Here is a 144,179-nt window from a genome sequence, read left to right on the forward strand (position 1 = left end):
ACTGGACCTCACAGGAGGTTAAGGAATCAATACATGCCTACTATGAGAGGTTGTTAAAGGCATTCAAACATTACAGTGGTACTGAGACAATTGAGGGGAAAAACATGAACCATCTCGTGTTCAGATTTGTTGAAGGGCTGAGACCAGAGGTTAGCCAGATGATTAAGAATCATTTGATTTGTTGGCAAGCAAAGCCGATTGATGAGGTGTTGCAGTATGCGAAATACTGTAGTGATGAGATTGAACTGAAGCACAAAAAGATAAAGGAAAAAGTGATGATGATGCAGATAAGGGCAGAGCAGGCAGGAATGCAGGGAAATGGAGTTTAACAGATGATACAGCAGCAACCGCAAGGGAATGGTGTGTTTCAGGCACAACCATGAGGTCGAGGTTTTGTGAATCGTGCTCCAGACTTAAATACTGTTGTGGTTCAAAATGACATGCAAGGGATGAAAAAGATGTCACCATGTCACGCGTGCAGGGGCGTGGGGCATTGGAAGCGGGAATGCCCAAATGTGGTGCAGGATGGTGTCGTTCAACAAAGCACTAATGTTGGTACATTACAAAATATGAAAGGTCCAAAATTGAGAATTCAAAACCCAAGTTTTCAAAATAACATGGTACAAATGCAGGGATTACAGCCCATGCAGCAAATGCCGCGTGTTCAGCCAGCGCAAATGCAGCCAGTACAACAGCAGGTTCCTATGGTACCTAGACAGCAAATGCAACTACCATTGGCACCAATGGGACAGCAACAGGTGATGCTTCCTCAGCAGGTCACAGGTCAGGTGATGAGCCAAAATAATACAGTACAGCAATTCCCATTGCGTGGTGAAGATGGAGTGAATGAGTAATGGTCGGATGACAGTTCAGACAGTGAAGAATGCAGGCTTGCAGCATCCCTAGAGGTAGATCAGAGGGGACCCTATGTAGAGGGAAAGGTAATGGGTCATAAGGTTTCATTCTTGGTTTAAATAAGAGCTACACGCTCGACAGTCAGGAGTGCAGAGATTCCGAAATTGCCGCTTTCGGGGCGTACCATAAGAGTGGTTGGAGTAGCAAACCAGTACTTGACGAATCCAATTACAGATCAAGTGCAAGTTGAGATTGGCAACCTCCAGGGACTGCATAAGTTTGTAGTCTGCGATTCAAGTCCAGTATCCCTACTGGGAAGAGACTTACTGTGCAAGACGAAATGTTCGATTACATGTTCCAATGATGGAATTGAGGTGCAGGCAAACAGTGATGATGAAGGAGATGATGGTCAGTTCTCAGAGTTAGAGACAGGGACTACGAATGAAGATTACCCTTTGATAACATTGTTCCAGATGCTTACGGTGATTGACTTGCCTGCCGAGTTACAGGGAACGGTGACAGAGAAAGTGTGGGATTTGACAGGAAAAGAAGTGGGATTGATAAAAGGTGTAGAACCAGTTAAAGTACAAGTGAAGCCAAATGCAGTGTTTCCCCAGGTGCCACAATATCACATGGCACAAGATGTTCTTATCCAAGTGGCACAAATAATTGCGGACTTTGTAAAGCAAGGAGTCCTGAAGGAAGTATTGAGCAGCCCATGTAATTCACCGATAATGGGTCTGAAAAAGCCTTGTGGGAAGATTCAAATTGTACAGGATTTGAGAAAAATAAACGAGATTGTGGTGAAGTGTTGCCCCATAGTGCTCAATCCAGCAGTGATTATGTTTCAGGTCCCGTGTAATGCTGAGTGGTCCACCGTTGTAGCCCTGTCACAAGCTTTCTTTTCGATTCCTCTTCATGAGGACAGCCAGTTTTTATTCAGTTTTAAATTCCTGGACAAAGTGTACAGTTGGTGCAGAATTCCTCAAGGGTTTTCTGAATCACCGTCCATCTTCAATCAGATATTGAAAAAAGACTTAGAGTCCCTAGTACTGCCTTTCAATTCAACTCTAGTAGAGTACATTGACGATTTGCTGATTGCGTCCAGGACAAAAGATGACTGTAAATATGACACAATTGCCTTACTGAATCATTTGGGAAAGAACAGACATAAAGTTTCGCCAAAGAAGCTGCAGTACTGTCAGAAAGAGGTGAAATACTTAGGACACTTGATTGAGAAAGGGTCCAGGAGAATATTGAAGGAAAGGGTGACTGGTATTTTGCAAATGAACCCTCCGACAACCAAAAGAGATGTCAGAATGTTTTTGGGAATGGTGGGCTATTGTCGCCAGTGGATACCCAACTTCTCGATTATCTTGAAACCATTGATAAAGCTGACAGGTAAAGAAATTAAGGATGAACCGTATACCATAGCCTTATCCAAAGAAGAGCTTGAGTCACTCATGGAATTGAGAGAGTGCATGTGCAGAGCACCAGCTTTGGGTATGCCTGATTATGCCAAGCCGTTTCTACTGTTTTGTCATGAACGTGATGCTTGTTCTTTGTCTGTCTTAACACAGGTCCATAGAGGTGCAAATCGCCTAGTAGCATATTTTTCAGCTACCTTGGACCCCGTTGAAGCAGCCTTACCGGGTTGCTTGCGTGCAGTTGCAGCAGTTGGTCAAAGCCTCACATAGTGTGAAGGCAAAGTGATGGGACATCCCCTAACAATAATGGTTCCGCATTCAGTTGAGATTTTGTTGACTCGAACCAAAACCCAGCATATGACAAATGCCCGACTTACTAGATATGAGACAATTATATTGGGGTCACCTAATGTCTCACTGAAGCGATGTACTGTATTGAACCCGGCAACTCTTCTTCCTGTTGAGATTACCGAGATTAATAATGAAGAAGAAGTGGAGCATGATTGTCTTGAGGTAACAGAACTATGTACCAAGCCCCGACCTGACATTCAAGATACGCAGTTGAAAGAAAATGACTGCATTATGTTTGTTGATGGATCCTGCTAGAGAGACTCAGTCGGAATGCTGAGAGCCGGTTACGCTGTATGTACCATAGCTGGTATCATCAAAGCTTCCTGGCTCAAGAGAGTGTATTCCGCACAAGTGGCAGAGCTAATTGCCCTTTCTAAAGCATGCCACGCAGCTGAAAATCTGAGAGTCACTATCTATACTGGCAGCAGATACGGATTTGGAATTGTACATGACTTTGGCCAATTGTGGTCACAGAGAGGTTTCATGACCTCCTCTGGTTCCCTTGTGAAAAATGGTGAACAAATTAAGGATTTGTTACATGCGATTCAGTTACCTCTCGAAATTGCCGTGGTGAAATGCAATCCCCACGTTAAGTCACAAGACTTTGGGGGTCATTCTGACTTTGGCGGGCGGCGGACGCCGCCCGCCAAAGTTACCCCGTCGAAAGACTGCTCCGCGGTCAAAAGACCGCGGGGGTCATTTCGACTTTCCCGCTGGGCCGGCTGGCGACCGCCAAAAGATCGCCCACCGGCCCAGCGGGAAAGGCCCTGCAACAATGAAGCCGGATCCGAATGGAGCCGGCGGAGTTGCAGGGGTGCGACGGGTGCAGTTGCACCCGTCGCGATTTTCACTGTCTGCAATGCAGACAGTGAAAATCCTTGTGGGGCCCTGTTAGGGGGCCCCTGCACTGCCCATGCCAGTGGCATGGGCAGTGCAGGAGCCCCCAGGGGCCCCACGACACCCGTTCCCGCCATCCTGTTCCTGGTGGTAAAAACTGCCAGAAACAGGATGGCGGGAAGGGGGTCGGAATCTAGCGCCGCCATGGAGATTCAGCCCAGCCAGGGGTATTCCGGCAGGAAACCGCCGGATCCCCTTTTCTGACCGCGGCTTTACCGCCGCGGTCAGAATGGGCTCTGAAGCACCGCCAGCCTGTTGGCGGTGCTTCCGCGTCCCTCCACCCTGGCGGTCATAGACCGCCAGGGTTGGAATGAGGCCCTTTGTGTCCATGGGAAACGGCTATGCAGATCAAGTTGCGAGGTTTTGCGCATTGAACTGTATATCGTTCAAGGATCAGTGGGAATTGCTACCGCAAACTGAAAATTACACATGCCTGAACCTTGCATTAAGGGTAGTCGATACACTAGATGAGCTAAAAACACTACAGTGTCGTGCTAGCAAAGAGGAAAAACGCTCCTGGAGAGAATGCAATGTGTACAAAGAGCAGATGACTTATGGGTCTCAGAGGAGGGGAAATTAGTTTTGCCAAACAGTCTTCTGTCACAATTTGCGAGGCTCTACCATGGACAGGCTCATCTTTGGAGAGATGCAATGATCAGGTCATTCAAAATCGATTGGTTTAACCCAAAGTTCAGACATGCCGCAGAGGTGACCTGTCACAAGTGCATCATCTGTTAACAGATGAATGCCGGAAAAGGGACTGTGGTAACTCTAAGCCACATAAGGAGAGCTGGTGGTCCATTTAGCAAGATGCAAATGGATTTCATTGAAAGGCCTGTTTGTGGAGGATTGAAGTATGTGTTGGTGATTGTGTGTGTTTTCAGCCACTGGATTGAAGCTTACCCCACACGTAGAAACGACAATCTTACAGTTGCAAAGCTGCTGCTTAGGGAACTAATACCCGGGTTCGGGTTTCCGGTCTCTATAGAATCAGATAGGGGCAGACACTTCGACAATGAGGTGATTAAGCTCTTGTGTGCCGCATTAGACATTGAACAGAAGCTGCATTGTAGCTACCGTCCTGAAGCATCGGGACTAGTAGAGCAAATGAATGGTACCTTGAAATCGAGAATGGCGAAGATGTGCACAGCTACCAATATGAAATGGCCAGATGCTTTGCCCTTAGTGCTGATGTCAATGAGGAACACCCCTGATAAGAAGACAGGACTATCACCACACGAGATCCTTGTGGGTAGAGCTATGAGGCTGCCTGCAATACCTGCAAATGCTCCTGTTAATATCACGGATGATATGGTGTTGGACTACTGCAAGGGTTTGGCTGATGTGATTCGCTCTTTTTCTCACCAGGTGGAAGCTAACACATTGCCACCGATCAGTGTTCCAGGTCACACCCTGCAAGCCGGTGACTGTGTGGTTGTCAAGAAGCACGTGAGAAAATTGTGTTTGGAGCCGCGCTGGAAGGGGCCATATCTAGTAATACTGACAACAACCACTGCTGTAAAATGTGCAGGCGTTCCAAACTGGATACATGCCAGTCACACAAAGAAGGTAACGTGTCCAGCTGATGAGGAACTTGAAGTTTCCGACTCAACAGTTCCAGAGAGGGAAGTCTCAGGGCCTGGAAATAGCCAAGAGGGAACTGAGACTGCAGGAGAGCCAGCTGAGAACAGCCTTGTCCCTCAAACAGTAAACGAGTTCGAGAGAGGTAAGAGTGTACCTATCTCAGTAGAGGCAGCAGGAGAACTAAATCAAGGAGAGGTTCTCCCAGAAGCAGACGGATACGGGTTAGAACTTGAACCCGTTACAGATCCAGAAGAAGAAGAAGGCGAAATAGTAGAAAGAGATCAAAGTACACTGGCATCCCCTGAGCCAGTTGCAGGTCCATCAAGAGAAAACACCATACTACATGACTGCAAAAGAAAGGAGCGTACCAGGTGAAACAATAACAGAAGAAACAGATACATCCCGAATAGAGGACCTGAGTGAAGGTGAACTGCAAGGTGAATGCAGACTGAAAAGAAAAAGAATAGCAAATAGAAGGTACGCAGGTCCTGAGTGGGCATATGCAACAACATCTGAATGGCAACAAGAAATCTTAGCGTTCTGTTTTGATCGAGAAGTACCGGGCCAATACTATGGTACCTGAAATAATTCAAAGAAAAAGACTTTGTTAAAATCGGAAACTGAAAAACTAAAGAAAAGAGACTTATAAATTACTGGATGCAACACTGATAACCTGATTTGACTTTGAGAACCTGATTATGACAAGCTGCTAACCTGATTTGACAGAGGGGTCCTGGAGTGAGAGCAACGCTGTAAATATACGCAGAGAGAAAGAGACTTTTGTATCAGAGAAAAAAAAAAAAAAAGAGAGAAAAGAAAAGAAAAAGAAGAGAAAAAGAAAAGAGTTTTATATTGTCCTCAAGTTGATTGTTGCTTTGCTATCTGATTCTTTACAGACATGGCCTATAATAGAGGTAGTAACAAGAAGGGTAAGGTGTGTGGTTGGTTGAGTCTTATATTAGGCATTGTGTGTGCAATAATAATTGTGGGAGTGATTGTGGGAATGCCGTGGTTGGATAAGAAAGTGACTAACAATGCTTCAAAACCTGAGACTGCAACACTAACACCGTGGGAAAAGTATGAGCAGGATGGGAAACACTTGCATGAGGGAACTAACTCAAAGGGGGAACTTTCCACTAATGTCTTCTATCGCTTGCTGAATGAGTACGTTGAGACCATGGATGCGAAAAACTGTTATGTGTGTACCAAGATTCCTTCATCAGTGCAAGAGGGGGTCACTTACCATAGCCTTCCACTAACCTACGGGATAAGTTGTAGCTTGCTATTAACAAGATTCTATAATCAGGAGCAAGTGCAATATTTTTATTCAAATTTGGATGTTGTGTTTTCTTTTGTGCCCGTGATTGAGTTTCTGAACAAGCTAGCTAAGAAGCATAGTATAAAATTAGTGAGAGGTTTCTTTGAACCAACGCTTACATTTGGAACAGCTTATGCACACCGCAACAATCTGACTTGCTTATTGACACCTGTAGAGAAAAGCTTTTTAGCTCACACTGATGATAGACGCAAAGCATTGAAGGAAAGATTAGAAAAAGGGCTAGAAAAACATACATATGCAAATGATTATGCTTACACTGCAATAAAGACGCAAGGCAAACTAGCTATAGATGCATTACATGTAGGAAGGCTTTGTAGATATAGGCCAAAATCTGAGCATGACACTTTATTTGTGGGAACGAGTGAATGCAGACATATGTTTCAGAGTAAATGGACATTCATGTTAAATGGACAGGATCCAGCGATCCCTGGGATCTATTATATCTGTGGACTTATTACCGTCTTCCTAAGGGATGGTATGGGACATGTTATTTGGGAATAGTTTTCCCAAAGATTTACCAGATTGATGACTTAAAGCAAATACCTAAAACGTCTGAATTACAACATGCTAGACAAAAACGAGAGACAGCGGCTGCTGTGTTGGTCACATATTTGGAGCCATAATTCCTTCAGTATGGGTTATCTTAAACTCCATAAAGATTCAAAAGTTGTCTACTATTGTGGATAACATGCTGACAAATTTTACAGGGGCTATACTCCTGATGGATACTGAACTTGCTGCGGAAAGAGCTATGACTCTTCAAAATCGGCTTGCTTTAGAAATTCTTTTAGCAAAGAGTGGAGGAGTCTGCAAGATGCTCAACGAGCGTCATTGTTGCTCATATATACCAGATAATAGTAAAAAGATTAGCGGTATGCTTACTAACTTAACTAAGGATAGTGCAGATCTGAAGGATTTGAAGGAACCTGGAGTGTGGGAGAAATTTGGAAAGGGAATTGCCAGAGTAGGGAGCTGATTTAGCAATATTTGGAATGGGGTAGTTGCAAAAATATTAGGGGGTCTATTAATTGTTCTGGCCTGTCTATTAGGATTATGGGGAGCATGCAAAATTAATGACAAAATTTAAAGAAATTGGACAAAGAGAAACAAGAGGAATGAGGAAAGTGAAAGGGAGAAACTGTTTAACGAAATTTGGGAAAGTTCACACAAAGGACAAGATGTTGAAATGCGCATCATGCGTAAAGTGAAAATTTAAAGTGAAAGGTTAAAGGGAAAGGTTTGTGATGACGAACGTCATCAGAGGAGGTACTGAGGGAGCGTAGCGTATATAATCTATATTAACATGAAATGTTTATGAATCAATGTATGATGATGCCGCAAAGAAACTATAATAATAGTGATTTTGCTTAAACATGCACTTGAATTGTGACCACGAGGAGTGGCCATCAATGTATACGTAGACTAATAATAATGACCATAATGTTTATATTATGTTTAAATAAGTTTATACTAATGTTTGCGTTATTGAATCTGTATTGAAATCCTCGTAGGCCTTAGGTTAGCATGAGCCAAAGCTTAGCTGCCCTGGCTCTCATATTAAATGCATTTTTCTATTTTTCAGTGTGCTGACTCACAAGGGGACATGACCCTGCTTGTTCTTTTTCTTCAGACTTGGAAGATGAATGTAACCATGTTAGATCCGTTCCCATCACTTTCTCTCGTTTACAGAATAAATGTTAAAAGTAAATTGAAACAGTGTAGATTAATGTAATGTACAAGGTCATTCAAACGGGTGAAGACAATGGAACTGCTGACGAAAGATGTGCAAAGAATTACAGAAGGATTAAATCATACTGGACGTATGAAGAGTCTTCGTTTTTGTAAGTACTAGTTTTATTCATAATAATAATACTAATAATACAGAACAGCAAATGAACATCTCTGCCACAGCCGCCATCCCAACCGTTCTCCGGTCTTATGTCGAGTCACGACCAAGGTTCCAGAATCCCTACAAGACTCGACATAAGAACTACGAGAGAACCCAACATATCCTTCCCTTTAACACATACAAAACTACACCCAAACATATACAAAAACATGTAACACATTTGTTAAACTAAAAGTACAAAATCCCAAAACTTCCTAGGAAGCATCCTATTCCTAGTTGAAGATCTTCTCCTCATGTCCATCGTCACACACTCCTTCTTGTCAGGTCCTTCCAAATTCTTGTCCTTCCCTGGGTCGTTCCTTGCCTCTTGATTTACTTTGGTGGATTCCTTCAAAGACTTGTTCAAAAGTTCCACATCACGAGCTGTAGGAAGTTGGCTCTGTATGTGCTATTTCAAAGTAAGGAATAGCATGCACAGAGTCCAAGGGTTCCCCTTAGAGGTAAGATAGTGGCAAAAAGAGATAATACGAATGCTCTATTTTGTGGTAGTGTGGTCGAGCAGTAGGCTTATCCAAGGAGTAGTGTTAAGCATTTGTTGTACATACACATAGACAATAAATGAGGTACACACACTCAGAGACAAATCCAGCCAATAGGTTTTGTATAGAAAAATATCTTTTCTTAGTTTATTTTAAGAACCACAGGTTCAAATTCTACATGTAATATCTCATTCGAAAGGTATTGCAGGTAAGTACTTTAGGAACTTTAAATCATAAAAATTGCATGTATACTTTTCAAGTTATTGACAAATAGCTGTTTTAAAAGTGGACACAGTGCAATTTTCACAGTTCCTGGGGGAGGTAAGTTTTTGTTAGTTTTACCAGGTAAGTAAGACACTTACAGGGTTCAGTTCTTGGTCCAAGGTAGCCCACCGTTGGGGGTTCAGAGCAACCCCAAAGTCACCACACCAGCAGCTCAGGGCCGGTCAGGTGCAGAGTTCAAAGTGGTGCCCAAAACACATAGGCTAGAATGGAGAGAAGGGGGTGCCCCGGTTCCGGTCTGCTTGCAGGTAAGTACCCGCGTCTTCGGAGGGCAGACCAGGGGGTTTTGTAGGGCACCGGGGGGGGACACAAGCCCACACAGAAATTTCACCCTCAGCAGCGCGGGGGCGGCCGGGTGCAGTGTAGAAACAAGCGTCGGGTTTGTAATGGAAGTCAATGGGAGATCTAGGGATCTCTTCAGCGCTGCAGGCAGGCAAGGGGGGGGTTCCTCGGGGAAACCTCCACTTGGTCGAGGGAGAGGGACTCCTGGGGGTCACTCCTCCAGTGAAAGTTCGGTCCTGCTGGTCCTGGGGGCTGCGGGTGCAGGGTCTCTCCCAGGTGTCGGGACTTAGGATTCAAAGAGTCGCGGTCAGGGGAAGCCTCGGGATTCCCTCTGCAGGCGGCGCTGTGGGGGCTCAGGGGGGACAGGTTTTTGTACTCACAGTCTTAGAGTAGTCCTGGGGTCCCTCCTGAGGTGTTGGATCGCCACCAGCCGAGTCGGGGTCGCCGGGTGCAGTGTTGCAAGTCTCACGCTTCTTGCGGGGAGCTTGCAGGGTTCTTTAAAGCTGCTGGAAACAAAGTTGCAGCTTTTCTTGGAGCAGGTCCGCTGTCCTCGGGAGTTTCTTGTCTTTTCGAAGCAGGGGCAGTCCTCAGAGGATGTCGAGGTCGCTGGTCCCTTTGGAAGGCGTCGCTGGAGCAGGATCTTTGGAAGGCAGGAGACAGGCCGGTGAGTTTCTGGAGCCAAGGCAGTTGTCGTCTTCTGGTCTTCCTCTGCAGGGGTTTTTCAGCTAGGCAGTCCTTCTTCTTGTAGTTGCAGGAATCTAATTTTCTAGGGTTCAGGGTAGCCCTTAAATACTAAATTTAAGGGCGTGTTTAGGTCTGGGGGGTTAGTAGCCAATGGCTACTAGCCCTGAGGGTGGGTACACCCTCTTTGTGCCTCCTCCCAAGGGGAGGGGGTCACAATCCTAACCCTATTGGGGGAATCCTCCATCTGCAAGATGGAGGATTTCTAAAAGTTAGAGTCACCTCAGCTCAGGACACCTTAGGGGCTGTCCTGACTGGCCAGTGACTCCTCCTTGTGGCTTTCTTTGTTCCCTCCAGCCTTGCCGCCAAAAGTGGGGGCCGTGGCCGGAGGGGGCGGGCAACTCCACTAAGCTGGAGTGCCCTGCTGGGCTGTGACAAAGGGGTGAGCCTTTGAGGCTCACCGCCAGGTGTTACAGCTCCTGCCTGGGGGAGGTGTTAGCATCTCCACCCAGTGCAGGCTTTGTTACTGGCCTCAGAGTGACAAAGGCACTCTCCCCATGGGGCCAGCAACATGTCTCTAGTGTGGCAGGCTGCTGGAACTAGTCAGCCTACACAGACAGTCGGTTAAGTTTCAGGGGGCACCTCTAAGGTGCCCTCTGTGGTGTATTTTACAATAAAGTGTACACTGGCATCAGTGTGCATTTATTGTGCTGAGAAGTTTGATACCAAACTTCCCAGTTTTCAGTGTAGCCATTATGGTGCTGTGGAGTTCGTGTTTGACAGACTCCCAGACCATATACACTTATGGCTACCCTGCACTTACAATGTCTAAGGTTTTGTTTAGACACTGTAGGGGTACCATGCTCATGCACTGGTACCCTCACCTATGGTATAGTGCACCCTGCCTTAGGGCTGTAAGGCCTGCTAGAGGGGTGTCTTACCTATACTGCATAGGCAGTGAGAGGCTGGCATGGCACCCTGAGGGGAGTGCCATGTCGACTTACTCGTTTTGTTCTCACTAGCACACACAAGCTGGCAAGCAGTGTGTCTGTGCTGAGTGAGAGGTCTCCAGGGTGGCATAAGACATGCTGCAGCCCTTAGAGACCTTCCTTGGCATCAGGGCCCTTGGTACTAGAAGTACCAGTTACAAGGGACTTATCTGGATGCCAGGGTCTGCCAATTGTGGATACAAAAGTACAGGTTAGGGAAAGAACACTGGTGCTGGGGCCTGGTTAGCAGGCCTCAGCACACTTTCAATTGTAAACATAGCATCAGCAAAGGCAAAAAAGTCAGGGGGCAACCATGCCAAGGAGGCATTTCCTTACACAACCCCCCCCCAAACGAAAGAGGATGAGACTAACCTTTCCCAAGAGAGTCTTCATTTTCTAAGTGGAAGAACCTGGAAAGGCCATCTGCATTGGCATGGGCAGTCCCAGGTCTGTGTTCCACTATAAAGTCCATTCCCTGTAGGGAGATGGACCACCTCAACAGTTTAGGATTTTCACCTTTCATTTGCATCAGCCATTTGAGAGGTCTGTGGTCAGTTTGAACTAGGAAGTGAGTCCCAAAGAGGTATGGTCTCAGCTTCTTCAGGGACCAAACCACAGCAAAGGCCTCCCTCTCAATGGCACTCCAACGCTGCTCCCTGGGGAGTAACCTCCTGCTAATGAAAGCAACAGGCTGGTCAAGGCCATCATCATTTGTTTGGGACAAAACTGCCCCTATCCCATGTTCAGAGGCATCAGTCTGCACAATGAACTGCTTAGAGTAATCTGGAGCTTTTAGAACTGGTGCTGAGCACATTGCCTGTTTCAGGGTGTCAAAGGCCTGTTGGCATTCCACAGTCCAGTTCACTTTCTTGGGCATTTTCTTGGAGGTGAGTTCAGTGAGGGCTGTCACAATGGATCCATATCCCTTCACAAACCTCCTGTAATACCCAGTCAAGCCAAGGAATGCCCTGACTTGAGTCTGGGTTTTTGGAGCTACCCAGTCCAGAATAGTCTGGATCTTGGGTTGGAGTGGCTGAACTTGGCCTCCACCTACAAGGTGGCCCAAGTAAACCACAGTTCCCTGCCCTATCTGGCATTTGGATGCCTTGATAGAGAGGCCTGCAGATTGCAGAGCCTTCAAAACCTTCTTCAGGTGGACCAGGTGATCCTGCCAGGTGGAGCTAAAGACAGCAATATCATTAAGATAAGCTGTGCTAAAGGACTCCAAGCCAGCAAGGACTTGATTCACCAACCTTTGGAAGGTGGCAGGGGCATTCTTTAAACCAAAGGGCATAACAGTAAACTGATAATGCCCATCAGGTGTGGAGAATGCTGTCTTTTCTTTTGCTCCAGGTGCCATTTTTATTTGCCAGTACCCTGCTGTCAAGTCAAAGGTACTTAGGAATTTGGCAGCACCTAATTTATCAATGAGCTCATCAGCTCTTGGAATTGGATGGGCATCTGTCTTGGTGACAGAGTTGAGCCCTCTGTAGTCCACACAAAACCTCATTTCTTTCTTCCCATCTTTGGTGTGAGGTTTGGGGACTAAGACCACTGGGCTAGCCCAGGGGCTGTCAGAGCGCTCAATCACTCCCAATTCCAGCATCTTGTGGACTTCCACCTTGATGCTTTCCTTAACATGGTCAGATTGTCTAAAGATTTTGTTTTTGACAGGCATGCTGTCTCCTGTGTCCACATCATGGGTACACAGGTGTGTCTGACCAGGGGTTAAGGAGAAGAGTTCAGGAAACTGTTGTAGGACTCTCCTACAATCAGCTTGCTGTTGGCCAGAGAGGGTGTCTGAGTAGATCACTCCATCTACTGTGCCATCTTTTGGGTCTGATGACAGAAGATCAGGGAGAGGTTCACTCTCTGCCTCCTGATCCTCATCTGTTACCATTAATAGATTCACATCAGCCCTGTCATGGAAGAGCTTAAGGCGGTTCACATGGATCACCCTCTTGGGGCTCCTGCTTGTGCCCAGGTCCACCAGGTAGGTGACCTGACTCTTCCTCTCTAGCACTGGGTAAGGGCCACTCCATTTGTCCTGGAGTGCCCTGGGAGCCACAGGCTCCAGAACCCAGACTTTCTGCCCTGGTTGGAACTCAACCAGTGCAGCCTTTTGGTCATACCAAAACTTCTGGAGTTGTTGGCTGGCCTCAAGGTTTTTGGTTGCCTTTTCCATGTACTCTGCCATTCTAGAGCGAAGGCCAAGCACATAGTCCACTATGTCCTGTTTAGGCTCATGGAGAGGTCTCTCCCAGCCTTCTTTAACAAGAGCAAGTGGTCCCCTTACAGGATGACCAAACAGAAGTTCAAAGGGTGAGAATCCTACTCCCTTCTGTGGCACCTCTCTGTAAGCGAAAAGCAGACATGGCAAGAGGACATCCCATCTCCTTTTGAGTTTTTCTGGGAGCCCCATGATCATGCCTTTTAATGTCTTGTTGAATCTCTCAACTAAGCCATTAGTTTGTGGATGGTAGGGTGTAGTGAATTTATAAGTCACTCCACACTCATTCCACATGTGCTTTAGGTATGCTGACATGAAGTTGGTACCTCTGTCAGACACCACCTCCTTAGGGAAACCCACTCTGGTAAAAATACCAATGAGAGCCTTGGCTACTGCAGGGGCAGTAGTCGACCTAAGGGGAATAGCTTCAGGATACCTGGTAGCATGATCCACTACTACCAGGATATACATATTTCCTGAGGCTGTGGGAGGTTCCAGTGGACCAACTATGTCCACACCCACTCTTTCAAAGGGGACCCCCACCACTGGAAGTGGAATGAGGGGGGCCTTTGGGTGCCCACCTGTCTTACCACTGGCTTGACAGGTGGGGCAGGAGAGGCAAAACTCCTTAACCATGTTGGACATATTGGGCCAGTAGAAGTGGTTGACTAACCTCTCCCACGTCTTGGTTTGTCCCAAATGTCCAGCAAGGGGAATGTCATGGGCCAATGTTAGGATGAACTTCCTGAACAGCTGAGGCACTACCACTCTCCTAGTGGCACCAGGTTTGGGGTCTCTGGCCTCAGTGTACAGGAGCCCATCTTCCCAATAGACCCTATGTGTTCCATTTTTCTTGCCTTTGGACTCTTCAGCAGCTTGCTGCCTAAGGCCTTCAAGAGAGGGACAGGTTTCTTGTCCCTTACACAGCTCCTCCCTTGAGGGTCCCCCTGGGCCTAAGAGCTCAACCTGGTAAGGTTCAAGCTCCAAAGGCTCAGTTCCCTCAGAGGGCAGAACTTCTTCCTGAGAAGAGAGGTTCCCTTTCTTTTGCTGTGTTGCAGTTGGTTTCCCAACTGACTTTCCTTTCCTCTTGGTAGGCTGGGCCATTCTTCCAGACTCCAGCTCTACTTGTTCACCCTGTGCCTTGCATTGTGCTCTTGTTTTCACACACACCAGTTCAGGGATACCCAGCATTGCTGCATGGGTTTTTAGTTCTACCCCAGCCCATGCTGAGGACTCCAGGTCATTTCCAAGCAGACAGTCCACTGGGATATTTGAGGAGACCACCACCTGTTTCAGGCCATTGACCCCTCCCCATTCTAAAGTAACCATTGCCATGGGATGTACTTTTCTCTGATTGTCAGCGTTGGTGACTGTGTAAGTTTTTCCAGTCAGGTATTGGCCAGGGGAAACCAGTTTCTCTGTCACCATGGTGACACTGGCACCTGTATCCCTCAGGCCCTCTATTCTAGTCCCATTAATTAAGAGTTGCTGTCTGTATTTTTGCATGTTAGGCGGCCAGACAGCTAGTGTGGCTAAATCCACCCCACCCTCAGAAACTAGAGTAGCCTCAGTGTGGACCCTGATTTGCTCTGGGCACACTGTTGATCCCACTTGGAGACTAGCCATACCAGTGTTACCTGGATGGGAGTTTGGAGTGGAACCTTTCTTGGGACAGGCCTTGTCTCCAGTTTGGTGTCCATGCTGTTTACAGCTATGACACCAGGCCTTTTTGGGATCAAAGTTTTTACCCTTGTACCCATTGTTTTGTGAAGAGGCTCTGGGCCCACCCTCCTGTGCAGGTTTTTGGGGGCCTGTAGAAGACTCTTTACTATTTTTAGTTTTGGTTGTCTCATCACCCTTCCCCTGGGGAGTCTTTGTGACCCCTTTCTTTTGGTCACCCCCTGTTGAAGTCTTGGACACCCTTGTCTTGACCCAATGGTCCGCCTTCTTTCCCAATTCTTGGGGAGAAATTGGTCCTAGGTCTACCAGATGCTGATGCAGTTTATCATTGAAACAATTACTTAACAGGTGTTCTTTCACAAATAAATTGTACAGCCCATCATAATTACTTACACCACTGCCTTGAATCCAACCATCTAGTGTTTTCACTGAGTAGTCAACAAAGTCAACCCAGGTCTGGCTCGAGGATTTTTGAGCCCCCCTGAACCTAATCCTGTACTCCTCAGTGGAGAATCCAAATCCCTCAATCAGGGTACCCTTCATGAGGTCATAAGATTCTGCATCTTTTCCAGAGAGTGTGAGGAGTCTATCCCTACACTTTCCAGTGAACATTTCCCAAAGGAGAGCACCCCAGTGAGATCTGTTCACTTTTCTGGTTACACAAGCCCTCTCAAAAGCTGTGAACCACTTGGTGATGTCATCACCATCTTCAAATTTTGTCACAATCCCTTTGGGGATTTTTAACATGTCAGGAGAATCTCTGACCCTATTTATATTGCTGCCACCATTGATGGGTCCTAGGCCCATCTCTTGTCTTTCCCTTTCTATGGCTAGGAGCTGTCTCTCCAAAGCCAATCTTTTGGCCATCCTGGCTAACAGGAGGTCATCTTCACTGAGAGTATCCTCAGTGATTTCAGAAATGTGGGACCCTCCTGTGAGGGACTCACCATTTCTGACTAACACAGTTGGAGACAGGACTTGAGGGGTCCTGTTCTCCCTATTTAGGACTGGAGGAGGGACATTGGCCTCCAAGTCACTAATTTCTTCCTCTGTGAGGTCATCATCAGAGGGGTTGGCTTTTTCAAACTCTGCCAACAGCTCCTGGAGCTGAATTTTGGTAGGTCTGGAGCCAATGGTTATTTTTTTGATATTACAGAGAGACCTTAGCTCCCTCATCTTAAGATGGAGGTAAGGTGTGGTGTCGAGTTCCACCACATTCATCTCTGTATCAGACATTATTTTGCTAAAAGTTGGAAGACTTTTTAAAGAATCTAAAACTGTTTCTAGAATCTAATTTCAAACTTTTAACAAACTTTTAAACTCTAAAAGACAATGCTAAACAGGGACTTAACACACAAGGCCCTAGCAGGACTTTTAAGAATTTAGAAAAATTTCAAATTGCAAAAATGAATTTCTAATGACAATTTTGGAATTTGTCGTGTGATCAGGTATTGGCTGAGTAGTCCAGCAAATGCAAAGTCTTGTACCCCACCGCTGATCCACCAATGTAGGAAGTTGGCTCTGTATGTGCTATTTCAAAGTAAGGAATAGCATGCACAGAGTCCAAGGGTTCCCCTTAGAGGTAAGATAGTGGCAAAAAGAGATAATACTAATGCTCTATTTTGTGGTAGTGTGGTCGAGCAGTAGGCTTATCCAAGGAGTAGTGTTAAGCATTTGTTGTACATACACATAGACAATAAATGAGGTACACACACTCAGAGACAAATCCAGCCAATAGGTTTTGTATAGAAAAATATATTTTCTTAGTTTATTTTAAGAACCACAGGTTCAAATTCTACATGTAATATCTCATTCGAAATGTATTGCAGGTAAGTACTTTAGGAACTTTAAATCATAAAAATTGCATGTATACTTTTCAAGTTATTGACAAATAGCTGTTTTAAAAGTGGACACAGTGCAATTTTCACAGTTCCTGGGGGAGGTAAGTTTTTGTTAGTTTTACCAGGTAAGTAAGACACTTACAGGGTTCAGTTCTTGGTCCAAGGTAGCCCACCGTTGGGGGTTCAGAGCAACCCCAAAGTCACCACACCAGCAGCTCAGGGCCGGTCAGGTGCAGAGTTCAAAGTGGTGCCCAAAACACATAGGCTAGAATGGAGAGAAGGGGGTGCCCCGGTTCCGGTCTGCTTGCAGGTAAGTACCCGCGTCTTCGGAGGGCAGACCAGGGGGGTTTTGTAGGGCACCGGGGGGGGACACAAGCCCACACAGAAATTTCACCCTCAGCAGCGCGGGGGCGGCCGGGTGCAGTGTAGAAACAAGCGTCGGGTTTGTAATGGAAGTCAATGGGAGATCTAGGGATCTCTTCAGCGCTGCAGGCAGGCAAGGGGGGGGTTCCTCGGGGAAACCTCCACTTGGTCGAGGGAGAGGGACTCCTGGGGGTCACTCCTCCAGTGAAAGTTCGGTCCTGCTGGTCCTGGGGGCTGCGGGTGCAGGGTCTCTCCCAGGTGTCGGGACTTAGGATTCAAAGAGTCGCGGTCAGGGGAAGCCTCTGGATTCCCTCTGCAGGCGGCGCTGTGGGGGCTCAGGGGGGACAGGTTTTTGTACTCACAGTCTTAGAGTAGTCCTGGGGTCCCTCCTGAGGTGTTGGATCGCCACCAGCCGAGTCGGGGTCGCCGGGTGCAGTGTTGCAAGTCTCACGCTTCTTGCGGGGAGCTTGCAGGGTTCTTTAAAGCTGCTGGAAACAAAGTTGCAGCTTTTCTTGGAGCAGGTCCGCTGTCCTCGGGAGTTTCTTGTCTTTTCGAAGCAGGGGCAGTCCTCAGAGGATGTCGAGGTCGCTGGTCCCTTTGGAAGGCGTCGCTGGAGCAGGATCTTTGGAAGGCAGGAGACAGGCCGGTGAGTTTCTGGAGCCAAGGCAGTTGTCGTCTTCTGGTCTTCCTCTGCAGGGGTTTTTCAGCTAGGCAGTCCTTCTTCTTGTAGTTGCAGGAATCTAATTTTCTAGGGTTCAGGGTAGCCCTTAAATACTAAATTTAAGGGCGTGTTTAGGTCTGGGGGGTTAGTAGCCAATGGCTACTAGCCCTGAGGGTGGGTACACCCTCTTTGTGCCTCCTCCCAAGGGGAGGGGGTCACAATCCTAACCCTATTGGGGGAATCCTCCATCTGCAAGATGGAGGATTTCTAAAAGTTAGAGTCACCTCAGCTCAGGACACCTTAGGGGCTGTCCTGACTGGCCAGTGACTCCTCCTTGTGGCTTTCTTTGTTCCCTCCAGCCTTGCCGCCAAAAGTGGGGGCCGTGGCCGGAGGGGGCGGGCAACTCCACTAAGCTGGAGTGCCCTGCTGGGCTGTGACAAAGGGGTGAGCCTTTGAGGCTCACCGCCAGGTGTTACAGCTCCTGCCTGGGGGAGGTGTTAGCATCTCCACCCAGTGCAGGCTTTGTTACTGGCCTCAGAGTGACAAAGGCACTCTCCCCATGGGGCCAGCAACATGTCTCTAGTGTGGCAGGCTGCTGGAACTAGTCAGCCTACACAGACAGTCGGTTAAGTTTCAGGGGGCACCTCTAAGGTGCCCTCTGTGGTGTATTTTACAATAAAGTGTACACTGGCATCAGTGTGCATTTATTGTGCTGAGAAGTTTGATACCAAACTTCCCAGTTTTCAGTGTAGCCATTATGGTGCTGTGGAGTTCGTGTTTGACAGACTCCCAGACCATATACTCTTATGGCTACCCTGCACTTACAATGTCTAAGGTTTTGTTTAGACACTGTAGGGGTACCATGCTCATGCACTGGTACCCTCACCTATGGTATAGTGCACCCTGCCTTAGGGCTGTAAGGCCTGCTAGAGGGGTGTCTTACCTATACTGCATAGGCAGTGAGAGGCTGGCATGGCACCCTGAGGGGAGTGCCATGTCGACTTACTCGTTTTGTTCTCACTAGCACACACAAGCTGGCAAGCAGTGTGTCTGTGCTGAGTGAGAGGTCTCCAGGGTGGCATAAGACATGCTGCAGCCCTTAGAGACCTTCCTTGGCATCAGGGCCCTTGGTACTAGAAGTACCAGTTACAAGGGACTTATCTGGATGCCAGGGTCTGCCAATTGTGGATACAAAAGTACAGGTTAGGGAAAGAACACTGGTGCTGGGGCCTGGTTAGCAGGCCTCAGCACACTTTCAATTGTAAACATAGCATCAGCAAAGGCAAAAAAGTCAGGGGGCAACCATGCCAAGGAGGCATTTCCTTACACGAGCCAAGGACAACCTCTCCTTATTCCACCAATTGCCACCTTCCAATTTAACAGCATTTTTACAAATTTTGATGACTTTCTTAGGACAAGAAAATTTAGATTCACCTTTCTGAACAATGCGGGCACTCTTGATTTTGACATAATCACCCACCTTTACACAAATTGTTTTTCTAGGATCATCTTTGTATTTATTCTGAGCAGAAATCCTTTTTCCATTCACTTTCTCAATCAATCCCTCATCAACTCCATTTTCACCCATCCACTTCCTTTTCAACTTAGTTCCAGGAGCTCTTCCCTTCAATAATATAAAAGGAGACACACCAGTATCTGCATTGGGTGTGGTCCGCACTGCCCACAACAACTTTCTTAGCTCATCCTTACAATTTAACCCTCCAGCTTTGGCCAACTGCATATTCTCTTTAATCACTCTGTTAAAGCGCTCAACAAGACCATTACTCCTAGGATGATAAAGTGAAGTCTTAATATGTTTAATGCCCATGAGCACCAAAAAATCAGAAAATTGAGAAGATGTGAATTGACTGCCGTTGTCAGTAAGTATCTCATCAGGAATACCCTCTCTTAGAAAAACAGATTCCAAAAATTCAATGACTTTATGAGAATTAGGTACCTTCACCAACTTAAACTCAGGCCAACGACTATAAAAGTCAATTAACACTATACCATACTCCACTTGCCCATTGAGCATATTGACAGGTCCAATCAAATCCACTGCAATCTTACTCCAGGCTTTCCCAGGCACTTCTATAGCTTCAACAGCAGATGGCAGGACAACTTGAGACTTGTCACTAATAGCACAGGCCAAACAATCTCTCATGAAGTGTTCTACATCTCTGTCCAGCCCAGGCCACCAGAAATCCTCTCTTATTCTCCTTTTCATAGCTTGCATTCCTATGTGTCCTTCATGTCCCAAGGACAATACTTTGTACCTTAAATCTTTTGGTACAACCATTACATCTGCACGCATCAACATGTTATTTACAATAGACAACTCCTCAAAAACATGTTTGTACAATTCACACTGTTCAGACTTGCACACAGACCATCCCTGCGCTATGCCCTTCATGACCTCCTTCAATTGTTCATCACTTCCACACGCTTGCCTCCACTCATCTTCCGTCACAGCACCTCCCAATTGATACACTATAGAGCATACCAGGACATCATCCTCTTCTGGCTCCTCCTCATCTGACTCATTCTTGCAAGGAAGACGGGAAAGGGAATCGGCAAGTGTATTCCTTGCACCTGGGATATATTCTACGTGAAAGTTATACATTTGTAATCTGTACTGCCACTTGGCTATTCTGGGAGTGGCTCGATGCGCACCAGAGGTAGAAAACAATTGCACTAAGGGTTTGTGATCCATCCTGACTGTAAAGTGCACACCCCACAGATACGATTTGAAATGCACAATGCCCCACCAACATGCAAGGGCTTCCTTTCAATAGTTGAGTAAGTTTATTCGGCACCTCTCAGACTACGCGAGGCAAAGGCTACCACTTCATCCCTACCGTTTTTCCTCTGCATCAAAACAGCTCCCAATCCAAGTTGACTGGCATCCGTCATTATTACTATTTCGTCCCTTGTGTTAAAAGACTTCAACGGAATTGCCAATGCTACTTCCATTTTAATGGCTGCAAACTCCTGTTCACACTCCAGGCACCAGTCAAATTTAACATTTTTCTTTAAAAGAGATCTGATGTTATGTGTTTTACTTGCACAATTAGGAATGAACCTCGAATAAAATTCGATCAGGCCCATGAATGATCTGATCTGATCTTTATTACTAGGAGACTGAAAATCTTCAATAGCCTTAACCAGCTTTTTCTTTGGTTCCACACCTCGTTTGGAAATTTTATACCCTAGATAATCAATACTAGATACACCAAATTTACATTTGTTTGCTCCTAGAACAATCCCTTTTTTATTCAACAAAGACAATACTCGTTCCATTCTTTCATCATGCTGTGCTTGATCCTTGCCAAAGACTAGAATGTCGTCCTGGAAAGCAATTACACCTTCCATACTTCCAAATAAACTGTCCACCACCCTTTGGAATACCGCAGAAGCTGAAGCTAAACCAAATGGCATGCGTCTAAATGGGAACAAACCTTCCGGAGTAACAAAAGCTGTCAAATGCCTTGAATCAGGATGCAGATTAATTTGATGATAAGCCGATGTCATGTCCAACAAACTGAACACGCTGGCATCATCTAGAATAGATAGCATTTCGACAATGTTGGGCAATGGATGACAATCCACCCAAATTTGTGCATTGAGGTCACGTAAAGCAACACACATGCGAATAGAGTTATTGGCCTTACGGGCAATCACTATGGGGGCCACCCAATCTGATGCATCCACCCTCTCAATTATGCGTTGATCACACAATCTATCTAGCTCCTTTTTCAACTCTGTTCTCAGCGCTAAAGGTACTCTACGTACTTTATGGACCTTGGGAACTGCATTCTCCTTTAACTTTATCTTGTGTGCAAATCCCCTGAACATACCAATTCCTTCTTTAAAAACTCCTGGAAAGGCATCGACCCACACAGAACTAACAGATAACACCTGGTTGTAATTCTTGCTCAGTATTACTTGTTCGGGGTTATTGGGATCCAACAAAATACCCAACTTTCTTTGGTCTTCCCAACCTAAAAGACGTGTATCATCATTAGCTACATACACCACTCCCTTAGTCACATTACCTTGGAAATTCAACGCGACTTCATACTCCCCCAAAACTTCCACTGGTTTGCCACCATATCCCACAGGCTTGATGCGAGACTTCCTGAGCTCAACATGGCTGAAATTTTCCTTCCACACATTTTGACTCACAAGTGTATAGGGTGAACCTGAATCGGCCACAATTATTTCACACCTATTAATTGACAATTTACAGGTAGGCCTCTTAGTGTTGTTAAGCAAAACAACATTGCTCTCATTAGAACAACATATAACAGTAAGAATTTCGTCATCCTCACTAGAGGAAGGATCAAGTCCATCCAAATTGTCATTGTGTAACTTAAGAACTTTATCCCTTGAACTGGAACTTGATGTGTTAACGGCCCTACACACTCTAGCAAAATGCCCAACTTTGGAGCATTTTGAACATCTTTTTCCTACAGCAGGACAATTACTTGCATTACCTAAATGGGTGGGACTACCACACCTAAAACATTCCCTTTTCTTGTGATTTTCCTTCCTAACTGATGTTTCAGCTTTGACATTTGCTTGGGATTTGTTAAATTTCTGTTTGATTATAGCAACTTTCTGATGAGAATCCTTCTGACTAGTTATAGTCATCTGTTGCATGAACATTGTTGTATTCTCGATTCTAGTGGCTATCTCCACGGCCTTTTCTAATGTTAAATTCGGTGTAGACAATAGTGTTTCTTGAACTTTCTTATTATTCGTTTTCTCGACAAGTTGATCTCTAATCATTTCATCCTCACATGCCTTGTAATGACAGGAAACCGCTAACATTCTCAAAGCCCCCACAAAGTTAGCCACTAGTTCTCCAGGAACTTGCACCCTTTTATAAAATTTGTGTCTTTCCATAATAACATTTTTACACGCTCTAAATCTATCATCAAAGGACTTAATGGCAGAAGCATATTCATCAATACCGCCATCACCTTCACCCACATCTAATGCAACAGACGCCTGGGGAATGTGTTTTAAAATTTTGCGGCCCTCTGGGCCTAAACAATGACGTAAAACAGCAAACTTTTTCCTATGAGTAAAGGAGTCACCGTCTATGGCATCTAAATATGCTTTGAAACCTTCTTTCCACGAATCCCAATCCCCTTCTGATGAAACAGGATCCGGAGAGAATACTGGAGGAGGGAGAATGGATTGCTGCATATTAAATGTAACCACAATAAAATGTTGATGAAAATTTGAGCTCCAGATGAGGAATTGTGTAGAACACAAAGGTGTGCGTATCCCGTTATTTTTGCAAGACACGCTGCGCAAGATGTGCGTGTCACCGCTGAAAACAGGTTGAAGGAGAACAAGTTAACTCTTCTATGCTGCTTCCAATACTTGGAAACAAGTAACTTGTGGAAATGAAGGCACGTTTTACTTAGGAAACGTGTCAATGAATTAAATGATTAGCACCTTCAAGTGTTTCCTGGCGTCTCTGTTGCCAGGAAACGAACTAGTACGTTAGAAACAAGTTAAGAAGCCAACGTGTGAGCAAGCAGGTTCACGCGTTTCCTGGCGTCTCCGTTGCCAGGAAACGAACTAGCCCATAAGATGCGTATCCAGCGTCTTCGTTGCGGAGCAACTAAGTTCCAAGGTGCTGACGTGTGACGGAACACGTGAGTAACGACTGAAGAAGGCCCGCGCTGTGACCCAACACGCGCTGAAGACTCACCGTGTCAATCAGCCCCCAAAACCACTGAAAATCGAGAAAAGCGGCTTGCAGGATCGCCGAGGAAATGGAGGCGGCAAAGATTACGCTCACCGGGACAGAAGCACTGAAGGCCGGTTGAAGGTGACGGAGGCAGCCGCGCGTAGAATTCTTCAAAGGAGTGCACACGTAGGTCCACCTGTCCTGCAGTCCCTCGTCGCCAATGAAGAGTCTTTGTTTTTGTAAGTACTAGTTTTATTCATAATAATACTAATAATACAGAACAGCAAATGAACACCTCCGCCACAGCCGCCATCCCAACCGTTCTACGGTCTTATGTCGAGTCACGGTCAAGGTTCCAGAATCACTACAAGACTCGACATAAGAACTACGAGAGAACCCAATAACGTACCACCTCTGAAGACGTCAATTACGAAGACCAATCAAAGACTTGTAAAACAATATGGAAAAACCCATGCCACGGGGAGTCATTTAGGTGGGTTAGGGTATGCTATTGATTTTATCCAGAAACTATGTCACTCTGATTGGTGACTTGGTGGGTTACTTAAAACCATCCTCGCCCTTAGAATTGTCCATTTTACACTTTACCTCCTTATGAGGAAAGTGCCCTTTTGCCCCGGAGCTGAGTTCTGACTGATGGCGATTTGACTGAAGTCCTGAGGACGAAGACTGAACCTGTGCGCTGACCCAAACTTTGGAGGGTAATTATGACAATGCGATTGTGATTTGTCTTTTTGCTTTTCCTTTCTAGGTACCAACTGCTTGCTTTTGACAAAGACTTTAGCTAGATGTTTTCCAAGTTGGTGTTCTAAATTGTTTTGCATGAAGCCCAACATGCGAATGCTAATCAGTGGTTAGGACAGGTGTTCACCAAACTGACGCAAATAGACAAACGACCGAGATTATGCTTTGTTGAACTGATACGTTATTGACACTCTGCTAAATTGATATATGTTCACGCCGTGTTATGTTTTGATGTTTGTGATTCTCGCTTTAATGAAAGCTTACCAAAGTTGCCATATCGTGACTATGCTATTATGTTTCTTGGTGTTAAGATTAACGCATTTGCTATTAGACTGTAATTAATAGGGAATAAAACTGATAAAATTCTACTAAACAAGGAGTGGTTATTCATGGCTGAAAGGTCATGGTAGCGTCTTTGAATTGATTAATGACTTTGACTAAAGTGAAATATATTGTTGTGATAAATATTGATTACATTATTGATGTATTGATTAGCTATCTCGTCCTAAGGTGTCTGTCAACTGGGTCAAAAGATTCATTGGCCTAAAACGATTCCTGATGTGTAATAAAATATCATAAAGGGACGAGTCATCATGGCAAAAACAGTTTCACGCAGCTCAGTTCACAGTTTTATTTTGAGTAAAAACAACCCGACATGCAAATACCTGCAACAACATTTTACTGGGCTTTTATTTCTTTTGGGCACTGCCCAAAAGAAATATGGCAACTACTTCTTTTGCTCCTCAGACGGTTCCGGGCTAGACGGCCACTACCACTGTGCAAACAAGGGAGGGGGGCGTCGCTTCTCCGAATTGTTTACACGCCTAAAATCCCATGGGTGGATTTGGAGTTAAGGTTGTATATTTATGCTCATCGCTTCATATTGGCAGGAAAACTGAAAAACTGATCTTTGGCTTTTTTCCACCTTCACCTTAAAACACCCTCCACGACCCTCCCGTTCAATGCGACATCGATGGGTGTTCCCATTGGAGGCTTCGGCAGCCAATAGTGTTTATGCCAGCCTCGATTTACGCGAGTCTTCCGAGCCGCGCGAGGGGGCTAGACGTCACGTGACTTGTCTGTGTCCTGAGCTGGCCTTCAGCTTGGTGCTTCACGTGACTAACTACACGCCGTTTGTCTTTGGCGGAGCTATCTTTCATCGAATGAGAGTGCGAGATTTCAGGAAAAAGGCTTGCTCTATAAGTCCTAGGTATGCAGTGATTGGCTGGACGTCGTTGCTCTGCAAATGACGTAGCCGGAAGCGGAAGGCGGGGCTGTAGCAGGGACTGTGTGTACTGTAGCCGGCGTGCGGCGAGGCTGAGGTGAGAAGAAGAGAGCGGAGGCAGTGGCAGGAGATGGAGGAGCCCTCGGGGGGCAGGGGGAAATGCTGGGAATTCGGAAGGAGGGATATAGAGGGGCCCCGCGGGGGCAGGGTATGCAGGGGTCAGAGGGACCTATCGCCGGTGGAGAGGGCCACTAGGGGAAATCAAGTAACGTGGTCCAATGGGATGAGGGTACCCGGAAGTGTTGTGAATGGCAATGATTTATTTGGAGAGCGGAAATCCGGGTATGGGAACCCTGCGGAGAGGTCTACGAGGGAAAGTGAAGATGGGGAAGGGGGGCACCAGAAGATCCCTATTAGTAATTGTGATCGAGGACTCTTGGGACTGAGTGATAGAGGAAGTGGTCACCCCGGAGGCATCCTGGGTGAAAGGGGCGCAGGAAGTGACCGCGGCGAGGAGGGTTGCGATCAAGGAGTACAAGATAGTGGGCAGACTGTGTCTCACTTGGGAGAGAGGGTCACTGAAAAACATAGAGAGAATTTACTAGGGCCCAGGGCTTCACAAGTGAAACAAGAACGCCATCTTAAATCAGAATATCCTCAGGACCTTAGTTTAGATTGCGGACATCCTGAATTTTTGGGGCATAATGCCCATGGGGCACCAGAGATACAAGCTCCTGTGCGGTTTCAGTTTCGTGGCCCCAAAGGCAAAAAGACAAGGAGCCACAGAGCGAAGCAAACCAGGTGCAATCCAGCGAAAGATTCGAATAGCCCTACAGAGAGACGCCTTCGAGGTCCCAAGAAGGGGAAGATAAGACCCCAGCGAGAAATGTTATCTTGTGGTCCTATAGTGGAAAGATCGGGAGGCCACAAGGCAGAGGCGAGAAGGTGTTCCCGGGAGGAGCAATGTGAGGGCGCCACCGAAGGATGCCCAATTAGGGACGTGGAAGTAGACTGTCAGTTGGCATTTACTGATGATTTTTGTTCAAGATGTCTTGGGGCACAGGTACACGGGGAAGAGTCATTGACTGACAAAGGTGACTGTACTTTGTTGGTCTCTCAGCTAGGCGAGCCGTTCGGTACCGCATATTGTGGGTTCCAAACAACGCTCTACAGAAATCCAGTTTATAACTATTGTCATATGCATGTTGGGGGTACTGGACTTGACTTTGGGGATGCAATGGCCAGGAATCCTGTGTGTGCTTGTGAGCGTGGAGATGTGACTGTCATGGGCTGCCTCTGTGACTCTGGAGTTGTGAGTGCCAGCAGGCCAGTTTTCGACTTTAAAGATAGGGATATTACATGTGACGTTGGAAGCTGGACTGTTGGGTATTCTGGGTGCGAGTTAGAAGATGTGGATGTCCGGGTCTTAGAGTGGAAGTTTGGACCTCCCGTTAAAGATTCAGTTCTTAAAGATTTTGGTTTTGACTCGAGAGCTGTCACTTTGTGTCACTGTGAAGATGTAGCCGTCAGTTGCCCGAGATGTCGTAATAGAGCTACAGATGTTGCTACGTCTGGGCATCGGTGTCGGGAAAACGCTTGCTGGGGCTCAGGCTGTGATACTGATATAATTGTCGATTCGGGTTTTGAATCTGGCGTTATGGGTGTTAAACTTGAATGTTATGTGGGCGCCGAGAGCCCTGTGTCTAAGGACAAGGATGCACGTGTGGAGATCGCTGAGTGCGACGGATTTGAAGTTTGTGTCAGTAGCTGCGGGTATCAATCTGGAGATATGGCCAACTGTGGACCAGTTAAAGAGCTTGCAGCTTTGGGGGGTGTAGGTTGTCACCACAAAAAGGGGTCTTGCAAAGACCTAGAATGTCAACGTGAATCTCTTTTGCGCACGTTTCTGAGACACACACATCGGAAAGGTTGTGGCGAGAAATTTGATGATGTTAGTGAGAGGAGCCTGGGCGGTAATTTGGAAGATCAACGAGGTGGTTGGAGCATGGCTCTAGGAGATAAAAATGTTTCTGCAAGCTGCCCCGGGAGTGAATACAAAGATGATGTTGATGGATGTTCTAGGGATAAATGCAAAGTTAATTGTAGAAGTGGGACTTCGGGTGAGCCTCAAACCATGAGTGTATGTGGCTCTGGGAGTCAGTATAGAGTTGGGGAGTTCGATTTTCAAGATCCTTGCGGAAGGAGCCCAGTGGTTGGGTGCTCAGATGCTTGTCGTGGTAGCCCAGGAAGTGAGTACCATGGTTCATGTGCAAAGACCTTAGTGGATGAGTACCAAGATTTTTGTGTCAAAACCTCGGATGGTGTTTATGGAGAGGTGGCTGCCAAGGTTTCTGAAGACGAGTCCCTTCCGACAGAGCTGCGGGACCCACGAGGTGAGACTTGCACTGTGATCTACCAGTACTCCACATTTGAATATGTTGAAAACGTGATTGTGCATCCAGAACTTGAGCACAATTCAGTCTCTGCCTCCGGTTTTGCTTTTCGAGAGGCATGTGACAAGAGTTTGGGCTGCAAGGAGACTGGCTGCCCTGATGTACCATCCAGTGGGATGAAGAGTAATTCTGGAGCCCCTGGATCTCACGACGGAGAGGATGCCAAGTGGATATGTTCAATAGGAGAATGCAGGAATGCCGAATTCACAGTTCCTAGCTGCATGTATAGGGACGCAGAGTATTTGGATACAAGCTGGGATTATGAAGATATGGGGGACGAGAGTGGAGATGCTTGGTGGCTATGCCCAAGTGGCGGCTATGATAACTCTTGGTGGACCTGTCCAAAGGGGCTCTACATAGACCCTGGCTGCTGGTGCCCCAGAAATGATTTTGAGAGCAGTGAATGTTGGTGTCCAGGTGATGTAGAGGTGGTGAGTCCTGGAGAAGTAGGTTGTTGGCTTTCTGCAGAGGAATACCGTTACACTGGCGGCGGCGGGGACCCCTGTAACTTTATGTCCAGGGGACATCCACGTGGCTTGCAAGGTTGTGGGGTTGCAAGAACGACTGAGGAGACAGATATAGGGTTATTGAAGGTGGCTTCCTCTGAGAGGATTTTGACCTTGGACTATGCAGCGACAGGAGAATGTAATACCGGCTGGTGGGAAGAAGGCCTGGGAGACTCACCTTTTGATACACACAGTGATGATGGGGACTCCAGCGCACAGAATGAAGTGAAAAGTAGTTGCACTGTAGGCTTATGCAGTGATTTGACTGATCTAGATTTGGTGACGACAGCGCGGGTTTGTTCCGAAACTCCTCCTGTGGCGCTTGAGGTGGAAGCCCGGTCTGGACCACCTTCGGGGTCTGATGGCGAGGGAGCCTTGCAAGAGCTGGGGACAGCCACTTCTGAGAACCTGGAGCCTCTGGTTGGTTGTGGAAGGCTCCTTGGTACTGAAGTGGTGTGGTTGGAGAGAGAAGAGGAGCAGGGACAGAGTAGGCTCCAAGTTCTAGGGGATTTGTCTGTGAGCCCTTCAAAGGCAGAGGATATCTGGGTGCCACGAAGGTGGCCGAAAGCTGTGTTGGGGTGTGGCCAGATCAGTGTCAATCCCAAAGGGAAGCAGCAGTCCAGACAGGTGGCTGATGTCTGGGTACCCAGAGAAAAGAACTCCAGGAAGGTCTGGCATGATTGGGCTCAAAGGAAGAAGGGAGATGAGGTGACGGCGTCTGTTCTTTCAGACAAAAGCCTCGCTGGGGCCAAAGAAGTCCAGCTGCAGAAAGAGAAAGATGCCGTTCATACCTGGGATATGTGGGTTCGCAGAAGTCGGGCGAGGAAGTGTGCACTGGCTGTTAGCTGTGAGAGGGATGGAGGCGTGGACTGTCTTGGGGGGCAGGCTCCCCTGAAGGATAGGCACAGGGGTCATGATTCCCTGTGCTTGAAAGGAGGTTCTTGACCTTTTTCTCGGGGGGGCGGGGTAGAGAATGTATTTGAGGCCTGCAGGGAGAAAGTGCAGCTGTGCAGAGCGTTTGTGTACATGAAATCGGACTTGGTTCCGGAGGGTTGGGTTGCAGTGTACCCTGCAGGAAGCACATTCACTGAGGGATGGGGGTGGGTGGGAGAAACCAGATAAAGTGGGCCCGATTTCTAAACGTTAAGTTTTGTGTGTGTGTGTGTGTTTTTTAAACATTTGAAAACGCCTGACAGACCCTGTGCACTAATGGCCAAAATATATAATCAGTTCATCATTTGGACTTGCAAGACTGTTAGGACATCACGATGTAGAGTATAGGTGCAAGGAAAATCAGTGTCCCTGTTGGATACTGGTTAGATACCTCTCTGGAACCATCCTACAGCCTGATTACTTTTGCATACAACTGCACTGAAACATCCCAAAATGGTGCTTGTTTTTTCAAAACATTTTTGAGGGGTGGGGGTAGGGCTTGGCTGCTGAGGCAGGGGCCTTTTAATGGGTGGGTTGGAGGGTGGGGCTCAGTAGCTGGGTATTCGTTTTTGTAGAAACTTACCAGAGGAAGAAAAGTGCTGTGAATCCCGGCGTGGGCTTAGTCACGCCGTGTGAAAGCACCAAGTGGTGCGGACTGCGCAAGTAAGGGCTACTTCTGCTGTCTTCTGGCGTCGCACTACAACAGCCACTGGTTTGCATCTCACAAGGTCATCCCAGTCTTTCTTCATTTCAAGGTATCTATGGGGAAATGCACCTTTAGTTTAGCTCATGCACAGAGGGGAGGGAATCTATATTGATGCTGACTTTAGATTTACTTTTGGCGAGACCGCTGTTTAACTGTAAATGTAGGTGTATATATAAACACATGTTACAGTTAATTATGGCCCTTCTGTTTCTGCGGGTGGGGTAGGGGTTTTTGAAGCTTTGGGAGGCGAAGTAAAGAGGCAAATATGTGGACCAGAGTTTGAGACGGTCGTTATGTTAAAAACCAATGCATGCCTTCTGTATGTCCTTTCCTCCAGACCGTCCATCATGAAACTGAGTTCCTCGGTGGCCTTTGTATCCTTGGTCTTCTGGGTTGCCCTCGCTGTGGGCAGCGGCTCACAGGAGAAAAAGAAGATGCAAATTGGGGTAAAGAAGAGGGTGGATAACTGTCTCATCAAGTCCCGTAAGGGAGACGTGCTTCACATGCACTATACTGTAAGTATGTGCCCTCGGTGCTGCTTGCAGCAACTTATTTTGCCTCAGCTTTTCATAACTTCTCCCGTCCAATCTGCCCTGTTGCTTCCTGCAGTGTGCAGAAATCTTTGGTTGAACAGCATGCAAACCATTTTTTCTCTTTTAAGTCTCCCATACTCTTAGGTCTGGCAGTCTTTCACAATCTATCATTTGACTGCTTTGGCTCCTGCTTAAATTTCTTCTGTCCCCACAGGGAACTCTTGAGGATGGTAAAGAGTTTGACAGCAGTATTACACGGAACCAACCATTCACGTTCACTCTAGGGACTGGGCAAGTCATCAAAGGCTGGGACCAGGGCCTTCTTGGGTAAGGATATTGCTGTCTGTCATATTATTCTCAGGTTAGTGGATTTCTTGGCTAGGGGTTATCCCTGAGTTTGCTAATCTTTAGAAATGTTATTCATGTCTCTCCTCACTGAGCTTACTTGATGCTCCTCATGAAAAATTTTCAGTTAAGCACCCCAACCCCGTCTTCCTTCACTGCTCCTGCCATCACTGGTCTTCTCCTCCATCTCTGTCCCTTGGCCCACACTTTTGTAAGGGACCTGCGCTTCTACTGTAAATTTAATATATAGATTTTAAATAAAATATCAGTGTGCAAAGTCTGTGTCCAAAGTCATACAAGAACTTTAGACATGCCTGCTATTACCTGTTAGCCATTTCCCACCCCACCCTTCATTGTAAACATTTCCACCACTTTTCACTTTTCCAGTCAATCAGCAGCTCCTTTTCCGTGTCCACTTTTCTGCATACACTTTTCACATAAGTAGCAATCTTTCCGGTGTTCCTGCCTTTCTCTCACATCATTCCTCTCAAGCCTGCCTACATTAACCTCAGTCTCTGTTCCTCTTTCTCATCAGTGCCCGTTTTACTGCCTGTCACTCCTGTCAGTACCCTTTCTGTTACTGTCCTTGTTTATTACTGACCACAAGAGTACCTCTAAACAGTTGGTAGTGCTGGGACAGGGTCGGCTGCCTGACATACGCCTGAGAGTCCAGCAAAATCTACCTCATGAAGGACAGTCATTACCCAGCACCTCTAATTACTTTGTTGTTATATTTTGCAGTCGCCTGAACGTCCTTGTAACAGCCTTCCTCACATAGCTCAGTCCGCCATTCCTGAAGTGGGAACACCGTTTCGAGGTGTTCTCTAAACTCAAGCCCAACTGCCTAAAAAAAAGTCCAAAACATAATTGATCCACCAGTAGCATTGATAAACCAATCACTTTCATGGAGGTGAGAAGTAGTAGTTAAGCTTTTTTTAAAGTTATTTTCCTCTGCACTTAACCTGCAAAACATATCCAAGTATCGTAATTGTTTAGTAGCCACATTTATATAGGGCTTTATACCCCTTACGCATTTCTGAAGAGCATTAGCCAACAGGTGAGTGACCATCAGCCATGCACTGTATGCTGCCAGAAGTATTAATCATCAATCATCCTTTTAGGTGTGACACAGTAAACTGCTGGCATGAGAAATGCAACCATTATAAATGTGTTTTAAGAACTACCCAGAAACAAGTGCTCTGATCCATTGCACTAGGCGCAGGTGTTCAGAAGGAAGGCTTCATAACAAATGTTTTAAAACAATTGTTGTTTTGAGCCCCGTGAATGTGATAGATAGTATTTTTAAGCCATGGCCTGTTTTCAATCATTATCGTTGGAAAGTGGGCTGGGTTGGGTACAACGCTGGTGGAAAGGGATAGACGCAGTTTATTAAATTATGTTGGTGTTAGTATAAAATAAAAAAAGTGAAAATAAGCAAAAGTCTCTCTTCTTTGTACTACTGCTTCAAAACAGTAGATACTTCAGAAGTGTCTGCTTTTTCTTTGGCAGTGCTGTCTAAGCTGGCCCTAAATCACCATCAAAGCAACAGGTAGAACTGGCATGTAAAGTACATCTTTTAAAAGTTAAGGCATGATGCATACATTTCATTCCAGGGATGTGGAATTCCTATCGCCCAACGCCCTTCTTGTTTGGGGTCAAGGGCAACAAGTTTTTATGTTTACTTTGTCCTTGGGACAAGTAGGCCCAACCCTCTGCAGCACAAGCCCTTTGGCTGCCTGTTTACAGAGAGTGGAACTCTCTGCAGTTGAGGTAATGTGTTTCCAAAAGACAATGCTGTTCGAACTTGTATTTATGGTTCATTTTTTTAAAGCCTTCATTATTAGGGTGAGTGCTGTAAATAAATGTTTTAAGGTCACACTTCACTACTGACGTTGGTTCCAGTACAAAAAAAACAAACGTGTATACACATGTTTGAAAAGTTTAGGCTATAAGGCTAAGTATAATGCTCCCAGAATGCTCTCTGATTAGATGCAAATGAAGTGTCATTTAGTAAAATGTGTTGATGCATGCTAGTATTTCCCAAAAATATTTCTAATGGAAAATCAGTGTAACCATTTTCAACACGATTATGGGAAGCATGGAAATAAACAAACACTGACAAAGCCAACTGATCTGACATATTTTTATAAGTCTTTTAGTTTCATCAATGCGTGTCTTGTTTTGACATGGCTTTTGTAACACTTTATTGTTGTGGGAGCTACCAGGCCCTCAACATTGTAACAAACACTGGCAAAACCCCCCCCAAAAGTTTTTGAACTCTAAAAGCACACGTTGCCACCAGTGGCATAACAAAGGCCCCGCAGCCGCCCTCCAGGGGGCCCCTTCAGCACAGCACCTGCCCTGAGTGAGTCTGGAGAGGGGGCTCTTCCATGTTCTTTGCAAAGGGGCACCCTCCAGTTTCGTTACGTCACTGATTGCCACTGTAGTTGCTGACACTGAACAAAACTACTTTGTGTGCCAATATGCTCCTTGTGGAAGAGCAGAATGCAATCACTCACAGTAAAGCCAGCCAAAAGAGAGAGATATAGAAGTTTACTAAAAACAAAATGTCTTTAACACCAGACCTAATTAGGGACCAAGACCCACATGTAGGTAGCTTTTTGCATGTCGCAAACAGCGACTTTCGCTGTTTGCGACGTGGAAAAAGCACATCGCGATGCACAAACCCAGTTTTGCGATTCGGTAACCTGGTTACCGAATCGCAAAATGGGTTTGCGACTCGCAATTAGGAAGGGGTGTTCCCTTCCTAATTGCGAATCGCAGTGTAATGTAGGATTGTTTTGTGACCGCGGGCGCAAACCAATCGCAGTTTGCATCCATTTCAAATGGTATATGTCGTACCCCTATAAAATATTTGTGAACTGTATTTTAGCATGGGTAAATACGATGTGTAGATTTGCTCATGTGAAAATCTATTGAGCATTTGCAAGTTAATTTTCCCTCCAGCCACTTTCTTCCCAACCCTGGAAGAAGTTCTAATTTCTGCCATTGTCAGGAGTAAATGTCCAACCTTTCTTATTATGGGAAAATATTAGAGAGAAGCTGGGAAAAAATCTTTAAAACATGCAGGTTAGTAGGTTTGCAGACTGAATGGCATTACAGCCCTGGAACTATTGCTTACTGCTTCCTCCAGCCCCAGTATGCAGATCTGCAGAAAGGTGGCAAAATAAGGAAATTGCTACAGTAGGGATTGAAACTGCAAGTATTCAAGCCCTACTATGGTAGTAGCCCTGGCATAATCAGAGAGGCTATTATCAGAGCTCTTACATAATGAGATTGCTGCCATAATTTGTTGCCACACTACATGGCACCAAAGGGACAAGTAGATCTTTTTACAGGACAAGTAGATTTGAGAAGCAACCTGTCCCCTGGACAAGTAGATATTTTAATAAATTTCACACCCCTGCATTCTTTTCAGTTGCCAAGGAGAGTGACGTTGATGTGTTCCGTGCTGCAATGTTACAACCAATCAGTCAGTGGAAATTAACTTTTTGTTTGGGTATGGGCGTTTGAGAGGTCTGGTGGCCCATTGATGTCAATGGGAGTCATGCCACTTGTTTAGAGGTGAAGATGAGTCTCCTCCGAGTGTTTATTAAAATAAAATAAAAATCCAGTCAGCTCCCACAACTTGCCACCTCACGTTGACCACTGTTTGGAAGCCCCCAAGAGCTCTTGACATTGGGGTGTGCTTTGGATGGCCATCGTTGTTAACCAAGTGCATTAGCCCAGCAGCGGCCTCATTCACTCTCTTCCATATTTAATTCTGAAATGTGGCTGTGTGTAAATGAAGATGATTTGGAAACACGCCTAGCAAACAGTCGTACTTCTAGACTAACTTAGTAACTTTATGTGCAATGGTATTTGTAGCTGTAGATACACATGCTTTGCTTAAGTCTGCCATCTAGTGTTCGGCTTGGAATGTTGCAAGTTGTTTTTCTTCAAAGAATGTTTTCGAAACACAAGATCGGATGATGACTCTTCTCGGTGATACTGCGCATGGGCATCGAGTCCTATAGTGTTTTCTTTCCGCTGTCTGGTTCGGACATTTTTACTCTCGCTCCAGTGAATCTCGGTTCGGTATCTTCGGAACTTTATTTCTACTTTTCTATCGACGTCTGTATATTTTTTTGATTGTGTACTTTTATCGTCTGGGTCAATTTAATGCCCTCAGGGGCTCCCATGACCTTTTTGGGCCTACTCTGCAACTCTAGTCAGAGAATGATAGGCTGATGGGACAATCTCCATTTCAGTTCTGTCCTCTGTGTCACCAAGTTTACCTACACAGATCAGCAATTAGTGTGTAATTTGTGTCTGTCTCCAGAACACGAAGAAGAGACCTGCAACACTGTAGATCTTTTTGGTCAAAGAAGACCCTCCAGGACTTAAGAGCTCATCGACTAGAAATGGCATCCAGAGCAACAGGCGACACACCCATGTCCAGAGAAGAGCATGCATAGGAAGAAATAAGACATCACACAGCCTTCTGCATTCGAGACTCCGATTCGGATCGAGATTCCGATGTTGAGAGCCAATCCATCCCACCAGCGCAGTACGGAAAACAGCGGCACTATTGCACCAAAGACTGTTAAAAAGAGTTCTGCATTGGTCCTCTGTACTCCACTGCCCTTTAGCCATGATAGGAGCCAAAAAACCACATTTGGATGCCCACCTTCTGGTTCGGCACTAAAAATACACAAGACCAAAATGTATTTGGTACTGACCAAACGGATATCCCAGTCTGTTTCTGCATTGAGCCGAAAATCGGACACATCCACTTTAGAGCCGAAAATATTACCATCCGTTTTTGAGCTGATATTTTCAGTTTGAGTAAAACATTCGTTATCCAAGGGTCCAAAACTGAAAACTGTGGTGACTAAACATTCTGCAACAACAGAGTCATCATCTTATATAGAGCCAGTACTGGAAGTAATGGGCACTAAAGAGCGCAAGCTTCAAATTAAAAAAGAAACAGGAAGGATTATAGCTTTTCCTCCTGTTCCAATTAAAATGAGACTCTCATTTCAGGAGACGGTGGATGTTGGACCTACTCCTAAAAAAGTCTCCAAGGAAAAAGACATGTCTCCAGAACAACCTTGGCCTTCACCAGCTCATTTTCCTGTACTTCCTTCTACTCCACCATCATCACCTCCATATTCTATTCAGACACAGTTATCTCCACAAGCATCACCCTATAGGGATGATTTAAATGATGTTCAGCAGTATGCAGACGATCATGATCCCATTTTATCCAATGACCCTCACTTATATCCAGCAAGGCCAACTCCCCCCTGAAGATACCATTGCTTACAACCAAGCTCGAGCAACTGCATATCATAATTTGCAGCTACATACAGACCCATTTGAGGGGGACTTTTTATTCAACACTTTTAACAAGTACACACAAAGAGTCCCAGTGTCTACCCATGCTTCCTGGCATGCTAATGATATATTTAAAGAACCTGTCAAAGCAAGGATTATCACACGAAGGGTAGATTAAAAAAAAAAAAAAAAACTCTGATCAACCTTTTATAAAAACACATATCACCTGACTCCACAGTGGTAAGTGCGACACGAAAACCTGCTTATAGTCAAACCACAAGGGGTGTTCCTCCTCCAGATAAGGGGATTAAAAAAACTAGACGCAGCAGGTAAGAGTGGGGAAGCGCGTTTGAGAGGAGACTGCACCGAGGATAGGAGCCCTTTAAATTTGGTTCGCGCTCCCGCCGTCGCAGGAAGCACGTTTGAGAGGAGACTGCACCGAGGACAGGAGCCCTTTAAATTTGGTTCGCGCGCGCGGGCAGCGCCCGGGCCAAGAGCATGCCCGTCCTTGCCCGGAAGAGGCAGGGCAGGGCCACCCCCCTGATATCTTTCTTAAAAAACCTTCTGGACTTTTGGACTAGGCATTTTACAACTGTATGGCTCCCTGAAGGTACTGTGTTGGTGATTTGTTTTCTCTTCTTTTTTTTTTTCCTAACTTCCTCTCCCATCTGTCGCGCTGCGCTCTGCCGAGGGGGCAGGAGTCCTCCAAACTTTGTCATTTCGATCAGACTGGACGTGAGGCCTATCTCACGAAGGAAGCTTCCGACCTTCGCCTGTCATTGACTGTCATTGACTGTCATTGACTGTCATTGACTGTCATTGACTGTCATTGACTGTCATTGACTGTCATTGACTGTCATTGACTGGAAGAGGCTGGGTTGGGCCCCCCCTCTTTAACGTTGTGCCCTAAGCTGGTCCCTTAGTAACTAGAACCCTTTTCTTTTTTGTGTATTAAGGAAAGTTTTTTTACACATTCAAATACAGCCCCCTGAGTTACCGCCCACTACGTAAAACATGGGTAAAAGGAAACACTCAAAATTAAATAATTCAACAAACCTAAAAGACAGTTCATCTTTATTAAAATACATCTCTGGGGCGATGGGAATGATTGATAAGCAAATCGCCACCGTTGAAGGGAAAATGTCATTACCTAAAGAGCAACCTCATGAATCATTAGCGTCTGTACCATCACAACATAATTCCCCATCTAGTGAACTTGGGGATGGACACTCAAGAGTACGGCTTACAAATGGTTGTATTAAAGACTCTTCAAATTTAATCTACTCCATGGATGAAATATCCCCTGTTGCTAAGCGACCAAGGAAACCAGAGACGGGCCTGGTGGACAAAACCTTAAAAAAAATGCCAGTAGTAGACTTAATAACTACCCCAATTAAAAAACACTGGAAGAAACCCTCAAACGTAGCAGGATACACTATTCGATCGCTCCTTATAAATCTCTACGAGATAGTAAATTCATTGAAATCATCTATCGGAGCCACTCTGGACTCTATGTCGGAGCGTCTAAAGGGGGTGGAGTGTAGCCTTGAGGCAGGTCTTGAAATAATAAAGTCATTACAACGGGAAGATACGCATTTTGAAAGTAAGGACCCCAGAAATACATTGCAGTCCCTAGAACATGAGACTAACACACAATCTATCCCGTACAATAGGCCAATCAGTACACATCGGAACGTTAACTTCCAGAATGAGCCACAAATTCAACCAATAGCTCCTTCTCTGAACCAACATGCCCAACCCTCTTTTTCACCTATCACACCACATAATCTTTCTCCTGATAAAAAAGTTTTAAATCCCACTCTACGCAAGACAGCAAGTAGTACTATGCGTAGGGCACCGACTCCCTATCCCCATTTAAATATAGGGATAAATACAACTAGCAGGACTAGATCCCCGAATCCCGCTTACCTCGCTAGTGACCTGTTACATCTCCCTCCGGAGGCTACACCATATGTTGTGGTCCTGGCCAACGTCCCACCGATAGATGGTCAACAAAGAGAAACATGGACAGCCTTGAGAAACAAGGCCCTCAATTGGATCGGGGCCCAAATGGGCCCTGGTACGGTGAGGACTCTCTTTGATGATTTAAAAATGGTCAGAAGAATTAAATGGATAGGAAACAGCAGGAAAGTGCTGACTGGAGATTGTGTGGTCCTTTCCTTTGGTTCACCGAATCTAGTGAATAGGATTATTCATGACTTAGGAGCCAGTCAAGTCACCTTACAAGGAATCTCGTTACTACCACTGGGTTATTTCTATCAAAGACCAGAGGGGAATTACTCCATCTATCCACAGCGAGCTGTAGCACCCTCATCCAGCCCAGACTTACCTATAACCAGCAACAGATTCTACCCTCTTTCAATGCTGGAAAATATAGGCTGACTGGATATGAAACAGTTAGCTCTCCCTGATAGAGTAGCCCAGACAATACATATACCAGGGACGGACCCACAAAAGGAAGACATATCACATACTATGGTTCCTATAAGGAATAAGATATTATCTCACCCAAGGCAGTGTGATGATTTCAGAATTATACCAAATACAACTTGCGGCGATATCCCCCCTCCATTCCCCAAAGAACCAGCACTGCAACTTTAAACAGAATGCCAATCAGAAATTGGAAATAGTCTTACTATTTTGGAATATTGCAGGTCTAGCTAATAAGTTAGGCAATGAGATCTGGGCTAACTTTGTGGAAGACTATTCATGTGTTTGCCTACAAGAGACATTGCTTTTAACTCCTGTCCATCTAAATGGCTACAAAACATTTCATACCCCTGCCAAGCAGTCCAGGTATGGTAGACCTAAAGGGGGACTGTGCACATATATTTCCAATAAGTTATTTTTACAGAATCTAGAGATGCAATTTACGAGTCCATACTACCAAATGATGGAGAGTAACCTAGACCACAAGACCCACTTAGTCATCATTAATTTTTACAACAATGTCGCTCCAGGAGAATTCTCCAACATTTTAGTGGAAATGGGAAACAACCTAAAAAAAAATACATGAAAAAAACAACTGTGAGATCCTATTGATTTGGGGTGGTGATTTTAATGTCCATCCGTGTAAAGAAACTTCTGATAAGATATGTGGCTGGGTCTCGGAAGGTGAAGATGCAAGCCTCCATTTCTCTCATAACACTCAAGGTGATGAAATGAATCTATTGGCTCAAACCTATAACCTATCCTTTGTAAACAAATTATTTCTGGACAAATCACAGTTTAAACCAACGTATAATGGAAGGGGCGTAAATACTGTGATCGATTATGTCCTAATGTCAACTCACTTTGCACACTATCTTACAAATTACACCTTGCATGACATCGCAGTTAGTGATCACTACCCCCAGAGTATGAATCTCCTTCTATCCCCCCTTTCAGCAGCTAGGGAAGATAGCATCACACTGGTAGACGATATTGAATTGGTGCCTCGCAATGGATACACTATGAAGTGGTCACAGACAGATCCTAAGTCTTTACTGAAACAGTTAATATGCCAATGTAAACATGCTTCTGTTTGAGAAAGAACCCACATCCAGGGCAATGTCTAAGTGCATTTACGATGATTACTCAAACCATAAAAGAAGCCCTCACTATCAAAAGTAGTAAGATAGGAAAAAAAAAGACGTGTGGATGGTTTGACCATAACTGCACCCAAGCACATAAGAGACTGAAAAAGGCCCTAAATGCCCCAAAAAGGTGCTTAAGTGACATCCGTAAACGCAGATAGGAATACAAGACAGCAATAAAGGAAAGGAAACGGACTATGAAATCAACCTTGTGGGAAACTCTCCACATAGCAAGTCGTAAGAAAGATAATATACTCTTCTGGCAGACAATAAATTCCCCCGTGCTAGGGGAGAGAGACATTCCCAGAATGGAAATTGCCATCTCAGAAGAAGACTGGGTTGCACATTTCTCTAAAATATACTCATTGGCGAGTGATACAACAGACTGTACACATGACCATGATTCACAGTAAGGTTTGCGCCTGGTTATAACCCCCCAATTTAGCCTTTAGGAGGTAGAGGAAGCTATAAGAATAAGCAAATCAGGGAAAGCGCTGGGCCCTGATGGTGTTCCGATCGACATATTCAAGGCCAATATTGAGCTGTGGGGGCCTGTACTGACGCAGACATTGAGGGCTATCTGTATATGCGGTCCCCTACCATCCTGGAGAGATTCCAACATTATTCCAATATACAAAAAGGGTGACCGCCTTAATCCAGCCTGCTACAGGCCAATCTCCCTGCTGGACGCAACAGCCAAATTAGCAGGGAGAATAATTCTGATTAGGCTGCAAACATGGGCGGAAGAAAAGAACGTCTTATCCCCGGTTCAGTATGGATTCCGGAAAGGAATCGGAACAGTGGAGCAAAGTTTAAATTTAAGTCTCATTATTGGAAAGTATACTAAGATTAGAGCAGGCAATCTGTACCTGGCATTTATTGACCTATCCGCTTTCGACTGTGTAATTCATGATAAATTATGGGATATTTTAAACAGCATGGGGGTAGAACCAGCCTTAATCCTATTTATTCGTGAAATGTATACAGGGTGCAGAGCAAGAGTGAGGTATGGCTTAAAAGGGGAATGTACTCACCCTTTTGGCCTATACAGAGGAGTGCGCCAAGGCTGCGTTCTCGCTCCGTTCCTGTTTTCAATGTATATAAATAACTTAGATAAAGAATTGGCCACTACATGTAAAGATCTACCCCAACCGACCCGTTCCGGCATTACTTTACGCAGACGACGCAGTATTAATGGCCAGGACCCCAATAGCTCTCCAGAAACTTTTAACAACCTGTATTATATATATGTCACAGGTGGGTCTTACTGTCAATCGTTCCAAAACTTTTGTTATGAACTGTGGAGGGAAGCGCGGTAAGACTTACAACCTCACTATTGCGGAAAGCAAGGTCGAAACTGCGCAATCCTTTTCGTACTTGGGCATAATGTTTGATAAGCTGGGTTCCTGGGCCAACTGCAGGAAGATAAAGAGAGTGCACCTGATTAAAACAACAATGGCATTACGACTCTTCTCTAAAAGGCTTGGGGGGATTACACCGTCAAATATGCTAAAGATCTATAGAGCCAAGTGTATCCTGGCCGTTACGTATGGGGCAGGAATTTGGGGACATACAAATTGTGATTTAATTCAGACCGTGGAAAACAATTTTTTAAGACATCTGCTGAGGGTACCAAATGGCACTTCATCTTATGTCATTCATTCGGAACTCGGGGTTCCCTTTATTGTAGACTTGGTAAAGATCCAGCCACTGTTATTATGGCATAAAGTGTGGACCTCAGAACATACTGGTTTTAATAAGGTCATCCTGACAGATTGTATAAAGTCATTATATACATCAAGGGTACCATGGCTAAAATACATTATGACCTTTTTTGAAAAAATGGGCAATAAAGACTACTAGACAAACCCAGCCTCGCTGGGGAAAATATCTAGGAAGGACCTGAGTATCCTGGCATTAAAGTTTCTAGAAGACATACGTTGGGGGGCTGAATAAAAAAAAAATCGCCGTCATTCATAACCAAACAATTTTGACGGTTGAGGGCATGCAGCCGTACTTGGCAAACGCGGTACACCTTCACCATCGTTACGTTCTCACTAGATTTAGGCTAGATAAGTTTCATCGTCTAGTTTCATTTCCAATTATGAACGATTGGTCCACCTTGTTAAAACCATGCCCCTGTGATGCAAAGACACCTCAATCCACAATCCATGTGGTTTTATTCTGCAATTTCTATGTCTTACAGAGGAAGTGCCTAGTAGTCCCTCTTTTAAGGTCAGTCAATCTCCCCCAGTGTCGTAGAGCTTACACCTGCCTTCAGTCAAGCCTTTAGAGATGAGTGGAACTCTGGCTAACTTTTTATGTACTGTATTAAAGTTAAGAAAATCTGTGGGGGCGGTGATGTAATTGCAATTTACTGTGACAGGGTTATTTTTTCTATACACTAGACAGTTTATTGTTGTGTGCTTTTTATTCTTTTACTATTTATTTACTTAACCTTTTTTTTTACTATAGATTGAAATGCATTATAAATGGAGATTTTCCTTTTTATGACTTGTTGAAAGTCGAATAAAGTTTTGTATTATTAGGTAAGAGTGGCTACTCAAGCTGCTAATCATTGGAAGTGCAAGCTTCTAATCATTGGAATTGCACATTCTCAAGCACTCCAGCAAGGTATGACAGGGCACACAGGGATGAAATGGAAGAACAGTTACTATATCTTCCACAAGAACATCAAAAAAGAGGACTGAGATGGTAGCAGAGGGACATGTCATTTCAGTTAATTCAATCAGGTGTGCCACTGATGCAGCCGACACAGCAGCACATGGATTGTATTTATACAAAGGCACGCATGATTAAGGTGCTCCTGGTTTTAAACCGAAATACAACAAGCGGTATTGAATATGCCTTTTGATAAAGAGCATCTATTTGGCTCAGAGGTGGACGCTACTGTAGAAAGACTTAAAAATGGACTCTGAAACGGCTAAAGCCTTGGGTGCGTTATACTCTATATCCACTGGGGTACTTTTCGTAGGCCACAATTTAGAGGTGGTTTCAAAACCACAGAGCCTTCCACCTCACAACAAAAACAAGGAAGACATTTCTATAATAGAGTTTTTTTTAGAGCAGTGGTTCCCAACCGGTGGTCCGGAGACCCCTGGGGGTCTGCAAAGCCTCCTCATGGGGTCCGTGACTGCTCAGAAAAGTAAATTTTAACATATTAGGTCCCTTTCTTTCAGTAATGACTCAGTATAGGGGTCCCCCTGATTCAAATAATGATTCAGTGGGGGTCCCTGGGTTCCAGTAATGATAAAGTGGGGGTCCACAGAAGTCAAAAGGTTGGGAACCACTGTTTTAGAATATCATATAGAGGATAAAACAGAGGAAGAGGTAAAACCTCTGCCATAAAACAGTGACTTTTTACAAATCCCACAGTCCGTATATCTCCTGTGGGAGGAAGTCTGGTAAATTATTTTCCACAATGGTACAACATCACCACAGACAAGTGGCTTCTATCAATTATCTAACATGACTATTGTCTAGAACTCAATTCCACTCCACCAAACGTTCCTCCTTATTTCCACAAACTCTCTCACGACCATCTTGTTCTACTAAAACAGGAGGTACAGTCCCTTATCTTCTCAAAGGGGCTATAGAACTAGTTACTTCATCCCAACAAGGGTTAGGAGTATATTCACTCTACTTCCGTACACCCCAAGAAGACTGATCCTGAAGACAAATTCTAAATTTCAGATGTCATTCCTCTATTATAGCAAGGAGATTACAGGACCGTATTAGATTTCAAAGATGCTTATTTCCATATTCCCATACATCCAGCACACCACAAATATCTACAATTTGTCATTACGTTACCAATTCATAGTACTACAGTTCGGGGTAACAGCAGCCCTAAGAGTATTCACACGTTTCTTAGCGGCAGTAGCAGTATTCCTCAGAAGACAACACATACACATATTCCCATATCTGGACGATTTGTTCATAAAAGCCAATACCATTCAAACATGCCTGCAACACACTCAGTACACAGTAAATCTTCTACACAATTTGGGATTGTAAGGAAATGCCTCCTTGGCATGGTTACCCCCTGACTTTTTGCCTTTGCTGATGCTATGTTTTGAATTGAAAGTGTGCTGAGGCCTGCTAACCAGGCCCCAGCACCAGTGTTCTTTCCCTAACCTGTACTTTTGATTCCACAATTGGCACACCCTGGCATCCAGATAAGTCCCCTGTAACTGGTACCTCTGGTACCAAGGGCCCTGATGCCAGGGAAGGTCTCTAAGGGCTGCAGCATGTATTATGCCACCCTGGAGACCCCTCACTCAGCACAGACACACTGCTTACCAGCTTGTGTGTGCTAGTGAGAACAAAACGAGTAAGTCGACATGGCACTCCCCTCAGGGTGCCATGCCAGCCTCTCACTGCCTATGCAGTATAGGTAAGACACCCCTCTAGCAGGCCTTACAGCCCTAAGGCAGGGTGCACTATACCATAGGTGAGGGTACCAGTGCATGAGCACTGTGCCCCTACAGTGTCTAAGCAAAACCTTAGACATTGTAAGTGCAGGGTAGCCATAAGAGTATATGGTCTGGGAGTCTGTTTTACACGAACTCCACAGCACCATAATGGCTACACTGAAAACTGGGAAGTTTGGTATCAAACTTCTCAGCACAATAAATGCACACTGATGCCAGTGTACATTTTATTGTAAAATACACCACAGAGGGCACCTTAGAGGTGCCCCCTGAAACCTAACCGACTATCTGTGTAGGCTGACTGGTTCCAGCAGCCTGCCACACTAGAGACATGTTGCTGGCCCCATGGGGAGAGTGCCTTTGTCACTCTGAGGCCAGTAACAAAGCCTGCACTGGGTGGAGATGCTAACACCTCCCCCAGGCAGGAGCTGTAACACCTGGCGGTGAGCCTCAAAGGCTCACCCCTTTGTCACAGCACAGCAGGGCACTCCAGCTTAGTGGAGTTGCCCGCCCCCTCCGGCCACGGCCCCCACTTTTGGCGGCAAGGCTGGAGGGAACAAAGAAAGCAACAAGGAGGAGTCACTGGCCAGTCTGGACATCCCTTAACGTGTCCTGAGCTGAAGTGACTCTAACTTTTAGAAATCCTCCATCTTGCAGATGGAGGATTCCCCCAATAGGATTAGGGATGTGACCCCCTCCCCTTGGGAGGAGGCACAAAGAGGGTGTACTCACCCTCAGGGCTAGTAGCCATTGGCTACTAACCCCCCAGACCTAAACACGCCCTTAAATTTAGTATTTAAGGGCTCTCCCTGAACCTAGAAATTAGATTCCTGCAACTACAAGAAGAAGGACTGCTGAGCTGAAAGACCCCTGCAGAGGAAGACCAGAAGACACCAACTGCCTTGGCCCCAGACTTACCGGCCTGTCTCCTGCCTTCCAAAGAACCCTGCTCCAGCGACGCTTTCCAAGGGACCAGCGACCTCTGAATCCTCCGAGGACTGCCCTGCTTCGAAAAAGACAAGAAACTCCTGAGGACAGCGGCACTGCTCCAAAAGAACTGCAACTTTGTTACAAGGAGCAGATTTAAAGACCCCTGCAACTCCCCGCAAGAAGCGTGAGACTTGCAACACTGCACCCGGCGACCCCGACTCGACTGGTGGAGAACAACCAACTCAGGGAGGACCCTCCGGCGACTCTACGACTGTGAGTAACCAAAGTTGTCCCCCCTGAGCCCCCACAGCGACGCCTGCAGAGGGAATCCCCAGGCTCCCCCTGACCGCGACTGTCTGAACTCCCATTTCCCGACGGCTGGAAAAGACCCTGCACCCGCAGCCCCCAGCCCCTAAAGAAACGGAACTTCTGTGCAGGAGTGACCCCCAGGAGGCCCTCTCCCTTGCCCAGGTGGTGGCTACCCCGAGGAGCCCCCCCCTTGCCTGCCTGCGACGCTGAAGAGATCCCTTGATCTCTCATTGACTTCCATTGAAAACCCGACGCGTGTTTGCACACTGCACCCGGCCGCCCCCGCGCTGCTGAGGGTGTACTTTCTGTGCTGACTTGTGTCCCCCCCGGTGCCCTACAAAAACCCCCCTGGTCTGCCCTCCGAAGACGCGGGTACTTACCTGCTGGCAGACTGGAACCGGGGCACCCCCTTCTCTCCATTATAGCCTATGTGTTTTGGGCACCTCTTTGACCTTTGCACCTGACCGGCCCTGAGCTGCTGGTGTGATAACTTTGGGGTTGCTCTGAACCCCCAACGGTGGGCTACCTTAGACCAAAAACTGAAAACTGTAAGTGACTTACTTACCTGTGAAAACTAACAATAACTTACCTCCCCCAGGAACTGTGAAAATTGCACTGTGTCCACTTTTAAAACAGCTTATTGTGTTTTATATAAAAAGTATACATGCTAAAGTAATGATTCAAAGTTCCTAGAGTACTTACCTGCAATACCCTTCAAATGAGCTATTACATGTAAAATTTGAACCTGTGGTTCTTAAAATAAACTAAGAAAATATATTTTTCTATAACAAAACCTATTGGCTAGATTTGTCTCTGAGTGTGTGTACCTCATTTATTGTCTGTGTATGTACAACAAATGCTTAACACTACTCCTTGGATAAGCCTACTGCTCGACCACACTACCACAAAATAGAGCATTAGTATTATCTCTTTTTGCCACTATCTTACCTCTAAGGGGAACCCTTGGACTCTGTGCATGCTATTCCTTACTTTGAAATAGCACATACAGAGCCAACTTCCTACATTGGTGGATCAGCGGTGGGGTACAAGACTTTGCATTTGCTGGACTACTCAGCCAATACCTGATCACACGACAAATTCCAAAAATTGTCATTAGAAATTGATTTTTGCAATTTGAAATTTTTTCTAAATTCTTTAAAGTCCTGCTAAGGCCTTGTGTTAGTCCCTGTTAGCATTTCTTTTAGAGTTTAAAAGTTTGTTAAAAGTTTGAATTAGATTCTAGAAATAGTTTTAGTTTCTTAAAAAGTATTCCAACTTTTAGAAACATAATGTCTAGTACAGATATGAATGTGGTGGAACTCGACACCACACCTTACCTCCATCTACAGATGAAAGAGCTAAGGTCACTCTGTACAATAAGAAAAATAACAATGGGCTCCAGACCTACCAAACTACAGCTCCAGGAGCTGTTGGCAGAGTATGATAGAGCCAACCCCTCTGTAGATGGCAACACAGAGGATGATGATAGTGACTTGGAGGGTGATTCCCCCCCACCAGTCCTATCTAGGGAGAACAGGGCTTCTCAAGCCCTGACTCCAAAAATAATAGTCAGAGATGCTGGCTCCCTCACAGGAGGGTCCAGCCTCTCTGAAATCACTGAGGATAACTCCAGTGAAGAGGACATCCAGTTAGCCAGGATGGCCAAAAGATTTGGCTTTGGAAAAACAGATCCTAGCCATAGAAAGGGAAAGACAAGAGATGGGGCTAGGACCCATCAATGGTGGCAGCAACATAACTAGGGTCAGAGATTCTCCTGACATGTTGAAAATCCCCAAAGGGATTGTAACTAAATATGAAGATGGTGATGACATCACCAAATGGTTCACAGCTTTTGAGAGGGCTTGTGAAACCAGAAAAGTGAACAAATCTCACTGGGGTGCTCTCCTTTGGGAAATGTTCACAGGAAAGTGTAGGGATAGACTCCTCACACTCTCTAAAAAAGATGCAGAATCTTATGACCTCATGAAGGGTACCCTGATTGAGGGCTTTGGATTCTCCACTGAGGAGTATAGGATTAGATTCAGGGGGGCTCAAAAATCCTCGAGCCAGACCTGGGTTGACTTTGTAGACTACTCAGTAAAAACACTAGATGGTTGGATTCAAGGCAATGGTGTAAATGATTATGATGGGCTGTACAATTTATTTGTGAAAGAACACCTATTAAGTAATTGTTTCAATGATAAACTGCATCAGCATCTGGTGGACCTAGGACCAATTTCTCCCCAAGAATTGGGAAAGAAGGCGGACCATTGGGTCAAGACTAGGGTGTCCAAAACTTCCACAGGGAGTGACCAAAAGAAAGGGGTCACAAAACCTCCCCAGGGGAAAGGTGGTGAGACAGCCAAAAACAAAAATAGTAAAGAGTCTTCTACAGGCCCCCAAAAACCTGCACAGGAGGGTGGGCCCAGAGCCTCTTCACAAAACAATTCTGGGTACAAGGGTAAAAACTTTGATCCCAAAAAGGCCTGGTGTCGTAACTGTAGTCAGTCTGGACACCAAACTGGAGACAAGGCCTATCCCAAGAAAGATACCACTTCTAACTCCCATCAAGCTAAAACTGGAATGGCCAGTCTCCAAGTGGGATCAACAGTGTGCCCAGAGCAAATCAGGTGTCACACGGAAGCTACATTAGTCTCTGAGGGTGAGGTGGATTTAGCCACACTGGCTGCCTGGCCCCCTAACATGCAAAAATACAGGCAGCAGCTCTTAATTAATGGGACAAGTGTAGAGGGCCTGAGGGATACAGGTGCCAGTGTCACCATGGTGACAGAGAAACTGGTTTCCCCTGGCCAATACCTGGCTGGACAAACCTATCCAGTCACCAATGCTGACAATCAGACTAAAGTACATCCCATGGCAATGGTAACTTTAGAGTGGGGAGGGGTCAATGGCCTGAAACAGGTGGTGGTCTCCTCAAATATCCCAGTAGACTGTTTGCTTGAAAACGACCTGGAGTCCTCAGCATGGGCTGAGGTAGAACTGAAAACCCATGCAGCCATGCTGGGTATCCCTGAACTGGTGTGTGTCAAGACTAGGGCACAGTGCAAGGCACAGGGTGAAAAAGTAGAGCTGGAGTCTGGAAAAATGGCCCAGCCTACCAAGAGAAAAGGAAAGTCAGCTGGGAAACCAGCTGCAACACAACACCAAAAAGAGAACCTCTCTTCTCAGGAAGAAGTTCTGCCCTGTGAGGGAACTGAGCCTATGGAGCTGGAACCTTATCAGGTTGAGCTCTTGGGCCCAGGGGGACCCTCAAGGGAAGAGTTGTGTAAGGGACAAGAAACCTGTCCCTCTCTTGAAGGCCTTAGGCAGCAAGCTGCTGAAGAGTCCAAAGGCAAGAAAAATGGAACACATAGGGTCTATTGGGAAGATGGACTCCTGTGCACTGAGGCAAGAGATCCCAAACCTGGTGCCACTAGGAGAGTGGTAGTGCCTCAGAGTTTCAGAGAGTTTATCCTGACCTTAGCCCATGATATTCCCCTTGCTGGGCATTTGGGACAAACCAAGACGTGGGAGAGGTTAGTCAACCACTTCTAGTGGCCCAGTATGTCCCAGAAGGTTAAGGAGTTTTGCCTCTCCTGCCCCACCTGTCAAGCCAGTGGTAAGACAGGTGGGCACCCAAAGGCCCCCCTCATTCCACTTCCAGTGGTGGGGGTCCCCTTTGAAAGAGTGGGTGTGGACATAGTTGGTCCACTAGAACCTCCCACAGCCTCAGGAAATATGTACATCCTAGTAGTAGTGGATCATGCTACTAGGTATCCTGAAGCTATTCCCCTTAGGTCAACTACTGCCCCTGCAGTAGCCAAGGCCCTCATTGGTATCTTTACCAGAGTGGGCTTCCCTAAGGAGGTGGTGTCTGACAGAGGTACCAACTTCATGTCAGTATACCTAAAACACATGTGGAATGAGTGTGGAGTGACTTATAAGTTCACTACACCATATCATCCACAAACTAATGGTCTTGTTGAGAGATTCAACAAGACATTAAAGGGCATGATCATGGGGCTCCCAGTGAAACTCAAAAGGAGATGGGATGTCCTCCTGTCATGTCTGCTTTTCGCTTACAGAGAGGTGCCTCAGAAGGGAGTAGGATTCTCACCCTTTGAACTTCTGTTTGGCCACCCTGTAAGGGGACCACTTGCTCTTGTTAAAGAAGGCTGGGAGAGACCTCTTCATGGGCCTAAACAAGACATAGTGGACTATGTACTTGGCCTTCGCTCAAGAATGGCAGAGTACATGGAAAAGGCAAGTAAAAACCTTGAGGCCAGCCAACAACTCCAGAAGTTGTGGTATGACCAAAAGGCTGCACTGGTTGAATTTCAACCAGGGCAGAAAGTCTGGGTTCTGGAGCCTGTGGCTCCCAGGGCACTCCAGGACAAATGGAGTGGCCCTTACCCAGTACTAGAAAGGAAGAGTCAGGTCACCTACCTGGTAGACCTGGGCACAAGCAGGAGCCCCAAGAGGGTGATCCATGTAAACCGCCTTAAGCTCTTCCATGACAGGGCTGATGTAAATCTGTTGATGGTAACAGATGAGGACCAGGAAGCTGAGAGTGAGCCTCTCCCTGATCTCCTCTCATCAGACCCTAAAGATGGCTCAGTGGATGGAGTGATCTACTCAGACACCCTCTCTGGCCAACAGCAAGCTGACTGTAGGAAGGTCCTGCAACAGTTTGCTGAACTCTTTTCCCTAACCCCTGGTCAGACACACCTATGTACCCATGATGTGGACACAGGAGACAGCATGCCTGTCAAAAACAAAATATTTAGACAGTCTGATCAAGTTAAGGAAAGCATCAAGGTGGAAGTCCACAAGATGCTGGAATTGGGAGTAATAGAGCACTCTGACAGCCCCTGGGCTAGCCCAGTGGTCTTAGTCCCCAAACCTCACACCAAAGATGGAAAGAAAGAGATGAGGTTTTGTGTGGACTACAGAGGTCTCCACTCTGTCACCAAGACAGATGCCCATCCCATTCCTAGAGCTGATGAGCTCATAGACAAATTAGGGGCTGTCAAATTCTTAAGTACCTTTGACTTAACAGCAGGGTACTGGCAAATCAGAATGGCCCCTGGAGCAAAAGAAAAGACAGCATTCTCCACACCTGATGGGCATTATCAGTTCACTGTTATGCCCTTTGGTTTAAAGAATGCCCCTGCCACCTTCCAAAGGTTGGTGAATCAAGTCCTTGCTGGGTTGGAATCCTTTAGTGCAGCTTATCTTGATGATATTGCTGTCTTCAGCTCCACCTGGCAGGATCACCTGGTCCACCTGAAGAAGGTTTTGAAGGCTCTGCAATCTGCAGGCCTCTCTATCAAGGCATCCAAATGCCAGATAGGGCAGGGAACTGTGGTTTACTTGGGACACCTTGTAGGTGGAGGCCAAGTTCAGCCACTCCAGCCTAAGATCCAGACTATTCTGGACTGGGCAGCTCCAAAAACCCAGACTCAAGTCAGGGAATTCCTTGGCTTGACTGGGTACTATAGGAGGTTTGTGAAGGGATATGGATCCATTGTGACAGCCCTCACAGAACTCACCTCCAAGAAAATGCCCAAGAAAGTAAACTGGACTGTAGAATGCCAACAGGCCTTTGACACCCTGAAGCAAGCTATGTGCACAGCACCAGTTCTAAAAGCTCCAGATTACTCCAAGCAATTCATTGTGCAAACAGATGCCTCTGAACATGGGATAGGGGCAGTTTTGTCCCAAACAAATGATGATGGCCTTGACCAGCCTGTTGCTTTCATTAGCAGGAGGTTACTCCCCAGGGAGCAGCGTTGGAGTGCCATTGAGAGGGAGGCCTTTGCTGTGGTTTGGTCCCTGAAGAAGCTGAGACCATACCTCTTTGGTACTCACTTCCTAGTTCAGACTGACCACAGACCTCTCAGATTGCTGATGCAAATGAAAGGTGAAAATCCCAAACTGTTGAGGTGGTCCATCTCCCTACAGGGAATGGACTTTATAGTGGAACACAGACCTGGGACTGCCCATGCCAATGCAGATGGCCTTTCCAGGTTCTTCCACTTAGAAAATGAAGACTCTCTTGGGAAAGGTTAGTCTCATCCTCTTTCGTTTGGGGGGGGGGGGTTGTGTAAGGAAATGCCTCCTTGGCATGGTTACCCCCTGACTTTTTGCCTTTGCTGATGCTATGTTTTGAATTGAAAGTGTGCTGAGGCCTGCTAACCAGGCCCCAGCACCAGTGTTCTTTCCCTAACCTGTACTTTTGATTCCACAATTGGCACACCCTGGCATCCAGATAAGTCCCTTGTAACTGGTACCTCTGGTACCAAGGGCCCTAATGCCAGGGAAGGTCTCTAAGGGCTGCAGCATGTATTATGCCACCCTGGAGACCCCTCACTCAGCACAGACACACTGCTTACCAGCTTGTGTGTGCTAGTGAGAACAAAATGAGTAAGTCGACATGGCACTCCCCTCAGGGTGCCATGCCAGCCTCTCACTGCCTATGCAGTATAGGTAAGACACCCCTCTAGCAGGCCTTACAGCCCTAAGGCAGGGTGCACTATACCATAGGTGAGGGTACCAGTGCATGAGCACTGTGCCCCTACAGTGTCTAAGCAAAACCTTAGACATTGTAAGTGCAGGGTAGCCATAAGAGTATATGGTCTGGGAGTCTGTTTTACACGAACTCCACAGCACCATAATGGCTACACTGAAAACTGGGAAGTTTGGTATCAAACTTCTCAGCACAATAAATGCACACTGATGCCAGTGTACATTTTATTGTAAAATACACCACAGAGGGCACCTTAGAGGTGCCCCCTGAAACCGAACCGACTATCTGTGTAGGCTGACTGGTTCCAGCAGCCTGCCACACTAGAGACATGTTGCTGGCCCCATGGGGAGAGTGCCTTTGTCACTCTGAGGCCAGTAACAAAGCCTGCACTGGGTGGAGATGCTAACACCTCCCCCAGGCAGGAGCTGTAACACCTGGCGGTGAGCCTCAAAGGCTCACCCCTTTGTCACAGCCCAGCAGGGCACTCCAGCTTAGTGGAGTTGCCCGCCCCCTCCGGCCACGGCCCCCACTTTTGGCGGCAAGGCTGGAGGGAACAAAGAAAGCAACAAGGAGGAGTCACTGGCCAGTCAGGACAGCCCCTAAGGTGTCCTGAGCTGAAGTGACTCTAACTTTTAGAAATCCTCCATCTTGCAGATGGAGGATTCCCCCAATAGGATTAGGGATGTGACCCCCTCCCCTTGGGAGGAGGCACAAAGAGGGTGTACTCACCCTCAGGGCTAGTAGCCATTGGCTACTAACCCCCCAGACCTAAACACGCCCTTAAATTTAGTATTTAAGGGCTCTCCCTGAACCTAGAAATTAGATTCCTGCAACTACAAGAAGAAGGACTGCTGAGCTGAAAGACCCCTGCAGAGGAAGACCAGAAGACACCAACTGCCCTGGCCCCAGACTTACTGGCCTGTCTCCTGCCTTCCAAAGAACCCTGCTCCAGCAACGCTTTCCAAGGGATCAGTGACCTCTGAATCCTCAGAGGACTGCCCTGCTTCGAAAAAGACAAACTCCCGAGGACAGCGGCACTGCTCCAAAAGAACTGCAACTTTGTTACAAGGAGCAGATTTAAAGACCCCTGCAACTCCCCGCAAGAAGCGTGAGACTTGCAACACTGCACCCGGCGACCCCGACTCGACTGGTGGAGAACAACCAACTCATGGAGGACCCTCCGGCGACTCTACGACTGTGAGTAACCAAAGTTGTCCCCCCTGAGCCCCCACAGCGACGCCTGCAGAGGGAATCCCCAGGCTCCCCCTGACCGCGACTGTCTGAACTCCATTTCCCGACGGCTGGAAAAGACCCTGCACCCGCAGCCCCCAGCCCCTAAAGAAACGGAACTTCTGTGCAGGAGTGACCCCCAGGAGGCCCTCTCCCTTGCCCAGGTGGTGGCTACCCCGAGGAGCCCCCCCCTTGCCTGCCTGCGACGCTGAAGAGATCCCTTGATCTCTCATTGACTTCCGTTGAAAACCCGACGCATGTTTGCACACTGCACCCGGCCGCCCCCGCGCTGCTGAGGGTGTACTTTCTGTGCTGACTTGTGTCCCCCCCGGTGCCCTACAAAACCCCCCTGGTCTGCCCTCCGAAGACGCGGGTACTTACCTGCTGGCAGACTGGAACCGGGGCACCCCCTTCTCTCCATTATAGCCTATGTGTTTTGGGCACCTCTTTGACCTTTGCACCTGACCGGCCCTGAGCTGCTGGTGTGATAACTTTGGGGTTGCTCTGAACCCCCAACGGTGGGCTACCTTGGACCAAAAACTGAAAACTGTAAGTGACTTACTTACCTGTGAAAACTAACAATAACTTACCTCCCCCAGGAACTGTGAAAATTGCACTAAGTGTCCACTTTTAAAACAGCTTATTGTGTTTTATGTAAAAAGTATACATGCTAAAGTAATGATTCAAAGTTCCTAGAGTACTTACCTGCAATACCTTTCTAATGAGCTATTACATGTAAAATTTGAACCTGTGGTTCTTAAAATAAACTAAGAAAAGATATTTTTCTAAAACAAAACCTATTGGCTAGATTTGTCTCTGAGTGTGTGTACCTCATTTATTGTCTATGTGTATGTACAACAAATGCTTAACACTACTCCTTGGATAAGCCTACTGCTCGACCACACTACCACAAAATAGAGCATTAGTATTATCTCTTTTTGCCACTATCTTACCTCTAAGGGGAACCCTTGGACTCTGTGCATGCTATTCCTTACTTTGAAATAGCACATACAGAGCCAACTTCCTACAGGGATTCACAATAAATTACCTCAGATCTCATCTTCAACCCTCACAAATTCAGCCTTATCCGGGAGCAATTCTGAACACAGTCAGCATTAGCATTTCCAAACCCAGTAAGGATTCAATAGTTTCAAAATCTCATCTCAAAATTATAAGGGAATCATACTTACACAGTAAAGCTGGTAATGCAAATGTTGGGTGTGATGGCTTCTTGCATAGCCATTGTTCCCCATGTATGACTACACATGCGTACACTGCAGCAGTGCCTTTCTCATCAGTGGTCTCAATCACAGGGTCATCTTCAGGATCTAGTGTTGTTGGATCACCAGACTCGCCGCTCTCTGCAATGGGGGAATCTCACCAATCTTTCAAAAGGATGTCCCTTTAGGACTTCGCGACTCAGATCACTCTCACAATAGATGCATCACAATAGGTTTGGGAGCTCACCTCACCAACCTCACCATACAAGGGAAGTGGGATCCCATTAACCAAACTTATCACATAAATTATTTGGATTTGCTAGCAGTCTTTCTAGCATTCAAGGCATTCATTACACAAATTTCACACAAGGTAGTGTTAGTCCATACAGACAATATGACAACAGTGTATTATCTGCAAAAAACGGGGAGACACACTCATCTCAATTGTTCCTTCTAGATCAGACAATTTGGAAGTGGGTAACTCCCAATCACATTCAATTAGTGGCAGAATATCTCCCAGGAATGGACAGCCAGTCAGCGGGTGAAGTGCTTCACCAATACTTTCACTTATGGGGAACACCGGAGAGAGATCTCTTTGCCACCATAGAAAACTCAAAATGACAAAACTTTTCATCCAGATACCCACACCCTCAGTCCAAGGTCAATGCTCTATGGATGAATTGGTCAGGGATATTTGACTGCACTTTTCTGCCTCTCCCACTTATTCCATTTCTAATACGCAAATTGAAGCAAACATCACACACCATCATTCTTCTAGCCCCAACATGGGCACGTCTTCCTACACCTACACTGTTGGATTTGTCTGTGGTACCACGTCAAAAACTTCCAAACAGACCAGATCTTTTGACTCAAAAGAGAGGTCAAATCAGACCTCCAACCCCCAAAACACTCAATCTTGCAATATGGCTCCTGAAGTCATAGTTTGGATATTTACAGCTTCCTTCTGAATGTATGGACAGTCTTAAAGAAGCACGCAGACTTGCAACTAGACGGTGTTATGCTGCGAAATGGAAACATTTTATATAATATTGTCAGACTAAAAATGTTGATCCCCCTCAAAGCCTCTGTACAAGACATTGTGTGTTATTTGCCACAGTTACAAAAGGCAAATTTAGCATACTCTTCCTTTAGACTTCACTTAGTAGCCATAGCCACTTACCTACAAAACAGACATGTTTCTTTATTTAGAATTCCTGTTAAGTCATTTATGGAAGGGCTTACAAGAGTTATTCCACTCAGAGTTTCTCCAGCTGCTACAGAGAACCATAACGTTGTGCTGACCAGATTATTGGTCCACCGTTTGAACTCATGCACTCCTGTTCCCTTCAATTTACTTCATGGAAGGTTGCTTTTTGGTAGCTATAACTTCTCTATGAAGAGTCAGTGAAATACAAGCATTCACTTTAGAGGAACCCTTATTCCAAGTACATGAAGATAAAATAGTCCTTAGAACAAACCCTAAATTCCTACCTAAAATAGTTTCACCATTTCCCATTAATCAATCAATGGAGTTTCCACTCTTTTTCCCACAGCCAGACTCAGTTGCTGAAAGAGTGGTCTCCATACACTTGATGTTAAGAGCTCTCCTGTACCACATTACGCCTTGCAAGCGTAATCAGGTTTCAAAGAATGGATTACCTAGATGGATAGTCAAGTGTATTTAAATTTGTGATCTTAAAGCTAAAAGACAACTACCAGTAGTCCCTAAAGTACACTCTACCAGGAAAAAAGGTGCTTCCATGGCCTTTTTTTTTTAGAAATATTCCAATAGCAGATATTTGTAAAGCTGCTACTTGGTCTACACCACACACATTTACTAAACACTATTGTGTAGATGTTTTAGTTAGTCAGCAAGCAAATGTTGTACATGCAGTCCTTAGGACAATTTTTCCTGCTACTCCAACAGGCTAGCCACTGCTTACTAGGAGGGGACTGCTTTACAGTCCATGCAAAGCATTTGTATCTACAGCCACACATGCATCAAACAGAAAATTTTACCTACCCAGTAGACATCTGTTCGTGGAATGTAGTGCTGTAGATTCGCATGCACATTTGAATGCATCAAACTGTATGATCATCGTTTTTTCTTCTTCTTCAAAGAACACGTTTACTATGCCACAGTTAGTGCTGACCAGTGTATTTTTGTGTGAAATTAGTGCACTATTACTTTACATACTGTGTGCCCTACCTTAAGTAAAGCGGAATTGGGAGGCTGACCGGTGTAACTGATGTTTCTGCTTAGTTTGAATGTGTTGACGAAATTGGAGGCACAATGCCCTCGTCCTAAAGAACCCCCACTCTTAGATCAGAAATCGTGTGTTGAACTGCATTGACTGAATGCAAGTCATATTCTTAGAACTCGTCACTGTGTAATAATGAGAGCTAAACAGGTAATTAAAATTCCTGCTTGCCTACCTTAAGAGCAACAAGCCATTGAATAAACAAGTTAAAAAAGCAGGCAAAGTGGACAAAGGTGAACAAAAACACTGCCAAACTACACTACAGTAGTAAAACGGCACCGCTTGGACATCGTGGATCCACAGACAGACTTTTTATACCAGGCATGGTGTGATACTTCGGCTCAAGGCTGGGTGGGAGTTACACAATGTTGGAGGTTGACCTCAGGATCTGTCACTACATGGACAAGAGGTAACCTCTCTGTGAAGTCTCTTGGGTGAATTGTTGAGCCAGTCCTCCTTAGCCAGGCCAGACATAGAATACAGGAAGAATAGAAGAGCATGCTCATATCCAAGCAGTTTTTCTGTAGCAAAATGTTAATTTTATTGAAAACGTGAGCATTGGATGTAGGAATAAGTGTTGGGTGTAGGAATAAGTGTGACTTCACAAGCAAGTCAGCTACTTTTAAAAACAAATGCTTTATTTCTGAAGGTGTGTTTCAACTAGCAGTTGATAGGAGATGTAGCGTTTGGGTCCATGTGCATTGAGCAGTCAACTTATTTTGTTGTGTTCATATGCATCCGGCATGTTTAGATTGCACGATGATCCAAGTACGTACCCAACTTCTGTTTTGCAATAAAAAATGTTCTGTATGGTTGAACAGGTGGGGTGTGGGTGGAGCAAGAGAGGAATGTATGACAATTGATGACGAACATCAAGAAATACTAGATTCCCAAGAAGCAATATTATTTGCTCTGTGGTCCATGTGCTAGCACATTCTCTTTTTCACAGATATTTAGAATTTGAATTCTGGGTCCGTTTTTACCGTGGGCACTGCTGATTATTTCTTAATGCAAATAGCTCACCAGTTGCAAGTCTCTCCATGCTCTCCTATTTAAAGTAGTATGTGTGATCTTCGATATTATTGAGCATAAAACATCCAGCCTATACTTAGATCTCTCTTCAGTAAATGGGGTGATACGATAAGTTATTTTATTGAAAAACAGTTTTGTTTAAGAGGTGGAAATCTTCAGTCTTTACAGTAACAACCTGCTTTTAATAACCTCCCCATCTCTTCCAGGAGTAAGCACTTGCTTTAATATGTTGATTAATAATTGAAGCAAAAATAGTAAGCATAAAATCCCAGAAGAGGTGAGGTTGATAATTTGAAATTGAAATCAGCTTTTCAAAAATACCAGGGTGAGGCAGAAGCATGAGTAATATTCATGATTTAATTCTCCATCTTAGTCATGTTATCCTGGCATAAAATCATGAATGCCTGAAAGGGTACAAATGTCTAACTCTCCAAAATGAGGATTCCAAGCTTTTCCTTCAGTATCTAAATGTCAGCTAAAAGGGTAATTCATCCCTAATTATTTTCTTAATGTTTTAGTTTTAAATAAGTTGCCCATTCACGCCCTCTGCACACAGTCTTCGTAAGTTCATTTCTTTGATTCAGTATAAAAGAAAACCTCTTTAGATCTTAAACCTGCTATGTTTATTGGGAAATGCAGTTCCTGTTTAGATGCAGTATGTCTGCTTGGAAGAGACAGGAGATGACATTGCAGGATGATTGCCCCTCACATAACACATGCACATAATGTCTGGTGTCAAGAAGTGGGCTTGTTCCAGTGAATCGTGTATCACCAAATTATTTCTCTGCAAAACTCTAATTTCTCCATTTTGAAAATAAAGAAACTACAGCAGAACAGTAATGTAAGGCTCTGCAAGAGGATCCCTGACTAATAAGAGACTGGAGGGAATAGGAAATAAAGTTGTAAAGAATCTACAAACTGAAGTATTATGTACGCTTTAAAACTGAGTCCTAAAACTGGAAACTGATGTTCTAAATGCATTTTGAAATAGAATGCTAACTGAAGCTGTTGAGCTGAAATAAAAAGTTTTTGGGGTCTGATTAGCTTTAAGATCATCCGACTGTATTCCAAAAGGAGCTGGATTGCTAGTCAGTGCTTCTCTTTTAAAGGCTTGTTTTGCACAATGTGCAGCCAGACAGTGTGACTGAGTGTTCTGCAAGGAAAAGAGGAAATTAAAGGATCACAGGAGTTTAGAGCAGCCACAAAAGCCCTGAAGGAAAAGAGTCCTGAAGGCACAGAGTTGCACACAGGCTGCTGTGTAGTGTGGGTTTTAAAAAAGGGTGCTCTGATGTGGTCAGCAATGGCTGCGTAATATCGCTTTTTTTCCCCCATGACCTTAAATCACGTTGCACAGAAGAGTGTCAAAAAAATTAGATCTAGCTAGGCAAGACGAATTGGCTTTGCCAATTCTTGTTGACTGTGAGGAGGCTCTCGCCACAATCTTGTCTCTAGGCTGGCTCCAGATTTGTGCAGTGCCAACTCCGTACCTGCACATGCTTGTGTTTCTCAGTGAAGGCTTCCACCGTGCTTGGAGTGAGGAGCTTGTCACTTCCTCTGGACATGATGCGTCTGTCTCCTCTCTGTAGATATTCTAGTGTTCAATTCCTTTGACCTTCTATTTAATTATTCCCCCCCCCCCCCAATCTCACCAAACCTGGTCTGTGTCCACAGATATCACTTTCACTGTTTTAACGCCATCTTAAGTGGGTGAAAGCAGCTGGACACAGCAGTACAAAACGTTTTGCACTGTTTTTCTGCATTGTGTTTAGCCAAGCAGAAGATTGTGGATGGCTGCAGGTAGGGAGAGATGAGGATATGCCATGAGGTCTCATGCTGTAGCTTCCAACATCGGCATGAGCAGCATATAGTGTACCTTGTTTTTGTCTGACGCCCATTCTGCTCAGTGTGAGAGTGGGTTAAATGGTATGGTTTATGTATTAATAAGGTATTTATTGGAAGAGTTGTGTGAAATATTTGTATGTTATTTTTAGCACCCTGTGTGGTTCTCTTGGGTGGTAGGCATTCACAAGTATGTGACTTGACCAACTTTGTAGGGGATTTGCCTATTATTTATGGCTTGATTGAAACATGTGATTCAGAGCTGGTTTCACCAGCTGATGGAGTTAATTTGTAGATTGGGTTTCTACAAGATTGTCAAAACATGTTTCATTGAGGAGAGAAGTCTGTTATGTTTCTGGTGAGTGGATTGTTAAGGAAACCTTGTGGGGGAGCAAAAGACTGTTACCTTGGACTCGAGCACTGTGTTGCCATTCTCATGACAGATTGTACTTGTAAGAAACTTGGTTATTAGTCAAGGAGTGGGACTACCCACCTTCAGCAATTAACGCAATCCTTGTCATGTTGAACCCTCCAAAATCCCTAAATCAACATGAACTCATCTCCTGGTAACTAGGGCACAAAGCCGAGAGGCTTAATTTTAAGGCAGTGTCTATTGCATTTATAAAGAACCAAAACAGTAATAAAGTAAAAAAACACACAACTAAAATCCCAAATCGTATTCAGAATATAGAGTACATTTTAATAAATAGAATGATAGCAAATCCAATAAGGGGGGCTGGAGATAATATTTTAAAAGTTGTAAATGAAATCAAACATGTAAAACTCAACCTGCTGTCAACTGTTTGCTGTACACAGGGACCTAGGTGGGATTTGAGACTGGCAGTGATAGAATCCAGGTTGGATGCAGAAACCACATTCAGCCCGGTCCGAGATTTTACGCAGGCAATTAGTTCCAAAAATTAAAGTGAAAAATGTTTAATGTTATCGGGTCAAGGCATTTGGGCTGTAGCTCAGGAGGGCTCCATGAGGACGGATAGTCATTGGATACCGTCCTGATAAAGCTGTTTATTTTTGGCAGGAAACCTCCGTGTAGGAGAAATGTGAATTTCGAGCTCAGGGAAGGTCCTGTGCCTGACAAATACTTTTGGCATCTTGATTCCTTTGCATAGTCAAGGTTTCTGTGTTCCTGTTTAGTCCCTTTTTCAGAGCTCTGAATCATTAATGGGCCATGCTGCAAGTTGTAGTTGAAGAGGACCCTACAAGGCCGGGTGCCTTCTCTGTGGTGCCCTGCAGAGTCTGATCTGCTGCTGCCAAGAAGCTCAGAGTGGAAAAAATGTCAATCTTCAGCCCAGCAGCAATGCACCTCTGTTGAATCAGCTTGGCAGGTTTGTCCTGTTCCTCTGGAGGTCTTGAAGTTGGAAAGATTTCCAAGTCCCAGGTTGTCAGGGTTGGTCGATGTCCAGCCTGGCACATCCAAGGGTTCCAGGACTTTAGGAACAACACTTAGGGGTCAGGAATCACTCTACCAGAGGACAACAGCTGGGCCCAAGGCCAGTTGCAGCTTGCATCCTTGTAGCCTGAACAGGAGGTCTGCCTTATGACCTTTGGAGTTCACTTCTTTGCTCTGGGGACAAGAGGGTGCAAGCCAAGTACTTCAGAGATTTTTTCTGGTCATCAACAGCAGGTCCAGTCTTCTTTCTTATCTAGTGCATGGTCATAAAGCTTTTTTGAAGAGGGTGCCTGTAAGGAAATGCCTCCTTGGCATGGTTACCCCCCTGACGTTTTGCCTTTGCTGATGCTATATTTTGATTTGAAAGTGTGCTGAGGCCTGCTAACCAGGCCCCAGCACCAGTGTTCTTTCCCTAACCTGTACTTTTGTTTTCACAATTGGCACACCCTGGCATGCAGGTAAGTCCCTTGTAACTGGTACCCCTGGTACCAAGGGCCCTGATGCCAGGGAAGGTCTCTAAGGGCTGCAGCATGTCTTATGCCACCCTGGGGACCCCTCACTCGGCACAGACACACTGCTTGCCAGCTTGTGTGTGCTGGTGAGGACAAAACGAGTAAGTCGACATGGCACTCCCCTCAGGGTGCCATGCCAACCTCACACTGCCTATACAGTATAGATAAGTCACCCCTCTAGCAGGCCTTACAGCCCTAAGGCAGGGTGCACTGTACCATAGGTGAGGGCACCAGTGCATGAGCACTGTGCCCCTACAGTGTCTAAGCAAAACCTTAGACATTGTAAGTGCAGGGTAGCCATAAGAGTATATGGTCTGGGAGTCTGTCAAACACGAACTCCACAGCACCATAATGGCTACACTGAAAACTGGGAAGTTTGGTATCAAACTTCTCAGCACAATAAATGCACACTGATGCCAGTGTACATTTTATTGTAACATACACCCCAGAGGGCACCTTAGAGGTGCCCCCCTGAAACCTTAACCAACTACCCGTGTAGGCTGACTGGTTTTAGCAGCCTGCCACACTCGAGACATGTTGCTGGCCACATGGGGAGAGTGCCTTTGTCACTCTGTGGCTAGTAACCAAGCCTGCACTGGGTGGATATGCTTATCACCTCCCCCTTGCAGGAGCTGTAACACCTGGCGGTGAGCCTCAAAGGCTCACCCCCTTTGTTACAGCACCACAGGGCATTCCAGCTAGTGGGGCTGCCTGCCCCCTCCGGCCACGGCCCCACTTTTGGCGGCAAGGCCGGAGGAGGTGATGAGAAAAACAAGGAGTCGTCACTGGCCAGTCAGGACAGCCCCTAAGGCAACCTGAGCTGAAGTGACTCTGACTTTTAGGAATCCTCCATCTTGCAGATGGAGGATTCCCCCCAATAGGGATTGGAATGTGACCCCCTCCCCTTGGGAGGAGGCACAAAGAGGGTGTAGCCACCCTCAGGGCTTGTAGCCATTGGCTACTGCCCTTCCTGACCTAAACACACCCCTAAATTGTATTTAGGGGCTCCCCTGAACCTAGGAACTCCGATTCCTGCAACCTAAGAAGAAGAGGAGTGCTGAGCTGTAAAACCCTGCTGAGAAGACGGAGACACCAACTGCTTTGGCCCCAGCTCTACCGGCCTGTCTCCCCCCTTCTGAAGAAACTGCTCCAGCTACGCTTTCCCCAGGGCCAGCGACCTCTGAATCCTCAGAGGACTGCCCTGCTCTAGAAGGACCAAGAAACTCCCGAGAACAGCGGCCCTGTTCATCCAAAACTGCAACTTTGTTTCCAAAGAAACAACTTCAAGACAACTGCGTTTCCCGCCAGAAGCGTGAGACTTGCTACTCTGCACCCGACGCCCCCGGCTCGACTTGTGGAGAAACAACACTTCAAGGAGGACTCCCCAGCTACTACGAGACTGTGAGTAGCCAGAGTTGCCCCCCCCCCCCCCCCCCCCGAGTCCCCACAGCGACGCCTGCAGATGGAATCACGAGGCTCCCCCTGACCGCGACTGCCTGACTACCAGATCCTGACGCCTGGAAAAGACTCTGCACCCGCAGCCCCCAGGACCTGAAAGATCGGAACTCCAGTGCAGAAGTGACCCCCAGGAGGCCCTCTCCCTTGCCCAGGTGGTGGCTACCCCGAAGAGCCCCCCCCCCCCCCACCCCCCCCCCCCCTTGCCTGCCTGCATCGCTGAAGAGACCCCTTGGTCTCCCATTGATTTCAACGACAAACCCGACGCGTGTTTGCACACTGCACCCGGCCGCCCCCGTGCTGCTGAGTGTACTTTCTGTGCTAACTTGTGTCCCCCCCGGTGCCCTACAAAACCCCCCTGGTCTGCCCTCCGAAGACGGGGGTACTTACCTGCTGGCAGACTGGAACTTGGGCACCCCCTTCTCCATTGAAGCCTATGTGTTTTGGGCACCACTTTGAACTCTGCACCTGACCGGCCCTGAGCTGCTGGTGTGGTAACTTTGGGGTTGCTCTGAACCCCCAACGGTGGGCTACCTTGGACCCAAACTTGAACCCCGTAGGTGGTTTACTTACCTACCAAAACTAACAAATACTTACCTCCCCCTGAACTGTTGAAAATTGCACTAGGTGTCTAGTTTTAAAATAGCTATATGTGATTTATTTGAAAAGTATATATGCTATTGTGATTATTCAGAGTTCCTTCAAGTACTTACCTGCAATACCTTTCATTTGAAGTATTACATGTAAAATGTGAACCTGTGGTTCTTAAAATAAACTAAGAAAATATATTTTTCTATACAAAAACCTATTGGCCTGGAATTGTCTCTGAGTGTGTGTTCCTCATTTATTGCTTGTGTGTGTAAAACAAATGCTTAACACTACTCCTTTGATAAGCCTACTGCTCGACCACACTACCACAAAATAGAGCATTAGTATTATCTCTTTTTGCCACTATCTTACCTCTAAGGGGAACCCTTGGACTCAGTGCATACTATTCCTTACTTTGAATTAGTGCATACAGAGCCAACTTCCTACAGTGCCATTTAATGGCACCTTTATGCCTGTAGCTAGCTGATGGGTGGGAGTGACTTAGGACCTCTCCCTAACCAGTGGGGTTAAAAACTTCCAGAGGTAAGCGTACCTGCATTTGCAGCAGTTCCTGTCCCCACAACTGCAAACAGGCCCACAGTGTTCTTCTCTGCTTGAATCAATGATTGTGAAATCATTCTTCTTTACTGCAGAGCATGTATTGTAATCCACTGGTGTGCTAGGGTAATGAGCAGCCCCTCTGTGGTCACTCTAAACCAGTTGTGTAGGCAGCCTCTTGCCCACTAGGATTGGCACATGCATGCTTGCACGACCAAAGTGGATAATAAAGCTGATTCGACAGATGATGGTGAACATGTCATTCCAGCTATGAAGAGAGATGGGGATTTGGGTGACTCAGAGACTTATGTCCCGACAAAACATTTATCTCGTTTTGAAAACGCTTGCACAGACTTTGGGCTGGGCCCAGGGCAGTTCTCGCAATATGTGGGCCTAAAAGACATGGCCAGTCAGTTCTGACCCTGTTATCCCGCAGCCACATAAACTACCTACACATTGGGGATATTGCCCAAGAGAGCTGGTTTCCTTCACCTGGCATGGAACTGTGGTACAGTGTGTAGTTTCTGGCAGCAAGTAGTGGACGAAATGGCGCAGGTCACTCACCTACCAGTAATTCTTAAACCTAAATGTTGCTTTCTGGGTAACTTCAAAAGGCCGAGGGGCAGTGAGATGACATACAAGTTTACCAGGTGGGCCATCATAGTACTAGTGCAGCGTAAAGTAGCCATTACATTGGTGATTCAGTGTGCCCCAGAGATAGTTTTATGGCAAAGAGATGTGACAGAATGGTCCCTGGTGGAGGAGGTCCATATGCAACTTAATAGAAGGGATGACCAAGTCAAAGAGGCAGTCTGTACTTAGTGAGACCTTTGCGACATATTCTTAGATCCCGCTGCCGCAATGTACACTGAACATAGCGACTGCTCAGATGACTCTGAGAACGAAGACGCTGTCCGGGTGGGGACTATTTTTCCCTCCTTGTTCCCATAATGCTCTCACTCGATTCAGGACGGGGGGCATGTACCGGATTTACATGATTAACTGTGGGTGGCGGATTAGACAAGATAATGATGAATGGCTGTGTACTCTCCCCCGTATTACCATATTTGTGTTGCTATGTACTACTATTACAATACAATACAATGTGTGCTCATACCGTGATTGCCATGCTACATTTTATTGAAATAAAAATTAGTGTTTTTTTTTACTTTTTTTTTTTTACTTGAAGCTGTGTTGTTTGACTTCCCTTTTCTTGGCAGTGGTGTACATAGGAAGCCTTTGTTCCTAGAGCAACTTAATTCCAGTGGGTCAATGTTGCCTGTAAGGGTACCTGTAATGTACCTTTCCCACTGTACTGGTTATGCTTTGTGGCCCATGAGGGACACGTCTTTCATGATCTACTTACTGTGAAAGCTATTGCATCTAATTTTACTTTGTCCAGCTGTGAGTAAGGTACCACTACAGCTCTAGGAATGAAAGAAAGTAAAGTGTCTGCTCTGAGGCAGGACACAGCTTTTCTGTCACTGATTCCACTATTCTCTTCAATTTTTCAGGATGTGTGAGGGCGAGAAGAGGAAGTTGGTAATCCCTTCTGAGCTAGGTATGTAGTCCTCATTCTGTGCAGACAGTACATCTCTCCCAGGAAATCCCTTAGAAGAAACAATCATGGGATCTGAGCAAGTTGCACTGAATTATCTTGTGGGGTGATTGATTACAATGCACACACTTAACCAGAATGTGCAGACCTCGAATAGAAGCTGCTGCCCTCATATGTTGGAGTGGAGTAGACCAGGACCCCTGTAAAACAGTCTTGACAACTTGTTTTACTTTTATTGTGGTTTAGCCTCACTTTCTCATAACGTAGCATACCTAATCTTGGGAGCTCCCGGATAGATCTAGGCAAGATAAGAATACAAACAATGTAGTTACATTTGAAGGGGGGGGGTGTTGAATTTGCTTGTTGCTGGAGATTTCTGCTTTCTGGGAGAAAGTTAAGGTATGGTGCTGTAGGCACTTAGTGCCTTTTGGATCTTTGCCACTGATGTTGCAATGTCTTGCCTTACCTCAGGGTTAGTCAGTGGTAGTTGAATTTGGAAAGGGATGTGTATCACATGAGCTGTTTTATCTGGTTGTGCAGTGAGGCTACAATCTAAAAAGGAACGCTTAATCTATCTTTTTGTGTTTCCTGCAGGGTACGGGGATCGGGGAGCTCCTCCAAAGATCCCAGGTAATTGTGTGTTCTGTCTGGTGGTATTTCAAGTAAGTGTACTGGAATGGCCGTATCCGCAATGTGGACTTAATTAGTTGCATGCATTCCACTTGCCTAATAGTGATGCAGCTGGAAAGAGAATCGAATTGGAAGCTGCAATGAATTTGTGCATTGCGAACTCTCAAGATCTTTAAAGACCTTATGATAGATATAGGTGGGCGGTAATGGAAGAAAAACTCTTTAACACATGATGCGGCAGACACTATTTCTAAAGAAATACAAGCTTCATGGTCTGTAGGCATACATAGGTAATTTCAAAGTACAGCAACACTTTCTCATTATGCCTTTTGATGGGTGGTATTTATTCCATTCTAAATTTGATGAATAACTGGAAAAATGTTAAAAAGATGCATAAATTGATAAGTCGTAGTGGCAGTACTGCACCAGTGTTAATGTTACAGGAAGACCTGAGTCTTTAGGCCAGTGTTAAAGCAAAGGCAGAACTATCAGAAGTATCTAACCTTTCTGCAATATCGTCAGTACTATTTCAGAAATCCTTAACAATGCAGTATAGTAATTTTCAAGACAATGCTATATCTAGAGTCATCTGGGAAAATGAGCAGGGTCATTGCTTGGAGGCCAAGGTCCTTTGGCCCTGAGAATCCTCAATGCCAAAGAACCTTGGCCTCCAAGCAATGACTCTGCTTATTTTCCCACGGTCACAAAATGTTAGGTGGAGGAAGACATATTATTTACACACTGATGGAGGGAAATAAGTAGAGACCGATGAGTACTATCCATAGTAGAAGGTACTGCATCAAAATCCAACCATTATATTTACAACATTCAGATAAGGACACTTAGTAGGTAATTAGCCTACGACAAAAGTACCACTTTCACAAAGGTGGAAATGAGCGTACTATGTGCACTTACTAGTTCCTAAATATAATAGAAGACTGCAGGTTAAATGCCTTTTCCATAGCTATGTCAAGACAATACTTTCATTCATTTTATTGTTATAGATGGGGGTCTATATAATAGCATTGGATTTAAAGGAAGCAGTCTTAATATTGCAGTGCATCTGGCATACCAGCAGTACTTGATGTAAGTGGAAAATGTTATAAATGCTCCCATTCGGCATAAGATCGTCAACATGGGTACTGACAAAATGAATATTGTGGTGGTGTCTCTTCTACATTGTTGGAGTATGATAGAAAAAAAGTTTCTGGTTGGCTACGGTATGCACATGTGTAAGGCATTTGCACAAATCACCCACGCCAGAGACCCAATAATTACCCTACAAAAAAGATTTCACGCAGGATTATATAAAAATATGCTTTTGTATAATGTAGCTGTCATTAGACCAAAACAACATAAATCATAAAATACTATATTTAGGTTACTGTTGCTGGAGTAGTACTTGTTAGTCTGTGTAGTGCCATAATCAATGTTGACCTACATCAGGATACCAGTGGATACTCATGTTCATTAATGCAGCAGTACATACATAACGTACAAGGTGTTACCCCAAATACCTAACTCTCATGACCTATTTCAAGAGCACTTACGCTGCAGGGTTAGAGGTCATAAAGCACATGGGACACTTGAAACATCATACGAACGCCAGTACTGTAATGGCGTTTAGAAGCAACATGTGAGTGATCATAGGACCACTCCCCTTATAGGATATATGGTAAAGCCATGGGATTCTAGCTAACGTAGTTGTATTTAAAAATATGTATATGTAGGATGCTGGAACATCACTGCACCGACTACATAGCTTGCAGTAAACTGTTGGGGACCGTTTCTGAGGCAACGGTCCAGTATGTTTCTAGGCTCGGGAGCGGGGAGGGCGACATCTGAAAAACAGTCCTGGTGAGTGATCAGTCTGTTCAGCGACAAACAATGCTCCCCATAAGCACGAGAGGCCTCCTTGGACCTCTCTTGGCTGCACGCAGTGAAAATCAGCCCCTCCCGCAGGAGGGATGGGGGGGGTTGCCCGTTGCAACTTTCCTGGCATGGGCGGTGCTTCAGACAAGTGGCCTGGTTTCTGGGTTGGGGCTGCCGCTGGGAAGGGTTACTGCCTCAGATCTTGGGGACAGTGTTCCTCTCTATTGCAGTCACCCAGACTCCAGGTGGCGTTCTTGCACTAGTGGGAAGGTGGTGCGGTTTTTACTGGTGGAACATCATCCTTGAGTGTAAGCCACCTGCTCCCTCCCCACCATGGGCTCCAGTTTCAGGACAGTCACAAAACCTGCACGCCCCAGGTGGGCCAGAGCTGTAGCACTGGGTTGTCTCCCTCCTCCTCCTCCTCCTCCTCCTCTACAGGATCAGCCACAACGCGGAGCAACATCTGTCAACAGCAACCCCCGCAGCTCGGTGGAGGCCTTGATGTTGCTAGGCGACACAGGGCTCCCTGGGCCGGGATTTCCTCAGTGTCACCTGAAGTCTGGAGTGCTTTCAACACGCATGGGCCCCTGAGAGGCACTTGGAGGGTACAAGAGGTGCAGTAGGCAGGTGGGCCAGCACACAAGCAAATAATATTGATGGCGGTCTCCCCTGGCAGCCCAGCAATCCTCCAGCAATGTAGCCAGCAGTGTCTGGTTACAAGTCCCACACAGTACCTGGGGAGAATGATGTCAGGAAGAAGCTGGCAGCAGGGCAACAAAGAGAAAATCCAGTGAGTCCTGTCAGGGAGACCAGATCCTCTGGGCCTGCGTACGCTCCCAACATGTCCACCACTAGACAGCTCCAAAACTCTGATAGAAATCTCACAGAGCCTGAGAAAGTCCAAGTGGGGGAAAAGGGGATTAGGATGGGAACAGCTGGGAAGGAGACCTGTAGGAGGCAAAAGGTTAAACAACACAATATCAAGATATTATCACATTGATTTTCACTAGACTATGATTCTAAGCATTGTCATACTGTAACCATGGATAACTTAAGTAAGGACTATGACTAGACCTCAAGACGCCTGGGTACCCCGGGAAGGAATCAAGAATGGTTAATACAACTTCTCATATGACCTTCTCATGAAATGTTACATATTGTCTAGGAATATAAGAACCTTCTAGAATTATGTTTTCAGAACAAACATTGCCTCTTTATGTGAGGACAAAAGGTAATCTGAACATTTCCTGGAAAACAATAGGACTTATACTAAGGACTTAATATGCACATAGAATGTAACATCTTGAATGTAACACCTTTTGCAGAAAATTCAAAATCCCTGGATAATTGTGTGCACTTCAGGAAACACTACACATCAAAGTTTTAATTGCCATGAAATGATCGCACCCACTGTAAGCGATCTGAACACCTAGGTTTAAATGTGGGAAATGAATCGCGCACACTGCCGATTCCAACAGGTATATGCAAATGGCATGAAATGATCGCGCACCTGTAAGTAATCTGAACATCAAGGTTTAAATGCAGGAATGAATCGTGCGTCTTGCTGATTCGAATGCCACCATGTAAATGCCAAGAAATGGTTGCTGTAGGAAGTTGGCTCTGAATGTGCTATTTCAAAGTAAGGAATAGCATGCACAGAGTCCAAGGGTTCCCCTTAGAGGTAAAATAGTGGTAAAAAGAGATAATACTAATGCTCTATTTTGTGGTAGTGTGGTCGAGCAGTAGGCTTATCCAAGGAGTAGTGTTAAGCATTTGTTGTACATACACACAGACAATAAATGAGGTACACACACTCAGAGACAAATCCAGCCAATAGGTTTTGTTATAGAAAAATATATTTTCTTAGTTTATTTTAAGAACCACAGGTTCAAATTTTACATGTAATAGCTCATTTGAAAGGTATTGCAGGTAAGTACTCTAGGAACTTTGAATCATTACTTTAGCATGTATACTTTTCACATAAAACACAATAAGCTGTTTTAAAAGTGGACACTTAGTGCAATTTTCACAGTTCCTGGGGGAGGTAAGTTATTGTTAGTTTCAACAGGTAAGTAAGTCACTTACAGGTTTGAGTTTTTGGTCCAAGGTAGCCCACCGTTGGGGGTTCAGAGCAACCCCAAAGTTATCACACCAGCAGCTCAGGGCCGGTCAGGTGCAAAGGTCAACGAGGTGCCCAAAACACACAGGCTATAATGGAGAGAAGGGGTGCCCCGGTTCCAGTCTGCCAGCAGGTAAGTACCCGCGTCTTCGGAGGGCAGACCAGGGGGGTTTTGTAGGGCACCGGGGGGGACACAAAGTAGCACAGAAAGTACACCCTCAGCAGCGCGGGGGCGGCCGGGTGCAGTGTGCAAACACGCGTCGTGTTTCCTTCAGGTTTCAATGGGAGACCAAGGGGTCTCTTCAGCGATGCAGGCAGGCAAGGGGGGGGCTCCTCGGGGTAGCCACCACCTGGGCAAGGGAGAGGGCCTCCTGGGGGTCACTCCTGCACAGAAGTTCCGTTTCTTTAGGGGCTGGGGGCTGCGGGTGCAGGGTCTTTTCCAGCCGCCGGGAAATGGAGTTCAGACAGTCGCGATCAGGGGGAGCCTGGGGATTCCCTCTGCAGGCGTCGGGGGGACAACTTTGGTTACTCAGTCGTAGAGTCGCCGGAGGGTCCTCCCTGAGTTGGTTGTTCTCCACCAGTCGAGTCGGGGTCGCCGGGTGCAGTGTTGCAAGTCTCACGCTTCTTGCGGGGAGTTGCAGGGGTCTTTAAATCTGCTCCTTGTAACAAAGTTGCAGTTCTTTTGGAGCAGTGCCGCTGTCCTCAGGAGTTTCTTGTCTTTTTCGAAGCAGGGCAGTCCTCAGAGGATTCAGAGGTCGCTGGTCCCTTGGAAAGCGTCGCTGGAGCAGGGTTCTTTGGAAGGCAGGAGACAGGCCGGTAAGTCTGGGGCCAAGGCAGTTGGTGTCTTCTGGTCTTCCTCTGCAGGGGTCTTTCAGCTCGGCAGTCCTTCTTCTTGTAGTTGCAGGAATCTAGTTTCTAGGTTCAGGGAGAGCCCTTAAATACTAAATTTAAGGGCGTGTTTAGGTCTGGGGGGTTAGTAGCCAATGGCTACTAGCCCTGAGGGTGGGTACACCCTCTTTGTGCCTCCTCCCAAAGGGAGGGGGGCACATCCCTAATCCTATTGGGGGAATCCTCCATCTGCAAGATGGAGGATTTCTAAAAGTTAGTCACTTCAGCTCAGGACACCTTAGGGGCTGTCCTGACTGGTCAGTGACTCCTCCTTGTTGCTTTCTTTGTTTCCTCCAGCCTTGTCGCCAAATGTGGGGGCCGTGGCCGGAGGGGGCGGGCAACTCCACTAAGCTGGAGTGCCCTGCTGTGCTGTGACAAAGGGGTGAGCCTTTGAGGCTCACCGCCAGGTGTTACAGCTCCTGCCTGGGGGAGGTGTTAGCATCTCCACCCAGTGCAGGCTTTGTTACTGGCCTCAGAGTGACAGAGGCACTCTCCCCATGGGGCCAGCAACATGTCTCTAGTGTGGCAGGCTGCTGGAACCAGTCAGCCTACACAGATAGTCGGTTAAGTTTCAGGGAGCACCTCTAAGGTGCCCTCTGTGGTGTATTTTACAATCAAATGTACACTGGCATCAGTGTGCATTTATTGTGCTGAGAAGTTTGATACCAAACTTCCCAGTTTTCAGTGTAGCCATTATGGTGCTGTGGAGTTTGTGTAAAACAGACTCCCAGACCATATACTCTTATGGCTACCCTGCACTTACAATGTCTAAGGTTTTGCTTAGACACTGTAGGGGTACAGTGCTCATGCACTGGTACCCTCACCTATGGTATAGTGCACCCTGCCTTAGGGCTGTAAGGCCTGCTAGAGGGGTGTCTTACCTATACTGCATAGGCAGTGAGAGGATGGCATGGCACCCTGAGGGGAGTGGCATGTCGACTTACTCATTTTGTTCTCACTAGCACACACAAGCTGGTAAGCAGTGTGTCGGTGCTGAGTGAGGGGTCTCCAGGGTGGCATAACACATGCTGCAGCCCTTAGAGACCTTCCCTGGCATCAGGGCCCTTGGTACCAGAGGTACCAGTTACAAGGGACTTATCTGGATGCCAGGGTGTGCCAATTGTGGAATCAATGGTACATTTTAGGTGAAAGAACACTGGTGCTGGGGCCTGGTTAGCAGGGTCCCAGCACACTTCTCAGTCAAGTCAGCATCAGTATCAGGCAAAAAGTGGGGGGTAACTGCAACAGGGAGTGTAAGGAAATGCCTCCTTGGCATGGTTGCCCCCTGACTTTTTGCCTTTGCTGATGCTATGTTTACAATTGAAAGTGTGCTGAGGCCTGCTAACCAGGCCCCAGCACCAGTGTTCTTTCCCTAACCTGTACTTTTGTATCCACAATTGGCAGACCCTGGCATCCAGATAAGTCCCTTGTAACTGGTACTTCTAGTACCAAGGGCCCTGATGCCAAGGAAGGTCTCTAAGGGCTGCAGCATGTATTATGCCACCCTGGAGACCCCTCACTCAGCACAGACACACTGCTTGCCAGCTTGTGTGTGCTAGTGAGAACAAAACGAGTAAGTCGACATGGCACTCCCCTCAGGGTGCCATGCCAGCCTCTCACTGCCTATGCAAGTATAGGTCAGTCACCCCTCTAGCAGGCCTTACAGCCCTAAGGCAGGGTGCACTATACCATAGGTGAGGGTACCAGTGCATGAGCATGGTACCCCTACAGTGTCTAAACAAAACCTTAGACATTGTAAGTGCAGGGTAGCCATAAGAGTATATGGTCTGGGAGTCTGTCAAACACGAACTCCACAGCACCATAATGGCTACACTGAAAACTGGGAAGTTTGGTATCAAACTTCTCAGCACAATAAATGCACACTGATGCCAGTGTACATTTTATTGCAAAATACACCCCAGAGGGCACCTTAGAGGTGCCCCCTGAAACTTAACCGACTGTCTGTGTAGGCTGACTAGTTCCAGCAGCCTGCCACACTAGAGACATGTTGCTGGCCCCATGGGGAGAGTGCCTTTGTCACTCTGAGGCCAGTAACAAAGCCTGCACTGGGTGGAGATGCTAACACCTCCCCCAGGCAGGAGCTGTAACACCTGGCGGTGAGCCTCAAAGGCTCACCCCTTTGTCACAGCCCAGCAGGGCACTCCAGCTTAGTGGAGTTGCCCGCCCCCTCCGGCCACGGCCCCCACTTTTGGCGGCAAGGCTGGAGGGAACAAAGAAAGCAACAAGGAGGAGTCACTGGCCAGTCAGGACAGCCCCTAAGGTGTCCTGAGCTGAGGTGACTCTGACTTTTAGAAATCCTCCATCTTGCAGATGGAGGATTCCCCCAATAGGGTTAGGATTGTGACCCCCTCCCCTTGGGAGGAGGCACAAAGAGGGTGTACCCACCCTCAGGGCTAGTAGCCATTGGCTACTAACCCCCCAGACCTAAACACGCCCTTAAATTTAGTATTTAAGGGCTACCCTGAACCCTAGAAAATTAGATTCCTGCGACAACAAGAAGAAGGACTGCCCAGCTGAAAACCCCTGCAGAGGAAGACCAGAAGACAACAACTGCTTTGGCTCCAGAAACTCACCGGCCTGTCTCCTGCCTTCCAAAGATCCTGCTCCAGCGACGCCTTCCAAAGGGACCAGCGACCTCGACATCCTCTGAGGACTGCCCCTGCTTCGAAAAGACAAGAAACTCCCGAGGACAGCGGACCTGCTCCAAGAAAGGCTGCAACTTTGTTTCCAGCAGCCTTGAAAGAACCCTGCAAGCTCCCCGCAAGAAGCGTGAGACTTGCAACACTGCACCCGGCGACCCCGACTCGGCTGGTGGAGAACCAACACCTCAGGGAGGACCCCCGGACTACTCTACGACTGTGAGTACCAAAACCGGTCCCCCCTGAGCCCCCACACCGCCGCCTGCAGAGGGAATCCCGAGGCTTCCCCTGACCGCGACTCTCTGAAACCTAAGTCCCGACGCCTGGAAAAGACCCTGCACCCGCAGCCCCCAGGACCTGAAGGACCGGACTTTCACTGGAGAAGTGACCCCCAGGAGTCCCTCTCCCTTGCCCAAGTGGAGGTTTCCCCGAGGAAGCCCCCCCTTGCCTGCCTGCAGCGCTGAAGAGATCCGTTGATCTCTCATTGACTAACATTGCGAACCCGACGCTTGTTTCTACACTGCACCCGGCCGCCCCCGCGCTGCTGAGGGTGAAATTTCTGTGTGGGCTTGTGTCCCCCCCCGGTGCCCTACAAAACCCCCCTGGTCTGCCCTCCGAAGACGCGGGTACTTACCTGCAAGCAGACCGGAACCGGGGCACCCCCTTCTCTCCATTCTAGCCTGTGTGTTTTGGGCACCACTTTGAACTCTGCACCTGACCGGCCCTGAGCTGCTGGTGTGGTGACTTTGGGGTTGCTCTGAACCCCCAACGGTGGGCTACCTTGGACCAAGAACTGAACCCTGTAAGTGTCTTACTTACCTGGTAAAACTAACAAAAACTTACCTCCCCCAGGAACTGTGAAAATTGCACTGTGTCCACTTTTAAAGTAGCTATTTGTCAATAACTTGAAAAGTATACATGCAATTGAAATGATTCAAAGTTCCTAATGTACTTACCTGCAATACCTTTCAAACAAGATATTACATGTTAAATTTGAACCTGTGGTTCTTAAAATAAACTAAGAAAAGATATTTTTCTATACAAAACCTATTGGCTGGATTTGTCTCTGAGTGTGTGTACCTCATTTATTGTCTATGTGTATGTACAACAAGTGCTTAACACTACTCCTTGGATAAGCCTACTGCTCGACCACACTACCACAAAATAGAGCATTAGTATTATCTATTTTTACCACTATTTTACCTCTAAGGGGAACCCTTGGACTCTGTGCATGCTATTCCTTACTTTGAAATACCACATACAGAGCCAACTTCCTACATTGGTGGATCAGCGGTGGGGTACAAGACTTTGCATTTGCTGGACTACTCAGCCAATACCTGATCACACGACAAATTCCAAAATTGTCATTAGAAATTGATTTTTGCAATTTGAAAAGTTTTCTAAATTCTTAAAAGACCTGCTAGGGCCTTGTGTTAGATCCTGTTTAGCATTTCTTTTAGAGTTTAAAAGTTTGTAAAAGTTTGAATTAGATTCTAGAACCAGTTGTAGATTCTTAAAAAGTATTCCAACTTTTAGAAGCAAAATGTCTAGCACAGATGTGACTGTGGTGGAACTCGACACCACACCTTACCTCCATCTTAAGATGAGGGAGCTAAGGTCACTCTGTAAAATAAAGAAAATAACAATGGGCCCCAAACCTACCAAAATACAGCTCCAGGAGCTTTTGGCAGAGTTTGAAAAGGCCAACCCCTCTGAGGGTGGCAACTCAGAGGAAGAGGATAGTGACTTGGAGGAAAATTCCCCCCTACCAGTCCTATCTAGGGAGAACAGGGTCTCTCAAACCCTGACTCCAAAAATAATAGTCAGAGATGCTGGTTCCCTCACAGGAGAGACCAACACCTCTGAAATCACTGAGGATAACTCCAGTGAAGAGGACATCCAGTTAGCCAGGATGGCCAAAAGATTGGCTTTGGAAAGACAGATCCTAGCCATAGAGAGGGAAAGACAAGAGATGGGCCTAGGACCCATCAATGGTGGCAGCAACATAAATAGGGTCAGAGATTCTCCTGACATGTTGAAAATCCCTAAAGGGATTGTAACTAAATATGAAGATGGTGATGACATCACCAAATGGTTCACAGCTTTTGAGAGGGCTTGTGTAACCAGAAAAGTGAACAGATCTCACTGGGGTGCTCTCCTTTGGGAAATGTTCACAGGAAAGTGTAGGGATAGACTCCTCACACTCTCTGGACAAGATGCAGAATCTTATGACCTCATGAAGGGTACCCTGATTGAGGGCTTTGGATTCTCCACTGAGGAGTATAGGATTAGATTCAGGGGGGCTCAAAAATCCTCGAGCCAGACCTGGGTTGACTTTGTAGACTACTCAGTAAAAACACTAGATGGTTGGATTCAAGGCAGTGGTGTAAGTAATTATGATGGGCTGTACAATTTATTTGTGAAAGAACACCTGTTAAGTAATTGTTTCAATGATAAACTGCATCAGCATCTGGTAGACCTAGGACCAATTTCTCCCCAAGAATTGGGAAAGAAGGCGGACCATTGGGTCAAGACTAGGGTGTCCAAAACTTCCACAGGGGGTGACCAAAAGAAAGGGGTCACAAAACCTCCCCCGGGGAAAGGTGGTGAGACAGCCAAAAATAAAAATAGTCAAGAGTCTTCTAAAGGCCCCCAAAAACCTGCACAGGAGGGTGGGCCCAGAGCCTCTTCACAAAACAATCCTGGGTACAAGGGTAAAAACGTTGATCCCAAAAAGGCCTGGTGTCGAAACTGTAGTCAGTCTGGACACCAAACTGGAGACAAGGCCTGTCCCAAGAAAAGTTCCACTCCAAACTCCAATCCAGGTAACACTGGAATGGCTAGTCTCCAAGTGGGATCAACAGTGTGCCCAGAGCAAATCAGGGTCCACACTGAAGCTACTCTAGTCTCTGAGGGTGGGGTGGATTTAGCCACACTAGCTGCCTGGCCCCCTAACATGCAAAAATACAGGCAGCAGCTCTTTATTAATGGGACAAGTGTAGAGGGCCTGAGGGATACAGGTGCCAGTGTCACCATGGTGACAGAAAAACTGGTTTCCCCTGGCCAATACCTGACTGGAAAAACTTATACAGTCACCAATGCTGACAATCAAACTAAAGCACATCCCATGGCAATGGTAACTTTAGAATGGGGAGGGGTCAATGGCCTGAAACAGGTGGTGGTCTCCTCAAACATCCCAGTAGACTGTCTGCTTGGAAATGACCTGGAGTCCTCAGCATGGGCTGAGGTAGAACTAAAAACCCATGCAGCCATGCTGGGTATCCCTGAACTGGTGTGTGTAAAAACAAGAGCACAATGCAAGGCACAGGGTGAAAAAGTAGAGCTGGAGTCTGGAAAAATGGCCCAGCCTACCAAGAGAAAAGGAAAGTCAGTTGGGAAACCAACTGCAACACAGTCAGAAAAAGGGAACCTCTCTTCTCAGGAAGAAGTTCTGCCCTCTGAGGGAACTGAGCCTTTGGAGCTTGAACCTTATCAGGTTGAGCTCTTAGGCCCAGGGGGACCCTCAAGGGAGGAGCTGTGTAAGGGACAAGAAACCTGTCCCTCTCTTGAAGGCCTTAGGCAGCAAGCTGCTGAAGAGTCCAAGGGCAAGAAAAATGGAACACATAGGGTCTATTGGGAAGATGGACTCCTGTACACTGAGGCCAGAGACCCCAAACCTGGTGCCACTAGGAGAGTGGTAGTGCCTCAGTCGTTCAGAGAGTTTATTCTGACCTTAGCCCATGATATTCCCCTTGCTGGGCATTTGGGACAAACCAAGACGTGGGAGAGGTTAGTCAACCACTTCTACTGGCCCAATATGTCCCACAAGGTTAAGGAGTTTTGCCTCTCCTGCCCCACCTGTCAAGCCAGTGGTAAGACAGGTGGGCACCCAAAGGCCCCCCTCATTCCACTTCCAGTGGTGGGGGTCCCCTTTGAAAGAGTGGGTGTGGACATAGTTGGTCCACTAGAACCTCCCACAGCCTCAGGAAATATGTACATCCTAGTAGTAGTGGATCATGCTACTAGGTATCCTGAAGCTATTCCCCTTAGGTCGACTACTGCCCCTGCAGTAGCCAAGGCCCTCATTGGTATCTTTACCAGAGTGGGTTTCCCTAAGGAGGTGGTGTCTGACAGAGGTACCAGCTTCATGTCAGCATACCTAAGACACATGTGGAATGAGTGTGGAGTGACTTACAAATTCACTACACCATACCATCCACAAACTAATGGCTTGGTTGAGAGATTCAACAAGACATTAAAAGGCATGATCATGGGGCTCCCAGAAAAACTCAAAAGGAGATGGGATGTCCTCTTGCCATGTCTGCTTTTCGCTTACAGAGAGGTGCCACAGAAGGGAGTAGGATTCTCACCCTTTGAACTTCTGTTTGGCCACCCTGTAAGGGGACCACTTGCTCTTGTTAAAGAAGGCTGGGAGAGACCTCTCCATGAGCCTAAACAAGACATAGTGGACTATGTACTTGGCCTTCGCTCTAGAATGGCAGAGTACATGGAAAAGGCAACCAAAAACCTTGAGGCCAGCCAACAGCTCCAGAAGTTTTGGTATGACCAAAAGGCTGCACTGGTTGAGTTCCAACCAGGGCAGAAAGTCTGGGTTCTGGAGCCTGTGGCTCCCAGGGCACTCCAGGACAAATGGAGTGGCCCTTACCCAGTGCTAGAAAGGAAGAGTCAGGTCACCTACCTGGTGGACCTGGGCACAAGCAGGAGCCCCAAGAGGGTGATCCATGTGAACCGCCTTAAGCTCTTCCATGACAGGGCTGATGTGAATCTGTTGATGGTAACAGATGAGGATCAGGAGGCAGAGAGTGAACCTCTCCCTGATCTTCTGTCATCAGACCCAAAAGATGGCACAGTAGATGGAGTGATCTACTCAGACACCCTCTCTGGCCAACAGCAAGCTGATTGTAGGAGAGTCCTACAACAGTTTCCTGAACTCTTCTCCTTAACCCCTGGTCAGACACACCTGTGTACCCATGATGTGGACACAGGAGACAGCATGCCTGTCAAAAACAAAATCTTTAGACAGTCTGACCATGTTAAGGAAAGCATCAAGGTGGAAGTCCACAAGATGCTGGAATTGGGAGTAATTGAGCGCTCTGACAGCCCCTGGGCTAGCCCAGTGGTCTTAGTCCCCAAACCTCACACCAAAGATGGAAAGAAAGAGATGAGGTTTTGTGTGGACTACAGAGGGCTCAATTCTGTCACCAAGACAGATGCTCATCCAATTCCTAGAGCTGATGAGCTCATAGACAAATTAGGTGCTGCCAAATTCTTAAGTACCTTTGACTTGACAGCAGGGTACTGGCAAATAAAAATGGCACCTGGAGCAAAAGAGAAAACAGCATTCTCCACACCTGATGGGCATTATCAGTTTACTGTTATGCCCTTTGGTTTAAAGAATGCCCCTGCCACCTTCCAAAGGTTGGTGAATCAAGTCCTTGCTGGCTTGGAGTCCTTTAGCACAGCTTATCTTGATGATATTGCTGTCTTTAGCTCCACCTGGCAGGATCACCTGGTCCACCTGAAGAAGGTTTTGAAGGCTCTGCAATCTGCAGGCCTCTCTATCAAGGCATCCAAATGCCAGATAGGGCAGGGAACTGTGGTTTACTTGGGCCACCTTGTAGGTGGAGGCCAAGTTCAGCCACTCCAACCCAAGATCCAGACTATTCTGGACTGGGTAGCTCCAAAAACCCAGACTCAAGTCAGGGCATTCCTTGGCTTGACTGGGTATTACAGGAGGTTTGTGAAGGGATATGGATCCATTGTGACAGCCCTAACTGAACTCACCTCCAAGAAAATGCCCAAGAAAGTGAACTGGACTGTGGAATGCCAACAGGCCTTTGACACCCTGAAACAAGCAATGTGCTCAGCACCAGTTCTAAAAGCTCCAGATTATTCTAAGCAGTTCATTGTGCAGACAGATGCCTCTGAACATGGGATAGGGGCAGTTTTGTCCCAAACAAATGATGATGGCCTTGACCAGCCTGTTGCTTTCATTAGCAGGAGGTTACTCCCCAGGGAGCAGCGTTGGAGTGCCATTGAGAGGGAGGCCTTTGCTGTGGTTTGGTCCCTGAAGAAGCTGAGACCATACCTCTTTGGGACTCACTTCCTAGTTCAAACTGACCACAGACCTCTCAAATGGCTGATGCAAATGAAAGGTGAAAATCCTAAACTGTTGAGGTGGTCCATCTCCCTACAGGGAATGGACTTTATAGTGGAACACAGACCTGGGACTGCCCATGCCAATGCAGATGGCCTTTCCAGGTTCTTCCACTTAGAAAATGAAGACTCTCTTGGGAAAGGTTAGTCTCATCCTCTTTCGTTTGGGGGGGGGTTGTGTAAGGAAATGCCTCCTTGGCATGGTTGCCCCCTGACTTTTTGCCTTTGCTGATGCTATGTTTACAATTGAAAGTGTGCTGAGGCCTGCTAACCAGGCCCCAGCACCAGTGTTCTTTCCCTAACCTGTACTTTTGTATCCACAATTGGCAGACCCTGGCATCCAGATAAGTCCCTTGTAACTGGTACTTCTAGTACCAAGGGCCCTGATGCCAAGGAAGGTCTCTAAGGGCTGCAGCATGTATTATGCCACCCTGGAGACCCCTCACTCAGCACAGACACACTGCTTGCCAGCTTGTGTGTGCTAGTGAGAACAAAACGAGTAAGTCGACATGGCACTCCCCTCAGGGTGCCATGCCAGCCTCTCACTGCCTATGCAAGTATAGGTCAGTCACCCCTCTAGCAGGCCTTACAGCCCTAAGGCAGGGTGCACTATACCATAGGTGAGGGTACCAGTGCATGAGCATGGTACCCCTACAGTGTCTAAACAAAACCTTAGACATTGTAAGTGCAGGGTAGCCATAAGAGTATATGGTCTGGGAGTCTGTCAAACACGAACTCCACAGCACCATAATGGCTACACTGAAAACTGGGAAGTTTGGTATCAAACTTCTCAGCACAATAAATGCACACTGATGCCAGTGTACATTTTATTGCAAAATACACCCCAGAGGGCACCTTAGAGGTGCCCCCTGAAACTTAACCGACTGTCTGTGTAGGCTGACTAGTTCCAGCAGCCTGCCACACTAGAGACATGTTGCTGGCCCCATGGGGAGAGTGCCTTTGTCACTCTGAGGCCAGTAACAAAGCCTGCACTGGGTGGAGATGCTAACACCTCCCCCAGGCAGGAGCTGTAACACCTGGCGGTGAGCCTCAAAGGCTCACCCCTTTGTCACAGCCCAGCAGGGCACTCCAGCTTAGTGGAGTTGCCCGCCCCCTCCGGCCACGGCCCCCACTTTTGGCGGCAAGGCTGGAGGGAACAAAGAAAGCAACAAGGAGGAGTCACTGGCCAGTCAGGACAGCCCCTAAGGTGTCCTGAGCTGAGGTGACTCTGACTTTTAGAAATCCTCCATCTTGCAGATGGAGGATTCCCCCAATAGGGTTAGGATTGTGACCCCCTCCCCTTGGGAGGAGGCACAAAGAGGGTGTACCCACCCTCAGGGCTAGTAGCCATTGGCTACTAACCCCCCAGACGTAAACACGCCCTTAAATTTAGTATTTAAGGGCTACCCTGAACCCTAGAAAATTAGATTCCTGCGACAACAAGGAGGACTGCCCAGCTGAAAACCCCTGCAGAGGAAGACCAGAAGACAACAACTGCTTTGGCTCCAGAAACTCACCGGCCTGTCTCCTGCCTTCCAAAGATCCTGCTCCAGCGACGCCTTCCAAAGGGACCAGCGACCTCAACATCCTCTGAGGACTGCCCCTGCTTCGAAAAGACAAGAAACTCCCGAGGACAGCGGACCTGCTCCAAGAAAGGCTGCAACTTTGTTTCCAGCAGCCTTGAAAGAACCCTGCAAGCTCCCCGCAAGAAGCGTGAGACTTGCAACACTGCACCCGGCGACCCCGACTCGGCTGGTGGAGAACCAACACCTCAGGGAGGACCCCCGGACTACTCTACGACTGTGAGTACCAAAACCGGTCCCCCCTGAGCCCCCACAGCGCCGCCTGCAGAGGGAATCCCGAGGCTTCCCCTGACCGCGACTCTCTGAAACCTAAGTCCCGACGCCTGGAAAAGACCCTGCACCCGCAGCCCCCAGGACCTGAAGGACCGGACTTTCACTGGAGAAGTGACCCCCAGGAGTCCCTCTCCCTTGCCCAAGTGGAGGTTTCCCCGAGGAAGCCCCCCCTTGCCTGCCTGCAGCGCTGAAGAGATCCGTTGATCTCTCATTGACTAACATTGCGAACCCGACGCTTGTTTCTACACTGCACCCGGCCGCCCCGCGCTGCTGAGGGTGAAATTTCTGTGTGGGCTTGTGTCCCCCTCCCGGTGCCCTACAAAACCCCCCTGGTCTGCCCTCCGAAGACGCGGGTACTTACCTGCAAGCAGACCGGAACCGGGGCACCCCCTTCTCTCCATTCTAGCCTATGTGTTTTGGGCACCACTTTGAACTCTGCACCTGACCGGCCCTGAGCTGCTGGTGTGGTGACTTTGGGGTTGCTCTGAACCCCCAACGGTGGGCTACCTTGGACCAAGAACTGAACCCTGTAAGTGTCTTACTTACCTGGTAAAACTAACAAAAACTTACCTCCCCCAGGAACTGTGAAAATTGCACTAAGTGTCCACTTTTAAAGTAGCTATTTGTCAATAACTTGAAAAGTATACATGCAATTGAAATGATTCAAAGTTCCTAATGTACTTACCTGCAATACCTTTCAAACAAGATATTACATGTTAAATTTGAACCTGTGGTTCTTAAAATAAACTAAGAAAATATATGTTCGATGGCATCTGTCGCTGTAGATACGCATGTTCTGCAATAGCTCGCCATCTGGTGTTGGGCCGGAGTGTTACAAGTTGTTTTTCTTCGAAGAAGTCTTTCGAGTCACGGGACCGAGTGACTCCTCCTTTTGTCTCCATTGCGCATGGGCGTCGACTCCATCTTCGATTGTTTTTTTTCCGCCATCGGGTTCGGACGTGTTCCTGTCGCTCCGAGTTTCGGAACGGAAAAAATAGTTAATTTCGGAAGATTTTCGTCGGTATTGTTGCGTTCGGGATCGGCGTACTTAGATTCAACACCGCATCGAAGATCGAAGAGCTCCGGTGCCCTTCGGGGTAGTTTTTCGATCCTCCGTCGGGGCCTGGTCGGCCCGACCGCGTGCTGAGGAACGCCGATGGAACGGACCCCGTTCCGTTTCTGCCCCAAATGCCACAATAAATACCCCTACACAGACCAACACTTGGTCTGCAACCTGTGCCTGTCACCTGAGCACAGCGAAGACACCTGCGAGGCCTGTCGTGCGTTCCGGTCCCGAAAAACACTCCGAGACCGTCGAGCCAGAAGACTTCAAATGGCGTCCGCACCGACAGCCCGACGGGAGTTCGAGGAACAGGAGGAGGAAGGTACCTTCTCGATCCAAGACTCAGACTCCGAAGGATTCGACGATACACAAACCGTGAGTAAGACGTCGAAAAACACACAGAGAAACATTTACAAGGCCCAGGGGACGCCACTGCCACCAGGCCATGGCTCCACCCATAAATTCGGTGACCGACCGTCGGCACCGAAAAAGGCCAAAACAGTGCCGAGATCGTCCGACTCCGGTCGAGACACCGGCACGCAGCCTTCTCGGGACCGAGAAAGGGCTGGAGACAAGCCTCGACACCGAGATACCGGTGTGGACACGGCTCGACGCCGAGACAGCGGCACCGAAACAGATCGACGCCGAGAGGTTTCGGCCCCGAAAAGGAAAAAAGTCACCTCGGAGCCGAAAAAACACGCAGACAAAGTTTCGACGCCGAAACAAACTGCAAGCGACCCAGCTTCAGGCTCTTATACAGAAGAGCACTCGCTAACCTCCCAAATGCAAAAGCATAGGTTTGAGGAAGAGCTACAAGCAACTGATGTGGACCATACGCAAAAGCGTATCTTCATTCAGCAGGGGACAGGAAAAATAAGCACCCTTCCCCCCATTAGGAGAAAGAGAAGGTTGGAGTTCCAGACGGAACAAGCACCACAACCAAAAGTGGTTAAAAGAATTACACCACCACCCTCTCCTCCGCCCGTGATTAACGTTTCACCAGCACAAACTCCATCTCACTCCCCAGCTCACACCACCATGAGCCAGGGTGACCAAGATCAGGACGCATGGGACCTATACAACGCCCCAGTGTCAGATAACAGCCCGGAGGCCTACCCTACAAAGCCATCTCCACCAGAAGACAGCACCGCGTACTCTCAGGTGGTGGCTAGAGCAGCACAATTTCATAACGTAAGCCTCCACTCAGAACAGGTCGAGGATGATTTCTTGTTCAACACACTCTCCTCCACCCACAGCTCCTACCAAAGCCTGCCTATGCTCCCTGGTATGCTCCGGCACGCAAAAGACATATTTAAGGAGCCGGTCAAAAGTAGGGCAATCACACCACGGGTGGAAAAGAAGTATAAGCCGCCTCCTACGGACCCGGTTTTCATCACTACACAGCTGCCACCAGACTCTGTTGTTGTAGGAGCAGCTAGGAAAAGGGCCAACTCTCACACATCTGGAGATGCACCACCCCCAGATAAAGAAAGCCGCAAGTTCGATGCAGCTGGTAAAAGAGTCGCAGCACAAGCTGCAAACCAGTGGCGCATCGCGAACTCCCAGGCACTACTTGCGCGCTATGACAGAGCCCACTGGGACGAGATGCAACATCTCATTGAACATCTGCCCAAGGACTTCCAAAATAGGGCGAAACAAGTGGTTGAGGAGGGACAGACCATCTCCAACAACCAGATACGTTCCTCCATGGACGCTGCAGATACAGCTGCACGGACAATTAATACATCTGTAACTATCAGACGGCATGCATGGCTCCGAACGTCTGGATTTAAACCAGAGATTCAACAAGCAGTTCTCAATATGCCTTTTAATGAAAAAGAACTGTTCGGTCCAGAAGTGGACACAGCGATTGAGAAACTCAAAAAAGATACGGACACTGCCAAAGCCATGGGCGCACTCTACTCCCCGCAGAGCAGAGGGAATTACAGCACATTCCGTAAAACGCCCTTTCGAGGGGGATTTCGGGGTCAAAGCACACAAGCCAGCACCTCACAAGCAACACCGTCCACTTACCAGGGACAGTATAGAGGAGGTTTTCGGGGACAATATAGAGGAGGGCAATTCCCTAGAAATAGAGGGAGATTTCAAAGCCCCAAAACCCCTACTACTAAACAATGACTCACATGTCACTCACCCCCTCCACACAACACCAGTGGGGGGAAGAATAGGTCATTATTACAAAGCATGGGAGGAAATCACTACAGACACTTGGGTTCTAGCAATTATCCAACATGGTTATTGCATAGAATTTCTACAATTCCCTCCAAACATACCACCAAAAGCACAAAATTTAACAACACACCATTCCAATCTCCTGGAGATAGAAGTGCAGGCACTATTGCAAAAGAATGCAATCGAATTAGTGCCAAACACACAAATAAACACAGGAGTTTACTCACTGTACTTTCTGATACCAAAGAAGGACAAAACGCTGAGACCAATCCTAGACCTCAGAGTAGTGAACACTTTCATCAAATCAGACCACTTCCACATGGTCACACTACAAGAAGTATTGCCATTGCTAAAACTACACGACTACATGGCAACTTTAGACCTCAAGGATGCTTATTTCCATATACCAATACACCCATCTCACAGGAAATACCTAAGGTTCGTATTCAAAGGTATACATTACCAATTCAAGGTACTGCCTTTCGGATTAACAACCGCACCAAGAGTCTTTACCAAATGTCTAGCGGTAGTCGCTGCACACATAAGAAGGCAGCAAATACATGTGTTCCCATATTTGGACGACTGGCTAATCAAGGCCCATTCGTTCATACAGTGCTCAAATCACACAAATCAGATCATACAAACCCTCTTCAAACTCGGGTTCACCGTCAATTTCACAAAATCCAAAATTCTGCCACGCAAGGTACAACAATACCTGGGAGCCATAATAGACACATCAAAGGGAGTAGCCACTCCAAGTCCACAAAGAATTCAAAATTTCAACACCATCATACAACGCATGTATCCAACACAAAAGATACAGGCAAAGATGGTATTACAACTCCTAGGCATGATGTCATCATGCATAGCCATTGTCCCAAACGCAAGACTGCACATGAGGCCCTTACAACAATGCCTAGCATCACAGTGGTCTCAAGCACAGGGTCACCTTCTAGATCTGGTGTTAATAGACCGCCAAACTTACCTCTCGCTTCTATGGTGGAACAACATAAATTTAAACAAGGGGCGGCCTTTCCAAGACCCAGTGCCACAATACGTAATAACAACAGATGCTTCCATGACAGGGTGGGGAGCACACCTCAATCAACACAGCATACAAGGACAATGGAACGTACATCAAACAAAACTGCATATCAATCACCTAGAACTGCTAGCAGTTTTTCAAGCACTAAAAGCTTTCCAACCAATAATAGTTCACAAATACATTCTCGTCAAAACAGACAACATGACAACAATGTATTATCTAAACAAGCAGGGAGGGACGCACTCCACGCAGTTAAGCCTGCTAGCACAAAAAATTTGGCATTGGGCAATTCACAACCAAATTCGCCTAATTGCACAGTTTATACCAGGGATACAAAATCAACTCGCAGACAATCTCTCTCGAGATCACCAACAGGTCCACGAATGGGAAATTCACCCCCAAATTCTGAACACTTATTTCAAACTCTGGGGAACACCTCAGATAGACTTGTTTGCGACAAGGGAGAACGCAAAATGCCAAAACTTCGCATCCAGGTACCCACACAAACAATCCCAAGGCAATGCCCTATGGATGAACTGGTCAGGGATATTTGCTTACGCTTTTCCTCCTCTCCCTCTCCTTCCTTACCTGGTAAACAAACTCAGTCAAAGCAAACTCAAACTCATATTGATAGCACCAACTTGGGCAAGGCAACCCTGGTACACAACGCTGCTAGACCTATCAGTGGTACCCTGCATCAAATTGCCCAACAGGCCAGATCTGTTGACACAGCACAACCAAAAGATCAGACACCCAGATCCAGCATCGCTGAATCTAGCAATCTGGCTCCTGAAATCCTAGAATTCGGGCACTTACAACTTACCCAAGAATGTATGGAAGTCATAAAACAAGCAAGAAGGCCATCCACCAGGCACTGCTATGCAAGTAAATGGAAGAGGTTTGTTTGCTACTGCCATATTAATCAAATACAACCATTACACACAACTCCAGAACATGTAGTGGGTTACTTGCTTCACTTACAAAAATCTAACCTGGCTTTCTCTTCCATTAAAATACACCTTGCAGCAATATCTGCATACCTGCAAACTACCTATTCAACTTCCCTATATAAAATACCAGTCATTAAAGCATTCATGGAGGGCCTTAGGAGAATTATACCACCAAGAACACCACCTGTTCCTTCATGGAACCTAAATGTTGTCCTAACTAGACTTATGGGTCCACCTTTTGAACCCATGCACTCCTGCGACATACAGTTCCTAACCTGGAAGGTGGCATTTCTCATCGCCATTACTTCCCTGAGAAGAGTAAGCGAGATTCAGGCGTTTACTATACAGGAACCTTTTATACAACTACACAAAAATAAAGTCGTCCTAAGGACCAATCCTAAATTTTTGCCAAAGGTTATTTCACCGTTCCATCTAAATCAAACAGTGGAACTTCCAGTGTTCTTTCCACAGCCAGATACCGTAGCTGAAAGGGCACTACATACATTAGATGTCAAAAGAGCATTAATGTATTACATTGACAGAACAAAAAACATCAGAAAGACTAAACAACTCTTTATTGCATTTCAAAAACCTCACGCAGGAAACCCAATTTCAAAACAAGGTATAGCCAGATGGATAGTTAAATGCATCCAAATCTGCTACCTTAAAGCTAAACGACAGCTGCCCATTACACCAAGGGCACACTCAACCAGAAAGAAAGGTGCTACCATGGCCTTTCTAGGAAACATCCCAATGCAAGAAATATGTAAGGCAGCCACATGGTCTACGCCTCACACATTCACCAAGCACTACTGTGTAGACGTGTTATCCGCACAACAAGCCACAGTAGGTCAAGCTGTATTAAGGACATTATTTCAGACTACTTCCACTCCTACAGGCTGATCCACCGCTTTTGGGGAAATAACTGCTTACTAGTCTATTGCAGAACATGCGTATCTACAGCGACAGATGCCATCGAACTGAAAATGTCACTTACCCAGTGTACATCTGTTCGTGGCATCAGTCGCAGTAGATTCGCATGTGCCCACCTGCCTCCCCGGGAGCCTGTAGCAGTTTGGAAGTTACCTTCAATTATTTATATATGTATCATCTCAACCTTAAATAGGTGCATACTTAGTCACTCCATTGCATGGGCACTATTACTACAATTCAACTCCTACCTCACCCTCTGCGGGGAAAAACAATCGAAGATGGAGTCGACGCCCATGCGCAATGGAGACAAAAGGAGGAGTCACTCGGTCCCGTGACTCGAAAGACTTCTTCGAAGAAAAACAACTTGTAACACTCCGGCCCAACACCAGATGGCGAGCTATTGCAGAACATGCGAATCTACTGCGACTGATGCCACGAACAGATGTACACTGGGTAAGTGACATTTTCATTTTCTATACAAAACCTATTGGCTGGATTTGTCTCTGAGTGTGTGTACCTCATTTATTGTCTATGTGTATGTACAACAAGTGCTTAACACTACTCCTTGGATAAGCCTACTGCTCGACCACACTACCACAAAATAGAGCATTAGTATTATCTATTTTTACCACTATTTTACCTCTAAGGGGAACCCTTGGACTCTGTGCATGCTATTCCTTACTTTGAAATAGCACATACAGAGCCAACTTCCTACAGGGAGCCATTTCTTTACACAAGCCCCCCCCAGCCCACAGGCCAGGAGACTCAGCCAAAGCTGGGAGAGTCTTCCTAGTCTGGGAGGAGAGGAAGAGTAGAGGAAATAGGCTGGTTTGTTGCAGGGCCTACTCTGCCTTACATCCTCCTGCTCAGGTCATTCCCTCTGGGGAACTGACCCACTTCCACAGTGATAGGACCTAGTCTGAATTGCCTCTTGTCTGTGTCTTTAATGTCTCCACCCATTCTCTCTATTTTGGGGTTAGAGGTATCCACCTCTGCTAGTCTTATTTTAGCCAGGGTCACCCCTAGCTTACCCAAAGAGGTTACCCAGAGCTGGAGTAACCCCACCATGACCAACAGGGTCAGGGGGCCTAACTTGCTATGTGGCATGGGGTCAGACCACCATGCCAAGGATAGTGCAGCCATAAAGGCTAACACCCAGCAGAGGCCACTGACAGCTGTCAGTGCCCAGAACCACACCTTTAGCTCTTCACCTACAAGGGAAGGGGCTAAGTTACAGGCTTCTTTGGGTTCAGGGTGCCTGTCTGCTGTATTAGAGTGAGGGGTTACCACATCTTGTAGTAAACACCCTTCTTCCACTCTTTCTTCCGTTAGCTGAGGAGCCATCCACTCAGGCTTAACAGTTGCCTGACTAGCCAGGACTTCTTGTGGGTCAGGTTGGACTTTACCAGTGCCACTTTTGGAGTTCTCCCCTACTGGAGCAGAATCTCCTTGGCTTGCTGGAACCTTGGCTAAAGGTTGTCCACCCTTCCTGCACTGTTTTCTTTTCTTTTTCTTCTGGGGCCTACTTGCATTTACTGCAGAGGCAGGAACTCCAGAATCCTTGGGAGAGGACTGGCACTGGACCAGTTCCTCTCTTGGGCTCTGACTAACCTCTGGGTAGTCATTTCCAAGGAGACAGTCAAGGGGGAGGTCTGTACTGACTACCACCCTTCTCCAGCTAAAAGTCCCACCCACTTCTATGGGCACAAAAGCCACAGGCCTATCAGTGACCCTGTCTGGGCTAACTCTTACTCTGGCCATCTCACCTGGGATGTACTGGTTTGAGAACACCAGCCTGTCATGCACAATAGTGTGACTGGCACAAGTGTCTCTCAGGGCAGTGGCTGGGATTCCATTCACCTGTAGGTGGTGGAAGTGTTTACTTCCCTCTGGAATCTCCAACTCACCTGTTGGGCCCTTTTTCCAGTTGAAGGCTATGAAGACCTCCTCATCTGAGGAGTCATCTCCAATGGCTACACTGGTTACCCCTGGGATTTTGCTAGGGGGTTTGTTTTTGGGACAAGAAGTGTCCTTGGTGTGGTGCCCTGTCTGTTTACAGTTATGGCACCATGCCTTAGTGGCATCCCAGCTCTTACCCTGGTACCCACCTTTGTTTTGGGTTGTGTCTCTGGGCCCACCCACCTGGTCTGGTTTTTGGGGGCCTACAGGGGACTCTTTTTCTTTGTTTCTAGTGTCACCCACTTTCTCCTGGGGAGGCTTTGTAACCCCTTTCTTTTGGTCACCCCAAGTGGAAGTTTTGGTTACCCTAGTCTTGACCCAGTGGTCTGCCTTCTTTCCCAACTCTTGGGGAGAAATTGGACCTAGGTCTACCAGATACTGATGCAACTTTTCATTGAAGCAGTTTGTAAGGAAATGCCTCCTTGGCATGGTTGCCCCCTGACTTTTTGCCTTTGCTGATGCTATGTTTACAATTGAAAGTGTGCTGAGGCCTGCTAACCAGGCCCCAGCACCAGTGTTCTTTCCCTAACCTGTACTTTTGTATCCACAATTGGCAGACCCTGGCATCCAGATAAGTCCCTTGTAACTGGTACTTCTAGTACCAAGGGCCCTGATGCCAAGGAAGGTCTCTAAGGGCTGCAGCATGTCTTATGCCACCCTGGAGACCTCTCACTCAGCACAGACACACTGCTTACCAGCTTGTGTGTGCTAGTGAGGACAAAACGAGTAAGTCGACATGGCACTCCCCTCAGGGTGCCATGCCAGCCTCTCACTGCCTATGCAGTATAGGTAAGACACCCCTCTAGCAGGCCTTACAGCCCTAAGGCAGGGTGCACTATACCATAGGTGAGGGTACCAGTGCATGAGCATGGTACCCCTACAGTGTCTAAACAAAAACCTTAGACATTGTAAGTGCAGGGTAGCCATAAGAGTATATGGTCTGGGAGTCTGTCAAACACGAACTCCACAGCACCATAATGGCTACACTGAAAACTGGGAAGTTTGGTATCAAACTTCTCAGCACAATAAATGCACACTGATGCCAGTGTACATTTTATTGTAAAATACACCACAGAGGGCACCTTAGAGGTGCCCCCTGAAACTTAACCGACTATCTGTGTAGGCTGACTAGTTCCAGCAGCCTGCCACACTAGAGACATGTTGCTGGCCCCATGGGGAGAGTGCCTTTGTCACTCTGAGGCCAGTAACAAAGCCTGCACTGGGTGGAGATGCTAACACCTCCCCCAGGCAGGAGCTGTAACACCTGGCGGTGAGCCTCAAAGGCTCACCCCTTTGTCACAGCCCAGCAGGGCACTCCAGCTTAGTGGAGTTGCCCGCCCCCTCCGGCCACGGCCCCCACTTTTGGCGGCAAGGCTGGAGGGAACAAAGAAAGCAACAAGGAGGAGTCACTGGCCAGTCAGGACAGCCCCTAAGGTGTCCTGAGCTGAGGTGACTCTGACTTTTAGAAATCCTCCATCTTGCAGATGGAGGATTCCCCCAATAGGGTTAGGATTGTGACCCCCTCCCCTTGGGAGGAGGCACAAAGAGGGTGTACCCACCCTCAGGGCTAGTAGCCATTGGCTACTAACCCCCCAGACCTAAACACGCCCTTAAATTTAGTATTTAAGGGCTACCCTGAACCCTAGAAAATTAGATTCCTGCAACTACAAGAAGGACTGCCTAGCTGAAAAACCCCTGCAGAGGAAGACCAGAAGACGACAACTGCCCTGGCTCCAGACACTCACCGGCCTGTCTCCTGCCTTCCAAAGATCCTGCTCCAGCGACGCCTTCCGAAGGGACCAGCGACCTCGACATCCTCTGAGGACTGTCCCTGCTTCGAAAAGACAAGAAACTCCCGAGGACAGCGGACCTGCTCCAAGAAAAGCTGCAACTTTGTTTCCAGCAGCTTTAAAGATCCCTGCAAGCTCCCCGCAAGAAGCGTGAGACTTGCAACACTGCACCCGGCGACCCCGACTCGGCTGGTGGAGATCCGACACCTCAGGAGGGACCCCAGGACTACTCTGATACTGTGAGTACCAAAACCTGTCCCCCCTGAGCCCCCACAGCGCCGCCTGCAGAGGGAATCCCGAGGCTTCCCCTGACCGCGACTCTTTGAACCTAAAGTCCCGACGCCTGGGAGAGACCCTGCACCCGCAGCCCCCAGGACCTGAAGGACCGGACTTTCACTGGAGAAGTGACCCCCAGGAGTCCCTCTCCCTTGCCCAAGTGGAGGTTTCCCCGAGGAACCCCCCCCTTGCCTGCCTGCAGCGCTGAAGAGATCCCGAGATCTCTCATAGACTAACATTGCAAACCCGACGCTTGTTTCTACACTGCACCCGGCCGCCCCCGCGCTGCTGAGGGTGAAATTTCTGTGTGGGCTTGTGTCCCCCCCGGTGCCCTACAAAACCCCCCTGGTCTGCCCTCCGAAGACGCGGGTACTTACCTACAAGCAGACCGGAACCGGGGCACCCCCTTCTCTCCATTCTAGCCTATGTGTTTTGGGCACCACTTTGAACTCTGCACCTGACCGGCCCTGAGCTGCTGGTGTGGTGACTTTGGGGTTGCTCTGAACCCCCAACGGTGGGCTACCTTGGACCAAGAACTAAGCCCTGTAAGTGTCTTACTTACCTGGTTAACCTAACAAATACTTACCTCCCCTAGGAACTGTGAAAATTGCACTAAGTGTCCACTTTTAAAACAGCTATTTGTGAATAACTTGAAAAGTATACATGCAATTTTGATGATTTGAAGTTCCTAAAGTACTTACCTGCAATACCTTTCGAATGAGATATTACATGTAGAATTTGAACCTGTGGTTCTTAAAATAAACTAAGAAAAGATATTTTTCTATATAAAAACCTATTGGCTGGATTTGTCTCTGAGTGTGTGTACCTCATTTATTGTCTATGTGTATGTACAACAAATGCTTAACACTACTCCTTGGATAAGCCTACTGCTCGACCACACTACCACAAAATAGAGCATTAGTATTATCTCTTTTTGCCACTATCTTACCTCTAAGGGGAACCCTTGGACTCTGTGCATGCTATTCCTTACTTTGAAATAGCACATACAGAGCCAACTTCCTACATTGGTGGATCAGCGGTGGGGTACAAGACTTTGCATTTGCTGGACTACTCAGCCAATACCTGATCACACGACAAATTCCAAAATTGTCATTAGAAATTGATTTTTGCAATTTGAAAAGTTTTCTAAATTCTTAAAAGACCTGCTAGGGCCTTGTGTTGGATCCTGTTTAGCATTTCTTTTAGAGTTTAAAAGTTTGTAAAAGTTTGAATTAGAACCTAGAACTAGTTGTAGATTCTTAAAAAGTATTCCAACTTTTAGAAGCAAAATGTCTAGCACAGATGTGACTGTGGTGGAACTCGACACCACACCTTACCTCCATCTTAAGATGAGGGAGCTAAGGTCACTCTGTAAAATAAAGAAAATAACAATGGGCCCCAAACCTACCAAAATACAGCTCCAGGAGCTTTTGGCAGAGTTTGAAAAGGCCAACCCCTCTGAGGGTGGCAACTCAGAGGAAGAGGATAGTGACTTGGAGGACAATTCCCCCCTACCAGTCCTATCTAGGGAGAACAGGGTCCCTCAAACCCTGACTCCAAAAATAATAGTCAGAGATGCTGGTTCCCTCACAGGAGAGACCAACACCTCTGAAATCACTGAGGATAGCCCCAGTGAAGAGGACATCCAGTTAGCCAGGATGGCCAAAAGATTGGCTTTGGAAAGACAGATCCTAGCCATAGAGAGGGAAAGACAAGAGATGGGCCTAGGACCCATCAATGGTGGCAGCAACATAAATAGGGTCAGAGATTCTCCTGACATGTTAAAAATCCCTAAAGGGATTGTAACTAAATATGAAGATGGTGATGACATCACCAAATGGTTCACAGCTTTTGAGAGGGCTTGTGTAACCAGAAAAGTGAACAGATCTCACTGGGGTGCTCTCCTTTGGGAAATGTTCACAGGAAAGTGTAGGGATAGACTCCTCACCCTCTCTGGACAAGATGCAGAATCTTATGACCTCATGAAGGGTACCCTGATTGAGGGCTTTGGATTCTCCACTGAGGAGTATAGGATTAGATTCAGGGGGGCTCAAAAATCCTCGAGCCAGACCTGGGTTGACTTTGTAGACTACTCAGTGAAAACACTAGATGGTTGGATTCAAGGCAGTGGTGTAAGTAATTATGATGGGCTGTACAATTTATTTGTGAAAGAACACCTGTTAAGTAATTGTTTCAATGATAAACTGCATCAGCATCTGGTAGACCTAGGACCAATTTCTCCCCAAGAATTGGGAAAGAAGGCGGACCATTGGGTCAAGACTAGGGTGTCCAAAACTTCCACAGGGGGTGACCAAAAGAAAGGGGTCACAAAGACTCCCCAGGGGAAGGGTGATGAGACAACCAAAACTAAAAATAGTAAAGAGTCTTCTACAGGCCCCCAAAAACCTGCACAGGAGGGTGGGCCCAGAGCCTCTTCACAAAACAATGGGTACAAGGGTAAAAACTTTGATCCCAAAAAGGCCTGGTGTCATAGCTGTAAACAGCATGGACACCAAACTGGAGACAAGGCCTGTCCCAAGAAAGGTTCCACTCCAAACTCCCTTCCAGGTAACACTGGTATGGCTAGTCTCCAAGTGGGATCAACAGTGTGCCCAGAGCAAATCAGGGTCCACACTGAAGCTACTCTAGTTTCTGAGGGTGGGGTGGATTTAGCCACACTAGCTGTCTGGCCGCCTAACATGCAAAAATACAGACAGCAACTCTTAATTAATGGGACTAGAATAGAGGGCCTGAGGGATACAGGTGCCAGTGTCACCATGGTGACAGAGAAACTGGTTTCCCCTGGCCAATACCTGACTGGAAAAACTTACACAGTCACCAACGCTGACAATCAGAGAAAAGTACATCCCATGGCAATGGTTACTTTAGAATGGGGAGGGGTCAATGGCCTGAAACAGGTGGTGGTCTCCTCAAATATCCCAGTGGACTGTCTGCTTGGAAATGACCTGGAGTCCTCAGCATGGGCTGAGGTAGAACTAAAAACCCATGCAGCAATGCTGGGTATCCCTGAACTGGTGTGTGTGAAAACAAGAGCACAATGCAAGGCACAGGGTGAAAAAGTAGAGCTGGAGTCTGGAAAAATGGCCCAGCCTACCAAGAGAACAGGAAAGTCAGTTGGGAAACCAACTGCAACACAGCAAAAGAAAGGGAACCTCTCTTCTCAGGAAGAAGTTCTGCCCTCTGAGGGAACTGAGCCTTTGGAGCTTGAACCTTACCAGGTTGAGCTCTTAGGCCCAGGGGGACCCTCAAGGGAGGAGCTGTGTAAGGGACAAGAAACCTGTCCCTCTCTTGAAGGCCTTAGGCAGCAAGCTGCTGAAGAGTCCAAAGGCAAGAAAAATGGAACGCATAGGGTCTATTGGGAAGATGGACTCCTGTACACTGAGGCCAGAGACCCCAAACCTGGTGCCACTAGGAGAGTGGTAGTGCCTCAGCTGTTCAGGAAGTTCATCCTAACATTGGCCCATGACATTCCCCTTGCTGGACATTTGGGACAAACCAAGACGTGGGAGAGGTTAGTCAACCACTTCTACTGGCCCAATATGTCCAACATGGTTAAGGAGTTTTGCCTCTCCTGCCCCACCTGTCAAGCCAGTGGTAAGACAGGTGGGCATCCAAAGGCCCCCCTCATTCCACTTCCAGTGGTGGGGGTGCCCTTTGAAAGAGTGGGTGTGGACATAGTTGGTCCACTAGAACCTCCCACAGCCTCAGGAAATATGTATATCCTGGTAGTAGTGGATCATGCTACCAGGTATCCTGAAGCTATTCCCCTTAGGTCGACTACTGCCCCTGCAGTAGCCAAGGCCCTCATTGGTATCTTTACCAGAGTGGGTTTCCCTAAGGAGGTGGTGTCTGACAGAGGTACCAACTTCATGTCAGCATACCTAAAGCACATGTGGAATGAGTGTGGAGTGACTTATAAATTCACTACACCCTACCATCCACAAACTAATGGCTTAGTTGAGAGATTCAACAAGACATTAAAAGGCATGATCATGGGGCTCCCAGAAAAACTCAAAAGGAGATGGGATGTCCTCTTGCCATGTCTGCTTTTCGCTTACAGAGAAGTGCCACAGAAGGGAGTAGGATTCTCACCCTTTGAACTTCTGTTTGGTCATCCTGTAAGGGGACCACTTGCTCTTGTTAAAGAAGGCTGGGAGAGACCTCTCCATGAGCCTAAACAGGACATAGTGGACTATGTACTTGGCCTTCGCTCTAGAATGGCAGAGTACATGGAAAAGGCAACCAAAAACCTTGAGGCCAGCCAACAACTCCAGAAGTTTTGGTATGACCAAAAGGCTGCACTGGTTGAGTTCCAACCAGGGCAGAAAGTCTGGGTTCTGGAGCCTGTGGCTCCCAGGGCACTCCAGGACAAATGGAGTGGCCCTTACCCAGTGCTAGAGAGGAAGAGTCAGGTCACCTACCTGGTGGACCTGGGCACAAGCAGGAGCCCCAAGAGGGTGATCCATGTGAACCGCCTTAAGCTCTTCCATGACAGGGCTGATGTGAATCTGTTAATGGTAACAGATGAGGATCAGGAGGCAGAGAGTGAACCTCTCCCTGATCTTCTGTCATCAGACCCAAAAGATGGCACAGTAGATGGAGTGATCTACTCAGACACCCTCTCTGGCCAACAGCAAGCTGATTGTAGGAGAGTCCTACAACAGTTTCCTGAACTCTTCTCCTTAACCCCTGGTCAGACACACCTGTGTACCCATGATGTGGACACAGGAGACAGCATGCCTGTCAAAAACAAAATCTTTAGACAATCTGACCATGTTAAGGAAAGCATCAAGGTGGAAGTCCACAAGATGCTGGAATTGGGAGTGATTGAGCGCTCTGACAGCCCCTGGGCTAGCCCAGTGGTCTTAGTCCCCAAACCTCACACCAAAGATGGGAAGAAAGAAATGAGGTTTTGTGTGGACTACAGAGGGCTCAACTCTGTCACCAAGACAGATGCCCATCCAATTCCAAGAGCTGATGAGCTCATTGATAAATTAGGTGCTGCCAAATTCCTAAGTACCTTTGACTTGACAGCAGGGTACTGGCAAATAAAAATGGCACCTGGAGCAAAAGAAAAGACAGCATTCTCCACACCTGATGGGCATTATCAGTTTACTGTTATGCCCTTTGGTTTAAAGAATGCCCCTGCCACCTTCCAAAGGTTGGTGAATCAAGTCCTTGCTGGCTTGGAGTCCTTTAGCACAGCTTATCTTGATGATATTGCTGTCTTCAGCTCCACCTGGCAGGATCACCTGGTCCACCTGAAGAAGGTTTTGAAGGCTCTGCAATCTGCAGGCCTCTCTATCAAGGCATCCAAATGCCAGATAGGGCAGGGAACTGTGGTTTACTTGGGACACCTTGTAGGTGGAGGCCAAGTTCAGCCACTCCAACCCAAGATCCAGACTATTCTGGACTGGGTAGCTCCAAAAACCCAGACTCAAGTCAGGGCATTCCTTGGCTTGACTGGGTATTACAGGAGGTTTGTGAAGGGATATGGATCCATTGTGACAGCCCTCACTGAACTCACCTCCAAGAAAATGCCCAAGAAAGTGAACTGGACTGTGGAATGCCAACAGGCCTTTGACACCCTGAAACAAGCAATGTGCTCAGCACCAGTTCTAAAAGCTCCAGATTATTCTAAGCAGTTCATTGTGCAGACTGATGCCTCTGAACATGGGATAGGGGCAGTTTTGTCCCAAACAAATAATGATGGCCTTGACCAGCCTGTTGCTTTCATTAGCAGGAGGTTACTCCCCAGGGAGCAGCGTTGGAGTGCCATTGAGAGGGAGGCCTTTGCTGTGGTTTGGTCCCTGAAGAAGCTGAGACCATACCTCTTTGGGACTCACTTCCTAGTTCAAACTGACCACAGACCTCTCAAATGGCTGATGCAAATGAAAGGTGAAAATCCTAAACTGTTGAGGTGGTCCATCTCCCTACAGGGAATGGACTTTATAGTGGAACACAGACCTGGGACTGCCCATGCCAATACAGATGGCCTTTCCAGGTTCTTCCACTTAGAAAATGAAGACTCTCTTGGGAAAGGTTAGTCTCATCCTCTTTCGTTTGGGGGGGGGTTGTGTAAGGAAATGCCTCCTTGGCATGGTTGCCCCCTGACTTTTTGCCTTTGCTGATGCTATGTTTACAATTGAAAGTGTGCTGAGGCCTGCTAACCAGGCCCCAGCACCAGTGTTCTTTCCCTAACCTGTACTTTTGTATCCACAATTGGCAGACCCTGGCATCCAGATAAGTCCCTTGTAACTGGTACTTCTAGTACCAAGGGCCCTGATGCCAAGGAAGGTCTCTAAGGGCTGCAGCATGTCTTATGCCACCCTGGAGACCTCTCACTCAGCACAGACACACTGCTTACCAGCTTGTGTGTGCTAGTGAGGACAAAACGAGTAAGTCGACATGGCACTCCCCTCAGGGTGCCATGCCAGCCTCTCACTGCCTATGCAGTATAGGTAAGACACCCCTCTAGCAGGCCTTACAGCCCTAAGGCAGGGTGCACTATACCATAGGTGAGGGTACCAGTGCATGAGCATGGTACCCCTACAGTGTCTAAACAAAAACCTTAGACATTGTAAGTGCAGGGTAGCCATAAGAGTATATGGTCTGGGAGTCTGTCAAACACGAACTCCACAGCACCATAATGGCTACACTGAAAACTGGGAAGTTTGGTATCAAACTTCTCAGCACAATAAATGCACACTGATGCCAGTGTACATTTTATTGTAAAATACACCACAGAGGGCACCTTAGAGGTGCCCCCTGAAACTTAACCGACTATCTGTGTAGGCTGACTAGTTCCAGCAGCCTGCCACACTAGAGACATGTTGCTGGCCCCATGGGGAGAGTGCCTTTGTCACTCTGAGGCCAGTAACAAAGCCTGCACTGGGTGGAGATGCTAACACCTCCCCCAGGCAGGAGCTGTAACACCTGGCGGTGAGCCTCAAAGGCTCACCCCTTTGTCACAGCCCAGCAGGGCACTCCAGCTTAGTGGAGTTGCCCGCCCCCTCCGGCCACGGCCCCCACTTTTGGCGGCAAGGCTGGAGGGAACAAAGAAAGCAACAAGGAGGAGTCACTGGCCAGTCAGGACAGCCCCTAAGGTGTCCTGAGCTGAGGTGACTCTGACTTTTAGAAATCCTCCATCTTGCAGATGGAGGATTCCCCCAATAGGGTTAGGATTGTGACCCCCTCCCCTTGGGAGGAGGCACAAAGAGGGTGTACCCACCCTCAGGGCTAGTAGCCATTGGCTACTAACCCCCCAGACCTAAACACGCCCTTAAATTTAGTATTTAAGGGCTACCCTGAACCCTAGAAAATTAGATTCCTGCAACTACAAGAAGAAGGACTGCCTAGCTGAAAAACCCCTGCAGAGGAAGACCAGAAGACGACAACTGCCCTGGCTCCAGAAACTCACCGGCCTGTCTCCTGCCTTCCAAAGATCCTGCTCCAGCGACGCCTTCCGAAGGGACCAGCGACCTCGACATCCTCTGAGGACTGTCCCTGCTTCGAAAAGACAAGAAACTCCCGAGGACAGCGGACCTGCTCCAAGAAAAGCTGCAACTTTGTTTCCAGCAGCTTTAAAGATCCCTGCAAGCTCCCCGCAAGAAGCGTGAGACTTGCAACACTGCACCCGGCGACCCCGACTCGGCTGGTGGAGATCCGACACCTCAGGAGGGACCCCATGACTACTCTGATACTGTGAGTACCAAAACCTGTCCCCCCTGAGCCCCCACAGCGCCGCCTGCAGAGGGAATCCCGAGGCTTCCCCTGACCGCGACTCTTTGAACCTAAAGTCCCGACGCCTGGGAGAGACCCTGCACCCGCAGCCCCCAGGACCTGAAGGACCGGACTTTCACTGGAGAAGTGACCCCCAGGAGTCCCTCTCCCTTGCCCAAGTGGAGGTTTCCCCGAGGAACCCCCCCCTTGCCTGCCTGCAGCGCTGAAGAGATCCCGAGATCTCTCATAGACTAACATTGCAAACCCGACGCTTGTTTCTACACTGCACCCGGCCGCCCCCGCGCTGCTGAGGGTGAAATTTCTGTGTGGGCTTGTGTCCCCCCCGGTGCCCTACAAAACCCCCCTGGTCTGCCCTCCGAAGACGCGGGTACTTACCTACAAGCAGACCGGAACCGGGGCACCCCCTTCTCTCCATTCTAGCCTATGTGTTTTGGGCACCACTTTGAACTCTGCACCTGACCGGCCCTGAGCTGCTGGTGTGGTGACTTTGGGGTTGCTCTGAACCCCCAACGGTGGGCTACCTTGGACCAAGAACTAAGCCCTGTAAGTGTCTTACTTACCTGGTTAACCTAACAAATACTTACCTCCCCTAGGAACTGTGAAAATTGCACTAAGTGTCCACTTTTAAAACAGCTATTTGTGAATAACTTGAAAAGTATACATGCAATTTTGATGATTTGAAGTTCCTAAAGTACTTACCTGCAATACCTTTCGAATGAGATATTACATGTAGAATTTGAACCTGTGGTTCTTAAAATAAACTAAGAAAAGATATTTTTCTATATAAAAACCTATTGGCTGGATTTGTCTCTGAGTGTGTGTACCTCATTTATTGTCTATGTGTATGTACAACAAATGCTTAACACTACTCCTTGGATAAGCCTACTGCTCGACCACACTACCACAAAATAGAGCATTAGTATTATCTCTTTTTGCCACTATCTTACCTCTAAGGGGAACCCTTGGACTCTGTGCATGCTATTCCTTACTTTGAAATAGCACATACAGAGCCAACTTCCTACACAGTTACTTAAAATGTGTTCTTTCATAAACAAATTATAAAGCCCAACATAGTCATACACTTCATTTCCAGTTACCCAACCATCCAGTGTTTTCACTGAGTAGTCAACATAATCAACCCAGGTCTGGCTCGAGGATTTTTGAGCCCCCCTGAATCTAATTCTATACTCCTCAGTGGAGAATCCAAAGCCCTCAATCAGGGTACCCTTCATGAGGTCATAAGATTCTGCATCTTTTTTAGAGAGTGTGAGGAGTCTATCCCTACACTTTCCTGTGAACATTTCCCAAAGGAGAGCACCCCAGTGAGATTTGTTCACTTTTCTGGTTTCACAAGCCCTCTCAAAAGCTGTGAACCATTTGGTGATGTCATCACCATCTTCATATTTAGTTACAATCCCTTTGGGGATTTTCAACATGTCAGGGGAATCTCTGACCCTAGTTATGTTGCTGCCACCATTGATGGGTCCTAGGCCCATCTCTTGTCTTTCCCTTTCTATGGCTAGGATCTGTTTTTCCAAAGCCAATCTTTTGGCCATCCTGGCTAACTGGATGTCCTCTTCACTGGAGTTATCCTCAGTGATTTCAGAGAGGCTGGACCCTCCTGTGAGGGAGCCAGCATCTCTGACTATTATTTTTGGAGTCAGGGCTTGAGAGGCCCTGTTCTCCCTAGATAGGACTGGTGGTGGGGAATCAACCTCCAAGTCACTATCATCATCATCTGTGTTGCCACTTACAGATGGGTTGGCTCTATCATACTCTGCCAACAGCTCCTGGAGCTGTAGTTTGGAAGGTCTGGAGCCCATTGTTATTTTTCTTATTGTACAGAGTGACCTTAGCTCTTTCATCTGGAGATGGAGGTAAGGTGTGGTGTCGAGTTCCACCACATTCAAATCTGTACTAGACATTATTCTTCTAAAAGTTGGAATGCTTTTTAAGAATCTAAAACTGGTTCTAGAATCTAATTCAAACTTTTACAAACTTTTAAACTCTAAAAGCAATGCTAACAGGGACTAACACAAGGCCCTAGCAGGACTTTAAAGAATTTAGAAAACTTTTCAAATTGCAAAAATCAATTTCTAATGACAATTTTGGAATTTGTCGTGTGATCAGGTATTGGCTGAGTAGTTCAGCAAATGCAAAGTCTTGTACCCCACCGCTGATCCACCAATGTAGGAAGTTGGCTCTGTATGTGCTATTTCAAAGTAAGGAATAGCATGCACAGAGTCCAAGGGTTCCCCTTAGAGGTAAAATAGTGGTAAAAAGAGATAATACTAATGCTCTATTTTGTGGTAGTGTGGTCGAGCAGTAGGCTTATCCAAGGAGTAGTGTTAAGCATTTGTTGTACATACACACAGACAATAAATGAGGTACACACACTCAGAGACAAATCCAGCCAATAGGTTTTGTTATAGAAAAATATCTTTTCTTAGTTTATTTTAAGAACCACAGGTTCAAATTTTACATGTAATAGCTCATTTGAAAGGTATTGCAGGTAAGTACTCTAGGAACTTTGAATCATTACTTTAGCATGTATACTTGTCACATAAAACACAATAAGCTGTTTTAAAAGTGGACACTTAGTGCAATTTTCACAGTTCCTGGGGGAGGTAAGTTATTGTTAGTTTCAACAGGTAAGTAAGTCACTTACAGGTTTGAGTTTTTGGTCCAAGGTAGCCCACCGTTGGGGGTTCAGAGCAACCCCAAAGTTATCACACCAGCAGCTCAGGGCCGGTCAGGTGCAAAGGTCAACGAGGTGCCCAAAACACATAGGCTATAATGGAGAGAAGGGGGTGCCCCGGTTCCAGTCTGCCAGCAGGTAAGTACCCGCGTCTTCGGAGGGCAGACCAGGGGGGTTTTGTAGGGCACCGGGGGGGACACAAAGTAGCACAGAAAGTACACCCTCCGCAGCGCGGGGGCCGCCGGGTGCAGTGTGCAAACACGCGTCGGGTTTCCTTCAGGTTTCAATGGGAGACCAAGGGGTCTCTTCAGCGATGCAGGCAAGGGGGGGGCTCCTCGGGGTAGCCACCACCTGGGCAAGGGAGAGGGCCTCCTGGGGGTCACTCCTGCACAGAAGTTCAGTTTCTTTAGGGGCTGGGGGCTGCGGGTGCAGGGTCTTTTCCAGCCGTCGGGAAATGGAGTTCAGACAGTCGCGGTCAGGGGGAGCCTGGGGATTCCCTCTGCAGGCGTCGCTGTGGGGGCTAAGGGGGGACAACTTTGTTTACTCACAGTCGTAGAGTCGCCGGAGGGTCCTCCCTGAGTTGGTTGTTCTCCACCAGTCGAGTCTGGGTCGCCGGGTGCAGTGTTGCAAGTCTCACGCTTCTTGCGGGGAGTTGCAGGGGTCTTTAAATCTGCTCCTTGTAACAAAGTTGCAGTTCTTTTGGAGCAGTGCCGCTGTCCTCGGGAGTTTCTTGTCTTTTTCGAAGCAGGGCAGTCCTCAGAGGATTCAGAGGTCGCTGGTCCCTTGGAAAGCGTCGCTGGAGCAGGGTTCTTTGGAAGGCAGGAGACAGGCCGGTAAGTCTGGGGCCAAGGCAGTTGGTGTCTTCTGGTCTTCCTCTGCAGGGGTCTTTCAGCTCGGCAGTCCTTCTTCTTGTAGTTGCAGGAATCTAGTTTCTAGGTTCAGGGAGAGCCCTTAAATACTAAATTTAAGGGCGTGTTTAGGTCTGGGGGGTTAGTAGCCAATGGCTACTAGCCCTGAGGGTGGGTACACCCTCTTTGTGCCTCCTCCCAAGGGGAGGGGGGGCACATCCCTAATCCTATTGGGGGAATCCTCCATCTGCAAGATGGAGGATTTCTAAAAGTTAGAGTCACTTCAGCTCAGGACACCTTAGGGGCTGTCTTGACTGGTCAGTGACTCCTCCTTGTTGCTTTCTTTGTTCCCTCCAGCCTTGCCGCCAAAAGTGGGGGCCGTGGCCGGAGGGGGCGGGCAACTCCACTAAGCTGGAGTGCCCTGCTGTGCTGTGACAAAGGGGTGAGCCTTTGAGGCTCACCGCCAGGTGTTACAGCTCCTGCCTGGGGGAGGTGTTAGCATCTCCACCCAGTGCAGGCTTTGTTACTGGCCTCAGAGTGACAGAGGCACTCTCCCCATGGGGCCAGCAACATGTCTCTAGTGTGGCAGGCTGCTGGAACCAGTCAGCCTACACAGATAGTCGGTTAAGTTTCAGGGAGCACCTCTAAGGTGCCCTCTGTGGTGTATTTTACAATAAAATGTACACTGGCATCAGTGTGCATTTATTGTGCTGAGAAGTTTGATACCAAACTTCCCAGTTTTCAATGTAGCCATTATGGTGCTGTGGAGTTCGTGTAAAACAGACTCCCAGACCATATACTCTTATGGCTACCCTGCACTTACAATGTCTAAGGTTTTGCTTAGACACTGTAGGGGTACAGTGCTCATGCACTGGTACCCTCACCTATGGTATAGTGCACCCTGCCTTAGGGCTGTAAGGCCTGCTAGAGGGGTGTCTTACCTATACTGCATAGGCAGTGAGAGGCTGGCATGGCACCCTGAGGGGAGTGCCATGTCGACTTACTCATTTTGTTCTCACTAGCACACACAAGCTGGTAAGCAGTGTGTCGGTGCTGAGTGAGGGGTCTCCAGGGTGGCATAACACATGCTGCAGCCCTTAGAGACCTTCCCTGGCATCAGGGCCCTTGGTACCAGAGGTACCAGTTACAAGGGACTTATCTGGATGCCAGGGTGTGCCAATTGTGGAATCAATGGTACATTTTAGGTGAAAGAACACTGGTGCTGGGGCCTGGTTAGCAGGGTCCCAGCACACTTCTCAGTCAAGTCAGCATCAGTATCAGGCAAAAAGTGTGGGGTAACTGCAACAGGGAGCCATTTCTTTACAGTTGCGCACAACGAGTATAAAGAGTTAAATGCAAGGAATGAATCGCGCGTCATGCCGATTCAAAGGCCACCATGCAAATGGCAAGAAATGGTAGCGCACACTGAATAACAAGAGTTTAATGCCAGGAATGAATCGCACGTCTTGCCGATTCAAAAGCCAATATGCAAATGTCAAGAAATGGTCGCTCACACTGTTGGCGACCCGAATTTCAAAAGTCAAATGCCAAAAATGAGTTGTGCGTCTTGCCGATTCAAATACCAACATGTAAATGCCAGAAAACACAAGCACATTCGCACACACAAGGAAAATCTTTCAACATGAAAGATAGGCCCAAAAACTTGAATGCCTTTAAAAACTGGGTCGAGGCCCAGCCGACCGCCTTCTCACCACCCTGTTAAAGGATCACCAATGCAATGAAGGGCAAGGCCTGGAAGGTCAAAGTAGGCCTCCGGAACAGGAGCTCAGGAAGTTGCTGCTGCTCTGCACTGGGACCTCTGAATAGTGAGCACGTGGAGCTGGGCTAGATCCCTTATCTAGAGTCTGGCCCAGCCCACAACCACACCCAGTCATGCTACAGAGAAAGCTTCTGGAAGGTCTAAGAAAGGGACCACACCCTAACACACTCAGTAAGTCTGCAGCAATACCTTGCAAAAGAACAGTTATTGCAAACATCATTAATATTGTTTTTCAAGGTTCAAGTCTGCAATGCAAAGGTTAACATACTGCATAGAAACACAATGAATGAATTATGCTCTTGCATAAAGGCTGGGCTTTTGCATTTTAGTCGCCCGTAGAATGCGCACTGCCCTGATGTTGACAACCTTTGTGCAACGCAGCAGTAGCAGTGCAACAGCAGAAGAGCAGCTCAGCAGTTCTTCTGACAGGTTCAGTCCAAAAGTGCTCTCAAAGTCATGGGGTCTTAGCCCCTGTACTTGTACTCAAAATGTCTTTGTTCAAGGGGTGACTTCATTGGGAATCTTTCAAGTGTAACACAAACCCTTTCCACCCAGCCCTGGCTGTAGACATCAGTTGGGGTTAAATCAGCCCATTGTGTGAGGCAGGGACACACCCTATACAAATGTAAGTATGCCCAGCCTTCCTCTCTCTCTCTCACTCCAAAAAGACTATCACTATGCAGACGGATACAGATTCCTCTCCTGTCACACCCTGCCCCGTGTTGTGGCTGGCTAGAAAGCATGCACAAAGTGTATCTGTCACTTTGCCCCAGACTTGAATTGGAGTTAGCACGGTGAAGGATGGGTAGTGGTGGCTCGACGGGGTGCACTTCCCAGACGTAGTATGCTTATAGTCCATAATAGTTCTTGTTGATGGAAGCTGTGGTGCAAAGCGGTGAAATAATCTCCACTACCCCAGAGCATAATATGGTGTTCTAGTGAAACACCAAGCAAAATGTATCCCAGACACTGCAGCACTCGAGAGGATGTTCGTAAATTAACAAGTCCTCCAGTAAAGTTTCGTTGTAGTGGGTTCTTTTAACGGTTGACATAGGCATCATATCCATAGGATGGTCATTCCATAATCACAGTCATCAACGTCATAAGATGAGCATCGGTCCATAAACACAGCCAACACGTGTTTCGTCACGACATGTGACTTTTTCAAGGCTCTAGAAGTAAACATGTTCTAAGTAGTACCAACAAATACCTTGGAAAAAAGTAAACCACAAACAGTGCGGGAGAAGATGTCTGATCGTTTTTTGGAACGATGCTTATCTTATGACCTTGATGACTGTGATTTACTTTGTGATACTTTTCAGACCGTCTGTACACACAGAGGGTGGAGGTGTTCCTGGGATGGGAGAGGTGGAGGTGGGGCACACCTGCATCTGTAAAGACTGTGCCCTGCCCTTACATAAAGGGCTTGTTTACCCCCTACTGATGTTTGGAGCCATTGCTGGAGAAGAAAGGAGACATTCCTGGATTTGGTTAGTGCTGGTTGGAACCCCTTCTCCCCCTTTTGTGGAGGCTCGCAAAATTAGTATAATTACAAGGGTATTTTTCCCCACATTTAGAGAGACTGACACAGCATGGACTGGGAACCGTATACTTTTGGAGGGGGACCATGTCGCTGCAAGGAACTGCCACTGGATTGACTTGAGGTGCTGCCCTGGGGTCTGCTAAGCCTGAGAGGGACTGACACTTATTCTTCAAGGACCCCGGTGAGCCGACCTGGTGCTTACCCCTCTGCCCTGTATTCCTCCAGTGGTCTCTAGGGGCTCGGTGGTGTGCCCCCATACCCTCTGCATCTGTGTCTCTCCAGCGGGTGAAGAGCGATTTATCTTATCCCACCCAGCATGGGAGAAGGGCTCGTTGTTGATCTGACCTGGTGCGTGAAGGACTTGATTTGCTTTAGTCTAAAAATGGCACGTGAAGAGTGCTTTGTTTGGGCTTGCTCCGGTGTGAGTGAAGCGTGCCGGACCTGCTTGGGGCTGCCGACTTAGTAGGTGCGTGGGAGCTCTCCCCCTGCCCCATCTCCTTGGACATGCCTTTGGGGGCACTTTTAAGGACAGGAAGGGAATCCTAGACAGAGTTCCCATCCCGGCTGAGCCTTGTCTAATCCGTAATTACGGTGATAGGAGTGCCAGAGCTCCGGTGCTGCGTGTGTGCATTATTTTACCCACGTATGACTTTTAATAGAAACGCCAAACATGCTATGGCGAAAGTGCTGAGAGGAGCACTGAACTATATTTTCTTGACATGTTGTATGCCCTCTTACTTCGTGTAGGCTGTGCATCCTGACCTGGAACAATTTGTTATGCCTTTTGACAGTGTTGTACTAAGGAGCATTTCAGGGGCTACAGTACATGCATTGGGAGGGAGGGTTTTATGATGACATATACAGAGGGAGGGAAATATTTATGACATGCACATTGCTCTTTATTTGCACTCATGTGCCTTGTTGGTAACAATGATGATCCGTGTCAGAGCATCATTCTATGCCATATGCCAAAGGGAGATGTTTTCTTTTTATGGGCTCTCCATGGAATGTTTCATGGGATGTGCATTTATGATGGTGTCTCGGCATCTCTGATATTATGTTTATCCCGACGTGCGTTTTTTGATGATGATGATGACAACCTGACTACTGCTAGTGTTGCAGAATACCAGTAACCTATATGTTTACCTGACTCCTGCTTATTGTCGCAGAGTACTAGTAACCTGTGTGATGTTCTGACAACTGCTTGTGTAGCATGGTATTACTGATAAATGTCGTGTTTGGTCTAATGATGTTTCATGCAATACAGTTTATTTTTATATAACGTGTTGTTGTGTTTCCTTGGTAGTGTATTTATTGTGTCACGTGTTGTGTGTGTTGTGCAAATGCTTTACACATTGCCTCTGGGATAAGCTGACTGCTCGTGCCAAGCTACCAAGGGTGTGAGTAGGGGTTGTCTTGGGTGTGTAGCCCTCTCGCCCTGACTAGAGTGGTGGGTTCTGCCGGGCTTAGGTGCATGCCCCAGCCAACAAGAAACCCCATTTCTAACAACTACCTTTTACATACACAGCATCAAGCCCATAATGCTACCTAGGGCCAACCTCAGGGGTGACTTAGGTATAATAAAAAGGGAGTTTAGGCCTTGGCAATAAGTTTGAAATGCCAAGTCAAGGGGGCAGTAAACACTGCAGTGGCAGGCCAGAAAAAGTTTGAAACAGTACTTTTGTGGGTGTCCCAATCAGTGCTGACGGCCCACTAGTAGCATTTTATTTACAGGCCCTGGGTATATGGCATACCACTTTAAAAGGGACTTGCAGGTAAGTGAAATATGCCAAACAAATGTAAGCTAATCAGACCAAGTTTTAGGGGAGAGAGAGCACATGCACCTTAGCACTGATTAGCAGTGGTAAGGTGGCCAGAGTCCTAAATTCAACAAAAAGAAGGTCCGAAAGAAAGGCAAAGTTTGGGGATGCAGAAAGGGCCATTTCTAACGGAGTTTTTATGCCTATCCTTGCCTAAATGAGTGGTTGGCAAAGGGGAGAGCAGTACAAAAATGTCAGTCAGTAAATCAGTGAATTACTTAAAGTTTTAATGTTTAAAATCAGTGTATAGGTCTGTGGCTTTCCACCCTGAGCTGATCCATGAACATCGTAGGCCTGACGGCGATCCCAGACATCATACCCCCCCCCCCCCCCCCCTCCACAGCCAGGGGCAGTGGGGAGACACCTGAAGCTGACCACAGCCAAGCTTTTTGGCCTAGGCTGTGACTTGCAGCACACTACAGGCAAGGTGGCGGCTGTGCCCTAGTGTCTGCCTTTCCTGGGTCCCCTCCCCTTGAATGCTGTACGTTATGTTGACTCTGCACCCTGCCCGACCCTTTATTGCAGCTACGACCCAGCCTCTGGTGAGGTGTTGGTTCCATCGGATGGTGGCGGAGTGCCTGCTTACCTTGAGACCTCGTTGGCCCTGCACCCCACTGGCCTGGCCCCGCCTAACCAACTGATGCCCCAGAGCATCACTGACACTACAAGCCACCTGGGGCCCCAACAGGCCCCCATGCACCTGCCACCGGGCGGAGGTGAGGCGTGCATGATTGTGAGGTGGGGTGAGCGGTGGAATAAGGGCTGCTCCTAGACTCTCTAAAAGCCCCAATGAACCCCTGTTGGTTCCGCAGACTTTCCAGCGGGTTCTGAGGCCCATCGATATCGAGCCTAGTGGGAGCTTCCGCACCTTGGGTTTGGCCTGGGTGTTCTTAAAGGGCAGCCTGATTACGCGTCTCATCGGAGGACGAAGGAACACACTTTAGAGGCTGGGACTTCCTTCCTCATCCTTCACCCCTCCCCTTTCTCCAGAACTCTTCTCTGAGAGGCCGCCCGGCCCTAGTGGCACTACAAAAACCATACCTGCTTCACGGGGCACCATATTTTGCCTGTTTGAAGGGAGGAGACGAAGCCGTAGCGTTGAAATACCCCAGCCACTCATACTTTCCCGTGACATGTCGGATGGAACTGCAGGGGGCTTCCTAGCAGCGTGTCTGCTCATGCTGCCCCGTGGGGTAAGCAGGCCACCACAATACAGCAGCTGGACTGTGGGGTGTAATCTGGCGTGTACTTGGAGATGGGACTAGACCAACCCCAGCTGCCGACACCATTGCAAACTAAAATAGATTACTACACTAGGCCTGCTTCTAGTACATGCAGAGCCACCAAGGCACCCCCTTCCTGGAGTCCCCATCTTAGTGCAGGTGGACCTGAATATCACCCATAAAGCAATCCAAGACTCTAAGGAAGTCATTGAGGCCAAGGTGGGTGCAGTCCAAGTGACTGTGTCCCTGTTGCGCCAGGATCTTTGCAAAGTGATTGGCCAGGTGGCGGAAGCTGAAACCCTCTTGATGCCTGGATCTTGACGGGAAAGTTGGGCAAAGGTGCGAACACTAGGACTTATCTCTCTCTTCCTTAACTCTCCAAACCGCTTTACATTGAGAAGTTGAGAGTTATACCCTCAGTTGTAGAATATGACAAAACAATTTAGTCATTGAGCTAAATGTCCTCATACATGTATCTTCCAGCTAAATACCTCCTGCAGTGGATAATGATTTTGCAGCCCTTGAGCAGACATCATCAGGGGGGTCAACAAAAGTGTTCTCAACCGAGGACTTTTAAAGATGGGGAACACGTCACAGGTTTATCTGCAACAAACCAGAATAAAGAAATGCTAACATGCATTTTACTCCCTCCCCAGCACATGTATTTGCTCCCGCACGCACTCAGGAAAGCTTGAGGGCTAGATTAGTCATGGATGTTTGCATATATTTTACAGGGTGCATCAAGCACACGTGACTATGGATCTCCTGGTTCTCCTATGAGCTTTTATTCATGGTCCTCACTCTTGTTGCAGGTGTCCGTCCAGATATGCCAAGTTACTGAAGGATGCACTATCGGCAAAGCCAACAGTAGGAATGACTTGTATGTCCCATTCACTCTCTACAAGAGATCCTAGGATTTAGTTGTCACCAGATTTCTGAGGAGCGTATGTCCATCCTTAGTGAAGCTAAATGACCACCTACTACAGCATGTTTTCTGAAATAATTTGCACCAAACCCTTTTGCAGCAATACTCCAAGTTGTCATCTTAAGTAGAAGAAGCCAGTGCACCTATAAGTGTACATGTGCCAGTAATTGTTGCCTTCTTAAAAAATACAGACAATATTCATTAATTTTTTTAATAACATTTATAAAGGTGTGAAATTTCAATTAAGATAATCCTACTTGTAGTGCTTCTTTGGGGATTGAGTGATTCTGCTTTTGAACCATTCATTCATGTAAATGTTGGCATGAAAGGTAATTTTCTTAGTGGCTATAACGGCATTATGTTGAGCCACTGCATTACGAGACTTGTTCTTATAGCGGCTGTACATACCGTGAAAGAATATGGCAGCCCTACTTATTGCCAAAATTGGTCTTTTATCCATCAATCCACAATTACCAACTTCTTTTTTTATTAACCCAGAGTGAGGTAGAAATAAAACACTTGCACCTAAAAGTGTCCATGCATTTCATTGTACTAAAAGACAAAACAGTTGTTTCTCTGCTTGCAGAGCTATTTCAAAAGCTGACGTTACTAGATGGTTGTTTTAAGGTTTGTTATGTAAATACTAGACTAACACTTCTGGGGACAGAATAAGCACGTTTTATTTGTAAGAAATGAGCAAACAACGTGAATTCTCTCAGCACATTCCTTCAACTAGCTAGCAGAAGGGCTACATAGGCTTGTTTCCATAGATTCAGCAAGATGTGACATTTCCTTTACAAGCCTGGAATTGGGGACAAGTTTGTCAGGCTGCTTTGAAAACGTAATATTTCCAGCTAATTTGATCTACAACACAATCTGCAACCTGCGAACATTACTTACTTATAATAATAATGAACACATGCCACTTGTGGTGTTGCTGGTTTACAAGCTACTGTCTCAGTTTCTTGATGCAGGAAAGCAGTACATACATTTACACAGGATTCATGTTTGCAGTTGTCATACATACACTAAAATCATATTGATGGACAAAATACACTTTCGAAAGTGGAGTTTGCATTATGGTGCTTTGCAGGATTAACGGGACTTAATTGCACGCCATTTCATGTATGCCTGAAACTGAAATAACTTTGAAAAACAACAAATTGGAGTGTATAGAGCTGAGCACTAGACAGCATGAAAGCTCACAATATGTGAATCTACAATGCTTCAGGTACTAGCAGATTGTCACAGGTAAGTAACTTGTTACTTCTCTTTTCTTCCTGGTTAGAGTGGTACTGGGTACAACACTGAGCTGTGACAGGCTGTTTTTCCTGCAGAGCAAGGCAGACTGCAGAAAAAGTCCTCATGCATTGTTCTCCATTTTTCATGCACTTAGGGCTGGCTGTCAGCATTTGTCTCACCCTAACTGCACCGTCTCTGCCTACTTTCTTCATCCTCCTCGCCTGCTTAACCTGATTCTCAGATCTGTTTAGTCATTATACAGGTGACTTCTGCAATTGTCTCTGCCAGATCGCATGGTCACTGATTGAGGTTTCTCATTTTCCCAGGCGGCGCCACATTGATTTTCGAGGTGGAGCTGTTGAAGATTGACCGTCGGTCCGAATTGTAGAGCTGCCAAGGATTTTTTGTCTTTTGTGGGAGTGTGTGTTTTTTCATTATGATCTCGGCAAATCACCTTACTTTAATGCATTGAGAACTGCAAAGTAAATAAAAATGGGCACAAATCAATATTTTCTCATTTCTTAAAGTAAAGAATTGAAAGTGGAATGAATAAAAATGGAAATACCGATTTATTACAATATAATGCGAAATGTTATTTACATAGACGTGTGGAATCTCAATGGCTGGAATAGATTCTGCTGTTGGAAGTTCAAGCTGATCTCCAACCTTCATCCAGAGACCTAGATGCAGCTCGTCAGCGTGTGTCTGGGGGGCAGCAGTTCTGTTTTAATGCAATATGAACATTAACATGAATCTTGGCGGAACGTTTGAAACTCGTAGGTTGAAATGCATGCAGTTCGAAACAAATATCCAGAAACATTTTAGTTTTAAACTCTGCATCAACTGTGGAAAAAGCACTTACTTTGAAAATAACTCATCAAAACGTCATCTATTTTGTTCCAAAATGCTCTTTATTTGTAGTTTTTTTTTTTTATTATTATAAATTGTCCTGACCATCAATTTTGAGTTTAGTTATAACATCAACAAGACAGATTTATTACTCTTACTCCAGTGAGAGCCAACTTAGGCAACTCTTACAAATGTGTTGCATTAACATGTTGTGGTAAGGTAATTTTTTTCAACTAAATATTTTACTTTTAAGTTATTCAAATAAAAACATTAAATTGTATGCCCAAAAAATTCTACCAATCATGGGGTATTAGTAACTTTTTGATTTTTGCTTTACACAGTATAACACAATTCATGACTTCAATTCCCACTTTATTTTTTTCCCCAAAAAATAAACCAACCACGAGTCCTGCTTGTTTGTACTTTCTTGTGTTTGAATAAAGCCCCCGAACCCTAGCAAATCCCTTGTGGGATTTATTTGATGTATTTGGCAAATTTACCCTCCAGTAACTTATTGTATTTATAAGACATACAGTTGAGGAAATTCCGTTCATTATAGCTGGTGGCTGTGGTACGTTGCAATATTCGGTCTCATGCTCTCTCTGACACTAGTTTATCTTGTTGCCACTGTGTTGGGGAGGGGGTGGGGGTAGTGCATCTAGGTTCTGTGTTCTTGACAACAAAATGCAGCTGATAATTGGTGTAGGAGAATTACATTATTAATACGACTTACTGCTTGTTTTGCCTGTTTGTAGCATGTAGATTGATTGCTTTTCTGCTCTTTCTTTTAACCTCCAGCAGCTGTGCTTTACACAAGACAACCTCCAGCAGCTCTACTTGCCATATTTCTTACTTATATCTTATGACAGTAAACCAGTTAAGAATGTTCATGTGAAACAATTTTGGGCGGGACAGTCATTCATGCAATAAGTTATTGAAATAGAGAAGTGATGCAATTTTCTCTCTACGGGTAAGTAGTTTATTTACAAGTCAAATTTTGAAATTGTGCAAAATGCTATATTGTCTTTGCAAGCCTCTCATATATATAAAAAATAATAATGTGACCCATTTATCTTTACTCTTCCCTCTTAAAAAATTTCACCCACCAGAAGTTACCTTGATAAGTTGCCTGATTCTGGTTTTGCATACATTTGTCTCATGCTTTGAGACTTCGTGCCTGCCAATAGAAGATTTCGTAGAACTCTCTTCAGTTGATTCAGTTCTTCTGAGGGGTGTTATATTCATAGTAATGGGGCAATTCTTGCAATGGTGAGTCGGTTTTGCCTAACAGTATGTATACAGGTCTCAGAGGCTGAAGAGAAAAATCAAATACTAATCTTGCCTGGGACCTCTCTTCAGAATACAAATTTCATTCCTACTTTCATTAAATGCGGTTGTGAAGAACAAAACAGACTGAGCCATTGTTTGATGTGCAACCTTGGAGAGATGAGGCTAGATGGTATGATTTTGTAAAATATTGCGGCTGTTCATGAGCCTTAACAGTACGTGTTTGGGGAGAGTATGTTTACAGAAGAGTAGAAGGGTGGTCGACAGACCCTGCCTGAACATGAACTGGCCACTGACTATTTGTGAACTATGGCTTGCTATCAACAATGGCGTTTTGTGCGGTGGTGTAGGATTGCCAGCATCATACTTCTAAATGCCATTTATGGAAAGACAATTCCCATGTGAAGATTCCACTTTGGTTAGGAGTACCATACATTGACTGGCAATAGCAGCACACCCTCAGGTGGAGCCTGTAACTACAGTGGTGTTTCAGTGGAAATGAAAACAAATCCTATTGGGGTTATTGTGTGCATGTAAGATTTGAATCACATTGACCTGCATCATTGAGGTCTGTGGAACGTGGGACAAGTGTCGGAAGATTGCTTGGCCCTTGCAAAAAGACTGTATTGATTCTTTCACAAAGAAGAGCTCTATTGCATATACTTGGAGAAATGAGTAATAAAACAGTGGTTCCTCACCAAAGGCTTTTCCCCTCATGTATGTCATCAGACGTTTGAGGGCCCAACCAACTAACCACCTTTTGTTCTCCCATAACATGCCCTTTCGTGTCTCACTGGGAACGCCTAAGGACCCAGAAAAGCCTGCTTTCAATATTGAGGTTTCAGAAGGCAAGAGTTTGTAGGACTGTTTGAGTGCTCGGTGTTTTTCTTTTTTTTCAATTAACAATTTGTATTTAATTTTGATATGGTATAACACTCCATGTCACAAAAAGGTACATATAAGTAAAATACACCACAGAACAGACTTGTAAAATACACTAAGGTGATTATCTGAGTAGGAGACATTATAACAAGATACAATAACGCAGAAGACTCTGCTCCAGCCGTCCCAACCTTTTCTCCCATATTTGTTTGTGCTTCGAGGAGCACCTTCAGACTTCAAAGACAGGTTTCTCCTGCTGTGGCGCACCAGTCTATCCCATGGTGCCACCACGGCGACAGCGTAGGGAGAACATGGTTTTTCTCATTGGGCTGCACTGTCATGTTCAGCCACCAAGGTAGCCTTTCCCAGAGATACCTGGTCTGCTTTCGATCCCCCAGAATCCTCCAGGGCTCCCAGCAGCAGCATCAGTGGTGAGATGTGCACTTCCCAGCCCAACACCTCCGTCAGTTCACTCACCACAGCAGTCCATTATCCTTGAATCTCAAGGCACAACCATACCATTTGAGTGCTCGGTGTTAACCTATTTTACCTATTGTATGGATTTTTGGTGTAGCCGCTCCCAAGAAATGTTTTCTTTTCCTGCATTTTTCACAAACCAAGGCAGAAACCTAAGATCTATAGGTGCTTTTTATACTTAATTCTGCTGTTCAAGCTGTAGGGCATTTTGGATCCTGAACAGTTTGTGTGAGCTATGTATTCGGTTATCAAATCTAATTTTATACCTCAAGCCTGACCACTGGGGAGCATAGCTTTTTTTCATTCAGTATGACTTTCTATACTGGCTAAATTGGAGTAGTTCAGAGGTGTAACATACAAAATAATCTTTAGGGTGGATTTTTGAGTTGCTTTCAAAAGTGAGATGTAATTAGTATTTAGTTGTCTTTTTGGTACATGAATCCAAAGTTCCAGGGCTTGAAAGGACAGTGCTTCTTTGATAGTTTTAATGGTTCTGCTTTTGGTGGATTCTACGATAATTTTGAGTTTACCACTCATTTCTTTCGTATTTGTCATTCCCCGATAAATGCAGATGTAGGCTTTAACTGTCCAGCACACACACATAGGAGGGTTTATTCCACTGTCTTGCAGACTATTCACATTTGTTTACATTGTGTGCCTGTTCTGAGACCCCATCATGACCTTCGTGGAAGCCCAATACAGTAATCCTATCCTTTTGACAGTTTCCATACTTGATGAGAGCCCAAGCTTTTGTCATACCTTTTAGTTCTCCAGTGTGATTAGTTTTATACCTATAATGCCTAATAGGAATGGGGCTCTAACATATATGTGATCTTTTGAAATACAGTTTTACTGTTGTGAATGTTTTCAGGAGGGATTGGAAATTTGCTCCTGTTCGCCCTTATTCAGATAATGTATATTGACAGACGTGTGGTTTTACAAGAAGGGATGCACCCTATATTCTTCCTAAAAGCCCACAAAAAAACATGCAATTTCTAAAGCATTTACCACACAGTTGGAATGCCAATATTTAGCTTTAGAACTGTTCTATTTATTCTCTTTTATTTTATTTTTTATTTTATTTATTTATTTAAATATATAAACAGCTGATGTGGCCAATAATAAATCACAAAGGGTCTAGACTGTAAGGTCTTCATTGATAGCCATGAACGTTTTCCAGAGCCTGTCTAGGGCCACAGGGTAATTACCGCTTACTGGGGCCGAACTGTAGTGGTTGGGGGCCTTTTACCTCTGTTGGCCTGGGTCCTGCTGCCGTTTGTGATCCTGTAGCCTGATCACCAAATGCACCCTTCCAGCACTTGACACAGAGCGGTAGTGATGGGAGCGTTCCAGTGCTTCTTATGAAAAAGGCAAGTACTTTAATACACTCCAACTACACACTGAAAATAACGAAGGCTGAAGGTTTTACACAGAATCGCATCAGGTTTATTATAAGCAGAGGTACATGCACACAACCGAGGTTGGAGTGGTAGGGAGCCGGTTTTGGAGCAGTGCTGTGATATTGGCCTCCAGTAACAAACTAGGCAGGCCTGGCAAGCATAATACCTCGCTACACACTCTTGCTGCAGAGATCCTGGTATATTCAGCAGTTTTCAGGCAACAATAAAAGTGCCAAGTTTAATTATCTCTGGTGATTAATCTTCCTACTTGAGAGAGATCGGAATTTAGTCTGTTAGCAGTTCTGGCTCCTCTAAAGTCGTGCAGAGGGTTAATATGCTGGCTGCAAAGAATGTGTACCAAGGAAATCACAGAACTGCATTTCATGTGCATAGCTCAGTGGGTTACTGCTTTTGTCCCAGAGATCCCCACAGTGCTCAGCCTAGATTGTAAGAGTCTGTACAAAATACCAACCAACAGGATCTCCTTTTTTTCTAACTTTATTCATAGAGGTCAGTCTGTCTTCATTATGTCTAAAAATACAATAGTAAAAGGTCAGCATCTCATCCATGTCTTGAAGGAAGTTTCTGCCACAGGCAGCATTTCCTACAGCGGTCTCCATATGCCTGGAGTGAATACTTAATATCAACTACTGGGTGTCTCCTTTTGTAGTGCTGGAAGGTATTGAGTTTGGGATAGAGGTATTACAGTGGATTGGGCTACTGTTCCAATTTGAAGTTTATAGCTAACAATCGCAATATAGCACAGTGAGCTATGAACTGCCATCAAAGAGATACATCCAAACTGCATGGTACAAGATTGAAATTTATGTTTTTTCCCCCCCAGTCTTTCGTTATCCTAATAAGGGATATCTTAAAGATTTTAGGGCCCTTTGCCAAACATATTTTGGGGGCCCCTGTTCAGAACAGCTTTGAATGTATGATCCAGTTTCAGCTCTCTCATGCCCTCTTTGGCTAGGCCACTGACTGCACAGGCACATTGGTCTACATTCCTAATGTGTTTACATCTAATAATTAGGAATAGTTATTTGTGTGTTCAATTTTGTAACACAACAGCAGCTCACTGATATTACTCCAAATAATCTCTGTGACACCCTCTCATTTCTCATGCGTGAGTTCCTGTTTTGATCTGAAAGAAACGTTGTTTTGGCTGTTGATTGAAACATAAACACAATATTTGTCTGCAAATTGTCTCTAATAGACTCGCCCAAATTGCTCACACTGAAAATAAAGCAAAACACTGTTTACAGCAATCTGTTTAAGAAATATTCAAGGGCATCAGGGCAAGACTCTGCAGAACAGAGCTAGTTCTGTCAGGGGGTCCTCTTGAAGGCTGGGGCCCTGGGCTAGAGCCCATTTTGCCCATGCCTTTAAAGGTCTCTGATCCTAATGTTTCAAAAATTGGTTTAGATAGAACTATATTCTTACTAGTAAATCCAAACCCCAACTACTGCTGTGAGTCTTGATTGCAGCACTCGCTACACTCTGTATGGGGGGCCAGTCTGACAAAAGTTTCTGGGGCTGCTTTGGGTTCCCAGTCCAGGGGTAGCTTTCCTTCTTTGAATCTTCTTAGCATTTTGTTGCACTGGTCTGTAGCTCGTACAGCTTCCTTCAGTATGCCCAGTGACTCTTCTGTGCAACTGCACTGCGTGAAAACCATGCTGGTCAACAGAGTCAGTACCAGCCAATCCAGAATACAGGAGTGAAGCGATGCCCTTTGGGTGAGTGGGGTGTGATTGGAGCTCTTGCTTATAGTTGTTGGTTTTTCTGATCACAGTTGCTTGTAACCATGTATATGTGATAGAGACTTCTAGCTACAGATTCCTTACCTTTAATTTTCCCAGGCATCAGGCTGGACCTGGAAACTTTTGCTGAGTAATACCCCTTGCACTCCGTTGGGTGGCTCCATTCGGCTCCACGTGGTGTCGTTGGCGCCGGATGTGACCTCGCGGCCACCTGTATGGGTGCCACCCAGGCGTGCGAGTGGCTGTTTTATTATTTCCAGCCAGTTAGTGCTGCTCCGGAAAGAGCTACACGTCTGATGCGTTTTGACAGGCCCTTTTTTTTTTTTTAAAATAGATGAGCTGTTTTCTTCATGTGTCTAGATGTCTTCGATGAAGGTCGGTTTAAACCATGTGGCCCCTGTCACCCGCCATGTTGGTCATTGACCCACCTCCCCCATCTCGTTTGACTCTGGTGCCTTGAGCATGACCATGACTCCAAATCGTGTTCGGACTGCCGGTCCATGGTGCCGAAGGCTTTGAAGAAGAGGTCCCTAATGCTGCTTGCGGCCCAGCAGTCAGCAAGACTGGCAGATGCGAGTCCTTGAAGGTCTCCGTCCCAGTCAAGAAGGAGGTCGCGGGACCAATCTCGGAGCCCCAAGTCCTCTTCTCTCCATTCGAGGTGCTTTGAACACACTGGAAAGAGGCACGAGAAGAAGAATCCAAGCGGACTTCGTCTTCACCTCATTTATTGGCCAACGAGACGAGTGGGGAACATCAGCATTCCTAGCATGGTTCTGCAGAGCCGTTAACCAGTTCAACTCCACACCTCCCACCCTTTCTGAAAGTGGATTAACACCCGCTCAAAGGATTTCTACCAGTCCATGTGCCATGTATTCAAGCAGTCTGACCCCTCTGGCACACCTTTTGGCCCTTTAGGGTCAGATGAGGATTCAACAGGATCCACGCTGGCACCCTCTGCTCTGGTGGAGTCTCAGGGATCAGAGCGCCGACAGTACCCAGGAAACCTTCTCCGCCACCGGTCACAACGACAATGCTTCACTACAGCGGCCACCGGTGGCACCAGCCCCATTCTCAAAAAAAAAAATGGGCCTGAATGGCATCTCACAACGTCGATTCCGACGGCACCCATAGGTGCCAGATCATTACCTGAGCCTTATTTTTCGCAGCCAAGCATGGGCAAAGAGCTGGAGGGGTCACCGGACCCTTTAAAACACCAGGTGGAAAGATCTTTGGACTGGTATGAGGAGCTAGGGGAAGCCAGTGGTCTGGATACTATGCATGTGTGACCTCCTAAATTAGGCTAGGTGACACGTAATAGGGCAGTGACATCAACTACCCTCAAAGGTCAACTTGAATTGTTCGACTGAGACAGGAGTTTTAAGATCATCAAATCAAACAATAAGAAATAATAGCCATAAATAACAATGAAATATGAGTCAGTAATTTAAACACACTGTGACCTATGTGGCCATGAATCACTACACCAATTTAGTAAAGTTCAAAAATGTATTACCCTTATAGTAACAATGCTAAAGTCACATAAATAGCATGCAGAACCAGATGATAACATACAGAAATACAGGTGGTCCAAAATGGCTAAGGACTGTTAGCCTAATAAGAGCTATTACAATTAAACACTCCGAAAGAATTATACAGAATAACAACAGAATAATTTGAGAAATCACAAAATAGTTCTTCAGTTGAGCAGTTGACTTCAGTCATTGTCAATTAATAAACAAACATTTAAAGTATTTGGTCAGACCTCCTTGCTATCAAATTCTAATTCGAAAAGCATGTGTGGGGCTGGGATTTGACACATGTAAAAATCCTACATAAGACAAAAAATAATTTAGAAAACATCTAAACTATGGCACTAGCAAAATTAAGCGGTTGGATTTCTAAAGGGAACCCTGTAAAGGAAACAAATGCACATTGGTTATACCGTTCCTAAATAAAACAACAGTTAGCAGAGTCTTCAGCAGAGCACAGGAACAGCAGGACTTTAGTGATCAGCATCAGGAAGATGAAGGGGCAACAGTTCAATAATGTTGGACATAAGGTATCTGAACTGTTAGAATTATAAGCGTGACAGCACTTTTCATCAACTGCTGCACAAGAACTGAACTACATAATCTGAAACTTTAATAAATGAAAGTCCCAAAAAATCACTAGCTATGCTCCAATTGGGCAAGACTATGAGGTGTGATAGTGAGCAACCAATTGAATTTCACTCCTCCTTTGGTTTGTATCTTTTCTTCATTCTTCTCCAATAAAGGCCCATGTTGACACTCCTCTCTGGTCGGCAGTTGCTGCAGAATATTAACATTGTAAAAAAAAAAAAAAAAAAACACACGACATTTCAGCAAACATTACTTCCTACCAGAAACTAAAGCCCATTGTTAAAACTTTCAGTTATTATCACAAGGAAGTACAGAATGAACAGAGTAGAACAAGACAATAGATTTCCACTGTGAGAGACAGTTAATAAACAAAGTTTATAAAAGAATTTAAATAAAGTCAGCATAACATTTAAAACACTGTTACTGTGGAAAAATACTAAAGCTTAGACCATTTACTAATGTTAATACATGAAGAATCAAACAATTTTAATAATCAAACCATTTTTAGTACATTGTGTAATTATTCCATAATTTCAAATCATTTGCCTTATTCATCAAACATTAATCATCTTTTGTCAATACAAGTGGTTAGGATTCATGAATGTGTTTTAAAATTATTTATTATTTTGCATAGAACTCGTGGGGACTGACACCATGTCAGCCACCATTCGAACATGCACTTTTTATTTTTCTAGCACACGTTTCTCCAATTAAGCTTTTTTAATACATGTTAATTATGAGATTTGTCTACTCATTTTTATTAATAATGTTTGCTCTCTAACAATTCCTCCTCAGACAGCAATATGTGTCATCACAAAAGAACACTTCAACAAAAGAACATTTAAATAATGAGACAATTTAAAACTTAGTTTCTTCAGTATATCTACTGTAAGGTTTTCTCATTTTCTGAATTTCTCAAATCACGAAAGTATCTGCTTCTCATCTTTTCCATTTTTCCATTTTTATTGCTTCCCTCCTGTGTTTTTTTTTTTTTTTTTTTTTTTTGTTTGTTTTTTGGCCTTTTGCCTTTGTATGCATCTGTATAGTTTGTAAAATCCAATTGTACAAATGAGACACACAACCACTATTAATAATGGTTTCAGTATTGTTCCCACAAAACCCTGACCAAGATTACCAAACCAATTTCCACTTAAGCAAAACTTCTACCTATATTTTCTCACACATTTGGTTGTTTCAGGTCCTTTTAAGTCTGAATTCAAAGTTGTCAAATTTCTAATGTAGTTCTTAATTTCTTTACTGTTGTCTGGAATAAAAGTGCAACAGTGTTGCACCTTAAGCATCCAATACACTGCGCCCTCCTTTGCTGAAACAATGTCTAACACAAGACTGTTCTGAAGAACCTTTGATAGGACTACAGCCATTTTTGTATCCATAAGAAGTATTACTCCAGAAAAATCTGTCAACATTTTGTCCACAATGGTTGCCAGCTTTCGAATCTGCAGGTCATTCAGAACAAATACTATAGAAGGAATAATTGCTCCAAATATATCCCCAATTATTTCTGAATTGATTGTCCTTTTTATCTTGGTCTTTATTTGTCATGAATATAATTTATTCTGTCAATCTGGTTTATTTTAGGGAAACCACTCTGAGATAACAAGTCCCATACCACCCCTTATGGAGACGATAATAAGCATTTTTACCACAAATCCACACCTGGAATAGTAGAATCTTGTCCATTTAACATAAAATCCCATACATTCCTAAATAGAAATACATGTCTGCATTCACTTGTTCCCTCAAACTTAGTATCTGTTCTGGATTGAGGCCTATATATACAAAGCTTCTATACATGTTGGAACTCTAAAGCAAGCTTCCCTTGCTTGTTATTTAGTTACATTATATGCATGATCATTCATCATCATCATCAACCCAAGGTTTATTCGGTCAACATAACCATCAAAGCATCGTCATACACAATCCAAAATGCAATAAAAATTCCAAGAAAATATAACAATAATATAGCATTATGTAGCCATCTTAAAATATATAATCACAAGCATAAATTTTTTTTTTTTAAATATACTGTATGCTAAAAGTAATTCTTAAAAACTACTATTTTGAAAAACGACTACGGATGTGCCATGCAGCCACAAGAAACTTGCTAAGTGCCTCAATCAAGGGATTAGAAGTATCGGTCCTTAAAATCCTCATTGCTATGCAACACTGATTCAGGCCCAAAGCTCGACAGATAGTACGTATCCACTTTGAGCGTGGAGTGGAATGGAATAAAATGCTCCACCGTTTCTGAGTTACCATAACATACAGTACATAAATCGGATAATGGAGTAGACCCCCAACATCTTGAAAATGATAACAGTGGAAGATTCCCAAACCGAAAACATGCATACAACCCCTTCCCCCGCAGGTCAGGTATAACATCAAAATATGGTTCAAACTGGGGAACCCACTTGAAGTCCATTAAAGAGTTAGTGAGACGTCCATTGGAGTTACTACAAATTAACTCCGCTCTTACATAGGACCAACAAGTTATTTTCAAAACAGAACTGAGTTTTTTTCCAAGCTTTGGGGATTTTCCCAAAAACTAGTCAATCCCAGTATATGAAACCATTTAGACACATGTTTGACCCATGAGGTGGAAGTCACATTTGGTCTCTCTAAAATATCACAAAAGGAATCCCTGTATGTAGCAAGCTCGGGAACAGTCCAGATTCTTATCCAATAGAGTAGTGGTCTTAAAATTATCACATCTGTTATATGTTTAAACCCAAGATCCAAAAGCAATGGTATTAAAGGGGTACTACGCGCGCAAGAAGTTACAGCCCTAGCAAAATTATTTTCTCCCACTTATAGTATTTTACAGTAAAAAAAAAAAAAAAAAAAACGAGATCTGATTGTAACTCAGCCAATTCCCTGCCAGCGGTTGCCATCTCCATGGCGTCAGAAAGCATTTCACTGCCCATCATATTACGAGCTAGCAGACTGCCACGATTTCCGGGGCGGTCCAACCGGCTCAAGCCTGGCCAAAAGGACCAGTATATAGGGAGACACTCCCATCCAGAAACTGACGAGTCTGCGGCCGCCATGGATCTTGAACTGGAAGTCTCCCCAATGCTGTTCCTCGCCATTCACCTACAGGACCAGCAACGAAGACGCCAACTGTAAGTACACCCACCTAGCACACAGTAGAGGGAAGGGGAGAGTCACACACCCACACGCAACACACAATTGGCATGGACTGCAATGACCACATAGGCAAAACACCCGTACCGATACACACTTCCACAGTCACACACAGGCAAATGACACATGCGCACAACCACAACACACACACCACGCCTAACACACGTCACACATACCCACCTGACAGAAAACAAATCAGCGGGACCTCACATACACCCACCCACAGAAACCCACACTCAGTAGTCCACAAAAGTACCATAAACACCCAAACGCTTCTGAAGAAAGGCCACAAAGCATATACACTTGTCAACACAATCTGCATGGCAAAGGAAACATACAAAACAACCAATTCAGAGGGCTCAGACATCAGTGCAAAGGCTCAGTATAATGCCATGTACACACAACATACTTATGTCTCCACACATGCATCAAAATACACACCCACACAAACTACACAACTGAGCATATACATACACACCAATCCAAACACATAACAATAATTACACTGCCCAAGTAATGGATCCAGCCAATGCAGCTATGCAGTTACACAGCATATACATGCATAAAAAACTGCATCCAAATACATGAGTAACATAAGCATGTAGATTGAAAGGCTGGACAATTATGTGCAATTGTCACCAATGTTTGTTGGGCAGATGTATTAGAGATAAGGCAACACATTAAGAATTATTTGCAAAAGTGGGCCATTGGCCAGTACAAAAAAAACACATGCCACAGGCACCAAGGGCCAGGCAATTGATCCACCTTGACTCCTGACCGCCTCATGGTTTCCACAGGGTAGGGACATCAATGGGGCAGGCAGGCACCTCAGAAGTCATGGGGTGGGGGGGGGGGTGGCTGGGGGTTTGGTTTAGAAGGGGGCGTCCTTGGGCTTAGGTTTGGGAGGGTGTGGGGGTCTGGGCTTAGTTTTTGATGGAGAGGAAGTGGGTTTGGATCTGGGGTGGGAGTTGATATCATTTATAATTGAGGGAGGCTTTTTGGCTGGGGGTGGGGCATGGAAACAAAAGCGTGGGTCATCGGAGGACTGGTAGCTGGAGGGACCGTGCTTGGGGAGGGCAACATGATGCTCCGGGTGGAACTGGATCAGGGAACAGGTCAAGGCGGGCATGGAAAAGTTTCTTAGGAACAGGGGGATGTTCTGGGGAACAGGTCTGGGAGTGGAGGTAGCGGAAGTGCTTTTCTAGTTCCTCTGGTGGGAAGGCTGGGGCCCTATTCCTTGTCGACGTGCCCTTGTGACTTCCAGATACAGGACACAGCAGCACATGTAGTGGTGGTCTTGATGACTGGAGAGTCAGGAGTCAAGAGAGACAGACTGTAGAAAATGGCAGTCACAGCCGCGACGGTCTGCACCATCACCACTGGCGGTGATCATCATTGGCCCCTGTTCCCCATAGACATCAATGTTATCCAATGAGGAGTTGCATTGTGGTTCCTACCGCCATGACGACTAATGCTGGCGGAATGAGTTCATATCCATCAGTCCTCTGCATGCAGGACAGGCAGCTGCCATTTTACACATCTATTGAACATAGTAAAGTATCTAATGTGCATCATTGCTTGATCTGGCAAAGTACATGTAGGAGGCTGGACTGGCTTGTAGTGAGTACCAAGGGGTACTTGCACCTTGCACCAGGCCCAGGTATCCCTTATTAGTGTATAGGGTGTCTAGCAGCTTAGGCTGATAGATAATGGTAGCTTAGCAAAGCAGCTCAGGCTGAACTAGGAGACGTGTGAAGCTACTACAGTACCACTTAGTGTCATATGCACAATATCATAAGAAAACACAATACACAGTTATACTAAAAATAAAGGTACTTTATTTTTATGACAATATGCCAAAGTATCTTAGAGTGTACCCTCAGTGAGAGGATAGGAAATATACACAAGATATATATACACAATAGCAAAACTATGCAGTATAGTCTTAGAAAACAGTGCAAACAATGTATAGTTACAATAGGATGCAATGGGGAAACATAGGGATAGGGGCAACACAAACCATATACTCCAGAAGTGGAATGCGAACCACGAATGGACCCCAAACCTATGTGACCTGGTAGAGGGTCGCTGGGACTATTAGAAAATAGTGAGAGTTAGCAAAATAACCCACCCCAAGACCCTGAAAAGTGAGTGCAAAGTGCACCAAAGTTCCCCTAAGGACAAAATAGTCGTGTTAGAGGGAAAATGCAAGGAAAACACAAATCAGCAATGCAACAACGATGGATTCCTGTCTGAAGGTACCTGTGGAACAAGGGGACCAAGTCCAAAAGTCACAAGCAGCTCGGAGATGGGCAGATGCCCAAGAAATGCCAGCGGTTGGTGCAAAGAAGCTCTTACTAGGCTGAAGAACTGTGAATACTGCAGGAACGACAAGGGCTAGAGACTTCCCCTTTGGAGGATGGATCCCCCACGCCTTGGAGAGTCGTGCAGAAGTGTTTTCCTGCCGGATGGACGCCAACAAGCCTTGCTACACGCAAATCGTGCGTTTGGCGTTTTTGGACGCTGCTGGGGCCCAGGAGGGACCAGGAGGTCGCAAATTGGACCTGCAGAGAGAGGGGACGTCGAGCAAGACAAAGAGCCCTCACTGAAGCAGGTAGCACCCGGAGAAGTGCCAGAAACAGGCACTACGAGGATGCGTGAAACGGTGCTCGCCGAAGTTGCACAAAGGAGTCCCACGTCGCCGGAGACCAACTTAGAAAGTCGTGCAATGCAGGTTAGAGTGCCGTGGACCCAGGCTTGGCTGTGCACGAAGGATTTCCGCCGGAAGTGCACAGGGGCCGGAGTGGCTTGCAAAGTCGCGGTTCCCAGCAATGCAGCCCAGCGAGGTGAGGCAAGGACTTACCTCCACCAAACTTGGGCTGAAGAGTCACTGGACTGTGGGGGTCACTTGGACGGTGTCGCTGGATTCGAGGGACCTCGCTCGTCGTGCTGAGAGGAGACCCAAGGGACCGGAGATGCAGCTTTTTGGTGCCTGCGGTTGCAGGGGGAAGATTCCGTCGACCCACGGGAGATTTCTTCGGAGCTTCTGGTGCAGAGAGGAGGCAGACTACCCCCACAGCATGCACAAGCAGGAAAACAGTCGAGAAGGCGGCAGGATCAGCGTTACAGAGTTGCAGTAGTCGTCTTTGCTACTATGTTGCAGGTTTGCAGGCTTCCAGCGCGGTCAGCGGTCGATTCCTTATCAGAAGGTGAAGAGGGAGATGCAGAGGAACTCGGCTGAGCTCATGCATTCGTTATCTGAAGTTTCCCCAGAGACAGAGACCCTAAATAGCCAGAAAAGAGGGTTTGGCTACCTAGGAGAGAGGAAAGGCTACTAACACCTGAAGGAGCCTATCACAAGGAGTCTCTGACGTCACCTGGTGGCACTGGCCACTCAGAGCAGTCCAGTGTGCCAGCAGCACCTCTGTTTCCAAGATGGCAGAGGTCTGGAGCACACTGGAGGAGCTCTGGACACCTCCCAGGGGAGGTGCAGGTCAGGGGAGTGGTCACTCCCCTTTCCTTTGTCCAGTTTCGCGCCAGAGCAGGGGCTAAGGGGTCCCTGAACCGGTGTAGACTGGCTTATGCAGAATTGGGCACATCTGTGCCCAACAAAGCATTTCCAGAGGCTGGGGGAGGCTACTCCTCCCCTGCCTTCACACCATTTTCCAAAGGGAGAGGGTGTCACACCCTCTCTCAGAGGAAGTTCTTTGTTCTGCCATCCTGGGCCAGGCCTGGCTGGACCCCAGGAGGGCAGATGCCTGTCTGAGGGGTTGGCAGCAGCAGCAGCTGCAGAGAAACCCCAGGAAGGGCAGTCTGGCAGTACCAGGGTCTGTGCTACAGACCACTGGGATCATGGAATTGTACCAACAATGCCAGGATGGCATAGAGGGGGCAATTCCATGATCATAGACATGTTACATGGCCATATTCGGAGTTACCATGGTGAAGCTACATATAGGTAGTGACCTATATGTAGTGCACGCGTGTAATGGTGTCCCCGCACTCACAAAGTTCAGTGAATTGGCTCTGAACAATGTGGGGGCACCTTGGCTAGTGCCAGGGTGCCCTCACACTAAGTAACTTTGCACCTAACCTTTACCAGGTAAAGGTTAGACATATAGGTGACTTATAAGTTACTTAAGTGCAGTGTAAAATGGCTGTGAAATAACGTGGACGTTATTTCACTCAGGCTGCAGTGGCAGGCCTGTGTAAGAATTGTCAGAGCTCCCTATGGGTGGCAAAAGAAATGCTGCAGCCCATAGGGATCTCCTGGAACCCCAATACCCTGGGTACCTCAGTACCATATACTAGGGGATTATAAGGGTGTTCCAGTAAGCCAATGTAAATTGGTAAAAATGGTCACTAGCCTGTCAGTGACAATTTGGAAAGCAATGAGAGAGCATAACCACTGAGGTTCTGATTAGCAGAGCCTCAGTGAGACAGTTAGTCACTACACAGGTAACACATACAGGCACACTTATGAGCACTGGGGCCCTGGGTTACCAGGGTCCCAGTGACACATACAACTAAAACAACATATATACAGTGAAAAATGGGGGTAACATGCCAGGCAAGATGGTACTTTCCTACAGTACATGCCAAGCATAAGATGTTGTGAATGTTATTAGAAATTGTGGTGGGTAGTACCATTTGTATCACAACCAATACTGTAATCCAAACTGTCCTAGTTTAGGAAGTGTAAAAATCTGTATGGTGTCAGTACATTCAAAATACTTGTCCCCATGCATTGTTAAAGCTATGAAGTGGTCAATCATGATTAGTAAAGGGGGTTGTCTTAGATGTCTGACTTGTATGTAGAAGTATTTCATGGTTGAGAAGCCAAATAGGTAGCATGTGAAGTGGAAATAACAGCATTGATGTCACAATAGGGGGGGGGGGGTTACAAAGTGTATGCGTTGTCACACTTATGTTGTTTGCTATGTCTAGATGCCGACCAATGTGGAGGCTGAGGAATGCACCAGTGTTTTGGCCCTTAGTTGAACTTGCAACCATGGAAGAACAACATAGTCTACTCACCTGTCGACTGAATCGATTGTCAGGGAACTGTGCTCCTAGTTGGGGCCAGATCTACTGCCTGCCATGCGTAATCCTCATTGTATTCTTCCAAGTGTAGAGGTGCTTTGAATGCTCCACTTTTTGGCTTCTGGCTCATTTCAGTGGACAGTGGGCTTGGCAGCAGGTATGTCTCAGCCTGTGTTCAGTAATGTGTTGAAGGATGTCCTGCCTGCCTTGCTCAAACATCTTGACAGCTATATCAAATTCCACCAAAATGCTGATTTGCCCACTGTGAAGGCAGGCTTCTATGCAATGGGACATATCCCTCATATCATAGGGGCCATTGATGGCACCCATATTGCATTTGTTCCTCCCAGGAGTAATGGACAAGTGTATAGAAACAAGAAAAGTTTTCATTCTATTAATGTGCAGGTGGAGTGTCTTGCAGACCAGTACATCTCCCAAGTGACTGACAAGTGTCCTGGGTCTGTGCATGACTCCTACATTCTGAGGAACAGCAGTGTCCCACACATGATGGTACAACTACAGCGGGTGAGAGCCTTGCTCTTTGATGAGTATGATTTGTGTGTTTAGTCACTGTCATTTAATCTATCCTTTCCCTTCTCCTCTGAGTATAGCAGAACTGTCATGTACGTTTCTACTATTCCCAGGTGACACTGGCTACCCTAACCCATCCTGGTTGTTGAGACAGGTGAGAAATCTCCAGACAGAGGGTGAAAATTGCTACAATGAGGCACATGGCTGAACTGCAATGTGATAGGACATTCGGCCTTCTGAAAGCAAGATTTCAGTGTCTGCACATCTCCAGTGGTTCCCTAGTCTACTCCCCTCAAAAGGTCTGCCAGATAGTGGTGGCCTGCTTCATGCTGCACAATTTAGCTCTGAGAAGGCATGTTCCATTACTTGAAGAGGAGGGAGTATCCAATACACCGGTGACAGAAGGAACACTAGACAGTGAGGAGGATGGTGTGTACACAGGAACTCCGCTGAGTCAGCAGTACTTCCAGTGACAGTCAGGTAGGTTTGTGTCTTATTTTGCTCAAATTATCCTGAAGTGCAGTGTGGCTGCTGGTAGTAACCTTTCTGTAGTGTGAGCACTGTTCAATCTCAGTGACTTACATCAGTACACTTTGCTGCGCAGTTAGGACATAATGAGCGAAGGTACTGCTGCCCTTGCTATGTTTCTTCTCTGTGAGTGTGTTCTAATTTTGTCCCAAAACATTTTCTAACTCTGATATTGTGGCAGTTATGAAGTCGTATTTGCAATGTGCCTTCATAACTGATGTCCTAACACATCCCTTCAGTAAATTGACTCACCCTGACTGTTCCCCCAGCACTGGCTGTCAATCAGGAGATGCTAGCATTCAGACAATAGAGCTAGGCTGTAATCCTAGCATGTGTTATGAGGCCAGTACTGAGTTTGTGTGATGTGTGTAGTCCCGTTTAAAATATTTGCTATATGGTGTATTTTCTGCATTTGATGCCCGTGATTGTATACTGTATTATAGACAGGATCATGGAGTGTAGCATTTATTTAGTAGTATTGTGTGTTATCTCTATTTTACACTTTTCACATGTGTCGTAGTGGTGGGTTCTGATTTCCCATGCCTTTCTGTTACCCGATTACACAAAGATGTGTGAATGGCGAATGGTGACAAGTACTTACACCAAGGTTGTGAGCCCCAACCTGACAGTACACAATGGATGAAATCTGCAGCTTACGATCATTTCCAGTGTCTCATTGTAGTACAAACAATGCATTGACAGAGAATACATTCACATATACAGTAGCTCTGTTCAAGTGTGCTTATTGTGAATAGAAAATGGAAGGGATGGTGCAAAAGAGTGGGGTCATGGTGGTCTAAATTGTCAGTGTGGTGGCCCAAGCAGTTGATAGCACAGGTCCAGTATCCAGGGGTATTAGGAAAATGGTTCTTTGGCAGTGGAAAGTCAACAAGGAGTCTCAGTGGCACACAAGGGAGGCAGTTCAGGAGAGGCTGATTTCCTGGCAGTGGAGTTGGTCTTTGCTTCAGTCCCTGCAGGATGTCTGGCTCGGGGGCCACGTTTGGTGGGGGTTCCTCAGCTACAGGTGGAGGGGTTCTAGTAGCCTGTGAGTCCTCTGGCAGGTTCTCCATTCCACTAACTGCAGCAGATGTAGAGGGCAGGGCAGGACTGCGGCTAGTAAAAAGGGACCTGCTGGTGGGTGGAGGACTCCAGCAGGATGGTGGTCAGCTCCTGTAGCACCCCTTTAATGGAGGCCATGGTCGCATTGTGTGCCTGTCACTGCTGCATGGCATCCTGATGGTTTCCCTCTGCTGCAGCCTCTGGTTCTCCAGCAAAGTGGCCAGAATCTGGCCCATCCTGTCCTGGGATTGGTGGTATGCTCCCAGGACTTGTGATATGACCTCCTGGTCAATCACCTCCCTGGGTTTCCCCACCCGTCGGCCAACAATTGCCCTCCCACTGGCCCTAGTCCCCTGTACAGTGTGCCCACTCGCACTTATACCAGGACCTTCATCGTCTTGAGTGGAAGGTGTTGTCTCCGGGCCCTATACTGGTGGGCACACTGTAGTTTGACGTGGCCTGGAGACCCTGGTTTGGGGGTGTTGGGCAACTGTTGTTGTGGCGACCACAGTTGTGGGGAGCTCTGCCATGGCCTGGGCGAGGCTTGTGAAGACAGACTGACAAGACATCCCAGATGGCCCTGGGAGGACTTCCAGTTCCAGACATCCCGAGTTGCTATAATCTCTGGGAGCTTCTTCTGGTGGAGGACTGGGTCTTCGTGGCACCTGCTGCCGGCTGGCATTAGCGGTGGTACCTGTGGATAGCAAAGATTGTTATTCACATCTACCTAATCTGTTTAATATTCGCTAACCAGGGAGATGGTGAAGGATAGCTGCTTCACAGGAGTGGCATTGGCAGTGGTGATTATACATTATCAAAGCCCGATGAGGTGAGTTATACAGTTGACACACCAGTTGTTTAGCATTACTGACCTTGCCGTCTCCTGGATTACTGTTGACACCTGCTTTATCAGTGCTATTTGGCATGCTTCAGAATGCTGGGCTACCTATGTGAAGGGGAGGGTGCATTGTTAGGGTAGTAAAGAGTGATGCATTGTGGGATATGTAGTGCTTCATTGCTCAACTTGCTTTACGTGTATTTGTGAGTGCACACATTGGGATGGTGTTAATGGGGTGGTGTGGGCATGCAGGGGAATGGGTATAGGTGGTTGGGGGTGGGGATCAGTGAGGGGTGGGGTGATTTGGGGAGTGATAGGGGAATAGGGGGGCATGCAATACAGGTGTACTTAGTGGCAGAGAAGTATAGTAAACTTAAAAGTCTCCAGCCCTCTGGTGCTTCTAGTGAGGCCCTCAGGGTACAGGATTGCCATACATCTTCTCCCTCCATGATGTAGACTCTGAGGAGAAGGTAGGGCCTGCCACCATTCTTCATCACGGCAATTTGGTGCCTGGACGCCATGGAACTCACCTTCCCCCCTAAGGTCGTTCCACCTCTTCCTGATATCCTTCCTTGTGCGTAGATGGCTTCCCATTAGTTCACCTTGTCGATGATCCTTCGCCATAACTCAATTTTCCTGGCAATCGATGTCTGCTGGACCTGTGCATCGAAAAGCTGTGGCTTCACCCTGACGATTTCGTCCACCATGGCCTGCATTCCTCATCTGTGAAATGGGGGTGCTTTTGTGGGGACAGGGTGATGTTTGTGTTCACATATGTTGTGTGATGCGTGAGGGGGTGTACAGGTGGCTGTGGTCAATATGTGCAGTGTGTTCTCCAGAGTGGCAGTGAGATACGTGGTAATTGTTTGTCATTGCAAAGGATTGTGGGTTGTGGGTGTATGTTTTTATAGTGGGGTCTGGGAGGGAGGGGGGGTTGGTATGTGTATTAGGTGGGGTATTCGAATTCCCCAATGTGGTGTTGTGTTATAGTGAAGGTGCCATTTCGACTATGGCAGTCCACACCGCCAATAGATTACTGCCATTGACAGACCATTGTGCTAATTTATGGGTCATAATACGGAGGCTGGGATGTTGTTGGCGAGGAGGTGGGGGTGGTGGGACCACCTCTCTCGCACCACCCTTCGGCCTGGTGTGTCCGATTTCTGGCTGTTTTCTGGTGGATTTGTTTTTGTGACTCGTAATACGGCGGTCGGTTTGCAGCCTACGCTGTGGTATTTTGGCAGCTGCCGGCACGGCGGTCTTCAGCAAAGACTGCCAAACTCGTAATGACCACCTAAGTCAAAATGCAAATAAAAATATAGTATTTACTCTTGATTATAAAGCCTTGTTTGTGAAAGACTACAACTAATCCCACAAGTTAGTGGTAAGCTATTATATGTAATTCCTGCTTGTACTGAGGAAGGAAAACAAACGATGATGAACATTAGAAGAAAGATCTCCTTGTGAGTTGTGTAAGTAACTCATCTTTATAGGATTTGTCTAACTCAGAAAGTGTAGTAACATCTTGTATTGAAGCCAGTGGGTAAGTAATGTCAGCTTTATCAGAAATACTCATGCTTCTAATCAAAAAACAAACTTAGCACTCATACAGTTGCCAATCCAAAACACACCTACTTGCACCCATTATTTCTATTGTGATTCATATTCACAGCCTGTAAAGTATCAAAAAGTGGAAGGAAGAAAAAATATGGAGTAACTATGGAGCTACCACACATTTTTAAAAAAAATCTTCAGTTTTCTTTGCCATTATATACAGAAACTTTGTCTCTCTAGAACTCTTCCAAAATCTGTTTAGCATCTTTGTCAAAGTCTGTTTCACAAGTTTCTTTAGTAGATCAGTGTCTCGTGATGACTGACCATCACTTCCAATGTATAATGCCTCTCTTGACAATGCAATTTCAAAAATCACTTCAAATGTTATTTCAAGTTTGAAAATGCTGAACTGGATTCTCACGGTCAAAACAAAAGGACACAAACTTGTGTTCCCACTCATCAGCTGCAAGGTACGCCCATTCAGGACCTGTGTATCTTTGACTTCCAACTCTTTTCCTTTTTGACTTTTGACTTGCACTTGTTTCTCCTTCACTTAGAACTGTTTCTTCTGCTGTTTCTGCTCCCTCGTTTATGTTCAACAACACATCAGGAACTTATTCAGCTGCAGTCAAGGATGGCCACTTATCTCCTTTCACAGTTTTATAGCCAGTGACAATACAACCGGACATATGTTTTTTCTTGGTCTAGCAGGAATCTGACAAGTTCTTCTTTAAATATGACTTGTTTCACCCGCACCACTAGCCACTTCAGGAGAAGTCAAATCTGTGTGGCTTTGAACTTGACTCCACTTTCGGCTGCTTCAGGAAACAAAATTTGCTTTATTTATTTTTCCCAATTGTCTGTTCTGGAAGAGTCCTCCTGCTTAGACTCGACTCTTCTGCTACATTCACTTATAATTTTGATGCTAGAAGATTATCAGAATTATCCTCAAATTCAGCTGTCAGAGGAGTACTTTGATCTGGATCCTCGCCAGTTGTCAATGTCTTTACTTCTGTAGTTTCTTGCTCTGTTCCTGTTACGTGCTCCCCTTGAGACTGTAGAGTGTCTGCAGGTGCTCTCAGTAACACTGGATCTTCAGCATCCAAAGGTTATGGCACCTTGCTAGTATGACCCCATGAATCCAGTTTGGAACACCAGCATATTTCACAGCAGTCATCATTATTAGTATGACCTGGAAAGGTCCTTTCCACCTAGGCTCCAGACAAGTCTTCTGCACATGTTTCTTAATCCCAACCCAATCATTAGCCCACAGACTGTGACACTGGTCTTGGGATGGTGGCACAGCTGTTGCTTCCACACGGTGAGACAAAGAACGAGCCACATCAGCTAGACCCTTGCAGTAATGCAGCACCAAGTCATCTGTTACGCTCACAATCGCATTTGCAGGAACATCTGGCAATCTCGTGGCTCTGCCCATTAGTATTTCATGTGGCGAGAGACCAGTCTCTGTCGGGCGTACTTCACATGGTCATCAGAACCAAAGGTAAAGCATTGGGCCATTTCAGATAAATGGCTGCACACATTTTTGCCAATCGAGCTTTCAGAGTACCATTCATTTGCTCCACTAATCCAGAAGCCTCAGAACCGTAACTATAGTGCAGCTCCTGCTCAATGTTTAAGGTCGAACCTAACATTTTTATCACCTCGTTATTGAATTGACTTCCTTTATCGGATTCTAAATAGGCCGGAAACCCAAATCTTGGGATAAGCACCCTAAGTAACAACTTTGCTACTGTGAGGCTATCATTTCTACTTGTAGGGTAGTCTTTAATCAATGACTAAATATACAGACACTCACCAACACATATTTCAAACCACCACGTACAGGCATCTCAATGAAATCCTTATAGATTGTGTTAAATGGAACACCTGATCTTCCAGTGTGACTCAAATTGACAACAGTTCTCTCTCCCATGTTCATTTGTTGTCATGTAATTCGTCTGTGACAAATAGCTTCCTCAACCTTTCCAAATTTTGGATTGAGGACTGCTTAAAAGTTTGAATCCTTGCATCTCTGCCAATGTAAGTTTGACCATGATATTATCTAGCTATTTGTGTCAGTAGACAATTTGGCAATACTACCTGTCCCTCATTTGAAACCCAAATGTTATCAATTTTCCTTTGGTTACAGTCCAATTTTATCCAGTTTCTTTTTTCATCTACTGTAACTTCATCTTGCAATCTTCCAATTTCTTCCCAAGTGTCAATCACGGTCAATAAACAACTTTGACTTGTCTCATCAGTATCAGTTACATTTTTCCATTCTTCATTGAAAGTGGCACAATTAAGTGCACAATATCTAGCAACTTGATCAGCATAGTCATTACTCATAGAGATAACATAATTTGCGTTATGACGCACAGCACACTTGACAACTGCGACTTTCTCATGTAATTGCAGATCTTTTAACAATTCATGAATCCTGTCACTGTTTCTGATCCGCAAACCAGAAGAGGTTATGAAACCTCTCAGGGGCCACAACTGCCCGAAGTCATGCACAACATCCAATCCATTGTGGCTGTCTGTAAAGATTTTTTATTTTAAGCTGTGATGAAATACCGCATGCTCTAGTTCGAGCCACCAATTCACCCACTTGTGAAGGAAATACTCCTTGAAGCCATGAAACTTGGAGTACATTAGAAATGTGCCACAGCATAACCAGCTCTCAAGGTTCCCACATTGTCTTTTTAAACGGGAACCATCAACAAAAATTATTTGATCATTTTTCTCTAACATAGTATCCTGAATATCGGGTCTGGGTTTGGTGCACAGTTCAGTAACATCCAGGCATCCATGTTCTACTTCATTTACATTTTCAGATTCAGTAGTGTCTATAGGTAGCAAAGTATCAGGATTAAGTACTCCACACCTTTTTAGGGGTAAATGTGGTGACCCCAAAATCAACAACTTGTATCTTGTCAATCGAGCATTTGTCAGGTATTGAGTTTTGGTCCTGGTAAGCAAGACCTCAACTGAGTGAGGGATCAGAACAGTTAAAGGATGTCCCATCACAATGCTCTCACTTTGGGCAAGACTAACCCCAACCGCAGCCACTTGCTACAAACAACGTGGAAAAGCAGCGGCAGCTGGATCTAATGTGGCTGGAAAATATCCTACAGGACAATTCACGCCACCATGTACCTGTTTTTGGACAGAAAGGGCACAACAATCACGTTCATGACAAAACAGTGAAAATAGTTTTGTGTAGTCAGACATTCCCAGAGCTGGTGCTCTACACAAACTCTTGCAGTTCAGTATAAGTTTTCATACAAGCTTCATCAAAAAGCACGGCATCATTAATGTCTTTGTGGGTCAAGTGTTGCAAAGGCTTGAAAATTACAGAGAAATTGGGAATCTATTAGTGACAGTAACTCGCCATTCCCCAAAACATCCTGACATCTCTTTGTGTAAACAGAGGGCTAATTTGCAATATAGCTGTAACCATTTCCCTGGACAGTTTCCTTGCACCTTTCTCTGTTTGATGTCCTAAATGCTTCACTTTTTTGACAGTACTGTAATTTTGCTGGAGACACTTCATGTCCTTTTTCCACCCTGATGATTCAGTAAGGCAATAGTATTCTGCCTGCATGCTTCTAGTGTCTTAGAAGCATCCATCAAATCATCAATGTACTGAACCAATGTAGATTTGAAAGGCTTTTCCAGTTATTCCAGATTATTTTTCAACACATGATTCAAAATTGACGGGGACTCTGAAAATCCTTGTGGAATTCTACCCCAAGCATACCACACCATTGCAGAATTTGAAACAAAAAGAGAAACTGGCTATCCTCATGTAGAGGCACTGAGAAAAATGCTTGTGACAAGCCCACTACTGTGAACCATTCTGTGGTGCATGGAATCTGAAACAAAATTACTGGTGGATTAGGAACCACTGGACAACATTTGACCACTGCCATTTATTTTTCTCAAATCCTGAACTATGCCAAACTTCCCACTAAATTTTTCTCTAACCCATAATAGGTGAATTACATGGGCTGCTCAACCCCTTGCTCTACGAAATCTGCAATTACAGGAGTAATTTCTTCAACTACATCTGGTGCTAGATATTGAGGTGGTTTCAGGAAAACTGCATTACGTTTACCTGTGACTGGTTCCACTCCATTAATTAGACCAATATCTCATCCTGAAAGGTCCCATACTTTTAAAATAACTGTAAATTAAAAGTCAATTGGCAGGTCCTGTACATGTAAATGCGGGAAAAGCGTAATCAATGGGAATTCTTCATGAATTAGATTACAGCCAACTGATATGCACGATTATTCATCATCAATATTTGTTTGAATGACAATCCCATCATTCGTGCAAGTAATTGAACACTTTTATTTGCACACACAAACATTTCCCAGCATGCATACTGAACTTGAGTCACAGACTACAAATTTATGCATGCCTTCAAAAATACCAATTTTAACAAGAATCAATTCAGTAATTGGATTTGTTAAATGTTGATTTGCTATTCCTACAACTTGTACTGTTCTCACAGCAAGTGGCACATTAGGAATTTCTGCAATTCTGGCAGTAGAGCATGTAGCTCTTGTGTCAACCAGGAATTAAACCTCATGACCCATGACTCTTCCATTTACGTAGGGGCCACTCTGATCCACGCCTAATAAAGCTTCTAACACACATTCTTCCTCATCTGAACTCTCTCTCACGAAGTCATCACTCAATTTATCTTCACTGTGTAATTAAGGATTGACTATTTTGGTTTCACCTTTGACCCATGTTCTGCTGAGGAACCACTACCTGCTGCTGTGCCGTTGGAGCTTGAAGTATTTGGTTTGGCTGTGGCATAATTTGCATCTGCTGTTGCATTTGTTGTTGTGATACCTCGAAACGTGGCACCTGCTGTTTGGGAATTTGCATTTGTGTAATCTGTATTTGATTATTCATATTTTGGACATTCACATTAGGGTTCTAATTTCTTAGACCTCTCAAATTAGGAAAATTATTACGTTAATTCAACTAACAAACTCACATATCCGTGGATCAAATGAACTCCTAGTAATACAAAAACTGTACTCGTATTTCCCTATACTAATCCAACACCAATTCCTTTTGGGTTCTGGAGTAGCGTGCTACTCTCCGAAATGTGCTTCGACGCCTCGTCAGGGGTAGTAAGCGCTATATAAATACTATTACAATACAATCTGCACAACACCTTCCTGAGCCATCAAAGGACATTCCCACTTCCAGTGTCCAAGACTCCCACATGCACGACAAGGTAACATCTTCTTAATTACCTGCACATCACCTGGATTAACATTAGTATTCAGATTAACATGATTTCCATTTCCACCACCACCACATCCTCTTCCTCTCGCTATTCATTGTCCCTGAATCACTTGCCTGTTTCCCTTATGTGGTATTACATGCATCCCCATTGCCTTTTCTCTCAATCTTTTCTGCTTTGTGTCAATTTAGTCAGTACAATACTAAGCAAACTGCAATACTTCAGTTGGTTTTGCTTGCCAGCAAATTAAATGACTGTTAAGCATGTTACCAATTTCAGGTCTCCACCACTTCACAAACCTGAACACAAAATGAATCATGTCTTTGGGCTCAGTTGTCCCTGTACCACTGTAATGCTTGAACGACTAAAAGATTATTTCATAATATGCATGTATTTACTTTTTTGCTTCCTTAGCTCCCCTAGCAATTCTCTACCAATCAATATCCTTGGGAGAAATTTTCGTTTTAAAAAATTCAATCACTATATAATAACTTTTCATCACTTCAGGAGATGGTGCGCCTGTAACCGGATCTCGTGGAGGCTCTCAATGACCAATCAACACTCCTTTTGCATTCAATCCATAAATCAGCTGGAACCACTATTTGTAAAAGAGTATTTAAATCTTCCTATAAACATTTTTCAAGTTTCACTAACCTATCTGTCTGCTAAAACCATTCCAGTGGCCTCTCTCAGTCTTGGGTAAACATTTGTAAATGACAAAATATCACTCCCACTCCAAGGGACATGAACATAATTCCATCCAGACATTTCTCTAATTGGTAATATTTTTACTGTACTGTCAGAGATTGAAGTCACATACTCTCCTTTCTTCTAAGCTCTTTTCTTTACCCATCTGCCTTCCCATTTATCTAATGCGCTCCATGTTGAATACTTTGAATTCATTCTCTAATATGAATTATCTATAACTCCTCTTTAATGATCTGGATTTCTCAATAATCACATCATATTTCTCCGCAAGCTCTGGTAATTTCTGGTGTGTCAGTCCTGCTCTGTTTGTGATATCGTTACACACGAAGCGTAACCCATCTTCATTATGAGTCCATTCTATTTAATTCAAGTGTTCCCTCAATCACTTCATTTAATTCTAATTCTAATTTAATCTTTCTAGAGTAGAGTCAATGTCCTTTCCCCTTCAGCAACTGTTCTCATTGCTGATGCCCCACTCACTTTCTCCAACCATTCTGTTAATTGCTGAGCTGTCAAGCCTTGGATAGAAACATTATAATTTACTTTGGCACACATTGTAGAGTATTACGTGGTGGACCTATCACTCTTTCTGGTGACACTAAAACCAAGTTTAAAGAGACTAAGGTTTGTGGGATCATAGGATACGTTGCATCTATAAGCGGACCTGTTTTGCCAAAATTCTGACTTATTGGGGACATAACTCCTACAGTAGCATTGAGTTACTCCATTAGTGCATTTGACTCAAAAGATGAAAACATTGTAACATTAACTGAGTTAATAATCTGCATATTACTCTCATTAATTCCCTAGACACACAATGGAACCACTGTACCTATTGTGACAGGAACTGTTAATGCTTCTGGACCAGGTGAAGTATTCTGGTGAATTCTGTTATTGAATTAGGTGTAGACTCCACCTGGACCATTACTGGGTTCTCAGAAATCTGTGGTGCCACGGTAACTGTAATACTCTGTGCAGAACTAACAAAAGGAACTGTAGGATATATTACAGGCTGAGTTACAGTCTGAATCACAGGAGTTTGAGTTACTGTAAGAATAGGAACGTTAGTTGCAACCTGAACTTGACTCTGATACTACAACTGATGGTGCACTTCGTTACACTAGCACCTTGATTTACTTCTGCTACATATGGAGGGTGCCGATTTCTCAATAAATGTTATAAATTCCTCATCTGACTCACTATTGTAAGTCAGTGATTTTCTAACTTCATCTGACTTTGTCTCAATTTCCCCATCTTTTTATTTGTCTTTGGTGTGACACATGCCCCCCTTTTTCCTGTTAAATTGCAGGAAATATATAAATACCTTATAAGCTTTCTGTTCTCCAAAACCTCTGCTCAGTATCCCATTTGGCTTCTAACAATGTTTTCTCAGCTTTTTGTTGCCTGGTTACTAGTTCCCAAATAGCTAACACTGGTCTTGGAGGGGGCTTTAATTCATAAAGTACCTTTCTCAAATTTTCCAAAATATCCATATTAAAACTTTAATAATTAGGAAAAGCTAAAGACTTTTCCTTCTCCGTTATTTTGCACCACTGTTTTAACCAAATACATGCTGATGGACCTTTCTCTTTGATTACTAATTATGCAGGTGAACCTTCTGGTGGGGCAATTTCTCCTATTCTGACTGGAATGAAAGCATCTCCTCTTATCGCACACTTTAATGCTTTGAATGTTTTTTTTTTTTTTTTTTTTTTACCTTTTAATAGGACTTAAAACTACAAATTAAATCTTAACAGGAAGTATTTCAATCCCAAAATCCTTTTCACTTGCTATTCTCAACCAATAGCTGTTCACCGTTGTCCACCAATCCGTGTGTGACTCCTTTCACCAACTGGCCAATCCCAACGCAGGCCCAGTGACTTCACTCTCACTTGACACAGCAGCTGACAAAGTCTTGTGGCTTGTCCTTCAAACTCGATTCACACAGAAAAGTAAATACAAAATATTACACTAGAAAAAACCGACAAATCCAACTTGCCTGGTTGCTACAGGTAGTAATCAATCACTTCAGAAGCCTTATGGAAATTTCAGCTGTGGCCCTTCACACAAACAGCTACTCATCTGGTTGTGGCTTTCTGACAAATGCAAGTAAGATTCGACCTGCAAACCTTACTTCGGTTAGTACAGATTTTCGATGTGCACTCAGGACTCGCCTAATACCAACCAACAACATACACACAAGGAATATTACTATTGGTGTTCTCAACAGCGCTCAATCGACCAACGCCTTCACCTGCAGACAAGTAAACAACAACAACCAAACAAGTGTCTTGTACACTTGTACAATACTTTGAAGTCTTAGACCTCGCAGGATCCGTTACAACAACAGCGATGTAGACAACTTTTTAGCGCAAAGCACCACATTCACTTGCGTACAATGACACCCCTACTCTCACTCTTTGTAGTACACAAACTCCCTCCTCATCTACTCTTGGAGTGCGCAAACTCCCCATTTCACTTGTACATCACAATTCTCCTGCGATTTGCCAAAGCATTACAAGCACAATCCCTACTTAACTCAAACAACACTGGGAACATACCAACCTAATCTCAACAAACATTGGCAAAGCCAAATAACAAATCCAGATTCTCTCTCTTGTTTGAGACAAAACCATAAAAAATAAACAAACCATAGATGATTTCACCTATTGAGACAAAACCATCCTTTGCTACCAAATTCTGTGAGTGTGTGACCTCCTAAATTAGGCTAGGTAAAACGTAATAGGGCAGTGAGTAATAAGATCATCAAATCAAACAATAAGAACTAATAGCCATGAACAACAGTGAAAACATGAGTCAGTAATTTATACCCACCATGACCTATGTGGCCATGAATCACCACATCAATTTAGTAAAGTTGAATCATTTATTGCCCTTATAATATCAATGATAAAGTCATGTAAATAGTATGCAGAACCAGATGATAGTACAGAAACAACACAGGTTGTCCAAAACGTCTAAAAAATCTTAGCCTAATAAGAACAATCACCATTAAACGCTCCAAAAGCATTATACCAAATAACTACAGAATTATTTTAAAAGTAACAACAGATTTCATCATTTGTGCAGTTCAATTCAGTCATAATCAATTAATAAACATTTCAAGTATTGGGTCAAGCATCCTTGCTATCAAATTCTAATGTATAATGCATGTGAGGTGCTGGGCTTTGTCACATGCAAAAATCACAGATATAACAAAAATTAATTTGGAAAACATCTAAACTATGACGCTAGCAAAAATTAGCATTTGGATTTCTAAAGGGGATCCTGGAAAGGAAACAAATGCACATTGGTTATATCTGTTGTAAATGAAACAGCAGTTAGCAGAGAATTTGTCAGCAGAGAACAAAAACAGCAGGTCTTTAGCGACCAGGAACATGAAGGGGCTACAGTTCAGTAATGTTGGCATAAGCTATCTGAACTGTTAGAATTATAAGCATGACAGCACTTTTTCTTCTCGTCAACTGATACACAAGAACTGAACTACATCACCTGAAACTTTGCTAAATTAAAGTCCCCAAAAATCACTACCTAGACTCCTATTGGGCAAGATTGAGGTGTGATAGTGAGCAACCAATTGAATTTCACTCCTCCTTTGATTTGTATTTGTTCTTCATTCTTCTTGAAGATAGGCCCATATTGACACTACTCTCCAGTCAGCAGTTTCCGTAGAATTTTAACATTGTAAAAAAAAAAAAAAAAAGCACAGAACATGACATTTCAGCTAACATTACTTACTACCAGGAATAAAGCCCATTGTTAAAACTTTCAGTTATTATCACAAGGAAGTACAGAATGAACAGAGTAGAACAGGAGAATAGATTTCCACTGTGAGAGACCGTTAATAAACAGAGTTTAAAAAATAATTTCAGTGAAGTCATCGTAACATTTCAAACACTGTACTGTGGAAAAATACTAAAGCTTAGGCATTTTACTAATGTTAATACATGAAGAATAAAACAATTTTAATAGTCAAACCATTTTTAGTACATTATTTAATATGTCAATAATAAATTAGTCTTGTTCATCAAATACTAATCATGTTTTGTCAATACAAATGGTCATGATTTGTCTAAATGAGTTTTTAAAGTTTTCTATTCTTTCACATAGAACTTGTGGTGGCTGACACCATGTCAGCCACATTTCAAACATGCATGTTTTATTTCTCTAGCAAACGTTTCTCTAATGAAGCTCTGTTAATAAACGTTACTTCTAAGATTTGTTTATTTGTTTTCTCATATTTTTATTAATGATGTTTGCTCTCTAAAAATACGTCTCCAGGTACTGGCTTGCTCTCTCTACCCCCGCTGTAGCTATGGAAGAGGAAGCATCCTATGCAATGGTGGTGTGTAGGGCAGCGGAGGGCCTTGTCTTCAAACTGTCCCCAGTGGCTGTCAAGACAAACATCAAGGTAGGCCACAAACACTTTCAGTTCACCGTACTGCTATTTGACCTTCGCAGCACCCATCAGATGTTCACCAAGGTGATGGCTTTGGTTGCAGCTCATCAGTACAGGTCAGGGGTTTGTCTTCCCCTACCTCAATGACTGGCTCTTGAAGTCAGCCTTGCCCCATGCTGTTGTC

The 144,179-nt window shown here is 45.9% G+C and overlaps 1 protein-coding gene across 1 annotated transcript; it reads left to right on the plus strand.

Moving 5' to 3' along the window:
• The first annotated feature begins 25,518 nt into the window (after nt 1–25,518).
• FKBP2 (FKBP prolyl isomerase 2) lies at nt 25,519–112,603 on the plus strand. The gene is made up of 6 exons (XM_069207904.1): nt 25,519–25,641; nt 30,480–30,657; nt 30,890–31,002; nt 65,799–65,845; nt 66,437–66,472; nt 112,423–112,603. Exons 2-6 carry the CDS (start codon nt 30,490–30,492, stop codon nt 112,482–112,484), a joined length of 426 nt encoding a protein of 141 aa, XP_069064005.1. The 5' UTR covers nt 25,519–25,641; nt 30,480–30,489; the 3' UTR covers nt 112,485–112,603.
• Nucleotides 112,604–144,179: the final 31,576 nt, after the last annotated feature.

The sequence above is a fragment of the Pleurodeles waltl genome, chromosome 9, assembly GCF_031143425.1.
Source record: "Pleurodeles waltl isolate 20211129_DDA chromosome 9, aPleWal1.hap1.20221129, whole genome shotgun sequence".
Classification (NCBI taxonomy): domain Eukaryota; kingdom Metazoa; phylum Chordata; class Amphibia; order Caudata; family Salamandridae; genus Pleurodeles; species Pleurodeles waltl.

Coding starts and splice junctions, on each gene's coding strand:
- FKBP2 (XM_069207904.1), top strand. CDS start 30,490: ATGAAACTGAGTTCCTCGGTGGCCTTTGTATCCTTGGTCTTCTGGGTT. Junction 31,003..65,798: donor TGGGACCAGGGCCTTCTTGG/GTAAGGATATTG, acceptor TCAATTTTTCAG/GATGTGTGAGGGCGAGAAGA. Junction 66,473..112,422: donor AGCTCCTCCAAAGATCCCAG/GTAATTGTGTGT, acceptor TCATTTTCCCAG/GCGGCGCCACATTGATTTTC.